The 144,179-nt window shown below is 38.4% G+C and overlaps 1 protein-coding gene across 4 annotated transcripts; it reads right to left on the bottom strand.

Moving 5' to 3' along the window:
- Nucleotides 1-25,903: 25,903 nt before the first annotated feature.
- On the bottom strand, nucleotides 25,904-91,945 carry LNPK (lunapark, ER junction formation factor). Of its 4 annotated transcripts, none has more exons than XM_032221733.1 (13): nucleotides 91,772-91,945; nucleotides 83,741-83,831; nucleotides 80,720-80,764; nucleotides 79,258-79,445; nucleotides 75,310-75,368; nucleotides 67,343-67,383; nucleotides 59,190-59,273; nucleotides 59,058-59,109; nucleotides 57,094-57,321; nucleotides 44,200-44,305; nucleotides 42,748-42,818; nucleotides 37,365-37,535; nucleotides 25,904-26,859 (listed from the first exon to the last, which is right to left on the bottom strand). In XM_032221733.1, exons 2-13 carry the CDS (start codon nucleotides 83,765-83,767, stop codon nucleotides 26,660-26,662), a joined length of 1,272 nt encoding a protein of 423 aa, XP_032077624.1. In that variant the 5' UTR covers nucleotides 83,768-83,831; nucleotides 91,772-91,945; the 3' UTR covers nucleotides 25,904-26,659. The 4 variants fall into 4 exon arrangements, with proteins under 4 accessions (XP_032077624.1, XP_032077617.1, XP_032077632.1 ...); XM_032221726.1 differs by lacking the exon at nucleotides 91,772-91,945 and adding an exon at nucleotides 91,542-91,765; XM_032221741.1 differs by lacking the exon at nucleotides 91,772-91,945 and adding an exon at nucleotides 91,542-91,765 and having other exon boundaries at nucleotides 80,720-80,761.
- Nucleotides 91,946-144,179: the final 52,234 nt, after the last annotated feature.

The following is a 144,179-nucleotide window of genomic DNA, read 5'->3' as shown; positions in this document are numbered from 1 at the left end:
GAAAATTGAAAGTCTTTCTCTCTGGTTTCTTTTTAAAATAACCTTAGAGATAACAGTACATTTCAAATATTTTTTAAAAAATCAGTAATCAACTGTACAATTTCAGCTTGCTTCAATTGCCTTAATGTTGCTATATATCTCTGTCCCATTTGACATCTGGGTGAGGATGGGGCAGTAGTGGGATTCAAAACATTTTACTACTGGTTCTATGGGCATGTCTTGGTGGGCATAGCTTGGTGGGTGTGGCAGGGGAAGGATACTGTAAAATCTCCATTCCCTCCCCACTCCAGGGAAAAGTTACTGCAAAATCATCATTTCCTCCCGATCAGCTGGGACTCAGGAGGCAGAGAATAGATGGGGGCGAGGCTAGTCAGAGATGGTATTTACCAGTTCTCCAAACTACTCAAAATTTCTGCTACCGGTTCTCCAAAACTGGTCAGAACCTTTTGCGCATCACCTCTGGGATGGGGGTATTAAAATTTTAAAAAATATAAGTACTATTTTGGCAACACTGAGATTGAACCAGGGGCTTTGCAGATCCCTGGTTAGTTATTTTAACTGGTTCGCAAACTGTCTTTGCTGGCATTCTCAAAATGGCTGCCATGCTTCAGAAGCCTTCCCATTAATATGGGAGATGGGGCAGCCAAAACCGAGAATGCTTTCTATACCACCCATTGGTTTTCCAAGATGCTCTTTTCCATCGGCACCTATATTTTGCCCTACCAGATGAATATACTTGGTAAGCAAGTAGGAATCGTCTGACTTGGTTGGATTCTCATTCCAAATCTATCCTTCTTACTTGCACTATGGCTTTCAACAATGCTTTTCATTCCAATGTATTCAAGGACAAAACAGTAGCAACAAAGGTTCACTGTTAAAAATTCATCCAGGATTTCTGGATAAGTATCTCTAGAGCAGGGGTGTCAAACTCACGTCATAATGGCGACATCACATGACGTATCGGGACTTTTTTTCCCCTTCGCTAAACCGGGCGTGGCCTGTGCGTGATGCATCTGGCCTACAGGCCAGGAGTTTGCCATCCCTGTTCTAGAATGTAACCCCCACTCTATTCATTAATCCAGGATATCAGGTAACCAGGACAAGAATTCTACTGTGAAGAAGCTGTCTAGAGAAAGTTTCCCCAAAAAACAAGTGAGATGTTCTAGTACAAAAAAAGTAGAAAAGTAAAAAAAGATTGAGGTTCAATGATCCTACAAGATAATGGAAATTACTGAGATTAGATGAGACCACCACTATTAAATTACCTCATGTATTGTTTGTCCCAGTAATCTATTTAGCCACTTCCTGGTTTAATGCTAATTTTACTTATCTAGCCTTTTTTTTTTAATTCCAGCAAATATAATTAGTATTATAAAATGCATCAGCAATTCTGTGCCTCTCTTAAGTCTTTGTCCTGCTGTTCTTCCTTCCCACTGACTTACCATATAGGCACATTGTGTAAATGAGCTTTAAAAATGCAAAAAAGTTGAATCAGCCAGCCCTCTTGGAATTCGTTTTCTTATTGCTTTCCCAGATTCTTCGCACGTTTCACTCTTACCAGAGCCAGAGGGTTACTCTTGATCTGAATCTTAGAACCTTTAGGTATAGATTCCATTTAGCTTACATACACTGTGATAGGAGACAGAGAGCTTTGGAAAACATAAAATGAGAAAGGAAACAATTAGTCATGGAATTATGCATGACCTTAAAGTTAAATGTCCCTCTCACACATATGTGCTAGTCATTCCTGACTCTAGGGGGCGATGATCATCTCCATTTCAAAACCGAAGAGCCAGCACTGTCGGAAGACGTCTCCATGGTTATATGGCTGGCATGACTAAATGCTGAAGGTGCACGGAATGTTGTTACCTTCCCACCAAAAACCCTATTTTTCTACTTACATTACACACTTTCGAACTGCTAGGTTGGCAGAAGCTGGGACAAATAACGGGAGCTCACTCCATTATGCGGCACTAGGGATTCAGACCACCGAACTGCCAACCTTTCTGATCAACAAGTTCAGCATCTTAGCCATTGAGCCACCGCGACCCTATGCATGATCTTAGTTAACAGGAAATGTCAAGCCTCTTGATGATTTCATGAATACTTCCATATAGTTTCCTTTGCAACAATTAAACAGTGTGTTGCCCTTGCCTTCTTCTAGCATGTTCTTTTTAGTTCACACTTTCACCTAATACCACTGCAAATTGTTCCAGCTCAAGCCAGAACGGTTCAGTGATTGGAAAGGGTCAGAAAGATAATCTCTTTTTTAATCCCTAAAAAATGTTTATACTTGAAAGTGCATAACTTGAAACATTGTTTCTTGCCCGTTTGTGGTAGGAAATCTATCAAAACTAGAGCAAAAAGTAGTTTTAATCCACTTTTTTTAGAAGTGGATTTCCTTTTTTTTTTTAAGTACACAAAGTAAAACAACACTCTAACCAAAATGCTTGCTGTGCTCATCCCTGCAAATAAGTCCCGTTCTCTTTGATTCATCATTTTATCCACTGCTGCTCCACTACTCTCCAGAAATGTTTAATGCAGGCTCCAGCCTTTAAAAAGATGCTCATCCATATCTAAATTCTTCTTTAATGTATTGAGATCTTGATTCTTTAACCCACTCTGTTTCAAAGGAGGCCTCATCCTTATTTATCCAGGATTTCTTGGGGGAGGAGGGGAGAGAACAGCCAAGAAATCATATAAATATTTATTCCAAACTAAATTCTATTCTGTTCTGTGGATTTTGTTTTACGTAAACTAGCCTAGGACTGAAACAGAATTTTGCTTCAGATATTTTTTTTTAAATGGAAGATGGTTAAAAAGTGTGCATTTTTAAAGCATTAACAGAATACTTTCATAGCAGCTGCAAGGAATATGAACTAGTTCATATATGACTGAGATTAAGATTTTTGACCTGCCCCCAGTAGCCTGATATTTTTGATTTTGTAAAGCAATGTTTCTGGTTGTGAATCTGCAGATGAAAGTTCAACATGTATCTATCTTCAGTCCAACTCGCAGAAATAAATAATGTGCCTCAATGAGCATCAAACCATTCTCTACAGAGAATATCACCATTTTTCCCTCCTGATTTCTCCATCTTGACCTTTACAGAGACTTCTATTATTTCCATTCAATAGTCTTATAAGAATCACAGAGACATTTATTAGAACTTTGATAGATACACCAAAGTATCATTCCACCCAACACTGCCTCTTATAAATACAATGGGCTGATTTTATTACTGAAAATGTATCAGGCTTATAGTCAATGAATAAAGAAAAGGGGAAATGCCCTTTTATACAATTGTGCTAAGTACCAGTACTCAAAACTAGAAATTAATACCATCATCCTGTCAGGCAGTTGCCAACACCCTGAAGTCAAGAGAAGCTCACTATTGATCTAAAGCCAAAGAGTGGTCAGAAAAGGAAAGATGGCAGTCACAACTGGGCCTACGAAGCCATGTTTCATTTTACACATGACAAATATGATAAATATTTGACAAAGATGAAAAGGCATGTACTTAAGATTGCACAATTGTGGCCACCATCTTTACTATTTGACCCCCCTCCTTTGGATGTCCTGTCTGCCTAAGACCAAAGTTGACAATTTGTGCTGGCTAATGAGAGAAGCAGGGGGTGTTCCTCTCAGTTCGGCCCAGATCAGGCGAACCAGTAGTGACAGCGGTGGGAGGCTCTGCCTACCTGCCTGGATGCTTCTGCACATGTGCAGAAACGTCGCATGATTTGCAACCCACCAATCGATGTATGTATGTATGTATGGATGGATGGATGTATGGATGGATGGATGGATGGATGGATGGATGGATGGATAGATAGAGATAGATAGATAGATAGATATATAGATAGATAGATAGATGATAGATAGATAGATAGATAGATAGATAGATAGATAGATAGATAGATAGATAGATAGATAGATAGATAGATAGATATAGACAGACAGACAGATAATACTGTATATAGATTTTCCAGAAAGACCCACAGTAATTCTGGAGCTGTTAAGTAACACCACTTTGTATTGCTGGTATATTATATGTTATAAGAGTGACAGAGGAATTTTAAAAATATTATTGTTTTGCAAGACAAAAATAATCAGAACAAAAATTAAGAATAAAAATAAGTAACAATTCAATTTTTCTTAAAGTGATAAAACCAAAAAGTATATTTGAGGAAAATGTTAATTATATGTTACTCATAAGCATCCATATGGAATACCTCTGACCAACATATTTTGGACAGACAAAGGGACTCTCTGAGGACAAAGTATCTAGGCAGAAGGCCCTGGAAAATCATTTCTATGTTGTTACAATGAAAGGTACATGCATGTATCACCATATCAAATTGAAGAAGCCTTTCTCTTTACTTTTTGCCACAGTCAACAACTGACAGGCAGTGCCAGACCAAAAGTGCATCTCCCCACAGCAGAAGCCAAATGGTTGATCCCCTCATCCCCAGGGCAGATTTGAAAGAACTTTAGACATCACTTTCCACTGCCGTCTATACTCATTGACATCACTGTCCCAAACCGCCACCCACTAGTGCTGCCTACTTAAAAAGCATAGGTTAGCCCTGCAAATCCAAAGCAAACAATGCAGCCAATTCCTTCAAAATATTGGCTCAGCCATCTGGGCCTTCTAACCACCCATTTAGTTAGAATACACCCACCACGTAGAACTACCCCTCTCCAATCAGTGCACTTTCTACATCAGTATTCTCTGATCTGGACCAATCCCAGATGTGTGGACCTCAAATCCCAGAATTCCAGTCAGTACGGTTAATTAATGAGAATTCTGGGAGCTGATGTCCACTGACCTGGAAATCACCAAGATTGGGAAATTATTTGAACTTCCAAACCCAGAATTCTCCAGTCACTATAGTTGTTGCTGAGAATTCTGGGAATTGAAGTCCACATATCTGAAAGGCATTGGTTTAATCCATATTGGTGGACTACCAACTCAGTAAAATTGAAGAACCTTTAGAAAGGAAATATCTTGAAGGACATTTAAGTTGCCCCTTATGCACATGACAAGAGCTGGGCTAGCCACAAGATCAAATGGCTGTGTCCTCCCTTATTAGAGGAAGATATATTTCTTTTAAAATTATAGTAACATTTCTGTATTTGCATATTACATATAAATTAGCATATGCAAAATTTTATGCCAATTTCTCTTTTTTGGCAATGGATAAGTAGCAATTCAACCAATACATCCCACCCTCAGGTGGGGAGGAGAACAGTGGTCAGTATATCCCAGTGAGGGTTGTCTCATTTGCCCACTAAGAACCCTTACATGAGATAATTATGCAACATTCTTGGAAAACCTACTGAATTGGATCATGATAACAACAACTTTATTTCTTTGGCGCTTATAATTAAGAGTGTTCCATGAACTGAATCATCTATTTCTGTTCGATCTACTTATTCTTTGGAAATTCTGCAAGTTTAATAAGGCAGTTTGCTGAGCCTCTTTCTCTAAAAAGCAACAAAACTACAACCTGAATCTAATTTGACAAAAAGAAGGGGAAAAAATCACCCCAACTCTGAGTTAGTTTGCAGATGTTATTTGCAGCGTTTATTTATAAAAAAAATAACTAGAAAGTCTTTTTTTAAAAACGTCGTTCTGGCTGGGACCAATAAAAATGTGACATGCTTGGCAAGGCTGTCTATTTTACTTACGCTGCTTCACCGTTTCATATTCTGAGCAAACGGAGAAGCTATTTTCCCACCAGAGTTCAGAAGGGCATATTGTTTCATTTCTTCAGAAAATTGTTTCTCGGGATTTCAATCTTTTAGCCAGATATGACAAAACATAATATCAAGAACACTTATGCTTCTTATCAGTTCTGTTTTCAAAACATAAATCGTCAATCAGTATATATTTAAGTCAGGTAGCCAAGAGGCCTCAATGAAAACAGATAAATTGTTTCCATGTATTTTAGCACTAGCAATAGCACTTAGACCAGTGTTTCCCAACCTTGGCAACTTGAAGACATCTTCAAGTTGCCAAGGTTGGGAAACACTGACTTAGACTTATATACCGCTTCACAGCGCTTTCCAGCCCCCTCTAAGCTGTTTACAAAGTCATCCTATTGCCCCCAACAGTCTGGGTCATTTTAACAAAACTGCACCACTTCCCATTCTACCCCAAGTGAAAGGATTCAACAATAATAACGTACAAAGGTTGTAGACATTATTCTGGTCTTGATGGCCTTATTTGGAAGGTCCTGGACTGTATACATTTCTCAGTGTATAGGTTGATCTAGGCCACATGGTCTATGGACACAGTTAGTGTGCAACAGCAACAATCACACTTTGTAACATTTAATTTACATGTGAGCAGTTTGCAAATCCTATGTAGAAAAATGTTAGGAAAACCAAACATAATTTCACAGATATGAATACCTTTCCTTATAGTAGTTTCCTGGGATGAGTGCGTAGTCATGCAAAGGCCAGTCACCTCGTATACGTTCAATATACATTATTTAGATGAGTAGCAACCACTTCAGGGATCAGCAGAATTTCTAGTTGGCATTCAATTTTGGGGCATGCTGAAAATAAGATTCATATCAGTGCAATAGTTAATAAAGGTACAGTTGGGGGAGCTGTATCTATGACTAATTTGCAAGTTGAGGAAACAGTATCCTAAGATATGATTCCTTGCTTCTCCTTTGTTATGGACAAAGTGGTCACCCACAGTTATCCATTTTTGCATATTATTCACAGTGAAGGTTATCAATCTTCTTTGAAAGTAGAACAAATGGTACGTAAAGCATAAGGGCCATATGAAACTTTTGCTCAACCATTTATAAAATCTGAAACATTGCAAGAATTCATGTTGGGATACTTTTCAGTACTTATTTAGAGCCATGGTGGTATTCTATTACCAGCCTATGTCTCCTGTTTGTTTGTTTGTTTATTTGTTTTTCTTCCCCCCCCCCCCCCCCCATCTCCAAGGAACAGATGGGAAGTAATAATGATGTGCTGACATCGCAGAAAGAGCAGGGACACAAAATGACTCCTAAGATTGCCTCCCAAAGTCACCTTCATTGTTATATAATTATGTATTATCACATCAAGATAAGAATATCTGTCGTAAAATCACAAAGACTGTTTCAGCCATTTTGCTTTTCTGTTTCTCAAAACCAATTTCATTGTATATATGATGTACAATGACAAAAAAGGCTATTGTTGTTGTTGTTGTTGTTGTTATGGTAATCTTTGGTGAGATTCACAGTCTTTGGGGCTGGTGGGTAGCTCAACAGTTTGAGTCCTAACCAAGGACCTAGGAACTGTTAAGGTAATGTCGGAGGATATAAGCTGTTCCAAGTAGGGTTTTTTGTAGAATCAGAATGTTCAAGTGTGATAAACTTAAATCTTCCAAATAGTGAGGTAGCCCTTTAGGTATTGCTCCAAGGGCTCCAATTACAATCAGGACATTGTACATTATTATTTACTTTATTCATTAAACACGAAACGCAGCCAACTGAACATTCAAAAATGCATTACAAATACCAGTGACTGGTGCTAATGGTTGATATAGTTTGCTGCCAGCATTCTAGGTATCAACCAAGTTCCTTCTTAAAATATAAGATGTTCCGAGTAGTGCAATTTTTTGCAGTTCCACTGGTGTTATTGCAGGAAGCTGCAATTTCTTGATGTATCTTATAAAATTCTTGGACATGGTGCCAAGTGCCCTGATGGCAATGAGTATCACTGTTACATGCTTCATCTATAGCCGTGTAGTTTGGATGGCTATTATTATTATTATTATTATTATTATTATTATTATTATTATTGTTGTTGTTGTTGTTGTTGTTGTTGTTGTTGTTGTACAATTGTATCACAGCGGCCAGTTGTTTCGCCGGATTTGGCATTGGTTACTAGTCGGGCCCCACCCAGGGGCCTACGACGTCGTAACGTATTTTCGTAATATGCGTGCAGATCCAAGCAGTGCGGCTTTTTGCATTTGACTGATGGTGATTTTGTCAATTTTTAACTGTTTTAAATGTAATTCCAGTGCTTTTGGAATAGCACCCAGTGTGCCAATTACCACTGGAATTACCACTGCTGGTTTGTGCCATAGTCGTTGAATTTCGATTTTTAAGTCCTGGTATCTTGCGATTTTTTCATGTTCCTTCTCGGCGACCCTGCTATCACCTGGTATTGCGATGTCTATGATTGTGACCTTATTTTTCTCAACCAGTGTGATGTCTGGTGTATTATGCGCCAGTATTTTGTCGGTTTGTATACGGAAATCCCACAAGATCTTGACCATCTGATTTTCGGTGACTTTTTCAGGCTGATGTTCCCACCAGTTTGTTGCTGTTTTAATATTATAATTTTTGCACAAATTCCAATGGATCATTTGTGCTACTGAATTGTGCCGCAATTTATAATCAGTCTGCGCGATTTTTTTACAGCAGCTGAGTATGTGATCAACAGTTTCATCAGCTTCTTTGCAAAGTCTGCATTTGGCATCATCAGAGGATTTTTCGATTTTGGCCTTAATGGCATTTGTGCGGATAGCTTGTTCTTGCGCAGCCAGGATTAGTGACTCTGTTTCTTTCTTTAATGTACCTGTTTTTAACCATAACCAAGTTTGTTCACTGTCCACTTTATCTTTTATTTTTTCCAGAAATTGACCATGCAGTGCTTTGTTCTGCCAACTCTCCATTCTTGATTTTATCACATCTTTTCTGTATTCTTGTTTTGTCTGTTGGGCCTTCAGTAGATTTTTGTTCTTTACTTCGATTAATAGATGTTCTTGAGTGTCTTTTAAATAATCAGCCAGTGCATGTTTTTCTTCTTCAACTGTTTGCTTCACTTGTAATAATCCTCTGCCACCTGATTTTCGGGGCAGATATAGTCTATCAGTATCACCACGTGGATGTAAACTGTAGTGCATTGTCATTAGTTTCCTGGTTTTTTGGTCCAAAAGGTCCAAATCAGCTTGTGTCCAGTTAACTATGCCAGCTGTGTATCTTATAACTGGTATTGCCCAGGTATTTATGGCCTTGATTGTATTTCCACCATTCAATTTAGATTTCAAAATTTTCCTAACTCTGTTGGTGTACTCTCGCCTGACAATAGTTTTTACTTCTCCATGCTTGATGTTATCCAACTGCAGAATGCCTAAGTATTTGTAGGCTTCATTTTCTTTGCATTTAATTAGTTGGCCATTGGGCATTTCAATTCCCTCACATGCAGTGATTTTGCCCCTTTTTATGGATACAGTGGCGCATTTTTCCATGCCAAACTGCATTGAAATATCGGTGCTGAATACTCGGACTGTATTTGTCAATGATTGGATTTCTATTTCTGACTTTCCATAGAGTTTCAAATCATCCATATATAGTAAATGCGAAATTTTTTCAGCTTTTTTGGCTGTTTGGTAGCCTAATTTCATTTTTTTTAAGATTACTGATAGTGGGATCATTGCGATGATGAAGAGAAGAGGTGAAAGTGAATCACCCTGGAAAATTCCTCGCTTGATATTAACCATTCCGTAGCTCTCATTCCCTACTGCCAACTCAGTTCTCCATTGTTTCATTGCCTTTTCAGTAAAGGATGTAATATTTTTGCTAATGCCAGTTGTTTCTAAGCATTTTATGATCCAACTATGTGGCAGTGAGTCAAATGCCTTTTGGTAATCAATCCAGACCATATTCAAGTTCGTTTTTCTGTTCTTACAATTTTCTAATATCATTTTATCAATTAGAAGCTGATCTTTTGTGCCCCTGCTCCTTCTTTTGTTGCCTTTTTGCTCTACTGGCAAGATGTTGTTTGTTTCCAAATAATCCATCATGTTATCTGCAATAATGCCTGTGAGTATTTTGAAGGTTGTTGGTAAGCATGTTATTGGTCTATAGTTTTCAGGTGTTGTTCCTTTAGTTGGATCTTTCTGAATCAAGTATGTTTTTCCAGTTGTCAACCATTCATCAATTTGGCCCTTTTGTAAAATTTCATTCAGTTGCCTGGCCAATATTGCATGTAAACTGGTCAGATATTTGAGCCAGAAACCATGTAATTGGTCCTTTCCAGGTGATGTCCAATTCTTTACCTTTTTAACTCGATTTTTGATCATCTCAGTTGTTATTTCTAATACTTGCATTTGTTTGTTGCCAATGCTTTTCTCAAAGTCATGTATCCACTTTGCTTCCTTGTTGTAGTCCTTTGCATTTTCCCACAATTCTTTCCAGAATTCAACTGTGGCCTGCTTTTCTGGTTTTTCACTTTTGGTGTCACCATTCACATTAAGACTTTGATAAAAACGCCGTTGGTCTGATCGAAATTGCTGATTTTGTTTATATTGGATGATTCGTGCCTCATATCTTTCAATTTTTCTAGCTGTTGCTGTTATCTGCTGTTTTACAATCTCTACAGCTTCATTGATGTTTCTTGTATCCAATCTATATCTTCTGATTAGCCGATCTATGATTTTGTTGTTTTTAAGCCGTTGCTCATGCATGTTCTTTAAGTTACTAGCATCTGCCCTTAATTTTTTTATTTTTTGTTCTAGACGGATTTTCCACTTTGGCTTTGATGCTTTTTCTGTTGTGTGACTAGGTACTTTAATTTTTATGCCTAGTTCATTAGTGACTATTACAGCTGCGCTGTACATTAACTGGTTTGTTTCCAAGATGGATCCCGGTTCAATTGTTGAAAACACTGCATTAACCATTTTCATGATAGGGGCCAAAATTTTCTTAGGCACAGTTTTTAGTGATGGTAAACGTTGCCTTTCCTCATTAAGCAGAAAATGCTCCATGATCTTATCCTTCAATTCTTTTTGTTTTTGAGTTAGTTCATCAGTTGGTTCAGTGATAACTGGTTCTAGTGGTGGTGATGTTATTTCCTCCCTGAGAGCTTCTTCTGGGAGTTCTACTATAGTGTCTTTAGTTGTGCCTTGAATATCAGTTATTTCCGCTTGTGATATTGTTTTTTGGGTTTTGCAATTTGCCTGAATTTCCTCATGTTCAACTTCACTAAACACTTTATTCCGTATAATAAATCGCCTTTGATCTGCTAGTCGTTGTTCACTAACATTTGAATCTGGATATTGTTGTTTCCATAATTCATACATTCGCTTTAAATATCCTCTGTTTTCTGGCTCTGAGTTGTAGTAACAGGCCATTATGGCACGGTTTTCATCTGCACTATATTTTTGTCGTTTTGTTGGCTGGTCCACTTGTAGCCCACTTGTCGACGGATGTCCAGGGACCCCAACATCCGCCACGGCCCTTGTTAACCCGCGCGACGACCGATGCGGTATGGAATTCTTATTCGTTTTTTTCACCATATTGTATGGGTTGGCGGGGTTTTTTTTATGGGACCAGATGCCAACCTGTTCCCAACCTTCCTCCTTTCTCATCCGGGCTTGGGACCGGCAACGGCGGAGTTGTTATTATTATTATTATTATTATTATTATTATTATTATCGCAACAACAGAATTGAATCACAGCGCCCAGTTGTTTCACCAGATTTGGCATTGATTACTAGTCAGGCCCCACCCAGGGGCCTAGGACATCATACGTATTTTCGTAATATGCATGCAGATCCAAGCAGTGCAGCTTTTTGCATTTGACTGATGGTGATTTTGTCAATTTTTAACTGTTTTAAATATAATTCCAGTGCTTTTGGAATAGCACCCAGTGTGCCCATTACCACTGGAATTACCACTGCTGGTTTGTGCCATAGTCGTTGAATTTCGATTTTTAAGTCCTGATATTTTGCGATTTTTTTCATGTTCCTTCTCGGCGACCCTGCTATCACCTGGTATTGCGATGTCTATTATTGTGACCTTATTTTTCTCAACCAGTGTGATGTCTGGTGTATTATGCGCCAGTAGTTTGTCCGTTTGTATGCAAAAATCCCACAAAAGAACCGAGGTGGCACAGTGGTTAGGGTGCAGTACTGCAGGCCACTTCAGCTGACTGTTATCTGCAGTTCAGCAGTTCTAATCTCACCGGCTCAAGGTTGACTCAGTCTTCCATCCTTCCGAGGTGGGTGAAATGAGGACCCAGACTGTGGGGGCGATATGCTGACTCTGTAAACCGCTTAGAGTGGGCTGAAAGCCCTATGAAGCGGTATATAAGTCTAACTGCTATAAAATCTTGACCATCTGATTTTCAGTGACTTTTTCAGGCTTATGTTCCCACCAGTTTGTTGCTGTTTTAATATTATAATTTTTGCACAAATTCCAATGGATCATTTGTGCTACTGAATTGTGCCGCAATTTATAATCAGTCTGCGCGATTTTTTTACAGCAGCTGAGTATGTGATCAACAGTTTCATCAGCTTCTTTGCAAAGTCTGCATTTGGCATCATCAGAAGATTTTTCGATTTTGGCTTTAATGGCATTTGTGCGGATAGCTTGTTCTTGTGCAGCCAGGATTAGTGACTCTGTTTCTTTCTTTAATGTACCTGCTGTTAACCATAACCAAGTTTTTTCACTGTCCACTTTATCTTTCCTAACTCTGTTGGTGTATTCTCCCCTGACAATAGTTTTTATTTCTCCATCTTGATGTTATCCAACTGCAGAATGCCTAAGTATTTGTAGGCTTCATTTCCGCTGCATTTAATTAGTTGGCCATTGGGCATTTCAATTCCCTCACATGTAGTGATTTTGCCCCTTTTTATGGATACAGTGGCGCATTTTTCCATGCCAAACTGCATTGAAATATCGATGCTGAATACTCGGACTATGTTTGTCAGTCTATTTCTGACTTTCCATAGAGTTTCAAATCATCCATATATAATAAATGCGAAATTTTTTCAGCTTCTTTGGCTGTTTGGTAGCCTAATTTCATTTTTTTTAAGATTACTGATAGTGGGATCATTATTATTATTATTATTATTATTATTATTATTATTATTATTATTTCTGCACTGTCCAGCTGAATTTTTATTAATTGGCGACTGAAAATTTGTTTTGAGTTCCTTTAAATTCTTGACGATGTGTGGAGGACTTAGGTTGTGATTTCCTGGCACTTCGTGATCTCTGTTATCCGAATCACAGGTGCTGGCAATGCTATTGCCTGCTTTCTGGTTGTTGTGATAACTTCATCTTGGGAGGACACCAACTTAGGGAAGATAAGACTTTGGCAGGGGTTTCTGCCTTGTAGAGATCAGCTTTAGGTGGCATTAATAATTTAGTATATCTTGACATTTGAAGTCTTTCTAGAACAGCTGGTCAGATGGAAAGATGGGCTATTTGTCCAACTAAAACATCCACTTTCCACTTTTCCATGGTTTGGGGCACCATTAAGGATTTTTTTTAGAGAAGCCAACAACAAGAAGCTCAATTGTAGCTTTGGCACAAAGCTTGGGGAAAAAAAACTTAGTGGCTTTGACATGAGATTAATCTATTTTTTTAAGTCACTAATCTCTTAAGTGGACATAAAATGGCCCTTCTTGAGGTGATTAAGTGGACAACTTCACTGAGCTGAAGAAATATTTATTGACAGCAAGACTAGCCTGCACTGTCTACCTCTTGGCTTGAGAGAACAATGATGACAAAAGCTATGAAGCTTCAGAGAGTCTTCAAAGAAATCTCAGTTCTTTCTTCTTTCTTAACTTTATACTGTCTTCATTGGACAAAAGATGGATGCTATGACACAAAGATAGTGACAGAACATTTGCAATTAAAATTATTTTATTTCCCCATGTCCTTTTGTCTTTGGTATCACATACCAAGACCAACACTTTGAGGGGACCTGTGGGAGAAATTTAGTAGTCAAAAATGATTCCTAACTTCCTCCTTTGGGCAAGTTCTCAGAGAGAAGTCATATGGATTTGTCTTCTCCTAATCAACTAGAGTTAACTGTCAATGCTGGGACTATAGCTTGGTGTACTAAAAAGAAAAGCCCACATTCAATCTTGGCAGCTACAAGTAACAAAACAAGATGATATTTGGAAAGATCTTTACACAAAAATACCTCCAGTCAAACAATTTGATCTAGTGGGTAAGATCAGAACAGGATTTTTGAGCTCAGTTTCAGATCTAAATGAGTGATTTTCAAACTTGGCAACTTTAAGATATGTAGACCAACTCCTACATTAGCTAGGGAAATTGTGGGGTTGAAGTATGGACATCTCAAAATTGCCAAGTTTGCAAAACACTGAACTAAACTGATTAGAACTGGCTAACTTTATGTTCAAGGAAGATAATGAATATTTTTATAGTCCAAAGATTGGGGGGGGGGGGGAGAATCAGTAAGATTGTAAGGGTGACACCAAAATATAATTTTATGTCATTTTATTCTATTTTATATATTTATGTATTAAATTATATTGTATTTTATCCTATAACTATTGTATTTATCTTATTTTTGTTTTAAATTGTTTGTACAAGATTTTATTGGTGATATAGTTATAAGTATACTTAGTACTATTAAGTGTAATTATACTTAATACTATTAATATATTATTAAAACAGAGTAAGAGAAACTTGATAGTGGAACTCGTAACACAGAAATTCACTGGCTGAGTTTAAGCAGAGGGCAGACAGCAAAGATTCTTCTGTTTGAATTCCTACACTGACCATAGGATAGGATTCAGTCAACTAATATCATATAAGCATGAACTCTCAAGATTAATCAATCTATTCTAAAGGATCTTCGATGTTTGCAAATCCTAAAAGGTTTGCTGAAGTCAGCCGCAGCACTTTGGGTATTTGACTGAAGTCTAGTCCCCAGACAGACATTGTCTAACCCAGTGGTGAAATTCAATTTTTTTTTACTACTCGTTCTGTGGGTATGGCTTAGTGGGCATCGCTGGGGAAGGATACTGCAAAATCCACATTCCCTACCCACTGCTGGGGGAAGGATACTACAACTCCATTCCCACCCCACTTGGGGGCCAGGCAGAGGTGGTATTTGCCGGTTCTCTAAACAACTCAAAATTTCTGCTACCGGTTCTCCAGAACCTGTCAGAACTTGCTGAATTTCACGCCGGTCTAACCCAATTGCAAGCACAGGCTTTTCCCCCTATCCCATCACAGTTAATGCCGATATAAAGCCTGGTGTCAGCTGTTTATCAGCAGAAATTAGACTGTGCCAAGTCACTGAAGAATGTATGTTTTTGTTATGTTGAAAACTTTGTAGAACAGAATTTCACAGAGGAATTTTATGACAGCAGTTGTTTGAACTAGATAGAATTCTTGTGTTTTAAGAATTTGTGGGAATGGAGAATGATTTATTTTAGGTATCAAGGTACATTTTGTAGCCATGAAGATGTGCCCGATTTTTGCATTTTCATTACTCGTGAAACTGATAGATCCTTTTCTCTTGAGAGGATTCCTCTGTACCTGCACATGCCCACACTCCTATTTTTGGAAATAATTGCTTGCAAGATGAGAGCTAACACCCAATCTCAACGTGTAGCAAAGGTAATTGCAGCACTTACAGCTCTTGTCATCTTGATGTATTACTGGGTATCAAAGGTCACTGTTTTGTAGTCATACGTTATCAAATTTGAAAGAGCAATATTTGATTCTGATCAGCCTTTAAACTGCCCACAACATACTGTACATGAAACAAATAGAGGGCTTTCTAATTTTAAGTCATGGGCCAGGATGGGAGAGAGATAAACCAATGTGTCGGAAGTGGAGGGGTCAACCAGTCAACTCAGAGGGCTTAGATGTCACTGCTGGGCTCTAATACAATGCATTGCAGTGATCACAAGCTAAAGTGGCTATACTAATGAAAATAAAAACAACTGAAAAATGACATGGGGCTGTGCCTGGTGGACAATAATGCAGAAATAAGGACATAAATCACTATTTAGAGACAATAAGGCTATAATAGCTCACCTGAAATGTTTATATCTTCTACTGATAAGCTATCTCAGGACAAAAGTCTACAGTTTTCCAATTTTGGACCCTTCTCCAAAGATGCAATTCTGCACATAAAATGAAATAATCTTCACTCACGATCCACCCTCTCCTTTGCAACTGAGGAGTCCTTTTCCATCTTGATCCAGAGAATAGCTCATGGCCCATGCCAGGATTCAACAGGCTAGCCTATAGATAACCCAGGCTTATCAGAATTTATTGAAGACCAAAGAACGGTTTTCTATCTGTAAAGGTAAAAGGTATAGGTTCCCCTCGCACATATGTGCTAGTCATTCTCGACCCTAGGGGGCAATGCTCATCTCCGTTGCAAAGACAAAGAGCCAGCACTGTCCAAAGAGGTCTCCATGCTCATGTGGCTGGCATGACTAAAAGCTGAAGGCGCAGGGAACACTGTTACTTTCCCACCAAAGGTGGTTCCTATTTTTCTATTTGCATTTTTACGTGAACTGCTAGGTTGGCAGAAGCTGGGACAAGTAACGGGAGCTCACTCCATTATGCGGTGGTAGGGAATCGAACTGCTGAACTGCCAAATTTATTGTTAGGATGGGATTAAAAGTCTAGTTCAGGTCAGCAGAACTTGACCTCTGTTGGTTATAGGGTTGTCCTGGTTGAAAGGGACAAGAGATAGTCATGTAGAAAAACAAAATTAGGAAGGCCAACTCTTGTGTTTATAATTGTGTGATTATAGACCTATGGCCATATAGAACAGCTCATTCTACACCAATGAATTACAAGTATAAGACTATGGGTGTGCCTCAAATCATTCTCTTCCACGTTTTCTACTTTATGCTGTAGGCCAGGGCTGTCAAACTCCCAGCCTGAAGGCCAGATGCATCATGTGCTGGCCATGCCCACGCCTGGTTTAACGAAAGGGGGGGGGTAGTCCCGATAAGTCACATGATGTCACCATGATGACATGAGTTTGACACCCCTGCTGTAGGCAAAACCCACATGAAATATGTGGGCTTCTACTAGTTATTGTTGGGTAGTTCTGTGACCCTTCCTCAGTTTAAAGAGCAGTTAACAGTTAGAACTGACAACTCCTGGAAACAATGATTGGAAACTAAGCTGAATCAGCCTGTTCAATACTTGGTTGAGAGTCCATCAGGACATGCCAAAGATGTAGGATAGATAAAGTAACGGAAACAACTTCTTAGAAAAAGACAATGGCAAGCTACTTATTATTAGGCCCTCCTCAAAAAATCCACACATCTAGATTGTTGTTCCATGAAACGTCCTGGTATTGATTTAAGGGAATTTTTATCCTTTACTCTTCTTAGACTAAGAATTTGGTTGAAAGAGGAAATGAATATTAAAGAGCAAATGAATATTAAAAAAAGAAACAAACATTGGTACCAAAGTCTTCTTTTGACTGTCCCTCTGCAATGTCAATTGAGAATAAAATTTCAAGCATCTAATGAAATGGACTCTGACAAAATCTTACGCTGTAATAAAACTTAATTTTTAATAGACAACAATAGTCACCGCTAAGTGTGTTGCAACAGACTAAATGACTACTCATTGTCATCATTCAACATTTATTCATGTGAATTGCAGCAGTGCACACATGCAACACAATTGAGTTAATTTGGTTTTTGTATTACTCTCTGGATATACTCCAACTTTTAATAAACCTACAAAAATCAAAGATGATCATTTTTGAGCCAAAATAACACTAAAATACAGAATTTTCTTTCTTTTTTTTTTAATTGACAAAGTATGCGTGACCCTTGATCATTCATCTTGGGGCAGAAACTGTAGATAGATGGGGTCATTATCAGCACACATTAATCGTGGGTATCCAGTTTCATTGCTATCATGCTTTTAATTAACTCTGCAGTTGGAAACTAAATGTGCTAATGGGCTAATGGTCATTATAACCCCTGAGCTGATTATATGGTAACTTTATATTTTAAGAGTGGGAATGATAAAACAAAACATTACTATGGATTAGTTTTTTAAATGGCTTAAGCTGCAGGGACCACACTATTATAGGTCAAGCTTCTCCAATCTGCTGCTTTCAGATTGTGTTAGGACTGCAATTTCCAGATTTCCATCTTAGAATTTACATGTACAAAACTTCAGCATTAAAACCTTTTATTGTTATAAACAAAATTGTAACTTTTCTCCAATTTGAAAGGGGGGTTTGCACTGCTGAACTACCTAAGCTCATATTCATCATTGTCATCTGAGACATAATAGAAAATAAGAGCTGACAATAGAATTCAGAAATGTTGTGGAAAAGGAAACTTTCAAGATTTACACAGAAGTTATTATTGTTGGCCACACAGTCAGCAAGATGTTTAAACTGGATTTGGCATTTTAACCCAGCTATTGACTCCTTCCAAAAGACCTGGGACAGGCAGATGTTTGATGGTGTTAAAAGTATCATTGCGGGTGTTTTTAAAGCTACCTTTTGTAATTGCCTGATGGGTATTTTATTTTGCCAATGCTGATTCTGTTTAGGTGCTGCTCCAGATATTGTTATGTGTGTAATTGACATTTTCATAGTGTAAAACTGATGGAAATTTAATAGTTGCAGTCCTAACTATGAACTGTATTCATAATAATTCTTATTAAAGTATTGCTTTAGAATATAGGCAGTTCCAAGCAGGATGGAGTGGGGGGTTGTAAAATTAGGTTTTCAAGTCTGATAAATTCAATATTTCTAGATATTGAAGAATTCCTTTAGGTATTGCTCCATAGGCCCCAATCCAGATTGGTTTAACAATGGATTTCTTTTTCCATAAGCATTCAACTTCTATCTGGAACCCAGTATTTTGTCCTTTTTCCCAATTGTTTTTCCACAATCCTAACATCATCCAGAATAGCAACAACAACAAAGCAGACTTTCTTCAATGAGTCTTATATCAGGCCCATTATGAGCAATATACCTGTTTGGATCTTAAAATTCCAGAAAAACTTAACCCACTCATTTTCCAAAACCTTCTCAGGTTGATGGTCACAGTAATTTTTACTACATTCAAATCCAAACCTCAGGCAAAGTTTCCAATGAATAATTCTGGCAACTCACAGTCACGATGCTGCTTGTAGTTAAGTGGTTGTTATTTTATTCCACTCTTTATATTTAAATAGTGTGAGGACATTCCACATTCAGTTTTGACTTGCCCATGTAATTGTAGGTGTGGCAGTCACTTAATGGCAGTCACAAAGATTTCTCTGTATGATAGGCTGTGTGAGTGTGGGATCCATTATCGTGGATTCTGAACGAGTTAAAGCTCCAATGAGTTAAAGCTGCAGAAAGAGTAGAGCTGATCTGTGAGTGAGCATATACCAATCTAATGGACCTGAAGAGGGCTGATCCACCCCATCATTAGAAGTTGCTATATTGCAACTGCTAGCATTCCAAGGGCAATAAACTCCAATATATTTCAAGGGATAGCATGTGGGAACTAAAAGCAGGAAATGGTGCCAATTCATTAGCTCATCTAGTCATGCTCCCAACACCCCCCCCCCCATGGCAGCACATTTATTTATTCTGGCCCATGTGATGTCTTTCAGAGCTGCGGTGGTGCAGTGGTTAGAGTGCAGTACTGCAGTTCTGCTGATCACTGGCTGCCAGCAGTTTGGCAGATCGAATCTCACCAGGCTCAAGGTTGACTCAGCCTTCCATCCTTCTGAGGTGGGTAAAATGAGGACCCAGATTGTTGGGGGCAATATGCTGACTCTGTAAACAGCTTAGAGAGGGCTGTGAAGCACTGTGAAGCGGTATATAAGTCTAAGTGCTATTGCTATTTAGACTATATACCTACCAATTTCCCAGCCAGCATGGAAATCTGAGAATTGTAATCATAACACAGGTTAAAGCCAGCAAATTGAAGGGGGAGGGAATGGGGAGAAAGGGGGGGGGGGGGAACTGGCCACAAGATAGGGAGAAAAAGAAAATCCTATCTGGTTCACACAATACACTTAGCTGGGTCATCTGAATGTATGCTATGCTAAGCATGGTTTATCCATGTATTCTGTGGCTGTGCTTGCTTCTGCATTGACTGGAGAAACACCCCCTTTCTGTACACCGAAAATACCCAGAAGCCATGGAAGCATTATTAAAGTGGTAGTTAGCATGACAGCAAGACAGGCTCTGGGGGATCAAGTAGCATTAGATCTTTAACGTGAAATATCACCTCAGTGTTCTTCTACAGCTTGTCCAAAAATAAACCAGCATGGAACTGATAAAAACTTCAGCTTACTATAAGGCTTTTTATAATAGCACAATAATATCTTCGCTGCACTGTAACCATAAAGTCTGCTTTCAGATATAACGGTGTTGCACTTTAAAAATAAGCCATTTTAATGGGAATTAAATTTTAATGTTAAGTAAAATGAATTTTAATGGGAGAAGCAGGTGACGCAAAAAAGGTGACTTTTTTTTTGAAATATAATTCATTTTTTTTAAACCTTGGCTGGATGTTGTCCATCTTCTTGAGAACAATCATGAGATAGACATGCAAATAGTTGTACATTATCAAAATATTACTTATGTTGCAATATGATATGACTTAAAATACCCATTGACATTTATTTAAAAAAAGAAATCAATATGATTTAAAGTGTTGAAGTAAGCATCTTGTTTTTCCCCCACCTGTTTAGCTATCCAACGGGATGCATTTCTTGAGGTACTGCAAACATCATTCCAATTTTACTAAGCCACGTCTACAATGGGGATGATGGTATTTCTTGTCCACACCAAGGAAGGCGGTGTACTGGAGTGTACTGCTCAGAGCGGTCTTAAAAAGAGCTTTCAATGCAAATAGAGGGAGCAGCTGCTTCCCTGATTCAGTAAAGCTGCTTCTCAAACTAGAACAGTTAGTCTCTTTTAATGCAAGTGTGAAGTAGACTATTCATACTTTGAAGTCAATATAGGTAAAGGTTGCCCTCGCACATATGTGCTAGTCATTCCTGACTCTAGGGTGCGGTGCTCATCTCCGTTTCAAAGCTGAAGAGCCAGCACTGTCCGAAGATGTCCCTGTGGTCATGTGGCTGGCATGACTAAATGCTGAAGGCACACGGAATTCTGTTACCTTCCCACCAAAAGTGGTTCCTATTTTTCTACTTGCATTTTTACATGCTTTTGAACTGCTAGGATGGTAGAAACTGGGACAAGTAATGGGAGCGCACTCCATTACGTGGCACTAGGGATTCGAACCGCCAAATGAGGACCTTTCTGATCGACAAGCTCAGTGTCTTAGCCCCTGAGCCACTGTGTTTCCCTACATTGAGGGAAAAATGGGAATCCCAGAAACCCACACATTCTGGTGGGAGGGAAGTTCCCTGAGGATGGTCTTCAGAAAGCTTCTGAAAGCTCGGAAGACTAAACTTCTGGTCTCGGTGACCAACCCAGATTGGATCCCCGAATATCCCATTGTCCTCATGAAAATAATCTATACACAGGTCAGGAAGCTACAGTATGGTCAGAACATGGTAATACCAACTGGATCTAGATTGGCAAAAGAGTGAGACAAGGCTGTAGAGTGTATTTATGTATTCAATCTTTATATTAAATAGGGAAGCTGGATTGCATGGGGATGATTGTGTTTTAAAAATTAGAAATTCCAATGACCTCCGCTGTGCTGATGGCACCATTCTTGACAGCTGAAAGTGCATATGACTTGCAAATTTTAGTAATGAAAGTTAACACAACTAGTAAAAACATTGAACTAAGATTAAATGTACTTCATTAATGACCACAGATACAGCAACCAACCTTTGAATTGACAGTGAAGATATTACAGTATGGGTAGCTTCCTCCTTTAGGAACAAATACCAACAATAAAAGAACTAGCAGTCAAAAATATGTAACAGAATAGGATAGAAAGAGTATTGATAATTTTAACTTTTGATATTGAAGACGACTTCTAAGAAGACAATGGATAGCCAAGAAAACAAGTAAGTGGATTATCCAAGAAATCAACCCAGGGTTCTCACTCAAGACTCAGTGGTCATACCTTGGACCTTATGCAAAAACCTAGCTCTTTTGAGAAGTCTATAATAATTAGAATGGTGGAAAAAAAGGGGAAAAACAGATCAACCTGTGGAGGTTTGATGGTGGACGGACGGAAGTGACAGTGCAACTTTGGAAGACCTGAAGGACCAAATTAGGGTCATCATGGAAAAAGTCTTATTTATGTAGGTTTGTAAGAGTTGATTTTGACTTGATTGGCACATAATTAATCACTAGAAATATTGCTTATATTATTACAGTTCTATATTTCCTGCACGTATCAATCTGGACTAGGCTTTAACTTTATTGAATAGTTGGAATTATATGTAACACATCAAATATCTTTTGGTTTGCTTCATGTAAATTCTCTTTTATGTTCCTTTGAGGAGGGGAGGCATCAACTGATTTAAATTTTCAGCATGCTTGTAATTCATCGCACAAATTTTAGACTGGATTTGGCATTTTTATCCAACTTTCAAGTCCTTCCCAGGGACCTACGTTGTTTTTATTATATTGCATTATTTCATTTGACAGATGAGAACAAAATATAGCAAGGTGTCCTATGGATTAAAGGGTTAAATTCACTTATAATTAATTAAATGGCATTGCATTTGACAAAAAGAAAAATGCAGGGGAAAAATCCTCTGGATTAAAATATCTGACTCTTCTGAAGGAAGGGATAGAAATGCGGACTTCATGCCACATAGGGAAATTCTTTTGCTGCTTACAGAACTACTCCTTCTCTTATTACTGGTACATATTTAGCTTGAACAGATGTACAGAATATTTAAGTGACCCAATCCCTCTTTAGAGATCATACAAGCTGAGAAAATCACTTTCACTGCTTCATTTTATGGGGATATTTTAAAAAATCGTTTTTACTAAGCCAATTACACTGTGCTCTTTTCCGTGGTTTGTACCAACCCAATGGGTTTGGGTTTGAGTGAATACATGAAACTTTTAAAACATCTGATGTGCCTTCTGCTGTTTTATGCTAAGCAGAATTATCAAGCACAAAGTTGGTGCAGCTTGTTCTGAGCAGAACTATTCTAAATGATGTTTCCAACGGCACGAATATAGAACAGACAAGGTTTGGTTTTACCCTAGTCAGCTTTGAAGAGCAAAACACAACAGTGAGTTGGCCAAAAGTGACAGAATAAATGGCTGATAGAATGGGCAAGATGGAAGGAACAAGCTCCAAAGGTATACAGACTACCTAGAATCGAATGAGTAGGCAAATAAATATTAGTTTTCCTAAATGCAGCTATAGAGGATTATGAAGTATTTGTCCTTTCAGCTTTTCTGAATGTTTGTGTCACTTTATCACTGAATTTTGTGAGAGCTTCATCTGAGTTTTATTGATACAGAGTGGGGACAGGTAATCTTCAATTTACAACCATTTCATTAGTGACAGTTTGAAGTTTCAACGCCACTGAAAAAAACTATTTACAACCAGACTTCTCACTTACAATCACTGCAGGATCCCCATAGTCATGTGATCAAAATTCCATTGCCTGGCAACTGGCATGTACCTTATTTTTTGGAGTATAAGACGCACCTTTATCCCTCACAAAAGAGGCTAAAAAATCTGGGGGTGTTTTATACACTGAATACAGCATTTTTTGCCTCCTAAAGCCCCGCCCCCTTCACCAAAATGGCCCTGCATAGCCTCTAGGAAGCTTTTAGAGAGCTCCTGGGGCCTAGGGAGGGCAGAAATGAGCGCCCAATTTTACCCCCCACCCCAGCCCCCAGGAGCATTCTATAAGCTTCCTAGAGGCTATCCATGCCCTTTTTTTAATGAAAAACAGGCCCGTTTTCACACAAAAAATGGACCATTTTTTGCTTGTTTTTGACCCCCCCACCCCCACCCAGGAGACTCTGCAAGTCCCCTAAAGGCTATTTATGCCTCTTGGGGGGGGGGGACTGGGGCCATTTTTGGTTGGTTTGCAGAGTGCAAAAACTTTTTTTTTTTAATTTGCCTCTTCAAAACCTTCAGAACCTTGGTGTGTCTTATACTCCGGTGTGTCTTATATTCCAAAAAATATGGTAAAAAAAAAGTTGCAGCATTCTGGGGTCAAATGATGACCTTTGCAGCCATCTCCAAACAAGCAGTCAGTGGGGGAATGAGAACTTGGATAAGAGCCACGGTGGCACAGTGGTTAGAATGCAGTATTGCAGACTATTTGTGCTGCCTGCCAGCTGTCTGCAATTTGGCAGTTCAAATCTCACCAGATTCAAGGTTAACTCTGCCTTCCATCCTTCCGAGGTGGGTAAAATGAGGACCCAGATTGTTGGGGGCAATAGGCTGTCTCTGTGAACCGCTTAGACAGGGCTGTAAAAAGCACTGTGAAGTATATAAGCCTAAGTGCTATTGCTATTCGCTGAACAGCAATCTGATTTACTTAACAACTGCAGTGAGTTAACAACAGTGGTAGAAAAGGTTGTAAAATCAGGTATGGCTCACTTAACCACCTCCTTGTTAGCAACAAAAAATCTGGTTTCAATTGTAATCGTAAGTCAAAGACTTACCCATCCTATAATTAAATGCTTAGAAAGTAGGACCCTGCATTGATCCATGACAACTCACCGTGGCATTTGTCAGCGGATCCCAAACTATTTTCGGTCTAACCTTGGCCTAAATAGAGCAACATGTTAAAGAAAAACCTACTTATGTACTAAAGAGTGTTTACTAATGGACAAGCTATTAATTCTGAAGAATTAATTTTTTCATTGTAGGGACGGGGAGTCAAATCTACTGGACAAAACATTGCAAGATACGACACAGGCCTCTGTTCTAGACCAAGTGTGCTGAATTTTGAGGAGCCCTGGTCTCCTAGTGCTCCTGATAAACACTACTTCCTTATTGCACTATAAGACACACTTCTCCCTATGACATGGTGATGGATGAGTGCGTGCACTTGGTGTGTATTACTGAGGCCTGGCAATGGGACATATAACTGTTGGAAAGCTGCCTGGCTTGGTTTCAGGTCCTACAACAGTATTAACATCAAGGTCAGTGAAGTCAAGTCCCTGTGATTGTGTGACAAAGGAATACTGCTCTAACCAATTGCCTAGTAGTGTCCCCCACACCATTGGGATTTGGCGTTGCTGAGGGTTTAATCCTAGCTGACTTCAACTTTAACCTAAAGGATGGATCTAGTGGATCCAGTGCTATGACAAATAGAAACCTTCAAACATGTAAGATTGCCATGTGCTAGTTCTGGCCTTTACTTCAAACTAGACAATTTGTTCTATAGATGGAAAGCATTATCATGTTGAGTCAATCATGAGCTTATCAAACTAGGATACACAGATGTTACAAACCTTTGCAGGAGCAGAGTACCAATTAAAACAATCTGCCCCCAGAAATCTAATGGATTTGTGTTTCTAAAGGGTGCTTGGGCATTTCCTTGACAATTTGGCAAGGGCTTCTAGCATCTGCCTGGTTAATCTTTGAAACTTGGAGGTGAACTAAGAGTCTACTAGCAAGGTCTCCTCCCAGGCACCAACCCCAAAGATTTACTTAAGAACTAAGGGAGATGAAGTGACTGAAAAGCCGCCCAGTTGACAGTAGAGGGAAACCAAAAATAGATGTGACTAAATGTTGGTAAGAGTCTATATAGCGGTGGAAAAAGTACTCAGAGCGGTAGTGATGCAGCAATTCTTCTTAGCATTTACACTGTCGACAGATTACTTCCTGCTGACCCTCTTCTGAATTACCTGGCCCCTTAAAAAAATTGGATGGGTTAAAAACCATGTGCAGACATGGCAATTGAAATTGCAGGCTTCTTCACAGATAGCTGTTTGTATTCATTCTGATTTGGATGGTATTTGGGCATAACCTATGGCGACAAACAATGTGGTATTGTGATATAATCTGGAATTCTTTTGACCTTGAGGAATCTAGGTAAATAATTACCCGATAATAATAGTGCATACAAGAATGTGGAGTAGCTGCTCTATTGACCTTTTCATGTACTAGTTTTACATTCAAGAATGTGTGTAATAAAACGATTCATTTAAGAGACCCGATTTGAGTCAATTATGAGAATATGCTTTGAACAAACCCTTAATGCTATATAATCTTTATTTGCTCTTAACAAAATACACAAAATTCACTTATCATCATTATTGTACAAGTATAAATAATGCTCAGTATTCAAGTACAATCAAGTGCTGAAATTCCTACACTTCATGTAAACACAAACTAGGCTTTCTATTTCACATGCTATCTTCAGCTCATCTGCTGTGCCCAGAACCTCCCAACAGGGGGCATCGTATTCTAGTCTGCCCTCTTTAACTGTATTCTTTCAAGGGAAAATATGAAGAGTGGCAAAGTTTTTCAGTTTCAATGACACAAATGTACTGCTTTTGGTAATTATCCAAGCACCCTTTCTCCTGTAAACATCTGGATATTTAAATTGATTTAGTTCAGCTTAATAGATAAATATTTTCAGGAAAAATAATCCTTAATTTATTGAAGCAAAACTTAGACATCTTTTTAGTCATTTACAGCACTCTTTGCTCAAAGACCAAATAATACTATAGTTCAGATCACTTTATGGAAAATACCCATTTAAGCATGTTTACATTTCTTTGTAAGTACGCAAAAAGGAAAAAAAATACAAATCAATGTTTGAGTTAGACTTCAACTAACTAGCCCAGACTGAAATGCTTTAATCCCCCACTTGCCTCTCAAACATATTCTTGCAATACTATCTGCACAGTTTTTAACATTCATTGGAGTGGGAGTCTAAGCTCAGAATCAGTCCTTGAAAAAGTAACAGCTTAAAAAAAAATACACATAGCTAAAACAATGAGGCACTTATTCTCCCTCAGGTGTTTCTTCTCTTTGGTCACCTGGAGGACGGAGGGAGGTTGCAGGCGTTGTTTCCGTTGTTTCTGTTTCCTTTGCTGGTTGCTCTTCCTCCGCAGATTCAACCATCTCATCACCTTGTTTGACTGTTGAAGCCTTGTTATCTTCCTGGCCTGTCTCTGTCAATGGGGGAGGTTCTTCTGAAGGTCCTAGGAGACACATATTTTAATTATACAAATTGTATTTATTTATATATACCATATTTTTCCCTGTAAAATTTCCCCCGAGGTTATTGGTTGATTCAATTTTTGCCTGTGCTCTTCTTTAACTAAGGGTATTTTCTCTTTATCTAAATATTTGTCTATATCTAAACCATTAATTTTATCCCCCTTATACAACTCTGTAAAAAATTCCCGAAATGCCTTTTGAATCTCATCCTGTTGAAACACCTCCTTCCCTCTATAGGTCAATTTAGATATATTTCGAGATTTCCTTTTTTTCCTAATCTGATAAGCTAACCATCTGCCAGGTTTGTTTGCATTGCAGAAAGTAGTGTTTTGCGTATAACAAACTAGTGGCAACCTGGTCAGAAATCAACATGTCAAATTGAGATTTTAATATGGCAATTGCTTCTTTGACCTTTGTATCGCCTGGGTTTAATGTTAACTCCAGCTCTTTCCTCTTAATTTCCTCTTCCAATTCTGTTCGTTTTACCCCTTGTTTATGTCTATGTGCCTTGTTTATATTTATCAGTACTCCTCTCATATACGCTTTGCTTGCATCCCATACGAATTCCATGGGTGTACCCTTATTCATATTAAAAACAAAGTATTTGGTTAAAGCAGTTAAAGTCAGGGAAGGCACCAGGCACAGATGGCTTGACAGCGGCTTACTATAAAAACTTACAATTAGAAATGGTAGAACCTCTTAGAGAATTATTTAATAAGATTCAAACGGAAGGTAAGGTACCTCCATCTTGGAAGACAGCTTTTATATCTTTGATACCCAAAGAAAATCAAGATACTACCCAACCCAAAAACTATAGACCTATCTCATTACTTAATGTAGATTATAAAATCTTTACTAAAATACTAGCAAATAGGTTAATGCTGGTTATTCAACAATTGATACACGCTGACCAGACAGGTTTTATACAAGGGAGACAAATGAAAAGTAATGTTAGATTAGTTATTAATGCACTAGAATACTTGGGAAAGAACAATCAAATTCCTGCTGCGTTCATATTTTGGATGCTGAGAAAGCTTTTGATCGAGTTAATTGGCAATTTCTGTTTAAGATATTGCAAAAAATGCAAATAGGAGTTTTTTACAGTCAATTAAAGCAATATATCAACAGCAAACAGCTCAAATCATAGTCAATGGAAGTTTAACAGACTCTTTTCAAATTGGAAAAGGTACAAGACAGGGTTGTCCTTTGTCCCCACTATTGTTTATTATAACTTTGGAAGTATTATTGAATAAAATATGGGGCTTGGATGGTCTAAAAGGAATTAAGATTAGGCAGCAAGAATATAGAGTGCATGCTTTTGCGGATGATTTGGTCATAATATTGGAACAACCGCAGGAATCCAGTATGGTTTTAATGAACATGATTAATCAATATGGTCAAGTGTCTGGTTTTAAAATAAACTTAGGGAAAACAAAAATATTAGCCATAAATATGAATACTAAACAAAAGGAAGAATTAGGAGGAATGTTAGGCTGTGAGGTAGTCAAAAAGGTCAAGTATCTTGGAGTTAATATTTCAATCTCAAATGGGAAATTATTTAAGTATAATTATGAACCACTCTGGCATAGTATACAGATAGAGATGAAAAAATGGGAGAAGTTGCACTTATCTTTGCTGGGAAGAATAGCGGCACTGAAAATGAATATCTTACCAAAAATTTTATTTCTTTTCCAAATGTTACCTATACTCAAAAAAGATGCGAATCTTTTAGAATGACAGAAGGGTATCAATAAATTTGTATGGTCAGGAAAGAAGCCAAGGGTAAAGTTGAAAATAATGCAAGATGCACGCGAGAGAGGAGGCTTGAAACTACCCAACCTAAAACTATATTACGATGCAGTGGTACTATCCGTAATTAGTGATTGGATCGATTTAACCAATGATAGGATATTGAATATTGAGGGACATGATCTGGTATATGGCTGGCATGCTTACCTGTTATTCAACAAAAAACTGGACAAAAACTTTAAAAGTCATATTTTAAGAAATGCTTTATTGCGGGTTTGGAAAAAATATCAACATAAACTAAATGACAAGATACCCATGTGGGCAATTCCTAGACATGCAATTGAAAATATGAATATAGCACAAAAACAGGATAGAACTACCTACAGACAGCTCCTCATTTTGGAAAGGGGGGCACTACAACTAAAATCCTTAGAGGTATTGAAAGAGGAGAAGGTAGTTCAAACATGGTTCCAGTATGGGCAATTACAGGCCAGGTGGAAAATAGATCAAAAAAATAGTTTTATCCAAGTTGAGGATAATCTATTTAAACAAATAAGAGACCAAAGTTTAATGCATATAAAGAGGCTATATAATGTATTAATACAGATGGATTCGGAAACAGAATTAGTTAAAGATTGTATGGTAAAGTGGGCTCAAAATATTGAAGAACCAATAATGTTGGATACGTGGGAAAGAATTTGGGTAAGAAATGTAAAATTTACACAAGCTCAAAACTTGCGAGAAAATTTTTACAAGATGTTCTATAGATGGCATTTAGATCCTAAAAAGTTGGCTTCTATGTATCCGAATTTACAACCCAAATGTTGGAGATGTGGTTCTCTTAACGCTACATATTTCCATATATGGTGGACTTGCCAAAAGGTTAAGGCATTTTGGATAAAAATATGGTGGATTATGCAAAATATTTTTAAAAGAAGGATAAAGTTTACTCCTCAGTTATTTTTGTTAGGTATAAGTACTGACTTTACAGAGGTAGAGATTAACTTGATTTTGCATTTAATAACGGCAGCAAGACTGTTGGTGGCACAATATTGGAAGAAGGAAGATTTGCCTACAATTCAAGAATGGACATTGAAAGTCACAAATTTAGCCGAGATGGCTAAAATATCTGCATATCTTAAAGACCACTCAAATGAGAGATATAAACGAGATTGGAAAAAATGGATTGATTATATACAAAATAAATATGGGACTAAGAAATTCCAGATAGCCTATGCTTAAGATTAGGAATGATTTAAATTGTTTAAAGATAGCTTAGCAAGAAGGAGCCAAGCTCAATGTAGAGATGTTGTTAATTTTTTATTCTTTTTTTTTTCCAATATATTTCAGACCGTGTTTGTTAAAAATCTATACCGTGTACGGGTTCTGGGAAGTCAGGGGGGAGGGGGGGTTGGGGGGAGGGGGGGAGGGAATATATTAGGTTAGACAAGAGATGTTAGATCTCAATGTAATGTGACTTCACATGCATACTGTTCTTTTTTAATTTTTCTTTAAAAATAGGATAGGCCAAGTATATTGATAGGTAGCGGAAATACACCAAGGATCAGAGGAGTGGGAAAGAAGAAAGATGGGCAGAGAGGGATGGGAGAGAGGGTGGGAGAGAAAGGTAAGAAGGAAGGGGGGGGGGAGTGGATGTGGAGAGAGGAGTGGTAGAGGGGGAGGGGAAGTAGGGTAGAGGGGGATGATGGAGGGAAGATAGAAAGTTGGTGGGTGGTGGAAGAAAGAGGTGTATGGAGAGCGGAAGAGTTATATTGGGTTTCTATTTTTGGGGGCCTCATTGACAAGAGGAATTGATGCAATTATTGTTTAATGCTGTATGGTGTTGGCTATGTACAGTATACATGTGAGTGTATGAAAATGAAAATAGAAAAAATAAAAAATTTCATCTTTATATATACCGTATTTTTCGAGGTATAAGACGCACCTTTTTTCCTCAAATAAGAGGCTGAAAATCTCGGTGCGTCTTATACACTGAATACAGCATTTTTATGCCTCCCGAAGCCCTGCCACTTCACCAAAATGTCCGTGCATACCCTTATGAAGGCTTTCAAAGAGTTCCTGGGGGCTGGGGAGGGCAGAAAGGAGCAAAAAAGGGCCGTTTCCCCCCCCCCCAGCCCCCAGCAGCACTCTATAAGCCTCCATAAGGCTATGCATGCATTTTAAAAAAAAAAAAACAGGCCCGTTTTCACGAAAAACAGGCCATTTTTTGCTCATTTTGCCCCCCCTATCCCCCAGGAGCACTCTGCAAGCCCCCCCCCCCAACAAAAACGGGCGTTTTTGTGAAAAATTGGCTCTTTTGGGGAGGTTTGCAGAGTGCAAAAACTCCCCTCCCCCCCCCCTTTTTGGAAAGCTCTTTAACTACTGAGAATTACATTGATCAAGTGCTGTACCAGCAGAAACAAGATCTTAGATGCTACAGATTGTCAGTGATTTCCTTCTCCAGCACATGGATAAATACACCTGGAAACATCTACCTACCTACCTACTCTCTCTCTCTCTCCCTACCTACCTACTGTATTTCTCTCTCTCTCTCTACCTACCTACTGTATTTCTCTCTCTCTCTCTCCCTCTATTTACCTACCTATTCTCTCTCTCCCTATCTACTGTATTTCTCTCCCCCACCATCTACCAACTACTCTTTCTCTCCCTACCTACTACATTTCTCTCTATCCCTCTATCTACCTACCTACCTACTCTCTCTCTCCCTATCTACTGTATTTCTCTCTCTCTCTCAATTTCTCTCTCTATTTCTCTCTTTCCCCCCATCGACCTATCTACTCTCTCTCTCTCCCTACCTTCTGCATTTCTCTCTCTCTACCCCTCTATCTACCTACCTACCTACTCTCTCTCTCCCTATCTATCTACTGTAGTTCTCTCTCTCAATTTCTCTCTTTCTATTCCTCTACCTATCTACCTACACTATCTCTCTCCCCCACCTACCTACTGTATTTCTCTCTCTTTCTCTCCTTCTCTATCCCTCTATCTACCTACCTACTTTTTTTAATTTGCCTCTTCAAAACAATACTCTGGTGCGTCTTATACTCCCAAAAATACAGTATTCATAGCAAATGCCTCTCTATGCCACTTTAATCATACAACCCCAAGCAGTTAACAGCATAAAGTGTAATACCTATAATACACTACAAGAAGCCCTCAAGTTACAACCATTCATTCAGCAATCATTCGAAGTTAAAGCAGTGCTGAACAAACAGCACTTATTCTGGTCCACAAAGCTGCAGCCATTGCAGAGCTCCCCATCACATGATCAACATTTGGGCACTTGGCAATCCTCCCACACTTATAACCAGAACACAAGGGCACTTCAACTACCCCCCGTCTCTGCACTTTCAGTAGCTCTGGTACTCCTTGATGGTGGTGGTGCTGGATCTGAGGTAAAGGCCCAAGGCCTTTGCACTTTCAGCCAGCCATCACTGCCTCAGGGCCGCTACTTCTGCCCTAGCGCTACATGCATAGAGGCATGCTCTGCAGGCCCTGCCACACCCAGTGGATTTTCACAGTCTTCCTCCCGCTGCTAACAAGCAAGGCCAGCCTGGCCCTATGCAAGGTAGCTGCTGGCTGACCAGGCCTTCTTCTCAAGGCTATTTGAGCTGTTCTCCCAAGGCTTTGGAAGACTTCTTAGGCAGTGATGGGTTCCTTTCAGCATTCCAGCTGGGCTTCAGAAGCTGGAATAAAGGTAAGTATAACCCAGGGGCAGGCGAGCTGGCCCACTTTTAAAAAAACAGAGAACTGGTTTGCTTGCTGTTTGAAGGCAGCACTACCAGTTCGGGAGAACCAGTAGGAACCCACCATTGTTATTAGGCCTTCAAAAATCTCATGAGAAGGCCACATGCATCATTCTCCAAAGCATACAGGCCAGTCTCATGATGCTTCAAGGCCTGAGAAGCACTCCAAAACACCACAAGAGTGACCCACACTATTTGGAAAATGACAGGCATGAGCAACCTTGGGAAGAAAATCAGCCTCGCATAGGGCCAGGGCAAGTGCTCATCAGCAGCCAAGCCATGCGCTCATCAGGAAGGCGGTGAGGGCCAACAGGGGCAGCAGGCCAGCAAACACAGAGTGACAGGGGCAACAGAGGCAGCAGAATGCAAGAGGGTCAAAAGGGCAGAGATGAGAGGGGGAATTGAAGAGAAGGCAGCCCGTTACCTTACTGAGACTTGGGGCTGAGAGGGCGAAGCTGGGAGTGGCTTGGTTTAGAATGAGTCCTCACCTAACAATTGGCGGCATTCTGTTAACAATGGCAACAACAACTGCCAGACTTGCCACTACTAACTGATGCGGTCATGTGACATTATGCTTTATGACCTCATTGCTTAGTGATGGAAATTCTGGTCCCAATTACTGTCACAATTCAAGGACTACCTGTACACAGAAAAATATCAATAACAATCACACTATCAACATAGATTGGGTGTTGTCGTTGTCATCATCATAACATGAAAGCTTAATTTAACACCAAGCAGCCTAAATTATGTGACTATCATGGTTCTTCTCCCACACGGGGAGAGCAAACTTTGAAAATTATTTTTCCAAGCAGAGGGGATTTTTAAGTGTCATTTACGGCCCACAATATAATTGTGTTGGTGATACTGTAACTGAGGCTTGGGGAGAGGGGGAAATGCAGGGAGGTTTAAAGAACAGTTAAAATCAAAGGACAGAAATCTTTTTAGCGTCCTTAAATGTAGTGACAACAATAAAAGAAAAGCAGCTGCCAAGCTGGCTGCCATACACTACTGCTGCTTTTAGCTGCCTATTGAGTATTTGTATTCTCTTTAGAGTCCTCCAGCCTTGCCTAATATAGGAGAAAGGTATTCTGCAGAACTAATCCTTTTGTGAAGCTTCGTCATCTTCCTGAGCTGAGCTGGATAAATTATGCTGATTAAACAACAAAGGGCAGTATCAGCAAACTGAGGTTCCACTGTATTGAAATTCTCCTGGAATCGTTAATACTCTTCCGTAGGTGCTGCTCCCTGCACTGAACATACACAGGCCACATTCCTTCACGGGCTAGTAATTATAGTCACTGAAGAATTAGCAAGAGGAACTCAGAAAATGGGAAGGTTTATTAGTTTGTTGGGCAAAATAATGTCTGCAATAGTTCAGGAGGGCAGAGACACATCCTAGGCCAACGGGTGTTTTGGAGAAGCTGATCACTAAAGGAGGGGAGGGCAATAACCCCTTTCACTGTTGCTTTTCAGGAACCAGCATTATCAAGGGATGCTGCCTCTTGATTCAACAGCCTTCAACAGCAGTAGCTGGTCACAGCCTGTCCACAAATCTCTCTAGTTCCTTTTTAAAGCATCCGCATAGCAATTTCTACAACTAGCAGTGAATTCCTATTTAATATTATGTTTGCATGGAAAAGTATTGCCTTCGATCATTTAATGGTTGTCTTTACTATAGGTAAACTTGAATTCTAATGTTGTAAAGAGGGAGAAGCACATTCTATCCATGCCATGCAGGATTTTACATACAGAAAACAGAACCTCTAGCCTGCTTTATCTTACCCTATTCCATTCCAAGCCGAAGACTCTAAACCAGAGGTCCCCAATCCTCGGTCTGTCGCCTGACACCGGTCTACAGCATGCCAGAAATCGGGCTGTGCAAATAAGCGAAGCCCCATCTGCAGGATGCAGGCAGCATACGAAACCACACCTCCTCCAATCCATGGAAAAATCTCTCTCCACAGAATCGGTCCCTGGTGCCCCAAAGGTTTGGGGGCTGCTGCTCTAAACTATAATACCATGATGGCGAACTTATGGCACACGTGCCGGAAGTAACATACAGAGCTATCTCTCTGGGCACGTGAGCCCATTGCTCTTCTGGGTTCCGGTGTGCCAGGAAGTTGGTCTTCATGTGCTTGGGAGTGCCAGAAACTGAAAGAGCAGCCACCCGGTGTGCATGCACACACCAGGCAGATGATGTTCCAGTTTCTAGCACAAACAAGCACACTGGCCACCTGGTCTTCTCGTTTCTGGTGTACATGCCGCCTGGCTTTTTGATCCTCGCACCACCCTGCCCGCCCGCCCGCCCCAGGTCCCCATCAGGGTGGCGGGACATCCCCACTGGCAACCTGGTTCTGCAGCCCCAGACAGGGAGCATGCGCTCCCATTTCAGCACTCGGTGCCGAAAAGGTTCACCAACCCTGCTATAGTATCTTATGAGGAATCATTCTGTTTGGTCTTCCTTGCACTTCTTCTAATTCTAAAATATCTTTTTTTTTAAAGGTACTGAGACCAGAATTGTACACAATATTCTAATTGTGATCTCACCACAGATTTGAGCAATCCTGTACAATTCCCTCCCTAATGACACCCAGTGTTTAATTTGCCTCCTTTTATAGCAACTGCAATTTACAGCAGTTTAAAGCATTTTCATTGAGCTATCCTGCAAAATACCACCCTTTCTTGGTTAGTGACTGCCAACTCCCATCTCAACAACATACATTTCTTGTATCAATATGCAGTGTTATACATGCACTTATGCTGAACCACATTTGCCATTTTGGAAAAAAATGGAAAATTTCTTTTGGAGCTCTTCACAATCCTTTATTGATTTTATCATCCACACCGAACAGCTTCAGATCATCACCACACAGCCACTTTTCTGGCTCAGTCTAAACTCCAGATCATTTATATATACAAATACATTTCCTAGAGAATTCCCCCCCCCCCCAATTTTGCTCAACTTGCCAGTGTGAGAATTGTCTATTTATTTGTGCAGTTTCTTATTTTTAATCCAACTGCCAATCCATGAGAGCACTGGCCATGGCAGCTTGGTTTGCTCAAGAGTCTATAGTGAGGGGTTTGTTAAAAGCATTATGAAAACTAAAATACGGAATAACTTCGAGAGAAGTTTTGTCTACCTACTTGTTGACTGCCTCAAAAAAAACTGTAGAAGGTTCACAAGATCTACGTTTGTAGAAGCCGTGTAAGTTGCTTTTCGGCAAGGCTCATCTCATTCATGTATGTTTGCTTCTCTGTATTAATGCTTTCAACAGTTTTTGTCTGAGACAAATGTTAACTTAATTGCCCTCTGATTTCTCTTAACAATTTTTTTTTTAATGGAATTACACTGGCATCTTTCAGTGTATTTTTTTCCACAGAAGATTTTAGGTACAAAAGAACAGTAAGAATGTTCTAGATTAAGTGAGTTAACATAAACACATGTTTGTGTTTGCAGTGAACATGAACAGAAGAACCCAAAGAACTTGGAAAAGTCACCAAACAAAACTAAGTAGATGGTTATCAGCCATTACAGTTAAACACCAACTTTATTTTGAGAAGCCGTCTCTGGCTGCTTTCATAGCTAATACGCTAACCAAGGATTTGTTTTAATGATGTCAAAGACACTCTTGAAGAATAAGCACTGGACTCTTTTGCCAATTCCTGGTTTCTCTTTCCTTCATCTCTTCTACTGAGCTCCCTACTCTGGGAAGAGCACAAACACAAATAAGGATTACTTCTGAGTAGAGATATTGCAAGTCAGGATTTAAACAAGGATTTGCAAATCATGGTTTCAAAGTATGTTTTCTTGCCCTGAAAGAAATCACTGTGTTCTTTGGATTAAGTTTCCTTATCAGACTAGGCTTTAAAAAAATCAAACGTGCATATTATAGCTTTTTCATTTATGGCCAAATTAAACCTGCTGCTGGACGTTACTCACTGAAAAATTAACAGCAAGAAAGGAGTGTTTCCTTTATGTCTTGTTCGTGTGTCAGATGCTCCTTCAATTTCATCTAAAACGGCTCTTCCTACGTCCTCGTAAATTACCTTACAGATTTGAAAAATTGTTTGTTTGTGCCACATGGCAAAATATCAACCAGCATTGTAAATGGTTACAAAAGTATTTTTGGCTATCATCATTATTTCTATCAATCATCACCCGTTATGTTTTTCAGAATATTCTGAAGAGACTCTTCTGCCTAAAGCCTCACAAAAGTGTTCTACATATGTGCTCTTCAAAGAAAAAATTGTTAACACCCTACATTATATTTTTACAATGCTTCTTTTTCCTGTTAGCTGAATACAAACAAGATGCCTACCGCATTTCAAATTTATAAAACTTCTGTAAAGGAACTTTGGTAAATTAAATTTGACAATCTCTTCCCACGTCCCATTTTTAAGCAAATCTGTTTTATTCAATTTTCTATCCTTTAAGGAAACATCAAAATTAACATTTCAACTTTTTCATTTAGAATAAAAACTGGACCTTCAATTCTCCTCAACCTGATGATGTGCCCAAAACTATGAGATGTAATGCATGATGACCCAAACCCCTTAATAAAGTGAATATAATTCTTAATATTGATAATTAATTAACAGAAGAACCCAAGATTTATTTAAAAAAAACAAATTTAAGGATAAAATATCAGATAGCAAAGAGAAACTATTTCTGAAAAATTTCAAATGGCTTGGGATGTTCCTGTAGCTGCACTTTGCCTCCCAATATCACCTGCCCCCCTCCACAAAGAATTCTAAATAAAGAAAACTACATACAGTATATTACCATACATATATGATCCAAGATATAATTCTTAAAGAAATTAAAGAACCACATATATATATGTGGTATCATACATATTGGCAATCTTTCGTTGTTACCTTCGCAAGAAAAATGCAAATCCCCCAAATCATTTGACCAAACTACACTGATTCTATTTTCATTGAATAACTCGGGCTTCCTAGATACATACCTTCTTCCGTTTCAGGCTGTTGTACATTTTCCTCCTCCGACTGCAGAGCTTCGGTTGTGCTCTCCATCACAGCAGCTGGCTTATTTTCAATGTTGAAATCCGGAAGCCGTGGAGCTTGTGGTCTGGTTTTTCTTGCAGGATTCAGGAAAAAACAGTAGGCACACCGAAAGGCTGCACAAAAGATTATATAGGCATATCCAATGAACTAACTGAACATCAGAGCTCTTGTTTACACTTGTTATAATTTATTTTTATTCTTAATGTTACTCTTGAGAACACCAGTTTGGGTTAGTGTGCTAGTTAAAGCCCTTCCTGGAGCATCATGCTCCACATCAGTCACCCATGGCTTCATTTACCTTTCCAACTGATGACTGCAATGCACTTTGCTATTTATGAAGACACTCAGAAAGTGTAGAATGCAGCACCTGCTTGCAATGAGCATTGCCAATACCACATATGAATGATTTGGCAGGCACTGCATTAGTTTATCGTTCAGTTTCCAAGTACAATTCAGAGTGCAGGCTTTAGCATATAAAGCCTTTTTAGCTTGAGAACAGGGTATCTGCAGCTCCTCCCATTTCAGGTAAAGCAACTTGTCATGTCTTGTTCAACCTGAATAGGAATGCTGAAAATTGCTTCACTCAAGTAAGATTAGTAGAAGAAGGGGGAGGACAGAGCTCAGTGCTTTTCTTGGGCATGCTCCAATATTATAGTTGCACCCAAACATTTAGACAGTCCTGGTTAAATAGTATGTTTCCATGAACCGTTTCCATGAACCCCTAAGAGAAAATAAACATCTACACTGTACAAAATTAAACACATCTTTCTGTAACTTTGAATACTTTTTTACTACTTATGCACTATTATTTACAAATTCAACATAAGAAAAGAGTTTATTGTGGCAGATATGGTAGGAGTAGCACTTTGGACACCTCTCCAGTAAGTAGTTTGTAGTACCTCGTTGACGATATCACAGCCTTCAAATATTTCTTATAAGAAACATTTCTTCCAAATGCTTATTCTTTCTTTTGAAATTTTCTCCCATTCTGCCTTGCAGAAGTTTTCTAGCCCAGAAATATTCTTAGGTCTTCTTCTTTTTTTTTCTTTTTTTGGAGATACTCGTACAGATTCAAACCTCTGGTACTGTGAAGGTGAATTCAGTATCTTTAATTCTAATAAGCATTTCATGGTTTATTTAGAGGCATGTTTTAGATTACTAACTTGCTGAAACTTTTTTTCATTTTGAATTAATTCACTAATTGTGAGATATTATATTAACTTCTATGATATGTTGATATTTAGTTCAATTTATACTTCCTTCTAAATAAGTGTTCTGTGCAACATAAAAAGTGTAACAGAGCCATACTGAGCATTTTCTTCAAATGCTTCATTTTTTGTTTTCAAATGTATCTTGTGCATCAATTTTTGTTTCATCAGTCTGAAGACCTTTATTCCCAAATATTTCAGACCTCTCAAGGGTTCCTCCTCCATAGTTCAGACAATTATTTCTCTGATGTGGTCAGATGAAAGGTTTCCTGACATTTCTGTTAAGCTGATCACTTTTGCGTAAGCAGTGCTCTACTTTGGACCTATGGGCAATGATTTAAGCATCAGCTACGTTTTTCAACAGGATATCTGCAGTGATCTTCAGATTATGTTCTGATCCATTTTCAGGCAATTATAAATGAATCTAATGAACTTGCCTACATATCCAGGCATACGAGTCACTCCTTTCTTACATACCACCATTTAAAGATTACAAATTCCAGTTTCAATTTCAAATCAGCCAATCATTGCTCACACCATCAGGCTTTGTCACCAGCCAACTGGGTGTACCAGTAGGAACAGGAGAAACTTTTGACTTCCTGCTGGCTTTCTCATTGACTTTGCTTGTGGGAAGGTGGCAGGGAACATCAAAAAGCACTCCTCCTCCTTCTCGGCTCAACTTAAGAACTGACTGCCACTTTACCGGGGGGGGGGGGGACGGGGGACGACAAAGGGAGCCAGAGACCATGAGGAATACTGTACCACCACTCCCCAACCCAATCCCCATCTCAACATGTCCCTAACATCCCTGCTGCCCATGGAAGAAGAGTAGTTAGCTGTCAACTGCTGGCACTCTCCAGCTAGCCCCACCTCACCATCAGGCATTCAAGTCACTTCCTTCTCTCACTGGCCACCACTATTAAGATATTTCAAATTTCCTCCTCAGTTCCAAAATAGCCAATTTGCCTGTCAGATCTTGCCACCATCCAACTGCATGCAGGGACCGAGGGAGGTAGGAAAGATGGTCAGGCATACAGTCCTACCATCTTACCTTGTACCATGCAACCTAGACTTCTAAGAAGTGTAGCCAGAAGCAGGGGTGGCACTAAAGGGACCACAACTTTCGCAAGTTTCTTTTCCATAGGAGTTGTGGGATTCCAGCATTCTGTAAGTTAGCCAATCTGAGTTATTTTGGTTCAATAATTGTTGCCCGATACCTTCCAATTTTGCCCAACTGAAGGGTATGGATTCCATGAATGAGAATGAACAGAATGACAAATGAATCTTAAAGCAGCTTTGGGGCCACATTTACCTACTGTTTTAACCGGTTTGCCTATGCTAAGCCATTTGTATAGAAAATGAGCACAGCCATATGTCTGGAGGCCACCTCTTTAATATGCCATCTATCTACTGAAATATTGACTTAGTAAAGATTCTTTTATCAGTATTCTCTGCTAGTCGTTGGCTGTAGTCCCAACAGAGGGAAGAAATAGGTAAGCAGTTACAATTTAACTGATCTTTAAATTTAAAAGTTATGCATCTCTTCTTGTTAAAGCTCTGCAAATAGAGGAAAAGAGTAAAATAGGAATGATAATAAGCAGAGGGAGCCATCTTGATGACAGAAGCATAGTGATGAAGAGGACAAATGGCTTGATTAGAGGCCTGGTGCTTTTTGTCCCAAGAAATAACCTCTACTTCATTCAGAAAACCCTATTCTGTTTCTAGCTTACCTCCCAAATGTATACTGATTACTGTTGCCTGTATTTTGAGCTTCAAGGGGGGAAAAGATGGCAATCTGCCTAATAGGGGTTTTCCCCACAGCTTGAAAATTTTAAGACTTAAACAGTAAAAGCTACGTTGTAGGACAAGTGCACTGATCAATCTTTATATGTTAACTTTCAACTGGATGTGGTAGAAAGGGAATTTATGTGATCTATTGAGACAATATCAGACAATAAAGACATGAGGCTAAAAGATCATTATAAGAAGTTATTTTAAGATGACTTAAATTAGTAAGTCAACATTCTTCATCAACACATCTACTGCTATATTTATATTGCTCATATAAAAACTGAGTCAACAAAAGATCTGTGTTTTTTTAATGGCTTGAAATGTTGTCTACTGAAGAAAAACTAATCTGTTTTGTCTTCTTGATTAAAGAAGAGCAAAATCAGATCTTGAAGCCAACAGATAATGTATTCACATTCTGTAACTTTATAGTTTTAGGTTTAGATTCAAATCTGAGTGTTTGTGGGGGTATTTATACTAGGCATGTGGGAATCACCTGTAATAGATTTCTCTTCAAGTAGTCTGTTCTGCAAAAATTCAGAACATAAATTGCATCTGCAAGTATCCATCTAAACTTGTTTCCAAGCTAAAAATTATGCTCAAAAATTACCTATTTGGGGAAATCAAAATAGACTGCATGTAATATTTACATGACATGAAAATATCCATTTCAGAGATTAAGAACATTTCAAAATGTATTGCCCAGATGAAAATTGTTATCAAAAGGTAGATGAGAATGTATATTGTGTGTGTATACTATATACAAAATGAATATGAAAATAATATAAAAACTAACATCTTTATGTGAACTATATCTATCTTGTTTCAATTAGATATTTTAAAGAGATTAATAAGATACTGGTTATTTTCATTTTAATGATACTGATTTATTTTATGGAAGATTCAATACCCAGAATCTCTTTGTTGGTATTATATATATTTTATAATAATGATGATGGCATATCATGAAGTTGTACAATAACATTAGGATTATTTACTAACTTCTGTTTTGTGTAGTTTTTTACAATAGAACACCTTTTGATAGTTGTCTATAGCTGTATATTGTTTATATATAATGCTACATATTATAATCAGTGCCTTTCAGGAAATACAGTATTATATGTAATCTTTTTGAAACTTAATAAATTTTAAAAGTTAAAATGACATATTTTTTTAGACTACAGATTACAGATTATCAACATACTTTTAGGACAAATTATCAATTCAATCATACAAGCAGTAGTGTCTGATAAATTCTATCAATCACAATGAACCTCATTTTTTTTTAAATGAGGAAAAACTGAAATTGATATGGACAACAATAAGTTGATTCACACATCTTTTAGTATGCATATAGATTCTGAATATTTCTAAAATGTTAAATTTTAGTTTCCAAGCATTGCTGTTAATATTTTATGAAATAAAGAGGTTTTTTAGATAAAGTTGGGAAAATACTATGTTATATATTCCTGGAAAAATACCACTTATCCCAAACCAAAGAGTTACAGCAAGCAAGCAAATGTCAGCCTATAAAATTTAATATGTCATTTATATGCAGAGTATAACTGATACAAACTAATAAGCTTACATCAATGTAGCTGAAAAAGAAATCTGTTGGAAAAGTCAATATTTTGGCTGTACAAGCACAGAGAATGAGGGTGTATTTCAACAAAATATTCTAGTACCTTGATAGCACAGGAACATCATAAATGCATTGATTATTGTCTTGAACATATTCACAAAGCTAAGAGCACATGGGAGGGTACATCCACATAAAAGACAAAAGATCCTGTATCTGCATTATTTGCATGCTGATTTGTGTTTGCTGATAAGAAGCAAAACTAACCCCTCTGTTTACGGAAGGCTCTGCTTACCTTAAATTACTAATATAAAATTAAAGTATACCCCTGGAGTCTGCCTCTGTTTCATTTCTAGTGTTTTCCACCAATACTGGCAAAATAGGGGCCTAAAACTTCAAAACATTTCAGGGAATTATTTATACCAAAATAGTCTTAAGAGTACAAATAAGAAACTATATTTCTACAGCCAACTTGGATACCTGCAGGTCCCAGAAAAACTGCCTCCTCCAATCAGGTGCCTTCCAGATAGATTTGACTCCTACTCTCCCAAACAGTGTGGCAAATATTTATGTGCATGGTGAATAATTAGTTTTGTTTAAGCTTTTTTTAAAAATTAAACCAATTTTATAACTTTTAGAGCACAGAATGAAGTTTTTAATCTAAGGGAAAAACCAATATGATATATAAATATAAGCCTAAGTGCACCTTGGTTAGAACTGAAATAGCGGACTAAATAGATTTGTTCTTACCAATATATTCAAATTCTTCCTTCAAAGCCATCCCATTATGTGAGAAACACTGCTGGCATATCAGGGCATATCTAAAGAAAGGATCAGAGCCAAAATTATCAGTTTAACAATTCAAGTAGTCTCACATCAGACAGCATTAAAATTCAGAAATATGCTTATTCCCATGTGTCCTCTAAATTGCACCTGATCTCTGGACTCCACTCCACAATATCTGCATATTTAGTATAATATCTGAAGAAAGCTCAAGTGCCCATTCCCTCCTCATCATTTCCTGCCTTTAATTCATGTGTGCAGATGACAAAATAGGACCCTGGATAGGTTTAGGTTTAGGTTTATTGGATTTATATGCCTGATTGTTTTTTATAAATATACAATAATAATTGCAAATTCCAGAGACCATCTAAATATTTTTAGTGTGGTATCTGCAATTTGGTTTCTTAAGTATCATTATTGTGAACTCTCATACTCATGCCGCAATACTAATTTTTGTAAAGGCTTATATTAAACAATAGTTGACATATCTGGCCTCATCAGTTACATATTATTACAATTTGGGGCTATTCTTCTCAAGATTTAAAAAACTGCTGTGAAACTATTTACAAATATTATTAGAAAGACACACAATGGCTGTAATCAAATTAAAGTTAATTGAATTCAGTACCATTGACTTCTGACTAGGTATACAGGTAGTTAGTTGTCACTTAACTATGATAACTGGAACTGGAATTTATCACTAAACAGTGCAGTCATAAAGCACAATGTTATGTAACCGCACTGCTTTGCGATGGAAATTCCAGTTGCCATAATTATGCAAATCAGTGAGTCATTAAGCGAGAACGTAACATGGTTACCATGTACCACTCCTGCCAGTTCCACCATTGACTTTGCTTGTCAGAAACCAGCCAGAAAGGTTGCAAATGATGATCATAGGACCATGAAATGCTGTGACATTTTAATTACAAGCCAGATGCCTGGATTACAACTACATGGTCGTAGAGACAATGGAAGTGCCCTAAGTACCAGGACCAGCTGTAATTGCCACTCATTCAGCACCATTGTACGTTCAAACATCACTAAACCATTGTTTTGTTAAGCGAGAACCATCTGTACAGTATCTAGGTTGACACCGTAAGGAGTCGGATTCCACATGGCTTTCTTTAATTTCCCTAATTTATGCAAGAGACAAGAAAACCAAGGAGAAAAACCACAGTAAGAATATCTGTTGTTTGGCAGAGTGCAGTCTATCCGAGCACCAATCTAGATGCTCTCTGTAAATCTGGATCTCAATCCTCAGAATTCTCAATAATGGGCATTGTGGCAAGGGAATTAAGGAATTTAACTGAAGAACTGAAGGAGTCTCAGGGACATTTCAAATGGAGTAGGCAGACATAGATTGCTACTATATCATGCCATGGCTATAAAATTCATTTATTGTAATGAGCAACATTTTACCTGTTCTGTGGACCATCTCCAACTAAATATTCAACAATTCTATCTAAGGCTCCCCTCTCTCGAGGAAGAATAAGTCTTGCCAACGGAGGTCCTGGAGGATGAAGGCCTGGAAGACAAAAGTAGCTTTCAATCTAATATAACTTCACTAGAAATAAAAATGTTTCAGCCCATGTGACACACACATGGCTCATACATATCCTAGAAATTACATTATATCCAGAGGTGGGTTGCTACCGGTTTGCACCAGTTCAGGACAACCAGTAGTGGAAAATGCGTCTGGGTCACCGAACCGGTAGGGATGGCAGGCTCACCACACCCCTGAACTGGTTCCCAGTCACCGCAGCTTGCATTTGTGACATTTTTAATGTTCTGCGCATGCACAGACCTATTTACAGGCAACAGCGCATGTGTGCTCGCTTTGCACGTGTGCATCGAACCGGCAGTAATGGCGGCAGAAACCGAACCCTGATTATATCCCACTGTACTGGCCTTTCCAGAAAGAATGGATAATGTTCCAATTTAAGGTCTTAAAGAGCAGCTGACAATCAGTGCCAACAATACTGAGCTAGATGGACCTATGGTCACTTCCTTATCATTAATTATGGGAAACAGCCCCTGGAACAGGAAGAAGCTACATAGAAAGGAGTCAGCTTTAGCTCTGTCAGCAAACAAGAATTCAGAGCAGAAAAAACAACACTTCACTTCAGGCACTGGATTACACATGAGAACTGCAACTGCTTTTGACCATGCCTCAGGTGAATGCTTTTATTTTGGCATCTATTTCTGTCTAAACAGTACTACATTAGAATCACTGCCAGGTAACAATTGCTCCCCAATATTATCATAGGAGGTAGTCCAGCCATCATTGACAAGATCCCCATAAGGATGCAAAGAGCACTCTCTCTCTTGCCTATCCAGAAGGATGCTATGCTTGAAGACTCCATTCCCTCCTACTCCAAGGCAAATCTTAATGACAGACTAAAGTATTTTTCTTCTCCTAAGTGTTTTATAAATAACTTTGATTTTTAACTGCCCATATTAGACTAGTAGCTTTTATATATTTTTATTTCCCTCCCTAGAGTATTTATTATTGTGTTCTACTGTTTTAGTGATTTTAATATGCAGCTCATCTTCTAGTCAGCCTGAAGAACTTGGTTTATTGTGTCAAATAAAACATAATTATTTTTAATATTAACAAACAATCTCAGCATATTTATAAATCCCTGCTTTCAACTTCCATTTCAGTGTCACACTCCAATGCAGTGATGGTTTAAAACCTTGGGATTTTTTAAATCAGAAAGGCTAGCTCACTAATGGATGTTTCATTAAAAAATACCTTAATATTTAAAATATAGCTGTCCTCTCTTTTTGTTTTTTAAAAAAAGCAAGAATGTACTTAAGTACATTAGATCAGTTCAAGATCTGCCTACTCTAATAAAAAAAATCAAGCAACAATTAGGTATCAAAAATGTGTAATATGTTAATTCAGAAAGGAAGAGGCTTAATTTACAATTGCTACCATTATGCTCCACAGAATGGCTCAGCTGTTGAGGATTGGCAAAACATGCTGTGCTCTGATAATCAAATTGTAATGTCAAGAGTGTTCTCAAGCATCTTATTTAGAGGTGAAGGATGGCTATTATCCATGCCTTGTAGGAGGTGGGGCTGTTCTCTAAAGGACTGTGGTTTGGGGCACAATCTGCCTTACTACTTGTCCCAAAGGACTACCAGCTCTAGTGTAACACATACAACATACACAGTTTTAAATGGAAGCCTGATAGTTTTCAAACTAGAGACTGAGCCAGGATGGTGCACAAGCCTGTGGCAATTATGAGTAAGCTGACCAGTTCCCAAGGCAGTATCTTTTAGTTTTTTATGTCTTATTATTTTTACAATTTTCCTTTGCAGCTGATGTTTTTAATCTTAGTTGACCACAGTCATGGCAGTTTTGACAAGAGAGTGGCTACAATATAAACTGGATAGATGGATGGACCAAAGACTGACCAACCAAGCACATAATATATTTATTCAGAAAAATCAAACTATTTAGGGTGACTGTATATGAATGTTTCTCAATGGATACTGAATGAGAAATACATGGAAATTTGTTGTGCATAAACTTCTTGAGAAGAAACAGGCTTCAGATCAAATATCATGTAAATAAATGTTTAAAAATTTATGTTTAAATTACATGGTTATTTCTTATCACACAAGCAAAGCAATACTGATAGACTTTCTTCCAGTAGGTTCCTCGTGATGTTCTCCATTCAAATCTATGAAGGCACATTCCTTTGCAAGTTGGTCTAGCAACAATGTCAATTCTTAGACACTGTTAGACTACGATATATTTTGGAATTACTTCCTGAGAACTGTGGATGTTGTAATATACCGTATTTGGAGAACCTTAGATTAGGAAGTAGCTTGAAGTATTTGCTCCCTGAAGACAAGAATTCTTAAGGCCCAAACTCTGCCAGACTTGACTATCACAAATAGAAAAAAACAAATTTAAGGCTATAAACTGCAAATGTTAATTTCTATTATAATTATTAGACAAATTGAATAAGACTCTATTTTATTTTACACAGATTAATAAGAGTCCAACAATGTCCAATTGCCAAAAAAAGGGAATATTTTTCGAAATAAATAGTTTTTAGGAGCAGAGAATGAATACAAAACAAAACAAACAAAAAACAAATTAGCACTTATTATTATTATTATAATTATTATTATACAATTGTATCACAGCGGCCAGTTGTTTTGCCGGATTTGGCATTGGTTACTAGTCGGGCCCCACCCAGGGGCCTACGACGTCGTAACGTATTTTCGTAATATGCGTGCAGATCCAAGCAGTGCGGCTTTTTGCATTTGACTGATGGTGATTTTGTCAATTTTTAACTGTTTTAAATGTAATTCCAGTGCTTTTGGAATAGCACCCAGTGTGCCAATTACCACTGGAATTATCACTGCTGGTTATTATTATTATTATACAATTGTATCACAGCGGCCAGTTGTTTCGCCGGATTTGGCATTGGTTACTAGTCGGGCCCCACCCAGGGGCCTACGACGTCATAACGTATTTTCGTAATATGCGTGCAGATCCAAGCAGTGCGGCTTTTTGCATTTGACTGATGGTGATTTTGTCAATTTTTAACTGTTTTAAATGTAATTCCAGTGCTTTTGGAATAGCACCCAGTGTGCCAATTACCACTGGAATTACCACTGCTGGTTTGTGCCATAGTCGTTGAATTTCGATTTTTAAGTCCTGGTATTTTGCGATTTTTTCATGTTCCTTCTCGGCGACCCTGCTATAATAATAATAATAATAATAATAATAATAATAATAATAATAATAATAATAATAATAATAATAATAATAATAATACATAACAAATGCCATTAAGGCCAAAATCGAAAAATCCTCTGATGATGCCAAATGCAGACTTTGCAAAGAAGCTGATGAAACTGTTGATCACATACTCAGCTGCTGTAAAAAAATCGCGCAGACTGATTATAAATTGCGGCACAATTCAGTAGCACAAATGATCCATTGGAATTTGTGCAAAAATTATAATATTAAAACAGCAACAAACTGGTGGGAACATCAGCCTGAAAAAGTCACCGAAAATCAGATGGTCAAGATCTTGTGGGATTTCCGTATACAAACCGACAAAATACTGGCGCATAATACACCAGACATCACACTGGTTGAGAAAATTAAGGTCACAATCATAGACATCGCAATACCAGGTGATAGCAGGGTCGCCGAGAAGGAACATGAAAAAATCGCAAGATACCAGGACTTAAAAATCGAAATTCAACGACTATGGCACAAACCAGCAGTGGTAATTCCAGTGGTAATTGGCACACTGGGTGCTATTCCAAAAGCACTGGAATTACATTTAAAACAGTTAAAAATTGACAAAATCACCATCAGTCAAATGCAAAAAGCCGCACTGCTTGGATCTGCACGCATATTACGAAAATACGTTACGACGTCCTAGGCCCCTGGGTGGGGCCCGACTAGTAACCAATGCCAAATCCAGCGAAACAACTGGCCGCTGTGATACAATTGTACAATAATAATAATAATAATAATAATAATAATAATAATAACTACTCCGCCGTTGCCGGTCCCAAGCCCGGATGAGATAACTCCGCCGTTGCCGGTCCCAAGCCCGGATGAGAAAGGAGGAGGGTTGGGGTCAGGTTGGCATCTGGTCCCGTAAAAAACCCCCCGCCAACCCATACAATATGGTGAAAAAAACAAATAAGAATTCCATACCGCATCGGTCGTCGCGCGGGTTAACAAGGGCCGCGGCGGATGTTGGGGTCCCTGGACATCCGTCGACAAGTGGGCTACAAGTGGACCAGCCAACAAAACGACAAAAATATAGTGCAGATGAAAACCGTGCCATAATGGCCTGTTACTACAACTCAGAGCCAGAAAAAAGAGGCTATTTAAAGCGAATGTATGAATTATGGAAACAACAATATCCAGATTCAAATGTTAGTGAACAACGACTAGCAGATCAAAGGCGATTTATTATACGGAATAAAGTGTTTAGTGAAGTTGAACATGAGGAAATTCAGGCAAATTGCAAAACCCAAAAAACAATATCACAAGCGGAAATAACTGATATTCAAGACACAACTAAAGACATTATAGTAGAACTCCCAGAAGAAGCTCTCGGGGAGGAAATAACATCACCACCACTAGAACCAGTTATCACTGAACCAACTGATGAACTAACTCAAAAACAAAAAGAATTGAAGGATAAGATCATGGAGCATTTTCTGCTTAATGAGGAAAGGCAACGTTTACCATCACTAAAAACTGTGCCTAAGAAAATTTTGGCCCCTATCATGAAAATGGTTAATGCAGTGTTTTCAACAATTGAACCGGGATCCATCTTGGAAACAAACCAGTTAATGTACAGCGCAGCTGTAATAGTCACGAATGAACTAGGCATTAAAATTAAAGTACCTAGTCACACAACAGAAAAAGCATCAAAGCCAAAGTGGAAAATCCGTTTAGAACAAAAAATCAAAAAATTAAGGGCAGATGCTAGTAACTTAAAGAACATGCATGAGCAACGGCTTAAAAACAACAAAATCATAGATCGGCTAATCAGACGATATAGATTGGATACAAGAAACATCAATGAAGCTGTAGAGATTGTAAAACAGCAGATAACAGCAACAGCTAGAAAAACTGAAAGATATGAGGCACGAATCATCCAATATAAACAAAATCAGCAATTTCGATCAGACCAACGGCGTTTTTATCAAAGTCTTAATGTAAATGGTGACACCAAAAGTGAAAAACCAGAAAAACAGGCCACAGTTGAATTCTGGAAAGAATTGTGGGAAAATGCAAAGGACTACAACAAGGAAGCAAAGTGGATACATGACTTTGAGAAAAGCATTGGCAACAAGCAAATGCAAGTATTAGAAATAACAACTGAGATGGTCAAAAATCGAGTTAAAAAGGTAAAGAATTGGACATCACCTGGAAAGGACCAATTACATGGTTTCTGGCTCCAATATCTGACCAGTTTACATGCAATATTGGCCAGGTAACTGAATGAAATTTTACAAAAGGGCCAAATTGATGAATGGTTGACAACTGGAAAAACATACTTGATTCAGAAAGATGCAGCTAAAGGAACAACACCTGAAAACTACAGACCAATAACATGCTTGCCAACAACCTTCAAATTACTCACAGGCATTATTGCAGATAACATGATGGATTATTTGGAAACAAACAACATCTTGCCAGTAGAGCAAAAAGGCAACAAAAGAAGGAGCAGGGGCACCAAAGATCAGCTTCTAATTGATAAAATGATATTAGAAAATTGTAAGAACAGAAAAACGAACTTGAATATGGTCTGGATTGATTACAAAAAGGCATTTGACTCACTGCCACATAGTTGGATCATAAAATGCTTAGAAACAACTGGTATTAGCAAAAATATTACATCCTTTACTGAAAAGGCGATGAAACAATGGAGAACTGAGTTGGCAGTAGGGAATGAGATCTACGGAATAGTTAATATCAAGCGAGGAATTTTCCAGGGTGATTCACTTTCACCTCTTCTCTTCATCATCGCAATGATCCCACTATCAGTAATCTTAAAAAAAATGAAATTAGGCTACCAAACAGCCAAAGAAGCTGAAAAAATTTCACATTTACTATATATGGATGATTTGAAACTCTATGGAAAGTCAGAAATAGAAATCCAATCATTGACAAACACAGTCCGAGTATTCAGCACCGATATTTCAATGCAGTTTGGCATGGAAAAATGCGCCACTGTATCCATAAAAAGGGGCAAAATCACTGCATGTGAGGGAATTGAAATGCCCAATGGCCAATTAATTAAATGCAAAGAAAATGAAGCCTACAAATACTTAGGCATTCTGCAGTTGGATAACATCAAGCATGGAGAAGTCAAAACTATTGTCAGGCGAGAGTACACCAACAGAGTTAGGAAAATTTTGAAATCTAAATTGAATGGTGGAAATACAATCAAGGCCATAAATACCTGGGCAATACCAGTTATTGGTAGAAGAGCCAAGGTGGCGCAGTGGTTAAATACAGCACTGCAGGCTACTGCTAGATCAGCAGGTCAGCGGTTCAAATCTCACCGGCTCAGGGTTGACTCAGCCTTCCATCCTTCCGAGGTGGGTAAAATGAGGACCCAGATTGTTGGGGGCAATATGCTGACTCTCTGTAAACCGCTTAGAGAGGCCTGAAAGGCCTATGAAGCGGTATATAAGTCTACTGCTATTGCTATTGCTATTGTTATAAGATACACAGCTGGTATAGTTAACTGGACACAAGCTGATTTGGACCTTTTGGACCGAAAAACCAGGAAACTAATGACAATGCACTACAGTTTACATCCACGTGGTGATACTGATAGACTGTACCTGCCCCGAAAATCAGGTGGCAGAGGATTATTACAAGTGAAGCAAACAGTTGAAGAAGAAAAACATGCACTGGCTGATTATTTAAAAGAAAGTCAAGAACATCTATTAATCGAAGTAAAGAACAAAAATCTACTGAAGGCCCAACAGACGAAACAAGAATACAGAAAAGATGTGATAAAATCAAGAATGGAGAGTTGGCAGAACAAAGCACTGCATGGCCAATTTCTGGAAAAAATAAAAGATAAAGTGGACAGTGAACAAACTTGGTTATGGCTAACAACAGGTACATTAAAGAAAGAAACAGAGTCACTAATCCTGGCTGCGCAAGAACAAGCTATCCGCACAAATGCCATTAAGGCCAAAATCGAAAAATCCTCTGATGATGCCAAATGCAGACTTTGCAAAGAAGCTGACGAAACTGTTGATCACATACTCAGCTGCTGTAAAAAAATCGCGCAGACTGATTATAAATTGCGGCACAATTCACTAGCACAAATGATCCATTGGAATTTGTGCAAAAATTATAATATTAAAACAGCAACAAACTGGTGGGAACATCAGCCTGAAAAAGTCACCGAAAATCAGATGGTCAAGATCTTGTGGGATTTCCGTATACAAACCGACAAAATACTGGCGCATAATACACCAGATATCACACTGGTTGAGAAAAATAAGGTCACAATCATAGACACCGCAATACCAGGTGATAGCAGGGTCGCCGAGAAGGAACATGAAAAAATCGCAAGATACCAGGACTTAAAAATCGAAATTCAACGACTATGGCACAAACCAGCAGTGGTAATTCCAGTGGTAATTGGCACACTGGGTGCTATTCCAAAAGCACTGGAATTACATTTAAAACAGTTAAAAATTGACAAAATCACCATCAGTCAAATGCAAAAAGCCGCACTGCTTGGATCTGCACGCATATTACGAAAATATGTTACGACGTCCTAGGCCCCTGGGTGGGGCCCGACTAGTAACCAATGCCAAATCCGGCGAAACAACTGGCCGCTGTGATACAATTGTATAATAATAATAATAATAATAATAATAATAATAATAATAATAACAACAACAACAACAACTCCGCCATTGCCGGTCCCAAGCCCGGATGAGAAAGGAGGAAGGTTGGGATCAGGTTGGCATCTGGTCCCGTAAAAAAAACCCCGCCAACCCATACAATATGGTGAAAAAAACAAATAAGAATTCCATACCGCATCGGTCGTCGCGCGGGTTAACAAGGGCCGCGGCGGATGTTGGGGTCCCTGGACATCCGTCGACAAGTGGGCTATAATAAATCGTATATAACCGTATAATAAATCGCCTTTGATCTGCTAGTCGTTGTTCACTAACATTTGAATCTGGATATTGTTGTTTCCATAATTCATACATTCGCTTTAAATAGCCTCTTTTTTCTGGCTCTGAGTTGTAGTAACAGGCCATTATGGCACGGTTTTCATCTGCACTATATTTTTGTCGTTTTGTTGGCTGGTCCACTTGTAGCCCACTTGTCGACGGATGTCCAGGGACCCCAACATCCGCCGCGGCCCTTGTTAACCCGCGCGACGACCGATGCGGTATGGAATTCTTATTTGTTTTTTTCACCATATTGTATGGGTTGGCGGGGGGTTTTTTACGGGACCAGATGCCAACCTGACCCCAACCCTCCTCCTTTCTCATCCGGGCTTGGGACCGGCAACGGCGGAGTTATCTCATCCGGGCTTGGGACCGGCAACGGCGGAGTAGTTATTATTATTATTATTATTATTATTATTATTATTATTATTATTATTATTATTATTATTATTATACAATTGTATCACAGCGGCCAGTTGTTTCGCCGGATTTGGCATTGGTTACTAGTCGGGCCCCACCCAGGGGCCTAGGACGTCGTAACGTATTTTCGTAATATGCGTGCAGATCCAAGCAGTGCGGCTTTTTGCATTTGACTGATGGTGATTTTGTCAATTTTTAACTGTTTTAAATGTAATTCCAGTGCTTTTGGAATAGCACCCAGTGTGCCAATTACCACTGGAATTACCACTGCTGGTTTGTGCCATAGTCGTTGAATTTCGATTTTTAAGTCCTGGTATCTTGCGATTTTTTCATGTTCCTTCTCGGCGACCCTGCTATCACCTGGTATTGCGATGTCTATGATTGTGACCTTATTTTTCTCAACCAGTGTGATGTCTGGTGTATTATGCGCCAGTATTTTGTCGGTTTGTATACGGAAATCCCACAAGATCTTGACCATCTGATTTTCGGTGACTTTTTCAGGCTGATGTTCCCACCAGTTTGTTGCTGTTTTAATATTATAATTTTTGCACAAATTCCAATGGATCATTTGTGCTACTGAATTGTGCCGCAATTTATAATCAGTCTGCGTGATTTTTTTACAGCAGCTGAGTATGTGATCAACAGTTTCATCAGCTTCTTTGCAAAGTCTGCATTTGGCATCATCAGAGGATTTTTCGATTTTGGCCTTAATGGCATTTGTGCGGATAGCTTGTTCTTGCGCAGCCAGGATTAGTGACTCTGTTTCTTTCTTTAATGTACCTGTTTTTAACCATAACCAAGTTTGTTCACTGTCCACTTTATCTTTTATTTTTTCCAGAAATTGACCATGCAGTGCTTTGTTCTGCCAACTCTCCATTCTTGATTTTATCACATGTTGTTGTTGTTGTTGTTATTATTATTATTATTATTATTATTATTATTATTATTATTATTATTATTATTATTATGCACATTTTGAATGCAACCTCAACTAGAACTGCCTATTGCAAAGTAAAGCCTAGCTATAATTAGGAAGCCTAAAACAAGAGCTCATGTGCCCCAAGAATCTCTCCAGTTACTTGGCACAGTAACAAACCATCTAAGCACACTTCTTATTCTTCATGCTGATATGGACAACGGTAATTAATAGGAACATCAAAAGCAATAATTGTGGGCAGGCTGGCTATTTCTGCAAAGCTGGCAAACTCTCAACTACCTGCTGGTTATTAATTTTTAGACATATGGAAGCTCTGTAATAATACATGTTAAATTGATTCTCTTCCACAAAGTATAATGTAATGAAAAAATGAATGATCTTTTCAAGTTTAAAGCTAATTAAATGCAGTCATATGGACTTTGACTGCTATTTCTCATAAGATAGGAAATTGTAGCTCAAGAAACCTGATTATTTTTATGCAGGCAAATATGCATTATGTTAAATATTACATATAGTGTTAATTCCTGTACCAATACCATCACCAGTATTGTCATTGTATAGCTACAAAACTGAATTAACTGAGGGTGTTCATTTCCTAATTGCCAAAAGATATACTTAAAATTGATCACATTTAACAATTATCATTAACAATGATTACCATTAATGGAGATGGGTCATTTTAAAAAAAGGAAGAGTGCATTGTTTTAAGCCTTACATCTGTCTGCTAGAGACATCTGAAGGTACCCATACAAAGTAAAGACCAAAAGATTCCACCCAGCAACATTATCAACAATTCCCTTCCATTTAAGGTTTTTTCTTGCCTGCCTCAAATGTACCTTTGACATATACCCCCCTCCGCCCCAAATCCATGGAAGATAAGCTGCACCCATTAGAATTGCCAACATGTATGGAATCCTGGAAAGAACCAGTTGCTGGATGCCTCCAAAGTAAAGCATAGGTTAACCTCTGTCTATCACAGACAAACATTAGATCGATCACAGGATCAGTACATCAAGTCAGAGAAATGGGGAAATCTTCTATCGCTTGCTTATGGCAGAGCTTGATTTTTTTAAAATTCAAATCAAAAAATAATTTTATAGTAGGGCAGCAATTGTTTTTCACACACACACACACACAGCAAAATTAGTACTGAATGCTGGGAAAAATCATTGGGAAATAAGAAGCAAGACTGCCAATTTGCTGGAAGACACTTGTGTATTTGGGCTGTCTTCAAAGAATTCACAGTCTACATTTAGGATTGATAATGTTATAGCATTACCTATTTATATTGTTATATTAAATGATTATTGTATTATTAATAATCAGTTTCTCTAAATGTACGGTTGAACTTTTATTAATACAGTTCAGTTAGAAAAGTTAAAATAATTTTATACTGCTATGAAGTATGTGCCAACCTGTAGTGACCTATGAGATTATTGGGGTTGTGAGAACTGAACCACCACCAAATACAAAAAAAAAAAAAAAAAAAAAAATAAGAACTAAATGTCCCCATTCCAAATCAGCAACAGCCCAAAACAGTGCCAACTAAGCAAATATAAAGTTTCCTGATACATGGGTTCATAATCATTCATTTATCCTGCAAGAGTTCTGCACAGACTCAACTCCTTCCTTTTCCCATTACTGCACCAATGCATTCCCGTGGATACACAGACTTGCATCTGCTAATTGGCTCCAGTAAAATGATTCCTATTTATAGTAGAATCAAACAAAGAATTAACCCAATCAAAATACTTCTATAGTGGGAGTTCTTGATGGCAAGAACTTGGTATTCAGATCTTCTCATTTCTCAAGGAGAAATGTTCTTGCATGAAGTGCTTTCAGTTTATTTCTTCCACTGTAGTATTACATTCTAGCATTCTATATAAAGAACCAAGAATTCCTGTTTAACTTAGCTTCTTTGGATATAGTCAGCTACCACTTAGCTTGACAACATAAACATGTCTAGATGTGGAGCTGAGTTTGTGCAATGTAGGGGAAGACAGGCTTAGACAATGTCACCCTCTGTATAGTAAAGTTAATAACTTTGTCTCCAGGATAATCATGTGGAAAATCAAGCATGCTGTATACTGGAGGTATGTTACATAAACACAGCTTGAAATTAAACAGAGGACTCAAAGTAGATCATAATTTAAAGCAAGACAGGCAAATAACAACAACAACAACAATACAAGGTACAGAGTATGTTGAGAGCCAGCCGTCCATCTTGGAAAGTAACCTCATGCTTTAATACTTGGACATTGCTCAGAAACAGAAAAAGATGGACAAAGGCACCCCGAGAATGAACTGGCATTAAATGCAGGAAGCATATGAATCAGGTGACAAGACTTCTCTGAGCAGCAGTCCAACTCCATGGAATACTTGAATTATGGGCAATTGCAAACTTCCTTGCTTTCTGAACACAAGAAAAATTGGTGCTACATTTTTGGTATTTAGTATGGTTTGGGTAATCATCATGGATTAATTAAAAAATACTGCAATGTTTCTGATTTTTTAATTTTATTGTACACTGAATTGTTTTTTGCTACCTAATTCCACACAGGTAGCCTATAGATGCTGTTGAATAAATGAGAAGTACTCATTGTGAAGTTTTATATAAACATCTGAAAAAAGATGCATCTACAAAACAGAAATTTCTGAGTTGTTAAATTGAGAGGTCAAGTGTTTCAAATAAGATGCTAAGTGATGTTAACTCCTAGTTATCAGCTTGTTATTTTGGAAAGTTCTGCTAACGGGGAAAAATCCTTTTCAGTTGCTGAGTATTTTATGCTTTAATCTTTACAGCGCTGTATTTTTTGCTTGGAAGAAAAATTTAAATAAATGTCAAAACATGCATTAAAAATATGTCCAGAGCTTTGTATGAAACTGAACGTATTCTGAAAGTGTCTTCTTATGTACCTGATTTATATAAGCCTGGAGCTTGCCTAAAGCAAGAACATAAAAAGGTATGCTATATTGTTGACTACAGAATCCTGCAAAGTTTTATTGCCATTTAAACAAAGAAGCCATAACAGTTAAACGAGCTCAAGCAATAGGCTTCGCTATCATAAGGTGCCAGCTGTAAAGAGTTATGGCTAATTGAATATGGAACTCCTGCTTAATCAGATAACTGCTCTTCTATTTCCCAACAAAATGCTATTTCCATACTGTCTGAAAATGGCCTGTTTTATTGGTAACTAGAGGAAACAATATAAACTGTAAACAACATTAAGTGCTCTGTTTACCCATTCCAGGCATTGAGGAAGTACGGGACCCAGGATGTCGCGGTAACATATTCGGCGGTGAGGTTGATGACAGAGTTCTCTCTGGAGGTCCCCCGGGTGCTGAAATGTCTCTTGGCAAGCCAGAAGGTGGTGGTGACACTAGACCCATAGCTTTTGGAGATCCCTGTTTTGATGTAACTGGGACAGGTGGAGGCACATTTTCTCGCACTGGGGTCCGATGGCGAAGTTCTAACAGAACATTCATACACTTAATTTAGAGAACAGCATTCCACGTGATTCAAGAACCGGCAACATATTTATATTAACCAAAGCAGGAGAAAGAAAGTTGTGCTCCAAAAGTAGCAGAAGAGTGCACTAAATTTAACAGATCAATCTATTCTTGCACTTAATCCTACCACTGTACAAGAGGGTCTCACCTGAACAGCAATGAAGCAATGGTGTATCTCTTGGCGTTTTTGAATAAGTGTACAGATGACATAACCTATGTTTAAATGCAAATCTCTTATATTCAAGTATAAATCAAATGATCTTTGGACCACTAGATAATTATTCAAACATGATCACCCACCCACTCCTATTCAAAATCTACCAAATACAGCGAAATTCTCCTGTGGTTATCAGACCTGATCAGTGTAGAAATAAACAAGTTGCTCCAATTTTTGACTTCAGAAAAATATTGGATTATTTTTCTGAGTAGATAATGGAACACTGAGATGCTGTGGTTACATTTCTGTTGGGGAGGGCTGAACAGCAACTTCAAGTCCATGCAGAAAAAGATCAGATACCTAGTTAGTAATGAGTTGTTCGTTATCATAATACCTCTCATTCAAAGGGAAGGGGAGGCTTGTTAAATCATCCTTAATACATAAAACTGCCTTTGGCTCTGAAGGAATTTGCCATAGATAATGAGTTCCAAAGTAGGTGTTGAAATACTGTCAACATATTGCTCTGCTCTGACCTTGTCATTTTGTTGGTGTGACTGAGGATCAGACGGGAGTCAGCCAATTGAATCAAAACCAGACCAAAATGATAGTTCAGCAGACTCCAACTTGAATACAGTGTGCACATTTGTTACTGATAAAGTATTAAGTCATACAGAATTACAACCATGGGAATATACAAGTTGAGCTAGAATTGCCCTTCCAGCAAAGCTGCAATGAGTAGCTCTGAATTCAGTATCATTATTTATGGAGGGACCATCTCCGAACAAAATGTTCCTAGTGTAGATAAGAACTGCATTAGCACTCAAAGGTCCAGGAATTTATATTATTTCTGTATCATTTGGGACACAATTCAAATTCTGCCTTGAACTATTCTACTTCAGGCCAACTTATTTTCAAATTTCTGCATCCTATTTAGAGCTCCTTAAGAAAATTATCAATGTAAAAATTCAAATGACTAGAGGAAAAGGCAGGATGAAAACATATTTTCTCTATGACTTCAAAATACAACCGGCTTTGTCTTATTTCTTTGCCGGGTGTATATGAATATTTTTTTAAAATATCATTTCACTGCGGAAAAGACAGGAGTCGTCTTTATATTTGTGTATAACAATTTCTCTTCTGAATTTTGTCAAGTATATGGACATATGAAAAAATGGCTAATAGAAAAAAGATTTTAAGTCATTTTATTTGCAGCCAAAGGGTTTACTGTTCCTGGAGTCTGAGTCCTTTTGGGATCTAGGGTCAAGCCAGGCAGAAAAACCTACATTCTTGGATATTTGTGTCCACTAACTTCATGGGTTCATTGTGCCTATTGGAGAGAGAGAGGAATCTTTTGCTTCTTTTAGCCATGCTCCCTTCACTCATCCACAAAGAACCACTCCTACTCTAATTCTTGCTTAGGAACAGACCTTCTTCATGACGGAGCAATGTTTCCAATTATTCAAAACCTCTTGGAATAAACATTACATTGTGTAAATATAATTTTCCTTATGAGAAGCAGTAGTTTCGTAGAGCTATTACCTTGGCCAGGTCTTGGAACTGCAGATGCTCCAGCAGATGGCGGCTCAACATCCTGTCAATTATAATAATATTATAAAGTGTTTTTCTCTATGGTGCATTTTCTAGAAAATTAGTACAGAGATCAGACCCTACCTTTGCCTTCTTGGCTTCTGGATCAAATCGTTCAAGGATTAATTTAGCAGCCTTATATGTTTCTTTTTCCATCACTTCTTCAAGCTAAAAATAAAATTTGGTTCTGTTAGTCAAGATAGGCCTCTTTAGATTTTACATTGCATTGCATTTCTTTTAGTGCATAAATTAAGAGTACAACAAAATAACGTTAGCAGAATAGACTTGTCCTGCTTCTCCCTCCTCCAAAATCTCATCCCTCAAACTTGGGGAATCCCCCAGAATAGGTGAGAGAGAGCATTAAAATGAATGCGGGAGAGATTAGAGCAGTGAAGTCTCACAGTTCCAGTCACAGATTGGACCCAGAGAAACCCTGGAATACATGCAATTACAGACATGCATATGTCTGCACTCAGCTGAAACAAAATCTAGCTTCAAAAAGAATTTTCTAACCTCTAGTTGTCTTCAACAGCTTTATTGCAAGGAAACACCAAATATTGCTAATTGTTTACATATAATGAGGAGAATAATTACATGCACCAACTTCAATAATAGAATGTGCAAAAATCTATCAGCTATCATTATTGGAAGTTATTAGACATGACAAGCAAATGACAGGCAATTCCTCAGATTTATTTCCTCATAGCACTTAATGCTATTAATTTAAAGGAGGTCGTTAGCCAAGTGCTTTACAGAATAAAGTCTCTCTGCCAATTAACTGCTGTCAGCATTGATTTTAGATTATTTATTAGCAGAAGCAATTAGCTTGCTGCAAATGCCATGAAAACTCACTAACTGGGAGAACAGCCATGGAATTTGCTCAAATGACTTTAAAGGCTAACGCTTCAGCCTTTACAGCTAGATTCAAACTGCCTTTCAGGAAAAAAAATAGAACATGTTAAAAATTTAAATAAAAAATTTACAGAGTACTATGCATACTTTAGGGAATGTAATTAAAGCACTTCATTATTACAGCATTTTATTTACAATGCACTCAAGCAGCTTTATGGCTAATACATGGGCTTAATTAAAAAAGTAATCACTAGTAAAATATCATTTTAGCAGTTAATAGCCAGCATCAGAAGAAGTTTAACTATGAATATTTGTGTTCTAAAATTATGACAGATGACTAATATACACAAGGAATGTGAAGCATTTTACAGTGCGTTTTGATGGCTCCCCTCTCCTCAGGTTCTTCTCAGTGTTAAAATTTACTTCCCCTTTATACATCCAGTATTTTTTCCTCTCCCACTCAAATAAGCTATTATTTCATGTTCACTGCTGCACCAAAATTACTCTGTGTAAACACTGATCAAACTATTTTGTTATGGGGCGTAGAAGGGTGACTGGAAAGATGCAGGTTGAAAAAGATGATCCTGTACCGGATACCCTTTGGCAAGGCTCCTATCAAAACAAGCACTCTCCAGGAACATTGGCACAGGATTCCCAAACAATAGGCTTTAAAGCAATATTAGCAATTTTAATATTTCTGGAAGGTGCTAGCCTGGGGAAAGTTGCCCTATATTACATTATTATATTATTTAAATGTAAACATTATGTATGGATAGTATTCCAAAGGAGGAATCAAGGATTTATTTAGCAAATAATATATGCAGCTAACTTTGAAAGGAGTAAGGAAAAAATTATCTACATTATTAAGACCAACCAATTTACAAAAGATGGCTGTAGATGCCAGAATTCTCCAACGGATAATTTAAAACCAAAAGTTTGGTTTAAATCCTTCCAGTATTTAAGATTTTGTAACAAGGCAAATTAGTACATCTAGGTAACATAACTGATTATCTGATTATTCTTTGACTAGTTCTTGCTTCAACACATGATAGCCAGTGAATTCTGACATGATTAGAAATTAAAAAATAAAGTGCAAATTATAAGCATGCAATATTTCATTTTAAACTTGCAAATTTGCAACAAAAATGGGGGGGGGCAGTTTTGAGCATTATAAAATATTTACAGCATGCCTGAAAGCCCATTTTGCACTCAAAATTAGGGCATTTCATGAAATATTGTGCTCAAAACATTTTGAAATGGAAGTTTATAAATCTCTGTTTGCTAAGATCACAAATTTGTTATATAATAAAGAAAACTTCAGAGTAAGAACTCCAGATTTTTAGGTCTTGATAATATTTTAAATTAACATACCTGGTTACTTAAATACCCAAGAAGTCAACTCAGCTAAGATGGCTCCCAAATGTAACTGTGAATAATGGGAATTAGTGTACAAACCATCTGGAGTTTGGGAAGGTTATTTTGGAATAATGTCAGTTTAATGGATACGGATGAGTTGCAGTTACGTTTTAGACAAAGATTCTACTTCTTTCTCATACTTCAGCTGTTTTATCTTTTTCCCCCTGACTGAACCATTCCCCAAGCATCTCTTTTTCAGTTATTACTACTAAATGTACTTCTACACTGTTTCTGAATTTTCCAAATCTCAAAGTGATTCTCAATGAATAATTAAAATACAGAAAGCAAACTGTAGACTGGAACTTCATAAAAATAACATTAATTTAAAAAACACAAAGACAAATATAAATAAAAGCCATTCAAGTAGTATTCATTGCTGAAAGGTCTGGTGAAGAATTATATATAACTATATTTCTCACCCCACTAAGCATCTCAACATTAGAATGAACTCTAGATTATTAACAACTAACAGTAGGTTAGAGCTTGAATGTTCACCAACAGAAGTGCTATTTCTATTGATAGAATAGAATGAGGCTCTTCACTAGATAAGTTCTGCCAATTTCTCTTTTTTCTGCAAACCCCTGGACCGTATTTTTTAACTTTCTCCTTTCCTTTTCTTTCCATGCAAGTAGAATTACATTGTGTGCAAGAATGGATTTTGTCTTCAGAAAAAATATAACTTCCTATAAAGTTAAGGTAAAGGTTCCCCTCACACATATGTGCTAGTCGTTTCTGACTCTAAGGGGTGGTGCTCACCTCCATTTCAAAGCCAAAGAGCCAGCACTAAGACGCTCAGTGGTCATGTGGCCAGCATGACTAAATGATGAAGGTGCATGGAACAGTTACCTTCCCACCAAAGGTGGTCCCTATTTTTCTACTTGCATTTTTACATGCTTTCGAACTGCTAGGTTGGCAGAAGTTGGGACAAATAACAGGAGATTACTCCATTACATAGCACTAGGGATTCAAACCGCTGAACTGCCTACCTTTCTTACTGACAAGGTCAGCGTCTTAGCCACGGAGTCACCGTGTCCCTTTATAATTTCCTATATGGACACATTTTTTAAAATCTGGCATTATGTTGAACATGTATTGCCAAAGATATAGCTGGCCTTATTAGCTCTGATGGCATCAAACATATGTGGGGTAGGAGAAAGCAGAAAAGGATTCTAGACATTACCTCGAGATAAGCACTGGACAGCTATTGCATGCAACCCAGTGGAGCTCTTGGCCAATGCCAAAGTGTAACATTTATTTAAAGAAAGGAACACATTGCTCAAGTTAGCCAGTATGTGCAAGTGTTTCTTGGAAGTCAAATCCTACAGTACATAAGAAAGGTCATACAAAATTCATTGGCTCACATACTGTTATTTTCCTTGACCTTTTAACATAGGTTTTATTCTTATAAGTTACTGAGAATGTTTCCACAAAACATTTTTGCCCTTTCAAAACCTCTTATCAAAGGCTATACTAACTGTTTCTCTAATCCTCTTAAAAGGCCATACAATCAGAAGTCACAAATATAAAGTGACACCTATATTTATCTAACCATCAAATTTCTTAAGGCTTCTCAAAATATTTGACAGGCATTATGGAAACAGATAATCTGGGTAGAAGCTTATTTATCCACTTTGTTTCTTTTCTTTTATTCCCCCCCCCCCAATGTATTTTTAATGTCTTTTTTAAGAATGCATACTCCCTCCAATGTATTTTACTGTCTTTTGTAATCACCTTATTGTCCCTAATTTTAAAATGCATGTGAAAGATCTGCACATCCTTACATAAGGCCTTGGATAGCCTCACTTAACAACTGTGGCAAAAAAGGTTGTAAAATGCCATGTTTTGCTCAATTTTGCCCCCTCCCAGCCCCAAGAGCACTCTATAAGCCTCCTAAAGGCTATGCATGCCATTTTTTGCTCGTTTTTGAGCCCCGCCACCCCTGAGGAGCACTCTACAAGCCTCCTAAAGGCTAGTCATGCCCCTTTTTTGAAAAAAATGGGTTCATTTTCGTGAAAAATGGACCGTTTTTGGGAGGTCTGCAGAGTGCAAAAACTTTTTTTTAATTTGCCTCTTCAAAATCTTGGTGCGTCTTATACTCTGAAAAATACGTTACTATGAAGCTACCAGAGATCTTCAGAACAATAAGTTTAAAAAGCCACCTGATGAGTCTATCTTCATCTTTGAGCAAAAGAAAAATTAATTACAAGTTTAAGAAAGAATTTGAAATAAATGGCAAAGGACTAAATAAGCTTTTGAACCAAGAGTAATTTATAAATAAATTAAAGATCCAGACAAATTTGGAATATTGAAACTATAAGATTTATTGTAGAACTATATAAACTATATAAAATAAATAGCTTTTGAGTGGAAAGCAGAATTGTTTTGTTTACTGTAAATCATAACAGAGATTAGAGGCTTTATTATTTAAAATGGATGTTAGAAAAAACTAAAAAAAATTGGTTTGGATTCAGATTGAGATTTATAAAATGACACAAAACACTATAACTTCTGAACTATTATATTAAAGACTTCCAAGAATAGAAGCAGAAATTAGTAAACAATAACAAAAATAGTAATAATGTTGGCTTTTATAGATAAACTAAGTTTAAATGATGCTAAGGACGGAATTACAGATGAAACATTTTTGCTTAATGCAGAAATTAGAAATATTGGATTTTAAAAGATGGGAATTATAAGATTACAAAGATATTTAAAGAGGTAGGCCAAAATAATAACCCATTCAAAAATTCTTTACTGGATATTCAAATGAACTGATTTTAAAAATTAAAGGGGAAATGCAAGTGATAAACCAGTAGAATGATCTGGGTCTTTTCATTGAATTTACAAAAGAGGCTTAGTAGTGAGTAATTGTCCCCTATGCAATGGGACAAAAAAAAGAATTGAAGAGAGATCAATTCCTATGACAATATTCGAATGAACTAAGATTAATATTTTTGGAAGTAAATCACAGGACTATAAAGTTGGTTTTTAAAGCTAAAATAAGTCATTTTAATGAAATTTTGATAACTTTTTACAGACACCTTGCTGACACTAGGACTGAAAAGTTGATTCTTATGGATTTGCTTAAAGGGATGCATTATGGAAGAAATTATCTGCAACCTGGAAGGTACTGCACTTCTTACATTTTACATTCTTCTGATGATGGAAGGGGGGGGAGAGAAACCTGCCCTTAATGATTGAAGCTGGGGAAATGGGGCCCCTTGCCAGTCAACAGGAGTGCTGATTTAAATCAGTTTACCAGGAACTTAGGAACTGAGGGCAGCGCAACATAAGGAAACAACAATCAGCAACTTAATAACTGGCCAACAATCCCCCAATTAACAACTAAAATCCACGCACAACCAGGCTCCACATAAATATTATGCATAGAGCAGCCCATTGCATCCATTTTGGAGAGAGAGATGTTCCCCAAGGATGGGCTCCAGCACAAGACAGAAAGACTAAACCTCTAATCCTGGTGATCAACTCAGTTTGGATCTTGTAACATTATCCTTGGATACATATATTTGCCTTAATTCATGACATTACCCCTTTTAATTTATTTTGAATTAGATTATATTACTGAAATTATTTTTTGAATAAAAATGATATATAATTTTAAAAAGAAAAGTAATAGATAACAAAATATTAATCAAGCTGTGACAAAGCACAGGAAACAACCGAAGGTAGAGAAAAGTATGAAATTGGAGTTGACACAGGGTGTTTATTTGCTGGGCATGAAGAAGAAAGAGGATGTAAAAACAGCAAGTACACAACAAATTATAAATGAAGAAAATCATTCTGGTTACTTTTAAAGATACTAATTATTAACTCATTAGTGACTTGAGTTTTATATCTGCTAATTAAAATATATGCATCTAGCTATGTCAAGTGAGGAATTGCACAAGAATATGTTATTGGGTACTATGGTATATTCACTCTTCAAGTTAACGCCAATCTCACACATTTATTTAAAAGTATTCAGAGGTTTGCCATAAATCACCTGCAGGAATCTCTAACATATATTTGGGACTTGCTAATAGTACCTAAGATGACGCAATGGCTCAGCAGTTAAGACCTGGGCTTGTTGTCTGGAAAGGACACAGCCCAGGTTCAAAATCCAAACAATACACGACAGAGTGAGCTCCTGTCCTCACCCTAGCTTCTGTCCATCTAAAAGTTCAAAAACCTGCAAATACAAGTAAATAGGGATCACTTCAGCAGGAAGGTAACAGCACTCAGTGACGTCATGCTGGCCATATGACAGCGGAAATAGATGGCGCTGACTCAATGACCCTTGAAATTGAGATGAGCACCGCCCCCATAGATTGCAACAACTAGCAAAGTAAAATCTGCCAATCGAATATATATCAAGTGACAGTTTTATTACTGTCTCCTTGAGATAGAGATGGATAAACCCACTCTCTCCAGGAAGCAATGGAGTTGGGAAGGGCAAGCGTTATCCAAGAAAGTTGCAGCCCTCATTTTTTTAGACACTTGTCTACAACTTTGAGTCTACTATCTAGAAATAATACAAAACAATAGGTTAATTGCTGGTTATTGCTGTATCCTCCCACTTTACTTCAACACTGGAATTCAGGTTAAGGTGGAGTTAAGGCTATCCAAGTTACTTCATCCACAAGGAATGCTACAGATTGCACATACCAATTCATTAACTCCTCTGTCTTTCCCTTTCTCACATCCTCATAGAATAGATGCCTCAGTATGAAAAAGCAATACAAACTTACTTCACAAATATATACAGTGAATCTATGAAGTACGCATTCTTAGCTGTAGCCACTCTACAGGATGTTGCTCCAAATGTGTTTTATTTCATGTTCAATGCAATTCATTCTAAATTTGCCGCTATTTACACTCAAGCTGTTGCCCCTTCTGGTTCACTCTGCTCAAATTCTCCATTAAATGGAACAACGGAACTGGCTAAACAGTTGCTATTCTCCTCCCTATCCACCAAACCTACTGTATTGCACATGGAAGACAGACCTGGAAGAGATTAACTCCCTATTCTTTCTCTCTGTCAGGCCCATGACACCACAGGCTGGCATTTTTATTTCAGACTAAATTCTGGATGATTTGGCAATGATAGGTGTAATTTAGTCTTTATCTCATGGATTTATAACAACTTATAAAATGTAAGAGCTTACTATTCTTTTCTTTTTTTTCACATCTCCTTGACTATAACCAACATTAACCACTTCTGAAGGCAAAACCTTGCTAAGCTACTAATACAAACATGATTTGCTGAATACATTAGAAAAAATGTTGGTAGATTTGTAGAACTTATTATTCATTTAAATAAACATTAAAGAATAAAGAACAAACAGCTCCAGATCAAGACTTTATTCTCAGAAATGTCACAATTGATGTAGGAGATGACCAGGCTGAGACCGAGGGAGGAGTCAAATGCATCATTAGTCATTCATGCCCACAAGAGATCTAAGTCCAGCCCATCTTGAATTCCTTTCTATTCTTAAACTCCTGCTAATTTCCCTTGATGGTTAATAGTTCAAATTAATGTAGATCTATGTAATGTTTACAATAAATCTTTATGCACATTTGAACTGCCTGGATCTTTTGATTTCCCTGGTACTTGACAATTGACTTGTCACTGACACAACTTTCAATGGAGATATGCCAAAAATGCACAAATAATGAGATAAAGAAATCTTATTAAAATTATATTGATTGTAATAAAACTTAAATAATCACAAATACAAAAATGGTACAGTCTCTATCCCACTACTCCAATCCTGTTGATGAATGTCCATCAAAATATATTGTGGATTAGAAGATATTTTTCTCCCTCCATGTTCAGTTGATAATAACAGCTCAATCAGCTGAACATATTAACTGTATTTCACATATCCTTTAAGAATATCTGCAACCAAGTGAATGTTTTATAAAACATGAGATACAATTTCAAGTAACATATTTATATAGAGACTTACTATTTTTTTCTTCTGGGATTTTAAATCTTCTAAGGCTTCATCTAGAAAATAATATTTATAATAATATTTTAATACTAATGGGACAAGCATATCCACACCCACAATAAAGAAAATATTGAATACAAAAAGTATTTTCTTCACACCCTGATCAGCTTAAAGTTCTAATGGAGTATTTACCCATTCTCTTCTGGCTAACTGATGGGATATTTAATAAGATACATCATTATTCATAATCAGCAGCTTATCAATTTTGCTGCAAGTGAATATGGTAACTGAGTTTTTATGCAATGCTGTATCAAGTAAATTATTATTAAAAATAATATTGTTTTCAAATGTCATAACATCTTTATAACCAAGGCAAGAAATTGAAGTTGACATGAAGCTACTATCACAGAAACATTATAGACTGGGAAAAGAACATGAGCTTAAGTTTAAATAAAAATATACTTTTAAAATATTCAAAAGCAATCCCAGAATTAAGCAGATACTAAATGCTATACAAAATTAATAAGCCCATTTTTTAAAAGAAATACACATTTGTCAAGAATTCTAATGCAAGAGAAGCAGCAATATAACAGATTGCATAATAATGTTGTAATATTTTAACCCTTCTAGAAAAAAAAAGAAAAAATAACTTTAAATGTCTGAAGTATTTTTTATGAAGTCCCTGCAACATAAATGTTTAACTCCAAGCAACTGAAAAAAATATTGAAGTATAATAACAGAGTTCTAATATAGATAGCCCAAGAATGTCACTGGGCCTCTTCAAAGTTAATGTCAAGACAAATAGAACTGAACTGAGAGGCTCAAATGCCTGCAAGATTTATGCCAAGAGCACCCACAGAATTTCAAATTCTGGAATAAACAGCTGTTACAATCTATTTAAGTGCAGTGGACTGGTTATAAAGAAAGAATGCTACTATAACTTAATTATTGCATGCTAAATAAACTTGGAAAGGTAGTTTCACATCACCAGTTAAACAAGAAGTTCAAGAAATGGGATCGAGTAAACCATGAGCTCACAAAAGTACTACAAAGATGTATATATTCTTCTGCATACTATTTTAGGCTCCTTTGAAAAGAGTTGTTATATACATAAACTTCAATTATTGATTAGCTGAACTGTACAAATACCACAACTTCCTTTTCCCAAAACCATAACAGATTTTAGTTTTAGTTTTAAACCACCAAAATTAGGAACGCATCGTAAGACATAATGAATTCCTTTCAGATTAAACTCCTTTCTATAATAAGATTACTCCTGTCAACAATGTCTTAAAATATTTGCCTGCAGAAAACTCAGCCAATAATAATTCCACTATCTTTTAAATGAAAAAGAAAAAATACACACACCAACTTGAAACCAATGCCTCAGACTCATTTCTCAGTGGAAACAATTTCAAATTATGCTTAAAAGAACATATTTGGTGCTATGGTAAAACACCTGTTTTGGAGTATATTTTTTATATTCCTTATTCTCACATAGTTTGGCTGAAGAGATTGTTGCATAAATTGCTTTTAAGCATCACCTGTATTAGATTTAAATACCTCAAAATGTGTACTGCCAAGAAAACAAAGGATTCAAAGATGATCTTTGGAAAAATAAATCATGTTCAAGAGTAACATTTATAACACTTATGCTTTCAAATTGTGGCAACTGCTTGGACAAGCCACTGCAGTTTTCTTGAATTTTCAGATTTTGCAATTTCCTATTTATTAGGGTTAAGAGAGAATCACCTAGCTGGGTTTGTGCGCAAGACTGGACTAGAACTCACAGTGTCCCACTTTCTAGCTCAAGGGTGTCAAAACTCGATTTCATTGAATGCACCATCAGGTTTGTGTTTGACCTTGGGGGGCCGGGTGGGCATGGCCCTGGTGGGCATGCCAGCTAAACGTCATTCATGTCGAGGGGCATCTGTGGTGGCCCATAGTGCTTCTGCCAGTGAAAATGGGCTCCCAAGCTCCATTTTCAGCTGCCACGGCCTCCTGAAACCCTCTGCCAGTGAAAACGGGCTCCCGAGCCCCGTTTTTGCTTGTCATGGCCTCCTACAACCCTCTGCCAGTGAAAATGGGCTCTGTTTTCACTGGCAGAGGGCTGCAGGAGGCTGTGGCATTCAAAAACAGAGCTCGGGAGCCCATTTTCAGTGGCAGATGCACCATGGATCGATCCTTCGCTGTTTCCAGGGTGACCCTGCAGGTCAGATCTAAGTACCCCACGGGTCGGATCTGGCCCCCGGACCTTGAGTTTGACACCCATGTTCTAGCTGGATATGTTAAGAACAAACCACACTGGCTCTCCAACATATATAATGTCACGCGGAAAAGAATGCAGTCTTCCAACAGAAAACCCAAAACAATCAGGATATGGCCAAATGATTTTGTGCAACCTAAGAGACATTACAAGTAAAGTTCGACTGTTCTAAAAATAATTCATTTGAATATGTTTTAAAATTCCTTTAGGTATCCTTCAAATATCTAGTACTTTATTTCAACTTGCTGTACATTTTTAGTGTACTTTAAATGTATCTAAGAGCAGATAACCTGTTGGCAACAGCCTGTCAGGTACAACTCTCAAAATTTGTAGCCATAAGAGGAAATATGTATATGCATTCAGTGCTTAGTATATGTTAAACTGTTTGGGGATACCAAATTACCCCATTAAAAACACCACCCGGGGGGGGGGTGAAATCACCCTGGTCATCTTTACGATGTTATGACATCCGTGCCCTGCTCCCTGTGCTAGCCTACAACAATAGCAAATAATAGTAAAAATAATGTAATAGTGAAAATAGTTGTGTAGCACATAAAATTTAATCTTCAAAAAATGCTTCACACAGAAACTGCTTTTCCTGTGGATCCTGGGAAAATGCATAGTTACTTTAAGATGCTACAGATATGTGCTACATATCTGTTTCTGCTTTCTCCAAAGCATTTTTGGCAACCAGATCTGAAGGGCTAGTAAAATAAAGTGCAGCAACTCCTTTGTTTGAAGTTTACATTATGGCTTGTCAAGAGGTTAGTCCTTTCACATTATGCTAACTCTGATCAATCGCCTTTCTTCTCCAGAGTCTGCTAATTGCAGTCAAAATAATAATAATAATAATAAGTGCTGTTAACTTCAAGGAGACCAGGGTTGTGTTCTTTTAACTGTCTGATAATATAATATGGAGCTTATTTGGTCTCACACTGAACATGGAAAGCAAACTGAAATATTGCAAATCACTTTCAACCTTAACTTAAAATCTGCAGTTTTGACTCATATACAAGGAGACAATGCTATAAGAATATATACAAATAAGCATCAGAATGAAAATAGTTATCCTATTTATGAACAACTGTGCTTTCCTGATGAACTGCATGGTTCTAATTGTTTTAATGTTTTGTATAGTTTGTATGTATATTTTATTATGTGATTTTTGATACTGTTTATGTTTTAATCGTAAACCTCTCAGGGTCACAAATATGAGCATACTCTTCAAGGGTAGCCCTACATACAGAGCATTGTGGTAATCCAAACAAGAAATGGGCAGGATATAAGTGACTGATCTCATGATCCAGAAAAGAGCAACATTATGAATGTTTTAAAAAATGCATGAAGAAACTGATATTAGAAAATATTGTGCAGGAAAATAAAAATAATGTGCATTTGAATGCCTATATTTCATGTTCCTCAACAAATGGGCAATGGAGGATCATGTGTACTAGTAAATAATATGTTTGAATAGATTGAAAACAGCTTGGCAAATCCTCTCATATATTCCAAAAGATAAGCAAGTGTTCCATGCTAGGATATTTCCATAAAAAACACCAAGATTAAAGGCTGGTGTGAACCAATGCACACATACACTATATAAGGAACTCTGATACCAAACAAATTTACAAGTTTTCCTTTGGATAAACAGGATCTCAAAAATAAAGCAGAATTTAATAACATTCTTTTTGTTATTAATATAAGAATAAAACCCCAAATATCTTGAAAAAATAATTGTAGGATTTAATTTTGTTCTTAATTTTTGAATAAATATAATATAATTCAGTTTTACGACTGAATGTTTAACAAGCAGGTTGCTTTATTACATTCAGTGACTCATACTCTACACTGATTGCTCATTAATCCCAATTTAAGTTTGTGAATATTGTGAAGTTCGTATTTAAGATGCTTAACTGTTTTAAAAAGCCTCTAAAAAGCGCCCTCTACAGGAGGAGGCAGGAGAACGACGTGCCTCATCTAGTCTGACTTTAGTCTTTTAATGATCACTTGAGCAGAGTTAAGCAAGGGTTAAAAGCCTAAAAATTCCTGACATAGGTGAGGCACGTTGTTCTCCTGCCTCCTCCTGTAGAGGGCGCTTTTTAGAGGCTTTTTTAAACAGTTAAACACTAAGAAGAGTCATCCACGGTGACTCTGGCGGCAATTAGCTCAGTCTGACCTCAGCTCTTGCCTGTTTCCTTTTACATTTTTTTTCTTTTCATGATGGCAGGCAAGAGCAGAGTTGAAATCCTCTCTGAAACAGCTGGAAAAGGTACGTGTGGGTCAGAGGGAGCGGGAGGAATTCAAACTTCATCCTCAAGTGTAGATCCCTCCCCGAGTGTAGTTTGATTGCAGGCAGAGCAACATTGCCTTTTCAAACACACACACACACACACACACACACAAACAGCTGAATAAAACTATACAAGCCCACCTTCACTGATTACAAGTTTGAAAAGGTAACGTGGCTTCCACCTGCAATCAAAGGCTCGGATCGGCTCCAATTCAACTTCTGTGTTTGTGTTTGTTTGAGAGAGAATGAGTGAGAGAGAGGGAAGGAGTTAGTCCAATCCAACTTCTCTGTGTGCATGTCTGTTTGAGAGAGGGGGGAGGGAGGAAGAGAGGGAGGAAGGGAGAAGAAAAAGAATGAAGGAAACTTTTTCGCAATGGAGAAAAACAAATGCTGTCGCTTTCAATCGGAACTGAGCATGCCTGGCTGTGGAATTTTGGGGGGTGAAGTCCACAAGTCTAAAAAAATTGAAATCCACCACTGTGTCAGTGCCTCACCAGCTATAAACCTCACCGCACATCACTGGGGGCAAAGGTGATTGTGTTGCTTGGTGCCTTCGGGATGCCACTAGGTTGGTGAGCAGCGCTGTGCCTAGCTGAAAAGGGGGGTTGCTGGGCGGCTGCTCTCTTGTGAACGGGCTCCCAAAGAGCCGGGCACAGTTCAGGGGCGAACAGCTGTGTCGCAGCACAACACACAGACCACGCTCACGAGCAGCCACCCGCCAAACCTTTCCAGCTGGGCACAGCGCCATTCATTGACCTAGGGGTATCGCCAAGCCGCATGAGCACCTGTTTTCCACCACCCGGCTCATGAGGCTTGGCGCCTTTGAAATGCCAGTGAATGGCACTCTGCATGGCTGGAGAGGGGGTTTGCGTGAGTGGCCGTTCCGCTCCCACTCACACACCTCCCAGCCTCACGACGCCCTGGCCCAGCTCTCCCTGCAGAGCCAGAGCACCTCCGCTGCCTCCACTGCCCGCCATCATCCCAGCATGGCATTTTCAGCAGCTTTCAAACCGAGACTTCTGGCAGTGGCCACTCTGGGCGTACGCTCCATGGTTGTACACTCTGGGAGTATGCTCTGCCGGCAGCCAGCCCACAACCATAGAGTGTATGCCCAGAGTGGCCACTGCCAGAAGACTCAGTTTGGAAGCCACCAAAAAAGCTATGCTGGGATGGCGGTGACAGGCGGCGGCAGCGACAGCGGAGGTGTTCTGGCTCTGCAGGGAGAGCTGGGCCAGAGCACTGGGAAGCTGGGAGGCACGCGAGCGCGAGCAGAACAGCCACTCGCGCAACCCCCTCTCTAGCCGTGCAGAGCGCCATTCACTGGCATTTCGAAGGTGCCAAGCCACAGGAGCCAGGCCATTCGCCCGGCAACCCCAAAACAATAAGCCCTCCCCTGATAATAAGCCCAAGCCATATTTTGTGGGTCAAAAGAAAATAAGACCATATCTTATTTTCAGGGAAACACGGTATACACAGAAATTTGAACTATATGGACTAAAAAAAACAAAATGAAGCAGGAGAATGAATTAACAATTTCTGCCAGTCTAATGATTTTTCGTTGCTAACAAGAGAGTCTTCAAACAACCAAAACAATACCAAAACATGGACATTACCAGATGGAGTTAAGAGAAATTAAATTGTATATGTATGTGTATATGTATATGGTAGTAGGAGGTAGCAGTTAGTTATAACAGCAAAGACATGGCCAGGAACTGATTGTGAAACAGATCACAAACTACTCATGGGCAATTTCCAAGTTAAGCTAAAGCAGAAGAAGCAAGCCAACCATTTCCCATGATATGATCTTGAGCATATACCCAACATTTTCAAGGAGAACATCAACAATCACTTTGAAGTTTAAACCTCATTCATCAGGAACCAGAGAAACTCTGGAATGAATTAAAAAAGTCATTAAAAATGAATGTAAAAAGAGATTGCCAAAGATTTTTTTAAAAAAACAAAAGAAAGTACACTGGATATCAGAACAAACAGTGGAAATTGCCAAGAAGACATGAAGCCAAAGATTTCAGGAAGGAACTTAGAATAGAACAGAATTCTTTATTGGCCAAGTGTGATTGGACACACTTTCAAAAAAACTGTTAGAAGAGACAAGAAACAGTATTATAACAATATCTATAAAGGCAGAAAAGATGGAAAGAGAAATGGAAAAACAAGAAAAGTTTTCCAAAAATTCTTTAAATTTCAGATGGGAAATGCTGAAATTGTCTACAATAGAAATCTCAAAATCAAAGACATCTGTCCACAAAACCAAATCAGCCCTCTAGTCATAACCAAATTGGAAGGTTAAAAGAATTGAGGTGCTATAGAAATATGGCAAACAACAGAAGAATCAATAAAGATTGTAACCAAACTATGACAACAAATCTGGAGAACAATATAGTGGCCAATCAAATTGGATGAGGTCAATCTATTCCAATAGTAAAGAAAAGAAACTTAACAAAATATGCAAACTATCATATAATATCTTCAATTTCAGATACTATCAAAATAATGAATAGGATTATTCAAAGCATATTAGAGCTTGACAAGGGAAGAGAGATGCCAGATATTCAAACTGATTTTTGAAAAGGTTGAGGAGAATGAGACATTACTGCTGATGCATGCTGGATAATTGACAAAGCCAAAGAATACTCAAAAGAAGTCAACATATGCTTCATAGATTATAGAAAGGTCTTTGATTGTATCAATTGCATCAAGTTATGGAATTTGCTTACAAAAATGGAAATCCTAGAAAATTTCATTGTCTTCATGCAAAATCTATTCATTGGTCAGTAAACCATAATCCAGAATACGGCAAAACAGAGTATCTTCAGGTTGACAAAGGAGTGAAACAAGACCGTATATTTTTCCATTATTTATTTAACTTTACAGCGCAGCAGAGATACTGGAGAGAAAGGGATTTCATGACAGTAATTTGCTCTTTCACACATCAAAAGCAATGAGTTCACAACAGCAGTGAGAAAGGTCAGGTAAAGGAGATATTTTTTTACAGATATTGCTTGCTTTTTCCCCTCTCCCAACTCCCCAGAGCAAAGAGATGGGAGAGGAAGAGGTTTCAAGAGAATAGCTGTTTGTGTAGCATGCCCATGGCTTCCAGCCCCAGGAAGATGGCACAACTGCATTGCTTTTGATGTGGACTTAGCAGGCACTTGAGCATCCAAAGGGTGGAGTAGTAGTTAGGGGGCAAACAAACACTGAAGGTGTTTAACTGAGTAGTCTTGTCTCTTTCCAGCCAGAAAGTACAATCATAGTCACACCATTTTCCACTTAGCAACCATTGGGGCAGTTTTGTTGATCTCAATTAGGTTTATTAAATGTGGACTATCTGTATACAATGTCACTCTATTAATACCATGCTTATTCTTACATAATCTAGAAAAGAAAAAAGAAAAATAAGATACTCACTATTTCTTTCTGTTCTTTTTGAAAAAAAGAAGATGAGGAGTGTTCTTATAGACCAAACACTAAAGAGAAGAGAAAAGTTAGAAGGTAAAAGAGAGAAAGAACATCCAGCATTAAAATCTAGACAAGAGCAAACTGAAACATTGTCACTGTTTGTAAGAATTTAACTATTATCTGTAATGCATCATAACTTATCTCAATTTTAATAAAATAAACTAATGCCAAGAAAGTCATGTGCTTAGGTAACCACCTTGTTTCATGTTATAAGTTCACTGAGAGAGCTTGCTTCAAGCAAGGGCATTAAGACAGAAAAAAATGTTATTAGAGGCAAAGACCGCAGACTGTCAATTGGCAGGCAAAAACCAACTACTGATCCATCCCCTATCTTAATCAAATTGCATCCAATTAAGGTGCTCTACGGAAGGAAGATATCCTGCCTCAGACTTTGGGACTGTTGCATTTATTCTTGGCTTTATTGAAGCTCCATTACTATATGTCAAATGAAACCAGAATTTAAGACAAGCGGAGGATAATGCAGTTTCTGTATTTCTTCCTCTCTTTTACGGAAACATTTATACAAATAAGATAAATTTCTATGTTATAAACATGCAGTTACAAACTTTTGTGAACAGTGAACCAAATAGCAAGCTCTTTAGTATGAGTAAAACTGGTTCACCCTTGTGCTGTATTTGAAACTATGAAGAAGGTGGCAATGTCGAACAGCTTTCAATACAATGTCAGCAAATGTAATACTTCATTTTAGTCATCTCACAATACAGACGGATTAACAGAAAAACCATACTAAGCTTTTCAGAATCAATACTTTTCCAAATCATTTCAGTTGTCTATCTCTGGATGGCAGAAATATAGATATTAATTATATTTGCTGCAATCTTGCAGCCATCTGAACTTTTCAGCTTAGATAGTTTTTCCAGAAGTGTGCAATTTCCAGAAAATGTAGCATCAGAAAATGTTCTGGAATTTTTTTTCTATGTAAATAGGTATACTTCTAATGAGCATAATCATCTCAACATCCACAGTCCACACTGTGTACTTGGGCTACATTATCTGAAGTGAAAATAATTAAATTCAGCCTATATTATGAGGCTTAAACAGTACAATCAAAGTAACTATAAGGTTCTGCAGAGAGAGAGAAAATGTTTTTATTGGAACGTATGGAACTGGTATTCAACAATAAAGAAATAATACAATCATAGTACACCTTTTCTAAAATGTTTTAAACATTTTTGCCATACTAAATAAACAAATATAAAATGTTTAATAAAAGTACTTTTAAAAATAACATAATTTTGAAACTGTCAAACTTTTCTGAAGTTTGATTAGACCATGATCTTTGAGTAGCCCTAATTTTACTCTATAATTTCTGAGCCTGTTTGCAATACATAAAGAACTTTACATATTAAAGTTTATTAGGAATATAAATATTTCTGATAGTTCTATAAAAAAATTTTCATTTGTGTTTGGCAATTCTATAAATATTTTGAATTTAAAAGAAGCTGAATATTTTAGATATAAATAGCAAAATCACTGAAAATGCCTTCATTATCTTACTTTCAAAATTAATTTGAATGCATACATTAAGCTAGGCAGCAAATATATTCCTGAAAGCCAGGAATCTTTGCCAGCATTGGTAACACTATCAGACCCCTGGAGAGTAGCCCAAGGCAGCATTTTTCTAGGAACTGCAGGCCAAGAAAGGCAAGCACTATTTACTTTGCTTAAGACTCCAGAATTAGCACCAGATCAAAATACATAGTCCACATAGATTCACATTTTGACTGAAATAAAAAACAAGTTGACAACAGCTAGCCATTCCTAGCAGGGGAAAAACAACTGAGACTAATTCTATCTGATCTTGCAAAGTAGGTAACCTACTACCACAAAAGCAAGAAAAAACTAAAGAGTAGCATTTGGTGGGGGGGGGTTCTTTCCCTTTCCAGAGGCTTTAAAAGAGATGTATGCGCATACTTGGGGGGGGGTCATGTGCACATTGCATTATGGGTACATGCATATGCATTTTTGGCATGCGGCAACAAAAAGGTTAGCCGTCACTGTCTTAGGCAATTGAATATATGGTTTTTGGATTGTTGGACAAAAGAGGGACAAAATAAAACTAAACGAGATGCTCCACCAGCAAGAAATGAGTGGAATTTGGGAAGAAACAGTGTCAATAAGTCAAAGTATTAAGGATATTTTGACAAGAAACTAGATTATGAAGGAGATTATGAATAAAATGCATAGATGAAGAGCTGGAAAACATGTTACAAAGGACAAGGAGTGACCAAGATGCCTAGGAAGAGGAGGATCCAATTGAAAGAGTAGATGAAAAACAGAACAGATAAACCAACAAATAAAACAAAATGACAAGAGGGAGATAACAATACAAATAATAATGACTGATGAAACAAGCTGAGGCGAGTGAATTTTAAGGAATTTAAAAAGGAACTGGAGTAGCAGTAAGATTTTTTGGAAGAGAGATAGGGGCAAGAGTAGATATTTTGAAAATTAGACAATGGAAACAGGTCAGAGAAGGGAGAAATGTTTAAAATGATTAGTCAAGATGTGGAAGCAGATAGATATAAAGATCCAAGAGAGGAATATGGGAGCCAAGCTTAAAAAAATGAACAATTAAAGCTTTAAAGCAGGCAAGATACGGTGGATAGAAAGGGAATATTTTTAAATATAATATTGGCATAATTAAAAGTTAGAATAGGGATGGAAATTAGAGAGAGGGATATTAATGGAATGCACATTTTTATATAATAAAGTAAAGTAATAACAAGAGGGAAAATCAGAACTTGAACAATGATAGTATTAAGCTTGCTTGAATAATATGGTTATTGGCATAGAAATAACATATTAAAATATTGAATAACTAAATAATGAAAGATTATAACTCAACAAAAATATGTGTATTAATACCAGAACTATGTAAGCTTGTCAAACATAGTAAATATGATGAATATTATTTTATTTGTACTAAATGTAAGACACTTAGGTGCCACACTTCACACATTGATATGTTTGTAAAAAAAATAAAAAAATAAAAAACTGGGGCGGGGAGGAATAGTCTTAGGCTGCACATACAATATGCAACATAGTTAATCTATATAAATCATGTAATATGTTAAAAGTTTATGTTGTTATAAGCTGTTACTAGCTTTCCACGGCCCACGGATGCAGCCCACGGATTGGACGCGACTTCTCTAGGATCATATACATGCTCTGGCCAAACAGTTTCCCATTCTGTGTGGAAGGTTATTTTCTTAGTCTCAGGAAACTTTATTTTCTTTTTTTTAAGCCCGAACAAATATTTCCTTCCTAGCAGAAATTTACAAATCTATGATGTGAATATCTTGTGAAAAGTATGCAGAGCATGGATTTTGTACCTCAGAATGGCTACTGTAAATCAAAAAGATTTCTAAAGTCCAGAGTAGCATCATGTAGAAAAAGCTGCAATTTTAGAATTATTTAATTTAGGTGGGGAAATTATTATATGGTTAATCTTTGGTGAGATTCACAGCCTTTGGGGCTGGTTGGTAGCTCAACAGCTCGGGTCCTAACCAAGGACCTAGGAACTGTTAAGATAACGTCGGAGGATATAAGCTGTTCCATATAAGCTATGGAAAAAAACCTGTTTCCTGACTCCTTTTTTACAAGTTCTGGATAGCTGCAGAGAGCTCAGGATAACACTCAATTTCAGGGCTTTCAAACTCGCAGCCTGCAGCCAGATGCATCACATGTTGACCATGCCCACGCTCAGTTTAGCAAAGAGGGGGAAAGTCCCGATATATCCCATGAGGCTACTATGATGCCGCGAGTTTGACAACCCTGCTCTATTTCAAGGAGAACCCATAGCATTCTTTTCAACTCTTTCTACATGTGTGTAAATATAACTGGAATGCTATGAAACAGGAATATTGTACTTACATCAGAGGAAATGCAAAAAGTGGAAGAGTCATAATAAATCGAGCAGTCCATTCATCAGGAAGATACCACAAATAAATAACTAAGCAACTAAGAAGATAGAGGACAGATGAATAGAGGAGAAATCTTCCAACCCATAGCTTCTGCTGCCTCTGATTTTTCTCCCTGAACTCTTCCAGTGACTGGATATCCTGTAAATATAAAAATATTTATAGTTGAGTATCATGGCAGCATTTTAACTTTCTAAAACTTTCATCTGAAAAATTAAGAATGAGATAATGTACTGAACAACATTCTAAACCTGTTTATGGTTTGTGTTCAGAAACATATGCATAACCTCACTTTGTACACATACAAAGGAGAGGGGCAGTATGGAGAAACATATGTGTAAGAAGATGAAAATAATGAGGTACATTTTACATTCTCCTATATTAAAAGGGAATAAGTTATAAAGAATTATCTTCAAGAATATCCAACATGTCTGCAGAAACCAGAAAGCTTAAAAGTGTATAGTTTTATTCTTAAATATAGTTTATTATGTAAAAATAAATAACTGCATTTGACTGTGGTAGTCCTTGTTTAGCAGCTGCCTCAGATAGCAACTGTTTGCAAATATGCTGGTAATACATTTTAGTAAAAAAAAAAATCATTTTCTGACAAATACCCAAATTTACGCCTAAATTTTTGCACCTGACAAAAACACACATTGGAGTGAGAATAATTTTATCTAAATGAGATGCCAACAATCAGTAAGCTTCATAGCATTTCTGTCTCTCAGTCATGTGGTTCACTTAGCGACCATGTCATCAGAACCAATTGAGGTTGCTAAATAAGGACTAGCTGAAATTCTGAATAAGCATTAACATACATTAATCTAATATCTTAACTATTATTTTTTATTACATTATGGCACCAAGTCAATGTTTACACCTGTTCACCAATTGGACTAATCCATTCAGTTTTCTTAGTAAAATTTCAGAAATATTTTGCCATTGCCTCCGCCATAAGGCACAGAGAGACTATGTCTGGCCCAAGGTGGATTTGGGCCCAAGATGGAATTAGAACTCATGGTCTCCCATTGTCTAGTCTGATACCTTAGCCACTGAACCAAACTGACTCTCATAAGTATTACTTACATGGAATTATTTTTATTAAATTTAATAGGTGAATTAATTTGTTAATCATTTGTCCCACTCTAGGAAAAAAGGAGTCTTTGGCAACAGAGAAGAATGTATAGTCTCTCTTATTTCCGCTTTCTAAAGCATTTTCCTCCTAAAATTCAGCATTTTAGAAATTTCCATTTTTATTTATTCTCAAATAGCTTGCCTGCGACATAGATAGGACACTAACTTAATCATCCACATTTTTTTTCATATTCTCCAATTTAAACTACATATAACGTGACACCTAAAAAGATAATTAAAGCCTCTCAGCCCCTAAAAACAGCATTAAAAGAAAATCCTACCTTATCAAGTTTCTCCAACACTTCTACAGTGGAAGGTTTTGCCTGCTTACGAATGAAAAGAAAAAGCTGTGAAATATTACCCTGAAAGACTAGATAATAAATACTATCAAACAAACAAAAAATAAAAATTTGGAGGAGAGAAATGTAATAATTTGAGTAATAGCAGACTCCCTTGCAAATTCTTTCTCTGCTGATATAATTTACTTCCCTAGCCACCTCATGCTAAGGTGGAATATTACTAGTGACCAAAGTGCAAATACGAAGAAGCATTTGTAGCACGTGCACTGTAACTTTTCCTGTAACTTTAACTGCCTGCACAGATCACATGAGAAAGAAATGCAATACAGTAAGGAAGCAGAAACTGCAATTTGCAGAAAGGGGGACCAATTTCTAAGAGAACAAATTGCATAACATGTTGCTTGGCACTGCATGTTTTGAGCATATACCCTCAAAATCAATAATACAATGTAAAAGAACAGATCACTGAAGTAACTAATTTCACTTGACTGAGACTATCCCAAATGAAGCAGTTGCCCAGGTCTGTAGAAAAGTAACTTTGACTTCTGGGTGATCTAAAATGTTGGCCAATGCTGGGAGGGAGGGAGGGAGGGAGGGAGAAGAAAAGACAGAGAAAGAGATGTTCTTTGACTAGAATATATTAAAGTTTAATAGAAATTTTAAGAAGTGGGGGAAAAAGTTTATTGAGAATTTTGAAAAGGGTAAAAAAATAAATGTTTTTTTATTTATAGAAAAAATTAATTAATCAAGTTGTAAATTTTAGTAAACTTCAATGTACAGATTAATTATCTTTCTATATTTTACATAAATACAAACAGAAGATTCCACTTTGCAGTTAGGATTGTGATAAGGTCATCTTGAATCTTGAACAGGTTTGTCTAGTTATGAAGAAATAAATAAATTTATTTAAAGATAAAATCTGTCCTCTTTTATCTCTCTCTCTCTCCCAGGACACACTAGTAGCAAGATGATTTTGCAAGCCTGGAAACTATAAATATAGGATATGGCCAAAAGTCTCAAGAAAACTGTCACTGCTCCACTTGTTATCAGTGCTCCAATGAAGCTGAAACAAAAAGGGTCATGCCAGGACAGGTTTGAAGGAGGCCCTCCAGCCATAGGACACCAGCCCTCCAATAGTGAGAAAACAGAAAAGAAGACAAGAAGTTGCTCTAACCACCTAAGAAAAACAAATATTGTATGCAACCACATAAATAATATGGTATATATGCTGAAAACGTTTCCCTCCTTTTCTCTCACATTCACATAGACAAATTTATAATGGAAAGGAAATGTTTCAGAATGATGGGAATGCAAATAAACATTTATGTTCATTGCATCTTTATACAGAAATTCTCACACAAACATGTATCCTAGGCTCATACATATATATGTGAATCCAAATCCGAGAGAGAGGGGGGGGGAGGGAGGGAGGGAGGGAGGGAGGGAGGTGAGGGATTACAGAAAGCTATTTGCAATACTTACTTAGTGATAGATTTCTGTGCATTTCTATCAGATTGAGGACAAATTTCAGTCCCAGAAATTTCCAGTCTCTCCAGTTACAATGCAGTAGATCAAACTGCAGTAAATGTAAGTTCTTTCTTCAACAGTGCAATCAGTGCAATAAACTGGTGGTGTAGTATGCCAGAGAGACTTGAGTTCAAAATCTCAATTCTGTCATGAAATTTGCAGGTGGCCTTCAGTGACTCAATATCTGTCAACCCGAACCTACTTCCCAGGATTAATGTGCAAATACATTACATTTATACTATAAATGCTGCTCTGAGAGCTTTTAAAAAGAAGGGTGGGATATAAATGTGATGTATACGTAGCAAAAAATATATGCAGATACATCCCATTGTATTATCTTCAATACTTCACAGCCATGTACATTTGCACATAAATAGAAAAAATCCTTTTTCTATATATACAAAGAAACTGTTTAAATAGAAGGGTCTTTCTTAGATTATACAGATCTGAAAAATAACATTTGCTTGCATTTAAAACTAAACATATTCCTTATACATAAATACAACCTAATGGCATCCATTTTTTAAAGCAGGGCTAATAAGATTATTAAATTATGTTTAAAGTATAAACATGATTCCCTGTATGTGATTTATACATTTTAACAGGCAGAGTTCATTATAAACCAAAAAAAATTTCTTCAAACTCAATCTACTATTCTTATTTTTGACTACCATCTCCAACTTGGAAATTCATTGATATGTTTTATGATTTGTGCATTCTTATCAAAGTTTTCCATGAGATGCATTCTAAATTCAAGGAAACAGGAAATAAATGCTGTTCTTGTTAATGATTCCAAAAAAGGCGGAAACTCCATGAACTAAGTTGCCTGTTATATCTGGTCTTTCATTAAGCAAAACTCGTATTGCAAAATGCTAAAACATAACAGATTTAATGTCACCCTTTCTCTAGACAGCACCTTAGTCATTAGCGACATATTTTTTTCTACAGCATCATCTAAGCAGAGGTCCAACCCCCTCCCCCCAACATTCAGACCACTACCTGTTTGTGGCCTGTTAGGAACTGAGCCATGCAAGCAGCAGGCAAGCAAGCAAAGGTTCATTTGCACATGTCTAAGATCTAGGTTGCATGTGAAACCATCCCCTAACCTCCCAGTAGATGGAAGACACTTTTTCTTCTGAAATATGTCCCTGATCCCAGACAGGTTGGGGACCATTGACCTGGGGCATCTCATTCCACGATAGACACAATTTAATACTGTATAAAAGATAAGCATAGCCTTCTGATTTTAACAGATGGATTACATTCTGCAGCCCAAACATTCCAGCTGCTTATCTTCACTGGAAGACTCAACATACAAATAGAAATAAGAGCAATTAATACACTGAAAAATATTATTCTCCTGTAGCCAAACTCACCAAGTTGTTCTACATTACAGAACAACTTAAAAATTCATCTGAGACACCCTCCTTCCTGCTGTACAAAAATATATACCTCCAATTGAGAAGATTTACTTACCCGCCATCTGGAAATCATTCCACCCATTGCTTTATTTGTGGAGATGGGTTGCTTTGGTAACTTATAACCAATCTTGTAATGGAATTCACAGCTAGAAGTAAAGCATTTGTGTTTTTAATTAAAAATTCACCCACAGTGTAACTCTAAAAGTATTAGGATATTTCAAACTATATTCTAGTCATCCAAATGACTCATCACTAACCACATAGGATACTTTTAAAATACACTTACACATTTTTACTTTACATACATACATACATATCATTTGTTTTGTGCTAGAGTATACATTTGTATGTGAATTTTAAATTATTATGTAAAGCTTTCCAAAAGAAATCCACTGTAAAATTTCAAGTAGCCATGGAAACTAGATAAAGTTCCATCCCTTCTTTAATTAATACTAGATAAATAAAAATAAAACATTTACTATCAATTAGATGACTATCATTAGCAACTGTAGTTTTCGAATGGAGAGTCTGAGAGCTGATTAATATTTCAATAGAATTTCAATGTGAATATTATGAACTTCATTCAAATCCCAGAAAGGCATTATTGAAATTAAAGACCTCCATCCGTGCAAATATGGTATAAGATACAACAATTCAAATTAACTTGGTTACACCCCCCTCCCCAATATTTTAATGGTGTTACAGTTGCTTGGCATAAATCAAAAATATCTGGGGCAGGAACAAAAGCAAGTTTGCTTCTTCTATCAAGAGGGAGGTACAAAATTTTCAGCAATTTCTCCCTCCCTCACTGCAACTCCCTACATTTTCATCTGTTCCAAAGATTCAGATCCTTGTAGAGATATGCAAGAGGAGCCATTGGAGAGTCTGGAGGGAAATCACTAAAAATTCCATTTTCTCTCCTGCTGACAGATGCCTTCAACAATAGAAAAAAATCAAGTGAGGGTACATAATTCAAGTTGTGGAATAGATATTATGGACTAAGCAAAATTACTGCAAGCTGAACAACAAACTCTGTGTGTGTGTGTGTGTGTGTGTGTGTGTAAGATCTGAGCATTTTACAGCCCCAAGGCACCTCCAAGCCCTTTGTCCCTATCCAGCCCACATGAGGTCAATCAGAAATTGGAAATCAAATGTAAGTAAGAACGCCACAGGGCTGGGTCCAGTTCTATGCAATCACTGTGCACTCCTTCAGTCGGCTGGGGGCCACAGGAAGGTGAGGGGAGAAAGGGCTTCTCTGTACCTTCAGAGCGCTCACCCCTCACCTACAGCAACCTGAGGAAGCAGTGATGATGATCATCACATGAGGGGACCTAGGCTCAGCCATACAGTCAAAGTGTGTCCTTGTAGGCAAGAAGGTCTAGTACAGCCAAGAGCTAGCAAATGAGCAGGAGCATGGTGGCCACAGCAGAAGAGTGGTGGCTGGGTCTGGCTGGCCTAAAATGAGGTGAAGTGAGGTGAGGTGAGGCTCCTTCCTCCTTCCTTCCTGAATATGCCAGTGCCAGCCATCAAAGTTACCAAGAAGCAGCTCAACTCCAAACACAACAGGGACCAATAAGATCTCTGCCAAAGGGCAATAGCCTATTGCTTTCAAAACAGTCCCAGTTCTCATATGGCCCCCTGGGGAAATTGCCATCCCAGACAGACAGACAGACATATATAGAGATAGAGATAGAGATAGAGATAGAGATAGAGATAGAGATAGAGATATATAGATATAGACACTTGGTCAGTTAACTCTACTTAATTTAAGTAGCCATGAAAGCATCTCACGTCCCCCATTCACCTCATTAAATATAAACATTTAAAACTTCTATTTCTTTTTTCATCTACCAGGAATTAAAAATATGGATAGGCTAAAAACACGAACCAATATTTCTATTAATTCTATTGCTACAAGCTTGGACCTCCTCCAGTATTAATTCTGTATCCTTGAATATTATAGATTAATAAATTTTATTAAACAGCTGTTGAAAATCCAAAAAATGGAAGTGTAACCAATCCAATTTATTGAATAAAACTTGGGATTGCTGGATATCAAATAAGCATATTATGTTCACCAGTTACAATTCAATTAAACATAAATTTTAGTTAATCATCTAAGAAAAAATTAATATACTCATGAAATGATAAAAAATAAATAAAAGAAAAAGGTCAAGGAAGAACGGGAGAATTTAAAGAAATGGCATACAGAGTTAGGAATTTTAATGGCATACAGAGTTAGGAATAGAAGAAAAAAGTGGAAAATTAAAATAAGTTGCACCATTAAAGCTTCTTGTCACAACAAAGAATCAATAAGTTTTAAAATGTAGCATTCATACATACATTTGCGTGTTAAAAGTGCAGATTCGTGAAAAGCTTGGCTTAAAAAGAGAGAACAAATGATTAATGTAAAAGTTGCTTTCTTGAGAAAATAAATTAAAAACTGAGAAAGTTTTTTTAAAAAGTGAGCTTCCCATGCAAAACTGGGCTGCTATTTGCTAGCTTGGTGTGATAGCTTAGTTTCTTTTAGATAAAGGGACAGAAAAAAAGAGGAATTTCCCAAAAGAAAGCTGTGTTTTCTTCTGATTTATTGAGTGGCTTATACTTTTCTTGAGAGAATTTAGTAAATTCAATAGATCCATGATGGCGAACCTCTGGCACGGGTGCCAGAGGTGGCACACATAGCCCTCTCTGTGGGAATGAATGCTGTCATGAGCTGCTCTTCTGGGTTCTGGAGCACACATGCACGTGAAGGAACCCCGAAGAGCAGCTGGCTGCCAGGCGCATGCGGCTCTCTTCTGGGTTTTGGCACTTCGGCCTGTGCGTGCACACACCAGTTTCAGTATTTGATGCCAAATAGGTTAACCATCACTGCATTAGATCATAGGGGAGCTGTTATAAAGAAAGAAAAAAGTCTTCAGCCCAGTGTACTTGGGCACACATTGGTTATAAATGGAAAAGAATTCAGTTTCTGGAATTTTGGGAACTTCTTACCTCAATAAATCTTACTAAAGAGAATTTTATGAGAATCATGCATGAACGCATGCATACACATACACACAAAAAACACACAACACACACTTATCCTCTTCCCTTTTGGCTTAAATATGAAAGCTCAAATTAGCATATTACTTGGTGATTACTTTTTCCCCTCCAGCAACGTCTGCAATTTTACAAGTTAATCAGATGATGGGAAGTATTAAGGGAGCTAACCAGAAGAAAGAGAATATTTGCAGAAGCTCTTGGGAGTGTCTTGATTGAGTCCTAATCATTAAAAACATCTCCATGCTTCAGTGAAACTGGAATAGCACCTTCTATATTTACCAACATGCACCAGAGGTTCCTGATCATTTCATTTGTTGCTGAAACACAGACAACCTGTGGTAATGTACAGACAGCCATGAGTTACACACCCCTTGCAATTTACATGGCCACAATTGTACCACAATAAGGTACAATGCAACAGAGAAAACCAGGCTGCAGCCAGAAGTACTTTTCACAGAAAAGATTATGAGATTTTTAGAACTCAGCTACAAATGATTGATTCTAAGACTGCCTCACTTCCTAATTCTTGAAGTTTAAGTAGGTCTTGCGGTATCATGAGAAAAAGATTTTTCTCAGGGCAGAAAGAATGAGCTATTTCATAATATCCTAATACATGAAAACATGTATTAGTAAAAAAAAAAAAAAGCAAAGGGTATATTATAAAAAAAATGAAAGGATGTATGTTCATCATCTTATTTAATTAATAGCTTTTTCTCCAAGCAAGAACAAAAGATTTAGTTTTCTTTCCTTTGATTGTATCCAATTTTCAGAGGCTACCTGGACAAGCCCCTGCAGTTTTCTTGGCAAGTTTTCATTTTTCAGAAATTGTTTACCACTGCCTACTTCTTAAGATTGAGACAGGTTAACTGGCCCAAGGTCACCCAGCTGGTTTTGTGCCCAAGGCAGGATTACTCACATTCTCCTGGTTTCTAGCCTAATGCCTTAACCACTATATACCAAATTGACTCTGAGCAGATCTGTTTATTTACAACTGCTTTGAAAAAGTTCAATTTATATTTTTCTTTGTATCTTTTTCTTTCTTTTCTAGTTTTAGTTTTATTCCTTTCTTGACTTTTAGCTTTCTCTTTTATTTTATTTTTCTTTCTTTCTTTCCCTTATTTATATCCTGCCTTTATTACTTTTATAAATAATTCAAAGAGGTAAACATACCTAATAATCCTCCCTACTCCTACTTTCTTTACAACATCCTGTGAAATGGGTTGGGCTGAAAGAGTGACCCAAAATTGATTGACCCAAAATCAACCAGATGTTTTTCATGTGTAAAGCAGGACTAGAGATAACTGTGGTAAGATGGGCGACCAATAAATGTTATAAATAAACTAACTCATAATTTTCTGATTTGTAACCTGGTGCCTTAAACCAGCGATTCCCAATCTTTGCATTTTGGTGGCCCAGCTAGGGAGGGAGGGAAACTAGGCCATGTGGTCTATTTGGAATCGGACCAAGGAGGTGGCTGGCCACAGCTTGACTTATGCGAGCAGCAGGCACACACAACACACGTGTAGGTACCCACCGGCCCACTGCTCATGCAAGTTGAACTGTGCATGCACACTCTGGCTAGCCACTCACATGGTCCAGTTCTGAATAGCCACAGCCCAGTAGTGGGCCAGGGCCTGGGGGCTGGGGACCCTTGCCGTAATCAGATCAAACAGGCTCTTTTTTTCTTCATATTATTTTGTATTACTTTTTATCTTTTTAAATTTTACCTTATCATTTTTAAAATGTGTATTAAAATTATTTTTAAAAGTAATATATTTCAATTACAATATGCTTCTGACACTATGTTTCAAATGAAATCCAAATATATACAGTAGTGCACAAGTGGGTTCAAATCTGCTAAATCCAGATGTCAAGCAAATGATAAAAGACCTGAATGTTCCAGTTTGATCCAGATGCCTTTAACATGCAAAACATGAGCTATGGCCACTAGAATGGTTATTACCAAGTATTTCTGATCAGCTATTCCTTTTCCATCCAAGTGCTTCCCCAGTTGCTGAACCAGAGAGAAAATCATTCTCTGAAGAACCACTAATAATGCAAAAAGACATATCCAAGTAAGAAATCTCCTACAACTTCAAGTCCTATTTAGAAAGAGCACAGAATTGGCAAAAAAAAGTTAATTTCAGGGTAACCTTTCCCCCACCCCAAAAATAAGATGACTATCAGGATATATCTCAAATAGCGTACTCTCTAGAATACAAAATGACTTAAACTGGGAACAAACTTTTAGCCCTATGCTGTCATTGCAACATGCTACTCACATGTTCAGTCTCCCTGGAGAGGCCTATGCATCTGAAGTCATTTAGGCCCAGCAGTGTATACTTTTAAGAACTAAAGTAACCTTTCCTCACTTGAGCAGCTTTAAGATGTGTGGAGTTCCATTCCCAGCATTATTAACTATGGCCATGCTGGCTGGGGAATTCTGAAAGTCTGCACATCTTGAAGTTGCCTCATTGAAAAATACTAAATTAAGAGAAAATAGCTAATATCTATTGAGCCTAACTCTACACAAGGGTCATTAAAACATAGTTTATCTAACATAAATAAATTCAGCAATGCAAAATACACACACACACAAACAAAATAAAAGAGACAGCCCTGGGTGGCATTTCTACTAAATATCCATTTCTTGTCATATCTTATCATGCAAAGAAAAATATTGTCTACTTTGGAACTAAAAGCTATTGGCAGAGAATGGAGTTAATTGTTTTAACATAACACCCCTTTCAGTTTTTACCTACTCAAGAAAAAACTCAATTTCAGCAAGAACTCAAGAAGCAACTATATTTATCTAATCAAGAAACAACTCTTGAGACACTGAAAAAATATTTTAGCAGTTAAATCATTGTCAAACCACAACTTGTCCAAATGTTTTGGCTAGATAATAAATAAATCATTGTCAAACCACAACTCCAAATAGTTTGGCTATATAATAAATGGTGAACTAGATAAATGACTAATGCAAAGAAGCAATGACTGATGAATATGCCTTTAACTGAGCAATCCAAAAAGGATAGGGGAAATAAATTACTAATTTCACTAGAAAGCTGAAAGGTAGGATGGATTTTTTTTAATTTAGTTTCTTCTCTTCCTATTGCCTCATTTTCCAAGAGGGTCAGAAGATAAAGTATATAACCTTCTGAGCTCAAGGCTTTTCTTCCCTATTTTGGGATGGAAGTGATGGGAAAATAGAACTTTGTTTCTAGCTTCCCTATCAGAGGCCCCACACATTCCTTTTTAACCTCTTCACAGAAGCAACAGCTGCAGACATTTAGCTTGAAGAACTTCGTTGCTCTCTATGAAACTCTATTAGTTTCTCTTGCTATCTCGGGAGCTAGAGGGTTATAGACAGAATAGTTTAATTATGAAATGTTAAAACTCCAGAGAAGGAACATAGTGTCTGGATTGGATTGCCAAACATTTCCAAATACTGACAAGCAATGAGGTCCTGCGTGTTTATATCTTAAGTGGAACCTTAATTATGTAATGTTACCAAAAATGAAATTTTGAGAACAGATTCTGTAATAAATAATGTTAAAGAAAAAAACAGAATAATATTTACAAATTCCTAGGCAGAAATCAACATTCCCTTTCTCCACTGTAATATGCAACTGGTTCCTCCATCACCCACCCTCCACCTTAAGTGAAAAAAACTAGATTATACACTAATCCACATTTTCAGATTCTTGCAGAAGGTCAACAGTAACATTATGAACTTTTAAAAAATCGCAGAGTTACTTTACTCCTCTTTGATTTCAACAACAAAACTAGACGGACAATTTCACAAACAAGTAAGACAAGAGGCAGCTCACCCTGCATACTTTCCCACAATGAGAACTATTTGACATCTCCCTCCTTCTTAACAACTTTAAGATGTATCTGTGGCATAACTCAAAAATTTAAAGTTTCAACTCTTATACTCAGGCTTCATATGGACATATCTGAATAGACACAGGAACAGTTTTTGCCTCAAATGTCACCACTCTGCTAAACAAATAATTCCCTCACCACTGTCAAACTATTCACTAAGACTGTATTACTATTATGTCTTCTCATCGTTCCTATCACCCATCTCCTCCCACTTATGACTGCAGGACTGTAACTTCGTTGCTTGTATCCTTATAATTTATATTGATATTGTTTCCTGATTGCTTATTTGTACCCTATGATTATCATTGTTGTACCTTATGATTCTTGAAGAATGTATCTTGTTTTTTTATGTACACCAAGAGCATTTGCACCAAAGACAAATTCCTTGTGTGTCCAATCACACTTGGCCAATAAAGAATTTTATTCTATTCCTATTCTTATTCCTATTATTAAGGATCATTTATTCTCAACCAACCATTTTTTTAAACAAAGGAGGGGGACTTCTTTAATATAATGTATACAGGGGGTGGGGAATAAGATTGAAAAGTGCTAGTTTCAGCTTAAAAATGCCACACATCTACTCAGGCTTTGAGGCCTAATATGTTCCAGAAGGCTAGACTAGGTGCACCAACATGCCCCCAGTTGGGCGCCTAAGGGAGCCCATCATGCTCGCCTCCACGCCCTCCGCCCATCCTTCAGTGGTTACTGCGGCAGGCTCCGCAGGGGAAGCTTCCGTGCCACTCGTAACAGCCTGGCATCCCACGCAGGAGGCAGAGGCAGCCTCTGCCCGGCGCTCCCAACCGACCCACAGCACCCTCTCACAAAGGAAAGGCAGGACGCAGGTGGACCTCGAGGAAGGGGGCTATATAAGAGGCCAAGGGCGGGCGGGCAACCTGCCCCAACCCCGCAAAGCCACTCACCTGCCTGGCTTCTCCCTTGCGTTAAACTTCAAAGAGCCCCGGCAGGTGTCCCTCCGGGCGCCACTAAGCCCCAACGCCTCCCCTGTCTCGTCGCTCCTTCTCTATAAAGTTTTATTTTTCCTTCTTCGTTTAATCGCCAGCCGTCCGCCGGCCAGCAGGAGCACACGCCCCTCTCTCTCTCTCTCTTTCTCCTCCCTACTCGCCCTCCTCCCGCCCAGGTGGAAACGCACCTGCCCCGCCCCGCTGCAACTTCCTTCCGCCGCGCTCGGGCTCGACGCGGGACGAGGAGAAGGAGGCGATTCCCCTCCCCTCCCGTCGAACTTCCTTCGTGCTGCCTCTCAGTCCGAGGAGGCTGGCGGCGTTCGCGGCGCGGCCATTCTGGAAAAGGGCAAGGCCACCAGAGAGGCGGTTATGACGCAAGACAGGCGCCGCGCCCTGCGCGGCCATCTTGGAAGAGGACGAGTGGTTCGGGCATGGTTACGTTTGTTGGCGTTGGTGATTCGCCCGCTCTTCCGCTAAGGCGGGCTTTCAAGTTCCAACTGTAAGAAGAGATGATTGCCTCTTTGCCCTGCCTTAGAAAGCAGAGTGGTCTAGTACTGGATTTGAGAAGAAAGTTCTACTTCTAAGACTCGACTTTCGGAACGGGCGGTCGTAGAAACCTAGATAATAATTAAATCTTCAAGTACTTAAAAAGAATCCTAGGCGTGTTTTTTTTAACCATCAGAATGAAGCGCGGAAAGTGACAGGCAGAGAACTGGCGGTGTCTCTTATAGACAGGGCGGGAAGAGAGGAGACCCAAAGGGAGTAGTAGAGCCTGGCTTTGCAACCCTGTGTTTGGTTTGCCGAAGCATTGAAAATGCAAGGGTTCATTTAAAGAACATATATCCAACCGATGAGCATAGATTGATAAAGTCTGTGCACAGATGGAGACGTGCTTTTGCGTGGGCGGAGGAATGGTGGAAGATCGTTCCCCATTATGAGGACAGCTATCACGACACACAGCTGCACTACCTGACTCTGTCGTTACATCAAACCCCCGAAACTTGAAACTTAAACTCTCTACTATTGACCTCACCCCATTCCTAAGAAGTCTGTAAGAGGGGTGCACAAGCGCACCATCGTGCCTACCGTCCCTGTCCTACTTTCCCCATTTCATTCATACTCATTTATTCTTATATCTATTATCTTGTAAACGACTGACAAATCAAATAAAAAATAAATAAATAAAATCGTTCCTGTTATTACGAGGACACAGCTATTAAGACACAGCTTGCAATCCAAGATCAAAACAAATATAATATAATATAATATAATAAGGTGTGGTTAAATGGGAGAGGACATGCAAGTCTTCACATGTGATATTGTATCTTGTCCACCTTGTCCACCAAAGGCATTCAACAATGTGGCGGTTGCCTCAGCACATTTTGACAGAACAGCAGTGCTGCTATTATTCATGGGGGCCAGAAGAAAGAAAATCATACTTAGGACCCCCCTAAGCAAATATGGTACAAAATAACTTGTGCTGAGAGCCAAAAACATCTTTGGTACTGTTAAGTTATCTGATTTCCTTGGATGGAACTGGAGCATTGCACCAGAAAAAAAAACACCTTTTTTCATTTCTATAATTTATCTGCTGCTGCAGTTCCTCTTCCTCAGGAGACAAGAAGAAAGGGGTGGAGAAGAGACAGAGTTCCCCGTTTTCTCGGAACCCTCTACTTTTCTTACCAAGAGTGGAAAGAACAAGAGAGATGGAGAAGTGGGTCATTTTATTTTTGTTTTCTCTTTTTTAACAAAATTAAAAACAATCAGGCAATACAAAAATCTACATACACAATCATATATATTAGTGATAAACTGAAATAAAGTGCTATCTAGACATCTTTGAATTGGCAGAAATAGAAACTGGCTTTAACTTGCTATTTCTGTGCTACCCCCTCTCTTTTAAGTCATCACCAAATTTATTCATTTATTTATTATTTTATATGCCACCCATTTCTCTAATTAATGTCTCTGGGTGGCTTACAAAGAGTAAAAAAATATTAAAATAATGAAAATGTTAAAGGCTATATTTACTTACTGATTGATTGATTGATTGATTGACTGACTGACTGTCTGTCTATCTGTCTATCCGTCTACCTTAATATCTTTGATAGCTTATGGATTACTTATTCTCTTGATCTACCATGGTAGAGCTTTATGGTAAGGACATCTGCATCCCTCCCTCCCTCGCTCTCGCTCTCTCATCTGCATCTCTATAACTGACTGGTTTGATTCTGCAACCCAACAAGACAGACACAGACTTCAGAGGATAATTAGAACTGCAGAAAAAACACCAACCTGCCTTCCATTGAGGACCTGTACACTGCACAAGTCAAAAAGAGGGTTGTGAAAATATTTACAGACCCCTCGCATCCTGGACATAAATTGTTTCAATTTCTACCCTCAAAACGACGCTATATTTTACAATAATAGTTTGAGAGTTGATGGCCAGGACTTGATTGTCTTCAAAGAAATACCTTTCCAGATGTTGAGAGCAAGAAGAGACTATGCTTTTTTAACTAAAGAGCTTAGAAATCATCAGATTCAATATAGATGGGAGGCCCCAGCCGGCATTACGGTCACATTTGAGAATCAAAGACTTCGTCTCAATTCTGTTTCGGAGGCTCAAGATTTCTATTACAAGACTTTGAAGGCGGGACTTCCTGATTCACTTGGAAAAGAGGAGAGACAAGCCGAAGGAGAAGGCAAGCAACAGACCACATGGCTGCAAGATGGAGGGGGTAGCTCCCCCTCCCTCGGAGAAGCAGAAAAGCGGAGTTCGAGGATTTAGACATTCTAAAATATTCGCCAAAGTTGTGGATTGAATGGGGGTTTGCGACCTCTCTCCGGTAGAAAAAGCGGAATTTATTGGTGGGGTGATACTGAATGTATATATGTAAAATGCATGCAGAATGATTTACGCTGTTTAAATCTTGTTAGAAGGGAAAGTTTGAAGAGATTATTTTAAAATAGAAGGTAAACTGATTCTTGTTGAAAGTATTATTTGAATATGTGGAATGATCTATGCTATTTAATTTTTATTAGAAGGGAAAGCTTGGTGAAATTATTTTGAGCTAAATTTTAAACTAATGTCTGCATAAATTTGATAGTGGTAAATATCAGAGAAGCAAGGGATGAGGGCAAAATGCATGCGGAATGATTTACGTTGTTTAAATCCTATTAGAAGGGAAAGCTGGTCAGGATCATTTTAAAGTAATACTTGATCCACTCTGCTTAAATTTTACTAAGAAGGGAAAGTTTGGTCAGATTATTTTGAATTACTGTTTGAAATTAAGGTTAAGAAAGATTATTTACGCTGTTTAAATCCTATTAGAAGGGAAAGTTTGATTATTCTTCTGTAAAGTAATATCTGAATATGTGGAATGATCCACGCTGCTTAAATTTTACTAGAAGGGATTATTTTTGAGCTAGATTGTATATTGATGTCTATACAAATTTGGATAAATGTTTATCTGAATACAAGGTTAAGGAAGAGGAATGGGAGAGTCTACAGGAGGTCGGGGTAAATAACAAAGAAGCAAGAGACGAGAATAAAATATAGATAGAATGACTTATACTATTTAAGCATAGATAAAGATGGGGGGCTGAGCTTAACACAAAGAGTTTCTTTTTTTTTTCTTTTTTCTTTGTTCTTTTCTTTTTTTTTGTTTTTTTTTTCTCTTAATATATTACTTTTATTTTTAATCCATACGAACATAAGATACTTTAGATAGAAGGCAGTGCCAGGTGTGGGCCCTGGGAAGTCGGGAGGAGTAGGGATGGGGATTTAGGGGGGGTGGGTGGGTGGGTGTTAATATAGTCTCAATAAGAACAAGAATGCACTTATATACGGTTGTTCTTTTTTTTTCCTTTTTTTTCTCTTTTCTTTCTTTATTTTTTTTTTCCTTGGTTTATTTATCAGATTATAATAAACAACACTTGAATAAAGGAATACACCAAGGAGGGAGGTAGAGGGAAAGAGGAGGGAGGAGTAAGGAAGGAGTAAGGGGAATGTAAGGAGGGCGTGTTGGGAGTAAGGGGAGAAGGAAGGTTTGAGGGGAAAGGGAAGTAGGAGGGGAGCGTTAGAGGGAGGAAAGGAAAGTTGGAGGGGGTAGATGGGGTGTATGGAGGATGGAAGTGTCAGGTGGGGTTGTGAATGATGAGTTGTGTTTTCTTTTTTATTTTTTTTATTTTATTTTTTTTATTTTTTTTCTTATAGCAAATACTCTGTATATAAGTGATTGTAAAATGGAATGTGAAAATGAATAAAATATATTTTTTTTTTAAAAAAAACGACGCTATAGAGCAGTGTTTTTCAACCACTGTGCCGCCGCACACTAGTGTGCCGTGATATAGTGTAAGGTGTGCCGTGGGAAAAACACTTTATATATAGTCAATATAGGCACAGAGTTAAATTTTTTTAACATTTTCTAATGGTGGTGTGCCTCGTGATTTTTTTCATGAAAAAAGTGTGCCTTTGCACAAAAAAGGTTGAAAAACACTGCATAGAGTACTGCACACTAGAACAACTAGACACAAGAACAGTTTTGTCCCAAACGCCCTCACTCTGCTAAACAAATAATTTCCTCACTACTGTCAGACTTGGTAATTATTAGAGAAAAGACTGTAGGTCCTGCATTGAAGTCTTCCAATCTAAATGGTATTTGTCATACTTTTTATTACTGGGCTGGTAATAAATTGGCCCAAAACACAAAGCCTAATTTTCATAGATCCAAAATATATGTATTAAAGTATCTACAAATTACCCAAGAATATTCTTCCATTTAAATATCTTGATAATATAAGCATGCTTCACATAAAGGACTGAGGCATGCAGAGGGGCATTTAACTTGCTTCATTTTTCAGAATGAAACGACGCTATAGAGCAGTGTTTTTCAACCACTGTGCCGCCGCACACTAGTGTGCCGTGATATAGTGTAAGGTGTGCCGTGGGAAAAACACTTTATATATAGTCAATATAGGCACAGAGTTAAATTTTTTTAACATTTTCTAATGGTGGTGTGCCTCGTGATTTTTTTCATGAAAAAAGTGTGCCTTTGCACAAAAAAGGTTGAAAAACACTGCATAGAGTACTGCACACTAGAACAACTAGACACAAGAACAGTTTTGTCCCAAACGCCCTCACTCTGCTAAACAAATAATTTCCTCACTACTGTCAAACTATTCACTAAGGCTGCATTACTATTACTATTAGTCTTCTCACCCACCTTCCCCACTTATGACTGCAGGACTGTAACTTTGTTGCTTATAACACAATTTATAATTATTGTTTCCTGATTGCTTATTTGTACTCTATGACTATCATTAAGTGTTGTACCTTATGATTCTTGATGAATGTATCTTGTCTTTTTATGTACACCGAGAGCATATGCATCAAAGACAAATTCCTTGTGTGTCCAATCACACTTGAGCAATAAATAATTCAATTCAATTCTCTCTCTCTCTCACACACACACACACACACACACACACAAAAACCTTAAGTCTATCCATTCCCCTAGCTCCGATCTTCTGTTTTAATTCCCCTCTCTATGTCCATTCAATGAACCCCATTCTATCTATTCAATTATGTTCTGTGCTTTAAAAAAAATCCATGTAACCCAGGTAAAACTCATTAATACTTTACAGGAATAACATATTTTCTCCTGCAGCAAATTTTTAGAATTTTTCAAATATAAACACTGGTAAAAAAAATGAATTGGAAAATATGCTGTATGTAATATCAAAAATTTAGACTAAAGTTTAACACAATTCACCACTAGGATTAAACCTTTTGTAATTGCATTATCAAAAAATAAAAAAGAATGCTAACTTCCATTGTATTATTTGTTACACCAAATGCATTAGTGATTATATCTTTAAAACTTAAATTTCACCAATATAAGAACATAAGAATTCTAAGACAATAAAATTGTTGCCATGATGTATTCACCTTTTTGTTGTTGTAAATTATTAATTTCTTACAAACTGGGAAAAGCTTTTTAGAAGTCAGACTTGGTAATTATTAGAGAAAAGACTGTAGGTCCTGCATTGAAGTCTTCCAATCTAAATGGTATTTGTCATACTTTTTATTACTGGGCTGGTAATAAATTGGCCCAAAACACAAAGCCTAATTTTCATAGATCCAAAATATATGTATTAAAGTATCTACAAATTACCCAAGAATATTCTTCCATTTAAATATCTTGATAATATAAGCATGCTTCACATAAAGGACTGAGGCATGCAGAGGGGCATTTAACTTGCTTCATTTTTCAGTTAAACAAAATGCAAATATATCTTGGGAGGGGACAATGCAAATATAGAACAGAATTGTATGTACTTTGCATATGAAATTCAATTGTAGCTTTAGTAGGTCCATAAAATTAAAAACTCTGCTTTAAGTCCAATAACTTTTAATCAAATTGCATGGGGGAAACTGTGGATTTTGGTTTTGTGTATTTTCCCCTACTATTTATACCAAATCATAAGTCCCCAAATATTTATATTATTTTCTTGGTGTTTTATGAATTTTTACAGAATGCTTAATCAGTACCACATATTTTCCTTATTTAAAAAAGTATATTAATTCAGAAAGCATCAGTTTTATAGTCAACATAAAACTTTAAGAAAAAAAATGAAAGCTGTCTCTCCTTTTCCATAACAGTAAAAAAAACAACTTTTTATAGATGAGATTCTACTTTCTACCATATCTTTTGAGTTTACCATTCTTATTCTGTGTGTGAGAATGTGTACATACATATGTACAGTAAGATACATATAAATTATAGGATGCACAACATGCAGAACACACAAAGATCAAATATTGCATTTTGATTAGTCTTTTAACATTTGGAATGCTAAATATATTGGCCTTCGTTTTACAAAACTGCATAAAATGTTTTACAATCCTAAAAGGACTTATTTTCCTTGACAAGAAGCCCCCTCCCTATTTCAAGTTCAACAAGCAGGTATCTTCATTTTGGTCAGTTTTGAAGAAAATTGGTGCCCTTTCTTTAGATAATACTTTATTGAAAGATTGGAGGGCACAATGGCTTTGTGGTTAAAGATGCTGAGCTTGCCAACTGGGTGACCTCTCATTACCTGCTCCACCTCCTATCCACCTAGCAGTCGAAAGCATGCAAATTTGAGTAAACAAATAGGTACCACTTCAGTGGGAATGTAACTGCCTTCTGCACACCTCAGCATATAGTAATGTTGGCCAGGTGATATATGTTTTTTTTCTCAGTGGGACAGGTCTCTCAGGGCAACCTGGTCTACCCAATTATGGGATGGAGCATACTGCTTCCATTTTCGCCTTTCAGCCCCAATCCAGGGGCCTTCGCAAGCAGTCACTTTCATAACAAACTATTTTTGTGTTAAACATGTTTTACTTTTATTTCTTTGTCGGTAAAACATAAAATTAACACATTCATATTCATAGTATGCTAGTCAGCATCTGCACTATTCTGGGTCCACTGAAATACCAGATCAGATGAAATGAATCTGATTCTGAGATTGCCAATGCAAATGTTACAATAACCAGATTACTGTATGTGTGTCCAACAAAATGTAGTAAAAAGCAGACTTATCTGTTTTCAATGAACTACACCCTTGTTGTTTCCTTCTGTCCCCAAAATGTCTGATGCCTAATATTTCAATCTACGATTGAAACCATCAGGAAAAGTTAGAGCACCATAAAATTAGTCAACATCAAACGTACCAGATTTTTTAGTACCAGGACACAAACAAGAATCCATTGCCATCCTTGGCTATTAATAACCACCACCACCCCCTGACAAAGACAATCCCTAATAGTATATTGATTTAGTTTTGATTTTGTATTGTGTTGATATAGTCTTTTTAAAAAGCAAATATTGGTATAATTGTTTAATGCCTCTAAAATAATTTATGCAGTGAATGAAAATATCTGTACAGGTAAGACTGCAAGTTATATTATTTAATGCTAGTGTGTATTTTGCTCAATCCTGAAAGAAGCTATTTACAAAGATCATGTTCTTTTTTTTGGGGGGGGGGGGGGACCAGCTGATTTTCTCTGGACAGAATTCTTAGATTCAAACAGTCCTGCATAATGTGGTTGTATCAGCAGATCTGTTCTACCCAAAATATTATTGAGAAGAAGAAATCCTTTTAAGGATGGAGAAACATGAAAAGTAATGGGGACTATAGTATAGCCTTAGATGATAATAATACTAATGTTTGGAATAAATAAATGAAACACTAGGAAGGGAGATAAAATAAAATATCTTGCAGCAGCTGATAATCTTATTTGTGCATCTAACTTAAAGCAAATGTTTCTCCTGGTAAAACACTATGAAACATGGATATTGTCTTACATTTTTGTGGTATAATCAATGTTTTTCTATGGTAGACTGTTTCCTGAGTAGCAGTTTCATCATGCCTCATTTCATCATGAAATGAAGATCTACACTATAAAGTAGATGTACTCATATAACAATATACAAAATAGGATTTGTCCTATTTTGTATATTGTTATATGAATACATCTACTTTATAGTGTAGATCTTCATTTCTGTGGGTAATTTGTAATTGAGTTTGTAACCAACACTCTCCATGTCAGTTTCTTTATCCAGATCAAAGCAAGCATGCACACACCACTCACCTGGAAAAAATGTGCTTTAATGTTTATCAGCAAACATTAAAAGAATTAATTGGCAAAGTCAAAAGGAAAGCAGGAAGAACTGGTGAGAAAGAGACACAAAGAACAACCATGGATTTACAGTGCATTAATTACATTAATTTATAAGAAAGAACACAGTGGGTAATTAGCATAAATAGTCTCAAAGAAAGTGCCTTTAGAATAGAGACGGAAAGTAGGACACCAGGTGGTCCTTCCTCTGTTCAGCACCATTAAAGAAAGAATTTGATGGACAGGGATGGTGTATACAACATTCTCATCCTTGGCAGCTTTGTGCATTCAACTGTGTGCCATAATGGATTGTACCACCACACATTGTTTTGTGCAATGAGTCCCAACGCTTCTCTCATCTTGTGGAAGTGGGCAAGGTATAGGCAAGGTTTTCATTTCTTCCCTATTTCTGTACCTTGGCTGATGGCAATCTCTCTACAACTTTCCATCAACTGGGATCTGACACCTCCCTTGTGCTATCTGTGCAACCCATTCTCCTAGGAAGAATTCCTTTATTAGATCTTTTGGATCTTCTTAACCTGACTCTGGGCCTGGGTCATACTGTGTGTCAGCAGTCCCTTCTGAATTTGTTGCTATTTCAGGTTCTTCAGACTAATTTTCTGTAACTTCTTCCAAATATGCAATGTTGTTATTTGCTTCCTTTGTAACTTTCATGAATAGAGTCAAGTGCTACAGGCTGGTAAAACTAGACTGGTTTGCTCTAATATCAAAATATTACAGTTATCCTTTTTCATTCAAATGACTGTATGTGTTTTCTAATTGTTCAAAACAAAACTCCACAGCCTCTTGTTCCTATTTGCTATCCCAGCATTATTAATATCTGAGTTAGACAATTTAGTTCATTCATTTTCTCTTTAGGGATATATGCATAACTTTGCACCCAAATACCTTGAGGTATGAGAGATAGGATTTGCTTCATTCCATAATTGAAATGGTTCCTGTTCCATAATTCTATTTCATGTTGGATTTTATCTGGTTATTTTGTTCATAAATGGTTTAGTGCAGTAATGGCGAACCTATGGCACACATGCCAGAGGTGGCACACAAAGCCCTCCCTGTGGGCACGTGCGCCATTGCCAGCTGCTCTTCTGGTTTACGACACACACATGTCCATCAGCCAGCTGGTCTTCGGGTTTCTGGCTCTCCGGCGTGTACACACACACACATTCCGGTTTTGGGGCACTCGGTGCCGAAAAGGTTCGCCATCACTGGTTTAGTGTTAAGTAACTGTGTTACTTTCTCTCAAAATTGTTTAGTAACCTTGAACTGAACCTCTTCGTGCTTAGCAATCTTTTTTATTTTATTTCTGAAGCCCTGATTTGTTCAAGACTATAATTTTCTGCTGTATTTTCCCAAAATATCTTGATTGCAATATTCTTCTCCATTATTAGACTTTGATCTCTTTATTTTTCTATGAAACTTGTTTTCCTCTTAAGTGTACTGCAATCAGAGTTTCTTAAACACTTTACTCTCATTAAAAGATATGCAGACATATTTTGAATGACAGTGCATAAACACTACAAAGCACTACTGTCCTTTATTTTGATTTTGACGATCATCAAAAGAACTAAGGTCCAATTCTTTGAATTCACTTTGTTCTTTGTTCTTTTTCTTTTAAGCAGCTATCACATTTTGATTCCTTTTATTTCTTGTAAGGACAAATATAGAGTCCGGTCCTATAAAGGATGCATGGAATAAAAGGGCAAGACAGCTGCCATAATGTTTTAGTACTGCACTGACACTGATGGTTAAAGTAACTGTTCTGAAATACAAAACTAGGACGAGAAAGGAATGGAAAAATATCATATATAATAGCATGTGCAAGCTCCCCTCTTCCACGAAAAGGTCACAGTCGTAGAAAACCACTGGTATTATCAACACAGAATCTAAAAATTTCCATTGTTATCCACTGTATATTTCCAGGGCATTACAGATAGTTATGCATGCGCTAGATAAACTATAAGCAGCGAATTTCCAAATTAGTTAGAAAATGATCACATATGAAATCATTGGCCAATGCAATTGTACCGTCTTTAACTCTTTGTGTGAAAATGATTATAAAACCTTGCTGATATGTATGCTTGTGGTCTTGCCCAAGAAGGCCCTGTCAAACATATTATTTGTGTGCTTAACCAAACTCTGCACATTTAATAAAGGTACTAGAGATTTTACAAATCTAGTACCTTTTATTGAATAAAGGGAACATATTTGAACCTTATCACTTGGGTGGCTGAGAAGGAAGTAGAATGCTAAGAAACTGGACTTTCTTCTCCAATAGTCCGTATCCTTGCCTCTATGATTAAATATTCTACGCCATTTTATTATTATGCATACATCTTGGAGCTGTTTGCTTCAGGTTGCATAGTTCTAGCAAATTAGCTTCAATTTCCTTTCCCACCAACATGATTTCACAGTCCTTAGTAACAGTGCAAAATCTATTTTTAAGCATTATTTTGCAGCCATGTTACATAGATAACATAGACGTACATCATTTGCATCCGATTCAGGTGCATAATATGCTTCTTAGAGTATTTCTGCTTTCATTATGATTTATCAGGCATTGCAGTTTAATGCTGACTTTTCCACATATGTCTATAAACATTCCATTTACTCAATTAACTTTTCCACAGTAAAATTTGTCAATGCTCATAAAAATATATTTGTTACAGACAAATTGATGATGTACCACTAACCAACAAAAATCTGTCTTATCCTTTTAAATTCAGAATCATAGCCAATTTCATGCATGTGAACATAAATACTCTATTTGTCTACACTTTGTTTTTGCAATCCTTGGAAAGACTTGACTTTTTTTTTAGGATATTTGATCTCATTATATGTCTCTTATATGAGTCTTAGTTCTATAAAATCTCCATTTTCCTTTAATAGGTCATCTTTTATTAGAATAATGAGATGTTCCATTTCTTTCCTTTATGTTAAGGAATTCTGTACAATTGCAAACTATTCAAACTATGCTCTATGCCTCCAGTTTTGCAATTACTTTCTCAAGAGAAATTTCATCATAAAGTTTGATTAACTCTAATACATACTGTATATGTAATATTCTGGTCATGATTTTAATAATACTTTCTTGGTTAAATAACTAGAAACATTCACAATATTTTTAGTGTCTCCGGAATAGAGAGATATTTTGGTGCACATTCCATTAAATTCCCCAGTAATTTAAGATTTATAAGTTTTCTGCATGAAAGTATGATTGTTCATTTCGGAATATGCCTGTCTGATTAACCAACCATTTCCATTTCTTTTTTTTTAATTATCTGTATTAGTTTTACCAAACAAAATCAGGTACTACATTTGTGTAAATTCAAGATAATATATAGAGAAAAAATCAGAAAGTAAAAAAATACAAAAAATGCCGAAGAGATCTACTGTAATGTGAATAAAAGAACAAGTACTATACATTTAAAAAATGCTCTGTTTGTGTGTATGTGTAGAATACCAGATTGTAATCCATAGCTAATAAATTAAACCATAAAAAACATCCAAGTTTGATAGTTCCTACCTCTGTCTTATTAATTTAACTTTGTATATTTTTCTAATGTAGCAATTTAAAAGGTCTTAGTTACAACTCAGTTGTAATCGCTGAGATCTCGCTGCTTTAGCAAAGTAAGGAAAATACTCAGAGATTATTCACACCCTGGTCAGTGTCTCTTTGCACTTCTACCATCAGGCAGAAGGCATCAAAGTATAACCAGCCGAACAAACAGGTTTAAAGATAGTTTCTATCCTTGGGCTGTCAGACTTTTAAATACAACCGCAATCACTCCATGCACACACTAGTTTTTTTCTTTTTCTTTCTTTTTTCATTTCTGCTATAATTTTGCACCAGTGAGGTTAAAACCAATTTTGTTGTATTTAAATACTATGATAATAAAGATTATACTTACACTTATATTATCGAGGGCTATTCCAATGTTGCACAATTATTAATTTGGCTGCTAAGATTAAATAAATTATGAGTTCTTTATTTTTAAGCCTATGATTTGGTTCTGTAAGTAAATATAATGAGCCTAGCTCTGGGAAGCATTCAATTCTTTGAGTAGTGATGGTGCTTATCTTCTCAAAAATGTTATACCAAAAGGCTATAACTTTATTGTACGATCACTACAAATGGGGAAAAAAATCTTTTTTTTTTTTTTTTGCAACCTCTCCAACATTGGGAAGAATATTTTGATTAATACATGCCAGCCTAACAGGAGTCAAATACCAATGATGTATAATCTTTTACTACATATTTTTGAATCAAAGTTGAAGCGACTCTGTCCAGTTTCCACAACTTCTTCCATGGAATTACAAAGATCACTTTCCCAAGCTTCCTTTAAATCGTATGATGGCTCCCCTTTTTCTGATTGCAATAATAACCTATACATTTTTGAAAGTGTTCCTCTTGGTGGTTCTAAATAATAAAGTATTAAATTCTCAGAATTGGTGTAGCTTCATGTTGCTGAATGTGAAATTGCTGTTGCACAAAAGAGATTTAAATTGATACCAGAAAAGCCGTGGTAATTTATCATCTATTTGTCACTCAATCTGATCTTTATCGAAAGGTTCCCTATTGCTATAAAAATATTTGAATCCATAAAGATTATAATCTCCCAAAGATTTTATTTTAGCCAAACCATAGTAATCAGTCTGATCAATATACGGTATGTTATTAGAGGACTTAAAAGGGATGTATCCTTTATCAGAACTGTGCATCTACTCTTTGAAATGTTGTTTTAGTAAAAACATTTTCAATCTGTTTTATTCTCTTTCCTGAAGTACAGTTGAACAATTGGCTTACAGTTTGTTAAATTCAACCTCAGAATTATTTCAGATTTCAGCAATCCACCCTTATTCATCAAAGCTGCTTGACATCTTGAGAGGTCCAGCTTTTCAAATTCCATTTGATGTTCCAGATGCCATATTCTTTCCCATTTTCAAGGATGAGATTTTCTGATCATTATTCACAGCCATTTTTAAAACTCTTGTTATATTTGTAAGGATAAAAAACGTTCCTCAGTTAGGATTTTTAAGTCCAAATAAAAATCAACAACCTATAACCTCTAAGCATTGTTGAGCTGTGTGCTATATCAAGTGCCTGGAAAGAAATTTGGAATATTTTTATTACTGGGGTGATCAGAGTTTAGTTTTGCTCCATACTGGGCCCATAACTCTTTTGTTCAATAATTACTGTGAGTGATTTTCTGTTTAGTTTATAACAATTCAGCTAGTAAAAATATAGTGTGATATTTATATATTAACCATCAGCAACTACCAAAATAATTTACTGGCAAAGTGGGATAAAAGACCAGCAGATGGGGAGATAGAAAATGAGAGAGACACAACCAACAGGAAATGACATACTATAATCTTTATCTCTATTTCTTTCAAGAACTTTCTAAAGCCATTGCAAATAACAGAGGATAATTAGTATTGGCAAATCCAAAGGGAGTGGCCTTTGATTGTTGTTTAATCCTTTTTATGTATATAATAACAACAGCTGAATAGGAATGGAAAGTAGGACACCAGGTGATATCTTACCATTTAAAAAACGCAATTTGGTGAACAGAGATAATGTGTCCAACAATTTCTAATGCCTTGGTTCTCCTTCCAGGATGTCAAGATACCTGCTAATCTAGAAATCTCATTCCTAACACACAAGGTCCTGTTCTATCTTCTCAAGAAATCAAGATAACATGGATATGGACAAGAATTTTCTCAACAGTTTCTTCAGCACTATATTTGTTATACTTACACCCAGCTAACTCTAGTTATTTCATTGGTTCAGCCATCACACTAACTCTAAACATGGTTTGTTTGCTTATAACTTAATGTCATACTACCTAATTGTGATTTTTTTCCAATAAGGCAGACTTTTGCACAGGCTGAACTTTTATCATTTGTTAAAAGATAAAACTAGACAAGCAGTTCCATATAACTCGATTGGACTTTAGTTAACATAAACCTCCGTTCCATTTTGTTATATGAGTCATGCTAGCAAGAGTTTTACTATATTTTTGCTGTTCCTTGAAACTGTTAGGTACACTGCAGTTCCTTTTTAAGAAACATGAATATGCCAATTGAACAGTTTATGAAGAAAGAAAAGGCATTATTTTCTAAAAAGTCAAACAATCTTAAAGCCATCCCTTAAGTTTACATCCATCCATTCACATATACACACCCATACATACATACCCTTAATGAAATAATGAAATAGGACTTTTTTTTTCCAGATCACGAGATGGCAGCCATGTCAGCACCTTTAAGCCTCTCATCGGATTAAGCAAGGCCACCCCGATCCACCAGGCCTTTTCCCTTCCACAAATTCCCGGTGAAAAGTAAGCCACCCAAGAGGTTAACTTAGCAGGACACCGAATCTATTTCCCAGCTGGTCCACTTTGATTGCACTCAGACTCCTCCTGGACCCCAGAATGCCAGGACTTGATTTCCCCATTTGTGAATATAGATTACAGGACAGGAACCTTTCTCTCTTCGCAGACATAATCACATGCTTTTTTATTGAAGATAATGTCCATTAAGGGTTAGTTGGTAATAAGCTGGCTTATATGTTGGAGCGCTTTGCCTTTGAAATGAAGATAAAATGATCCACCCAGCTGCAGACTGTTAAGACCCCTCAGCCCCAGTATGAAAGGGTGGGGAATATTTAATAGGTGTTTATGGCTTGGGAGAAACAGTTCCTCCTTTAAATGAAAGAAATAACCGAGGAGAAAGTCCATGATAAAAGACAGCCCTGGACTTTGAGAAGGGCCTCACACGCAGAGTATCTGTTATCATGATAACACAGGATACCTCACTCTGTCTGAGCTCTTTGAGACAAGAGAAGGGAAACTGTTTTTAATAAAAAAAAACTTATTGAAAACCATTTTATATTTTTATATTTCTACATGCCAACTAAGGGTCAGCAGAATAGTAGAAGAGTGGAAACCAAATTGTTGCCCTTTAAAAAAAAAGAACTGTTATCATAAAGTGTTAAGATGTTCAATCCATGGAATAATCCATTCACTTCTTGCCAAAAAAAGATAGAGGGAAAAAACAGGAAATATTGTTTAGTTCTTTTATAAGGACCGTTTTGCATCTGTGTAGCATAATTTGCCATCAGGCATGTGGGCAACCAGTCTAAATTCTCTAATTGAGAACTTACTCTTGCTTATATCCTCAGGCCATTAGAGAAGTGTAAAATGTTGAAAGCTTAACAAGGAAACAACCACATCTGAATTTATGTTTGATTATAGTTTGGGATTCCCAGTGAAACCTTAATAAAAGACTCCTTTTTTGTTTGGGGATGCCTCTTTTAATATACCTACATTCAAATAAAGTCAGAAGACTTTTCTTCTCAAAATAAAAATAAAAACCAACCTACTTTCTACCTAGGAACAATAGAAACCATTTTGGTAAAATTTGGTAAACAAAGATTAGGAATGGATATAAAAGTGTGTGTATGTCTTAAAAACAATGCCACCTTGTTTTATTTATAATGACTAGATATAAATATTATAACATGCTCACATTTTTCATAGAATAGAGATAGCTTCACCTCTTCTTTGTTTTTACTTTTCCCATTGCTACCATTTTTCCATGTAGCTTATTTTTAAACAGCTGATCACTCTCTCCCTTCCATTAAGGTTTCTTTTAATTAAATTTTAGTTTATTTTCTCCTCATGACTTTCTTTTACAAATATGATTTATAGTTCACAAGAGAAGAATATATGTTTGCCACAAAAGTCCAAGTTTTTCACGATCAGGAGATAAGCATACCTTGTTTACTAAACCACTCACCACTAAAAAAACCACTCCACATGAGTGGCACAAGAGAGGATTTGATAAGGTCAAAGCAGACAATGGGTACATCAGAGAAAAACTATTTCCTCTGTTTTCTAAGATGACTTTCCACCATAATGTTCAAGAGCTCTCCATCTTGCCCTCCACCATGGTGAACACCTATGGTTATTTAAACACACAGGGCTGTGATAACCTTAATATGCTTGTTGATTTTTCTCCAGTGTGTTCATGAAAAGATAAGTACCTTAATGTTCTGAAGCCCAAAGATTACATGTGGTTATTCTTTGAAAAAAGTGAAAACAAAACATTTTTTTTATTTTTATTTTAAGGCAATGGTGAGTAGATTGTAGGATATCTTTTGTGATTTTCTAATAACGAACCAAAAATCAAAACTGATTCTTTGGCAAAAAAAACCAGGGGGGGGGGTGTATTTCAAATGTTGGAAAGATTTTGCAATTTTTGTGGGCTCATTGTATCTATTATGCCCCTTATATTCATTACGGAATATAAGCATTATGGATGTTTGAACATTTCTCCCAGCCCATTCTACAAGTAGTTCTTGACTTACAACAATTCGTTTAACAACAGTTCAAAATTATGACAGCCTTGTAAAAAGTTACCATACTTATGAATTGCCTCAAAATTATAATTGTTATACCATCCCTTGGTCGTGTGATTACCACATGGGCTCACATTTATGATGGTGGCGGTATCTTGTGGTCACATGATTGTGTTTTGCAACTATCCTGGCTGGTTTCCGGCAAGGGGAAGCCAGATTCATTTAATCACTGTGTGATTCACTTAATAACCGTGTAATATGCTTAATGCTTGCATAAAATAGCTGTAAAATCATGTGTGATGTCTCTCTTAACAAACTCATCACTCAGCAACTGAAATTCCTGTCCCAATTGTGGTTATAAATTGGGGACTACCTGTAGTGACAGAGATAGGTTATCTGCCATGATTGCTGCAACCATTGGAAGCCAAAGATTTTTTTTTTAAGGAAAAATGCAATCTCTGGCCCCAAATGATTGTCTGCCTCTATCTTAATGGAACAGTACCCACAATGAATTAGATGAGATCTATGCCATGGGAAGGAATTGATTCCAGACAAGCGGAGCTAATCCAAGCGTGCCAGGCAGTCGTGTATTTAAATCCTCTACTGCAGCCGTGTTGTTTCAAAATACCGTAAATATAATGAACTTAGTTGATGCACCCATGTATCAAAATATCTCTCTGTCTGGATGCCTTGGAGAAGTACTGTATGTTTTCAGTTTTCCCAGTAATAAATATTATCAATGGAGATTATAAAAACTAAACAAAAAAAATCTATTGACAATAACTGTAAGGGGGAAAACAATATTCAACAAAAGAGGGAAATCATTATAAAATGTAAAAAAAAAAAAAACACTTTATTACCTTAGCATACTATGCATATTTTCAAATCCTCAAACTATAAAATCTAAGGAGTCTGCTACTGCTATAGTGTTCTACTTTCTCTACATGTATAAGCATTCCATTTACTGGAATGTTTAATCATAGAGGACTATTACAAGTTGAGCATGGACTGCTTTGTTTTATCTGGCATGCAAACTTGGGTTGTATTAAATTGATAGAATTTTGATTTATAATACTCTAATCATACATCTGAGAAATTTATACCTTTCGTGAGGTAAACTAATTTATCAGTGAGATGAATAACTTTGTTCCTAATATGTTAACTTTTATCATGGGGGGGGGGGGGAATTATGCTTCCTTGCCTGCTCCGCAGCACAATTTTTGAATAACACAATGATAAAAATAACATAGCAATCTGAGGAACTAATATTGCTGGAAATAAAATAGTATGGTGGGATGAGGTTTGCATATTTCAGTTCTGATATGGCCAGAAAAGAAGTGTTAAATGTATTGAAATCAAAATAGTTTATATCCTCATTAAGTATTAAGTTTTATTGATAAAATTATTTAGGTCCGATAAATAATTATTTTTAGGTTTAGGATTTTAAAATCGAGATAAGATTATCCAGCGGAGGTAATTTCCAACCAAATGTATTTAATTGCTTACAAAATATATTTTCTTGGAAATTATCTTCATTGGATCTATAACATTTATTTGCAATAGAAAGGCTTAGCATTACCTACCTACAGAGACCAGAATATCCCAACAATTATCTAAGTCATTGGAATTGAAAATAAAATTATGGGCCAAGTGAACTGTTTGTTTAAAAAATTGTTATGGTTCCTGTTTTCTAGAAGGGCAGAAAGGGAATGTTTTTAGAGGTGGTATACAATACTGAAAATGAATTTGCACATTTGACTAACTATTTGCAATTTGAGATCCAAACATGGTAAATTGGTTTAACCTTTATCTGCAATCCCTTTCATTTCTCGTGTGGCATCATATGAAACCATAGCTTGCCCTCTCCATTTTACCTTTCACAGAAAACCTATGAAGGATTCTCGGCAGTAACTTCAGGCTGGTGAAGAATGTCGGTATTAAGACAATAACATTCTTAGCAAAAGCTGGACGCGAGAAACGAAGAGGTGAAAAGTGACAGGCATTCTGTACGCAGTAAGAAAGATATTTCTTAGCTTGGTTGCTACCTACTGAAGCTTGGCCTATACTTTTTCCTTTTCCATCTAGCCTTGGAAAACAGTAGCGTACCTATCAATACAATGATCAGAGGCTCATTTACAAGCTGCCTAGTTTTCTGCCACAGCCTCTAAATAAGAGATTCTTCCTGGAGCTGCAGTGATTGAATTTTCAATCATTCATTAATCACTTTCAATGTTATCAGCTTAGCTAGTGTCAGGGCTTCAGCAAGATCAGCACCTCCAGCCATTATTGGTCCTGCCAGCAAAGTACAAGCTTTCTATATTCTCAGCAGGGCCATGTTCTGGCATTAAATACTAATCTTAAAACGTCCATGTTGTGAAAGATTTTGTAAAGGAAAAAGGGAAATGCTGTCAAATACTTTAAAGCAGAGAGTACTTTCAAAATATACGTTTTTAAGGACCAGTCAGATCCCTACTTTTAAAACCTAAATTATGAGGGGAGATTTTTCCATTTTGATTCTATTCTGAATTCTATTGCAGTGTGGAATTGAAATGATTTATTTCAAAAAGCGTTATGGATACAATTGTTCGTTTTTGGGTTTCATTCAATTTCATGCATGGTGACTCATTTTTACTTTACTTCCTGTTAATTAAAATCATTTCTTAAAAAAGATTATGACTAGGATTATGATGGTAGGTACCGGCTTAGCACACACAATATTATACTTAGTATAATATTATACTTTGATTGCTCTAATCATAGGTGTCCAACCTTTTGACTTGCCTGGCTTGCATTGAGTAAAGAGAAATTGTCTTGATCCATATACCGTATAATATAGTTAATGTATATAAATCACATAGTAATGTTAAAAGTTTATGATCTTGTGGGGCAGCATTACTAGCTGTGCAGGGGCTATCAGGGTCCATGCAACCCACGAGCCATGGATTAGGCACACTTGCTCTAGATTCTTATTTATAACACTCTCCCCATTTCTTCTATTTAAAGATGTATATTTATATAAATATTTTATTATTGTTGTTGTTTATTATTGTTATTATATTATCATTACTCCATCTGTTGTCACACCGCACAGCGCTATACATGAGGCTGAAGTACAGTCTAATCTTGCTCACATCTCTGGACATATTTGTGTACTTATAATTGCATATGTAGTTAATATAGTGGACATAATGGATTGCTCACATGTACAGATTTCTAGAAGACTTAAAATAGATGTTTCAAATATGCAAATAACTAATGAATTTCTAACCAATTTTTCCATATACGTGAACTCTTAGGATTCAGCAAAGCATTCGCAAGGGCACTTTAGGAAGCTGCTGGAAGCACCAAGGTGTACATGGGGACTTCACTATATCAATTGAAGATACTTTCGCTGAAATTTCAGCTGAGCAAATACTAGCAGAAATCTCTTCTCCGTCTAAATGAGTATATTGCCATCAGGAAAATAGGAAGACTCTCAAGGCTGGTTCACTAAGCTTTGAACTGGGCTCGTTGCTTCAAGTAGCAGGTTTGGATAGAATTTGTAAATGTTTCATAATGCCCTATATACTTTTGTTCTCCCTCCGACCCCCTTTTCTCCGCATACAGACAAAACCAAAACATTTTACTTACAATAAGTGAGTAAGTAAAATATAGTTATTTATTATCTTTCCTAGTTAAATGGCTGGGTAGGATAAAGAATTGAACGCAGTTCATATTACCAAACTCACAATATAGCTTTCTGAACTAAGGAAGAGTTAAATGACAGATGAATATACAAAGAGGCATTGTAATAAATGTTTGTGTGTAGCTAGATAGATATATAGATATCGATTCAGCTGCCTACATACAAACATATGTAACACAACCAATACATGTGGTTATGTGTGTATTTTCCCAAGGAATGAACCACAACAGATCAATGATAGTTATTTTTCTCTTTTTTTAAGTCCTCAGATTGCCCAACAGCTTTGACTTCAGCAATGAACATTTTTCCACACCGACTCAGATTTGGCCCCCAGTGATTAATTAACTAATGCTATAGTTGATTAATCTACTGATTAAAGCATACAGCCCTAATCATAAAACAGCAAGAACATTTTTGTTACTGAGGCTCTGCACTCCATTTCAACCATTCAGTGTTGGAGTCAGTTCAGATAATAGAGAAAGGGGGCCTTGATTTAAAAGGCAAGACACCAGCTACAGTGGAAGAGGGAAAGAACTAACCCAATTATCCAGTTGATTTGAAATGCTTAAGTAAAAATGCTGATGACATAGCATTTCATGCTAAGAAGATTTAGCCTGCACCTGAATCGATACTGTTGTCCCTTTTCATTCTGATTATAGCTTTTTTCTCTCTCCAAATCTTCCCTACATTGTTCTTGAAAGATCTGTTACCCTTACTAAAACTGCATGATTCTTTTTTTAACAAAAGAAAGTTGTATATGATCTGAAGAGAAAACAGTGTGTGTGTATGTATATATGTATTTGTATGTGTGTATGTATATAAGTATTTGTCTGTGTGTGTGTGTGTGTGTGTGTGTATGTATGTATATGTATATATACACACACACACACACACACACACAGAGAGAGAGAGAGAGAGAGAGTTAGTTAGTTAGTTAGTTAGTTAGTTAGTTAGTTAGTTAGTTAGTTTGTTTTGTCACTGGGCCGGGGATGTGGATGCATGGCAGAGCCCATGTGGTGATTGTATTCATTTGTCATAGTTGGTTTTGTTTTTACCTTGGCTATGGATTATATGTGTTCTGGTTTTAAGTTTTTAACCTATTTATATGTAGTTTTACTTGCTGTTAGCCAACCAGAGTCATGAATTTGAAATGGACAGCGATACAAATTAAGATGAGAAATAAATGAAGTAAGCAGTTGTAATAAGCATATATCCAATGCTCTGATATGGGGACAGACCTGATTGCTTTATTTGTTTATTTTATTTCATTTACATGGATGCCTGAATCATAAACTCTGATTCTGAGTGGCTTACATAGGAATAAATCCAAAAGCAGACCTACAAAGTAGAACAAAGAGGGGAAAAAATAATATAAATTAAAACCAACCACAAACATTCAGTATTCCAATGATTACAGACAGTCTCAACCAGGACCCAGAGAAAGAGCCTGGTCTTAAAGGCCTTTCAGAAGGCCAACAGGATCAGAGTCTTCTGACTTTCCAGAGTGGATGACCATAAGGAAAAGTAAATTTTTTCAAAGTCATTATTATAGTACCCTGTTTTCCTGAAAATAAGACCTCCCTAGATAATAAGCCCAATCAGGCTTTTGAGCACATGCGCTAAAATAAGCCCTCCCCTGAAAATAAGCCCTCCCTGAAAATATTGCAACACAGCAGCAGCCATGAGGTGACCACGCTCGCTGCCTCCTGCACCTCAAAAATAATAATACCCCCCCGAAAATAAGGTTCTCGTTTGGGGGGGGGTCAAAAGAAAATAAGATCCTGTCTTATTTTCGGAGAAACATGGTGTAGCCAGAATTCATGGAGGGTTTTTTAAATTGTTATTATTTTACATTTTCAAACCACCAGCCTCCCTCACAGAAGGAGTTAGGGTTTTCAATTTTGAGAAAGAGCTAAATATACCAATGGTCAAATGGTGTAAACTTGGAGGTTTCCTTTTTAAAGAAATTCTAACTTTTCTTTAAAAAAAGTAGAACAATGGTCTCCATTCACCAATCATATGAAAAAAATTTGAACTGTCAAATGAACTTATAACGTCATGTCAAATTGTTGTAGCGGACCCAACTGCATAATTAATTATATATGCTAGTGAAGAAATATCACTTCAATTAGTCTTCTCCAACCTGATATCCCTCCAGCTACGCTGGGCCTGTGGTTCCCAAACCTCTCAATCAGGGGTGAAATTCAGCAGGTTCTGACATGTTCTGGAGAACCGATAGCGGAAATTTTGAGTAGTTCAGAGAACCAGCAAATACCACTTCTGGCTGGCCCTAGAGTGAGAGGGAATGGAGATTTTGCAATATCCTTCTCCCAGGAGTGGGGTGGGAATGGAGATTCTGAACTATCCTTCCCCTGCCACGCCCACCAAGCGACGCTCACAGAACCGGTAGTAAAAAATTGTAATTTCACCACTGCTCTCAATCAGCATAGTCTTTAGCTGGACACATTGGTTGGGACTTCTGAGAGAGGCACCCCCAACATATCTGAAAGGTGTCAGATTGATGAAGTCTAGTTTAGGTCATCATCAAAGAAAACCCCCAAACCCCTTACCAAGTACTTCTGAAGGTAGAATACAGGAACAGCCTATTTGCTCAAGGCTGGGGAACAGAAGAACAAGATCAAAGTCAAGTTTTATAGATAAATTTAACTATGTATTTCTGGCAAACCAATAAAATCTATAGTACCTGCCCACTCAACAGGGATACTATTTTTGTCATGATCTTTCCCATAAATTCTTCCCGAGTGACTCAGAGTGTCATTTTACTTGCAGTTCTTGGACAAACATCAGCCATACATGAGAGTATCGAAGTGTTACAAAGGCTAATCAAAAGCAAATGTAAATGTTAAAACAACTTGTATCATTTAAGAGCCATTTTCTCCGTAAGAAAAAAAAGATGAAAGATACTGAGCATTTCGCCACTTGAATAGAAGGACTTTAGGTTCCCTCTAAATTAGTGATGCAGAATAAATCTTTTATTTTAAATATATCTGCTATTTTTGTGATAGAAAATAAGGAGGCAATATTGCTATGCACAAGATTAGCTTTACTAGGAACTAGAATAGATGCAGACACAAGAAATAGGGGGGATATTATTATGCATATTTTTATATAATATAGTTGCCTTTTAGTGTTTAGCATTGCGTGGCACGACAAAACCGCACTCGACTAAGGGTTAGGTTTAGGATTAGGTTTAGGGGGGTTAGGTTTAGGTTTAGGGGTTAATTTTAGGTTTAGCGTTTACAGCGTGCTTCTGTCTCCGCGCTGTTGTCACCCTGTTGATGACATCAGCTACGCGGTTTCGTCGAACGCGGTTTAGTCGAATGCGGTTTTGTGGTGGAACCTTAGCATTGTTCTTGTTTCATACAAGACTATATGATGTAGGACTACTTTCTATCTCAAGCAACTTTGATCAGTTGAGAGTTTTCTCATACAATTTAAAATCCTGCAGAAAGGATGACCAGAGACATCAGTGGACTATGTGTGCATATGAACCTTCTCTATGTATACAAGGAGAAGATCAAAAGTCCTAGAATTGACTGACAAGGACAGAATATTCCTCCTCCATGCCTACAGAATGCTGGCTATTGGAGGGAAAGGGAGAACATTGGAAGAGGATATGGTGGCTGGATCTCAAACTCCATCCGGCACCATTTTATGGCCAGATTCTTTTTACCTAATTTGTTTCAGATCGGGAAAAGTTTTCTTGAAAAATAATAATCTTTCCTAATGGTTTAGATTTCCACTTAGTACTGATTTGGAAGTTAACAAGTGTTTATAGAAGATCAGAAAAGATAATGGAGATTGTCACAAAACCAAGGTATTAAGGCCAAATCAGTTAAGGACTCTTTACTCTCCCAGCAGCTGTCCACAGTCCATTCCATAGTGTTTGGAAGGGATCCTGATAGTCCTGGGATATATTTTAGGGAACCTAGCAAGGTGTAGGAAACAGGAAGTTTTCTTTCAATGAAATTCCTTAAGTTCAATTATCATAGAATCAAAAGTTTTGTCATTTTATAGTTATATTGTTTACAGCTGTTATTAAAACTGTTCACTTGTAGTCAGTGGTGGGATTCAAATAATTTAACAACCGGTTCTCTGCCCTAATGATTTCTTCCAACAACCAGTTCACCAAACTGCTCAGAAAGTTAACAATGGGTTCTCCTGAAGTGCTGCAAACTGGCTGAATTCCACCACTGCTCATAGTTCTTGAAATGGCATGTTTTTCCTTCTTCTCCTATTTTATATTTATTGTCCCTTCCAGATCTATCAATAATACTTTCTTCAATTTACACAGGGTATTATTCAAATTTAAAATTGATTCAACTAGTCAGTGATCTCAACGCACATATTTAGAAGAATAAATCAAGAAGGCTTGTTTCTCTGTAAATATTTTTGCTTAACTTGACAAGTTCAAATATTAATCAGTATTGTTGTGTTTATTCCCATTTTATGCATATAAGTCATGTTCGTACTTTTTAAATTTCTTTTAGATTGCAGATTGAATTAAATTCCATTAACATCTTCCACCCCAACAATCATTCTTCTTCTTGGACCTGCCAAACACACCACAACATACCTCCCTTCTCTATCCCTGCAGCACAACTGTGGAAAAAATTGCTTTTGATTTAAGCAATTACAGATTGGCTATACAATACATGTACCCAGATGTTCTTCTTGCTTTGAATCTGAAACTTTGTAGATCCTTATTCCCTATATACTCAACTCCTTCTCTAGAGAAAATGCTGCAAGGCTGTTGTGTAATATTTCCACTGAAGCTGAGGGTTGGGCAAGTGCTCTCTTGGGATTTCCTCTTTCTTGCTGAAGCCAACATGCCATAGCATCTTATCAACCTCTCCCTTTCTTTAGACAAATCACAGGGACAATTTTGTTGCTCTTTCCACATGTTCAATAGTGTTTTTCCTTTCTTTGCCATGAAAGTGAAGATATCCGCATAGGTCACTGGTTGGTGATCCTGGAGGCCTTTCTATCTGTTCATCTTTTCTTCTCCAAATCTGGGGACCAATGGTAACACAATAGAGTGGCATATCGCGATGGGCAAGGCTTCCAACAGCATGGAAGAGCGCCAATTGTCACTGAACCGTTTTTGCCCCTCTTCCCGTTGTTTAATGCTTTTTCAGAATCTGCCAACTTGAAAGATCCCAAGCCAGCTGATACATGTGTCCTCTGCACATTTGGGAGGGCCTTTCTTGACTAATAAGAAACAGCACTTAAAGCATTTAGATTGCTATTGGTGTGTATATTGTTGTTGCCAATCCTTATTACTTTCCAAGTAAATGAAGTGACTACTGTAGTACGTGAAAACATCTTCAACAAATCTGGTGGGTCCAACAGAACGTGCTTTGTAGCTTATTTGCTTGTTTATTTACATATTAGATTTATGTAACTGTCCATCTCCCAACAACAGCTCTAGGCTTTGAGAAGCAACACTTGCACTGTTTTCTTCCATGAGTTCAGTACAGTTATGTGTTTTAATGATTTTTTTACTGTTGTTAGTCACCCAGAGTCAGAAATTTGTGGTAGGCAGATGTATAAATGGAATGAATGAAAATGAATGAATACCTAAACATTGTGTAAAACATAAACAACAGTAGAGGTACTAAGCCAATCTAAACAAATGGTAACCACATAATGGGCTCTAGCTAGAACTCTGACCCCAATTTATGCTGACATTGGTTGACACAAATATTTAGTAAACCTTCCATTTTTGAAAAGCCACTCCTCTAGTTCTCTAAAGAAGAGCAACAGAGGCAAATAAGGTGTTCTGAGATTGGTTTCAATGAACTGCTACCTACTTTTCATTATCAGATGAGAAAATATATATGACCTTGTAAGGAAAACTATCTTATCTTCTTGGATAGAGAATGCAAGTATTCTCAATGCCTAGGTAGGGTGCCTTATAGTTGTTGGTCATGTTAATCATGTTCTTCCTGGGCTAGAGTGGTTGGGGCTGCTTTTGAGTGTGTGTTTGTGTGTTTGTGTTCACTGGATTTGCCATCTTGTCCTTTATCTTTTTCTTATCCTATTTGTTTTTGTTGGCCTTGTCTCTTTGAATTGTATTGCATTCCCCACCCCTCTTTGTCGTATTTTGAGCCTACCAACAACCACTCTGACACTAACAGCATCTAAATCAATTAATACAATTAAATTAATTGCGAATTGCTCAGAAATAAAATTCAACAACATTTGGAGAGCCACCTATTGCCAGTTTAACTTATGTAACATTCTGTGTGATCAATATAGCTCAGTAATACTTTGGCTTATTTTGTAGAAAATCTATTGTTGGGAAAAAGTTGCTTAGCAATGAGAAACTGAAATGAAGTAAAAATGAAAGGATGGCCATATGTTATACTTACACACCAATTATAAAGGTTGTGAGAAAGCAGATCTTTATTTTACAGGTAAACAGACTGATGCCCTCCAAATATGCCAGAAAACAGCTGTCTTCAGACCCAGATAGTATCCCAAATATTTTAAAATGTCATGAAGCTGGAGAACAGAATCCTAGAACTTTCCCGTTCACATTGAGCACCTGGACTGCAGACCTAAATTAAGTCATCTTGTTACAATCTTCCTCATTATAGATGTCTTGATAGTTAAATTACAGTCTTTTTATTTAAATACTTGTTTTTTCTTCCGTTCAATTGTCTCCAATTCTTGGAGATTACCTGGACAAGTCTCTGCAGTTTTCTTGAACAGTTTTTTAGAAGAGATTTGCTATTGCCTCTTTCCTATGACTGCAAGAGAGCCCAAGGTCACCCAGCTGGCTTTGTGCCAAAGGGCTGAAATTCAGTAGGTTCCAGAGAACCAATAGTGAAAAATTTGAGTATTTCGGAGAACTGGCAAATACCACCTCTGGCTGGCCCCAGAGTGGGGTGGGAATAGAGTGGGGAGAGAATGGGGATTTTGCAGTATCCTTTCCCCTGCCACGCCCGCCAAGCCATGCCCACAGAACTGGTAGTTAAAAAAATGAATTTCACCATTGTAAAATGGTACTAGAATCACCATCTTCCAGTTTCTAGCCTGGTGCTCTAACAACGGATGCCAAACTCAGTTGCTTCACGTAATGTCATGTGATATTATCACAGTGGTTTTTTGCCTTTGCGGAGCCAGGGGGGGCGTAGCCTGCACGTGATGCATCCGGCTCGCGGGCCACCAGTTTGACACCCCTGCAAGTCTAACCACTGCACCAAAGTGATTCTCTTAAATATTATAATTCCTTCTAAATAACATGCATATCAATATTGTGCTAATCTTCCTTAATCTCCTCCTTTTTAAAGTGGTTCTAATATGTACAAGAATTCTTTCATTTCTTATTTAAGGTAGTGTTATTCACTGAATTTCTATCTTACGATTACCAGCAGCTATTTATTTGTTTGTTTGTTTGTTTGTTTGTTTGTTTCAGTTATTAATATCTTGACTTTCAGGACCAAAAGTAGCTTCGAAAATATAAGCTGTTGTAAATAAAAATACAAATACAAATAAATACAAATAAAACATGTAATAAATACAAATACAATACATAATATTTGGAAATAAGGAAGAATTATCTAAGACCCTTCATACTGGGCAATTAATAATAATGATCCTATGGATGGGGGGAAAGCATCATCTTGCTAACCAGACCACTGTGGGGTTGATCCCTACCTTTCTTATTTATTGTATGTAACCTATGCATGCTTACAAACTTACAAACAAACTTCCATCCATCTCAAGCAGATTTATCCTCAAGCAAGAGTATGGAGAAAGAAAACAAAATGCAAAGAAACCAAACATGTCCTTTCGACTTATAGCTAGGAATCGCTGTTGTAGTCGAGAAGAAATACAGTATATTTTTTTAAAAAGTTGATCACTATAAGGCAACCCCAAAAGTTTGAATTTATATTGATACAATATGTATTGTATATGCAAACACAAAGAAAAAGATTACAAGCACTTGTTCTCCCACAAGGTGTCTAGAAATTCCAGACTTTGCATTGGGAGCTAAGCAGGGGTGGGTTTCTGCCAGCATTACTACCGGTTTGGTGTCCGCGCGCATGCACACTTGCACTTAAAAAGGACTGTGCATGTGCACACCGTTAAAAAGGGGGGGGGAAATTACATTTTTTCAAAGAAGATTGTTCTGCGCATGTGCAGAACAGAAAATAAAGATTGCAGCACCCAGGATAGAACCGGTATGGTCACGTATCTGGCCGAGTTACTACCTATTAGGCTGAACCAGTCCGAATCGGTAGGAACCCATCTCTAGAGCTAAGTTGATAATGTTGTATGGAGGGGGAAATTGACCGTTTGGGTAGTTTGTGAAAGAAAGAAAAGGCTTTGGGGTGGTTTGGAAAGAGCTGCTGTAATTTTGACACTAATCAATTTTTCAAGATGTTCTCTTTAAAGCTGCCAACAGGGAAATAATTCAAAATATTGATTGCTTGGTATGAGGTTAACAAGCTAAACAGTCGTACAATAGCTAGAGATTATTTGATGCTCAATAGCTTTCATTTCATCCCCTACTTCATTAATTTGCTTTTGTTCATTCACATTAACAGTCTGATCCACCAGCAAGCAGAAGCATCATTAGGAATGAAGGAGGGATCGCAGGCATCCTTTAGGTACAACTCCTGTCATTGTTAATGTGTGAATGGAGGGGTGGGAGGGCTCATACCCATAGCCATGCCTTCTTTCCACTCTATTCTCTTCGTCAGAATGGGCTTTTAAGCAGGCCACCCTGCTTAACAGTAATAACAGCCCATTGATAATCTAACAATTACATAAACATTTTTAAAACTGTTGGACGTTAAAACCCACCCCTCTCCTAGAGAAATGAAATATTTTAGGAAATGTTAAAGAGGCAGGATATTTCCCCTAAAAAGAGAAGTAGAAATGCAAGAGAGGCAGAAACTCAGCTGCCCCCACCTTTGTCAATGAGCCATTAAAATGCCTGAGCCAGTCTATTCTACATAACAAAGATCTCTCCGCCTTCAGCTCCAGGGTGATGGGATTAATACATGATAGTATTAGCCCTTTACCCATCTCACCACATGGGAAGATTACATCATCACCCAGCAAGTCAAGCAAGCCTGGGAGACAGCCTACAGAGTTGCCCCTGCATGGCCCCATGGGAGTCTGACAACCAATCAGAATACAAGCTCAAGTTCAAAGCCCAAGAGAGGACATAAAACCCAGGGACTCTCAGCAAGCAAGCCCTTTTTTTCTTCTTCAACATCTTTGAGGCATGTGATTCTCCTTTTCCCCAGGACCTCAAGCCATGTGGTCCTGTCCTCCATTAAACCATCTTTCCAAGCAGCCTCCATGTTTTCAGTGTCTTTTTCCCCACTTGGAACTGAACCCAGAAGGACATTTCTTCCAACAAAATAAAATAGCTTTGACTGATTTTGGCATGATTTCGACACATACTTATATAAAGTTGTACTTAGACGTAAATACCTGTGCATTCAACTGCAGTATCACTCATAGCTAATTCTCTTGAATTCTCTTTGGGTGCATTTACATACACGTGTAAACACCGAAACTAACTCCAACTCCCAAATTTCTAACTAAGCCAAGCTCTCTGAGAATTCTAGTTTTAATCATTTTTCTTTCTTCACTCCTGTTGTGTCGATTTAGTATCACAAAGCCAATTGCAAAACAATGAAGGGTTGTTTTATCTAATCCATCCATTTTTATTTTTTTCAGTGTTTGGAATCTTTTTGCATTTAGACCCTCCAATTCCCTCAACTTTGCATTTATAATCTACCTTGGGATTAACTTCCAGCAGGTATAGACGATCCCTATGGAAATGTGTTCGGAAATTGAAATGTAGCAAATAGTCAGAGATTAAATGAGACTGTATGCTGGTTTCTAAATTGCAATTAGAGAGTCAACAACTTCACTTGTAAATAACAGATTTTAAAGGATAAAAGGTCACTGCCTGCTTCCTTCCATAAAAATGTCTTCAAAGGAGCAACTTTTTTTTGCCACTCGTATTTTTACAAGAACAATGCTAGAAACTATTTAATTGGGAGAATTTCAGCGATCTGCCATTTTCTTACCCCTTTCTCACTCTTCTATTTGTAAGTAAAGGCAGTATTTGATTCCAATGCTAGTAGGAAGTGGGTGCTGGGCAAATAATATATTTTCCCTAGGGGATAAATCCCTCTGCAAGCAGCTGCGTTGTGTCAGGAGCTAATTTGTGTGTGTGTGTGTGTGTGTGTGTCTGTGTGTGTGTGTAGATAGATAGATAGATAGATAGATAGATAGATAGATAGATAGATAGATAGATAGATGATAGATGATAGATGATAGATGATAGATGATAGATGATATAGGTATAGATATAGATATATAGATATAGATATATAGATATATAGATATATAGATATATAGATATAGATATATAGATATATAGATATATAGATATATAGATATATAGATATAGATATATAGATATATAGATATAGACATAGACATAGACATAGACATAGATATAGATATAGGTAGATAGATAGATAGAGAAAGAGAGAGAGAGAGAGTCAATGCAGCTTATTTCAAGCAAACAAATAAACAAATACAAACTGACTGATAATTCTAATAAATCCCATGGGGCCTCTACTTCAAACCACAGCAATTTAATTGGAGTTAAACAGACTAGTCTGGGAAGTCAAAGAAGCACCTGAAAAAGGCAATAGCCCACTTCTACAGGTGTTGTTACCAAGAAAACCTCATGAATATATTCCACAAAGTTATTGGAGTGAAGGTCAACATGATTGAGCAGTTACATTATGAAGTGACACCTGTATCATTTCTTTAGCTTGGGGATATAATATCTGATCTTTCCTCTTGGCTGTATCTTAGAAGTGAGTCCTAGACAGGGATTATAAGCATCTGGCCTGGAAAACAAAGTTTGCTTCATTTTCCAAACATAAGTAATGTTTAAGCTCTAATTTATTTTCCTTTTGAAATTCAACTTTGAAGGACATTTGTAAAATAAGGGGCACTTCTGTCAAATATGTGCTACGTATGCATGTATGTATTAGATAATTCATACCTGCCCCTTATCTACCCCTGCAATCAAAAAAAAGCTCTCAGCAGTTTACACACATCCATAAAATGCACTAAAGTGTCCATAGAATAAATATAGAAGAAACAAGCAATAATATAAACACATAAAGCAAACAGTCAAATCAGTACTGGATTTCAAAATAAATAATATTCACAAAATATGTCTCACTGAAGGCGTAGCTCTTGAGTAGTTATACTGGAACTGAAGGACATTTTTGCTGCTTGTCAATCAAAGTGCTTCAAAATCTGTTGTGGACCAGGTTCAGAATAGAGGAAGATTTTATGCAATTCTGGATAATGGCCATCATGGGCCATTTCCACACTGGCGACTTAGAATTTTTTCAGAACGTCATCTAGTCATCACTGAAATGATATCAAGCTGGTCTTCATTCCTGCTATAATGAAACACAACGATGATTGTCTCATCCTAAAACAAGTTCTGTGTCACTAAGCAGAAAATAGGAAGTGCATTCCAGATTTTGAAGGGTAGAGTTGTACATAGTCTGCTATGCATCAATAAAATGGTTGTGATGGTTCTTCTGAAACCGGTAGTAGGCTAATAAATGTAGAATGTGACCATTGCCTTATCAACATTCTCATTCATATCTCCATAATATTCTGCTAGACATTTTATATTTAAAAAGGCACCTCCATTACCTGAATCCAAACTAGTGAAATGTAAAATAACATCAGTAGATCTGTTGTGTGTACTACTTTAAGACATATTTTTAAAACATGACTCATTACACTTATTGTATAGTAATCATTACATTAAACTTATTGTATGGTAATCATTTTTGACATTATTTTAAATAGAGTAATGAATATAATTATTGGACAATCATCTAAAATACCCCCTGTATCCAAAATTATAATGAATAATTTTACTTTTCAGTACAGCAGTCCTCTTTATGATCATAATTGAGCCCATAATTACTGTTGCTAATCAAGACAGTTGTTAAGTGAGTTTTGCTCCATCTTTCCATTGTTAAAAGAATCACTGCAGTCGTTAAGTGAGTGACACAGTTGTTAAGTGAATCTGGCTTCCTTATTGATTTTGCTTGTCAGAAGGTCACAAAAGGTAATCACATGATCCCAGAACACTATAACCGTCATGAGTCAGTTGCCAAGCATTTGAATTTTGATCAGGTGGCCATGGGGATGCTGCAACGGTCATAAGTGTGAAAAATGCCCATAAGTCACTTTTTCAGTGCCGTTGTAACTTTCAACGGTCACTAAACAAATTGTTGTAACTTGAGAACTATGTGTACTTCAGTTTTATTCTATTTAACTATCGCCCATTTTTCTCTTGCACATCAATTTTTTCTCTAATGAATTTCTTTATGTTTTCTTTATATGTTTCTTCCTTATTTTTCATTCTATGATGTCCTTCTACTCATTCTAGGAATTCATTGGTCATCTCTGCCTTTTTTTTTAACCTGTTTCCACTACTGATATTTTGTATCATCGATTCACCGCTGTAGCCATCTTCCAGTTTAAGCCATGCAGACTTCAACTCTCAGAATTCTGCAGCCAACCTGGCTGGTTTGGGGAATTCTGGGAGTTGAGGTCCACACATCTTAAAGTTGTCATGGTTGAGAAATATCAGTCTAGTTAGTTTGGGTCTGTCCTGAAAAGGCCTTAAATTTCCAAACACGCAGAATTTACATATTGTGATTTGGGGGCAGAGATACTTAGAAGTTTACAATGCAGCAAACTTTGGTTAATCAACAAAAGGCATTTCTTCTAGAGAGCATTTGGAGTTATCTAGACTGCGAACACATTATCAATACAGAACAGTTTTTCTTCTCCTCCCACCAGCACTTCCCTCCCTTCCTCTATATACATATAGAGACAGAAAGATGCAAATAAACCCACACAGGAAATGTATCCTCTGTCCTTTTGCTTCTTAAATTTCTCATCTTCTTCTTGCCTTTGACTTTCCTTGAGGCTACAGTTTTTTTTCCATCTTCTTTCCCAGATTTGGGAGAAAGCCGTGGTGGCACAGTGGTTAGAATGAAGTACCGCAGGCTATTTCTGCTGACTGCTGGCTGCCAGCAGTTCGTCAGTTCGATTCTCACCAGCTCAGGTTGACTCAGCCTTCCATCCTTCTGAGGTTGATAGAATGAGGACCAAGAAACCACTAAAAAGGTAAGACCGGAGGAAGACAAATAAAATCAATTCAATTCAATTCAAGAAGAAAACTATAGACTCCTCAAGTAATGTGCCACCACTGATGTCTGGATGATTTATGGTGACACATTGGGAAAACTGTATTATTTCATTCATACAAGAAACCAAGTTTTCACACCAGTTCCAAGATGTTTATCAAAGAATGCCTCAATCCAAAATTCCTTCTATTCCATTGAATTCAATTGAGGATGTCAGATATCAGCCTGTCCTTTAACATGCTCAGCCAGGTGTCCAATTAAATTTAATACCGACAGTGGATTGCAACTAAACTGGCTTGAATGCATTTCACAGAGATTCCCTCAGGATGTACAGATCTGAACCACATCCTGTTAAAAATAATCCCCAAGTGAGATTTCCAGAGATAGTGCTAAAACAACAAACTGACCTAAAGCAGCTAATTTCTATGATTAGAGCCTTGGCACCAAGCTTCCTTCTATGAAGTTCTGCTCTCCTCTTCCATCCCATATTTATTTGAAGATCCACTGGTGACATGAGAGGATCAGATACGATTGGTTAACCGAAGGGCTGAACAGCAAAGAAGCCAACCATATTTTAGCTTAATGTGGTTGAATCAGAGTTGGTATTCAGCAAGTTCTGACCAGTTCTGGAGAACCGGTAGTGGGAATTTTGAGTAGTTCAGAGAACCAGTAAACATGACCTCTGACTGGCCCTGCCCCCATCTATTCTCTGCCTCCCAAGCCCCAGCTGATTGGGAGGAAATGGGGATTTTGCAGTAACCTTCTCCTGGAGTAGGAAGGGAATGGAGAGTTTGCAGTATCCTTCCCCTGCCATGCCCACCAAGCCTCACCCACCAAGCCACGCCCATAGAACCAGTAGTAAAAAAATTTGAATCCCACCACTTGGTTGAATGTGTGGTGTCACTTCAGGAAATGGCTCAATTAACTAACCAGGCTTTAGTTTACTATAAACAAACCAAGTTCTGAAGATGTTGCATTTAATTACATGGTTGAGTCTCAAGTCCATTGAACTTCCTAGAAAAGGGGCCTATAATTGTGTGAGTTCATGGAAATGGCATCTTCAGAACAATACAATAGAGTCTCTGGGTACAGTATGTACAAATGGCTTCACCCTTGTGCTAATAAGGAGAGATTGATCAGACAAATTTCTTAAGAGAGATTCTAGAATTCTTTTAACAAGATTCAGGGGGAAGCAGAAAGCGGACACCCAACTCAATGTCGCGTCTTCCACCTTATGAACAACAACTTCCATATTTCTGAATTTTTGTCATACTCACAATACCTGGTTCAGGAGTTGTAGTCCAAACCAGCTGCAGATCCTCACTTTGAGAAAGCTTGCAAGCTCATTGGAGAGTTAAGAGACAGCTGTTAAGATGCTGGGTTTTAAGAGGAGACCAAATTCAAGTACTCCCTCCACATAAAGCTCATCTGGTGTCTCTGAACTAGTTACTCTTTTTTTCAGCCCAGCCCAGATTACAGGACCATTGTGCGGATCCTGTGGGAGGATCTGCCATCATGAGCTCACAGGGAAAGACATTTTTTTGTTTAAAACCTCAATCTATATACATATAAATGTGTGTGTGTGTGTGTGTGTGTGTGTGTTCCAGCATACCGTATATACTCGAGTATAGGCCGACCCGAATATAAGCCGAGGCACCTAATTTTACCCCAAAAAGCTGGAAAAGTTATTGACTCGAGTATAAGCCTAGGGTGGGAAATGCAGCAGCTATGGTAAATTTCAAAAATAAAAAATCAGTGTTATTTGAAACTCAAAGTTATGTTTATTCAAGGGACCCGCTTAATTAAAGTGTTCTATAATATCAGTATGACTTATAATACTGCAAGTCTGCAATATTAAAATACTTGTATAGGGGATCCCCGGGATCCCCCCGAAGAGATCAAATCACAACCAGTATGCCACCTTCTTGGTATATTGTTTTTATTTTCACTGAGTTTTTAAAAATGAGCATTATTTCATCCTTTTTTTCTTTATGTTTGATTGGTATCTGCAATTTGTGTTAATTCTGTTCATACATATAATATAAATGAAAAACCCAGCTCTCTTAAAAAATATTTTAAGTTCTTTCTGGTGCTCCCTTTTAGAATTGGCCAACTAATATTTCTGTTCACCCAACTAATGTCAGGCAGAGTTAACTGAAAAAGTAATTTTTCATGAAAGGACATTTTCCTAGGATTTTAATTGTTCTTACTGTCAGATTTCTCCTTATTTCCAGCTTGAGTCTCCTTCTGACAAGTTTCCATTGCTTCTTGTCCTGTCCTCAGGTGCTATTGCTGCCGCCGCCTCCTCCTCCTCCAACAGCACCAGCACATTTGCTGCCCAGCGCTGCGGCTGAGGTGAAGCCGCCAAAGCTCCCGCTGGCGCCCCCGCAGCGTTGGGCGGATATCCGGCAGTGCTGTTGGAGGAGGAGGAGGCGAACCAGCCTGCCACCGCCGGCCACTGCCAGCCCCGCCGCTCTTCCCACCCCCTTCCAAGCCCCACAGTCCAGCAGATGGAGCAGAAGCAGCTCCGGGGCTTCGCTGATGCTCCCCGCATTTTCTGCACGGGGATCCCTTGGAGAGGGGATTCCAGCCTGCCATCGCCAGCCACCGCTAGCCCCGCCGCTCTTCCCACCCCCTTCCAAGCCCCACAGTCCAGCGGATGGAGCAGCGAAGCTTGGGGCTTGGAAGGGGGTGGGAAGAGTGGCGGGGCTAGCGGTGGCTGGCGATGGGAGGCTGGAATCCCCTCTCCAAGGGATCCCCGTGCAGAAAATGCGGGCAGCAGCAGCGAAGCCCCGGGGCTTCGCTGCTCCATCCGCTGGACTGTGGGGCTTGGAAGGGGGTGGGAAGAGCGGCGGGGCTAGCAGTGGCTGGCGATGGGAGGCTGGAATCCCCTCTCCAAGGGATCCCCGTGCAGAAAATGCGGGGAGCAGCAGCGAAGCCCCGGGGCTTCGCTGCTCCATCCGCTGGACTGTGGGGCTTGGAAGGGGGTGGGAAGAGCGGCGGGGCTAGCGGTGGCTGGCGATGGCAGGCTGGAATCCCCTCTCCAAGGGATCCCCGTGCAGAAAATGCGGGGAGCAGCAGCGAAGCCCCGGAGCTGCTTCTGCTCCATCCGCTGGACTGTGGGGCTTGGAAGGGGTCGGGAAGAGCGGCGGGGCTGGCGGTGGCCGGCGGTGGCAGGCTGGTTCGCCTCCTCCTCCTCCAACAGGCAACAGCACTGCCGGATCCAGTTGTAGACTCGAGTATAAGCCGAGGCGGCTTTTTTCAGCCCAAAAAGTGGGCTGAAAAACTCGGCTTATACTCGAGTATATACGGTAATTCTGAAACTTACTCTCTGGAAAAAAATACTGTGGAGGTAAAAAAAATACGGAGGAGGGTGTTCTGTTAAGATACAACCTATTGTGCCTTAAAATGGCTTCTACTGTACTGTCGTAAAATGGCTTCTACTGTACAGTGCAGTTACCATGGTAATGGCTTCACAGTACTTCACAAGGCGGCTCCCTCTGCTAAGGGGGAAAATCCAACATTAGAAATTACATTTGGTCCAGACATTTCCCCCCTATAAATAAATACCCAGGCAACGCTGGGTTACCAGCTAGTGAATAATATAACCTCACTTTCCTTATCATCCCTTCTGAAAGAGTGTGGAAATCTGGTGCTGCCAACTCGACTGGTTATTAAAGAGTGGCATGGAACCATGGGATGGTTGGTGACCTGAGGGTGTTCCTTTTATCCTTGTATCTGTTTGTCATTTAGTTTTAATTCTGTTTTAACTGTATCTTTTTATGATTTTATCTATAAACCACTCTGAGTCACAATTATAGTGAAGATGGGCGGTGCCTAAATTTGATACATAGTGAGATGAGTGTCGCTTACATTTGATAAATAAATACAAATTAAATAAAATATGCCTAGTTCACTCTTAGCTTGGAAACAAAAATGCTTTAACTCCCTTGACCTGGAAGATTATAGATTCTCCTGGGAGCTGGTTGGTTGGCTCTTCCAAGCAGTGGTGAAATTCTTTTTTTTTTTTTTACTACTAGTTCTGTTGGCGTGACTTGGTGGGTGTGGCAGGGGAAGGATGCTGCAAAATCTCCATTCCCACCCCACTCTGGGGCCAGCCAGAGGTGGCATTTACCAGTTCTCTGAACTACTCAAAATTTCCGCTACTGGTTCTCCAGAACCTGTCAGATCCAGCTGAAATTTACCCCTGCTTCCAAGGTTTTTGAAAGGCCTAGTGATCCTCAGCAAAGCCAAGGAATCTCGGGGTCCTTTCTCTCCTGCTAAATTGACACACTTTTTCCTGAGAAAGCAAAAAAACAATGCTGCAGTTGAATGGTTTGTCCCCAACACCAACACTATCCGGCTTCTATTACAAGTCCTTGCCAATCATTTGATTTCTCTCCAGGATAATGGATGACGATACCCAATAAGAATTCTACCCCTTGACGGTATCCTTGGATTGTATTGGAAAAGGGGGAAATATTACAATAAGACCAGTACAGAATTTCAGGCTGTCTCATGATTAAGCTTGGGCTGAGAAGAAAGCAATTATCATGGGGATACGACATATCAGAAAACAAGTTATCAGGACAATTTTGTCCCATGGTGATGTGCAAGGGAGGAAGACTCAAAGGACACATGGTTTTCTTTTTTTCTTGCGTTCCAGCTCACTTAGCTTTCAGCAACACCATAACTTTGTGGCAGAGCTTTTTCTAGAGGCATGAGAAGAAGACGGCAACCGCTGCTCCTCTTTGTAGGAGGTAACATTTTTAGACAAAGTTGTTTCCCAGAGATTTCAAGGAAACAATTTACATGGCCAGGAGGGGCTGTCAAGTGGGGAAATGATAGCAATAGCAATAGCACTTAGACTTATATACCACTTCACAGTTCTTTACAGCCCTCTCTAAGTGGTTTACAGAATCAGCATATTGCCCATAACAAACTGGGTCCTCATTTTACCTACCTTGGAAGGATGGAAGGCAGAGTCAACCTTGAGTCTGGTGAGATGGGTAGAGTTAGCCTGCAATTCTGCACTCTAACCACAAGAAAGGAAGGAAGGAAGGAAGGAAGGAAAGAAGGAGGGAGGGAGGGAGGGAGGGAGGGAGGGTGGAAGGAAGGAAGGAAGGAAGGAAAGAAGGAAGGAAGGAAGGAAGGAAGGAAGGAAGGAAGGAAGGAAGGAAGGAAAAATAGCAATAGCAGTTAGACATATACCGCTTCACAGTGCTTTACAGCCCTCTCTAAGCAGTTTACAGAGTCAGCCTATTGCCCCCAACAATCTGGGCCCTAATTTTACCCACCTCAGAAGGATGGAAGACTGAGTCAATCTTGAGCCTGCTGATATTCGAACTCCCAAATTGCAGGCAGCCAGCAGTCAGCAGAAGGTAATCTGCAGTACTGCACTCTAACTACTGTGGCTCATGATGAAAGCAACATCACATTATCACAGAGCTAGTGCTGCCAGTTTTGAACATGTCTTGTAGCATCCTATGCATGCATAAAAGGGGTGGAGCTTGCTTACAACATCCTGCAGTTGGCTTGGAAAGCAGCTGCAAAGCAATTACTACTAGTATCTTAGATTGTATCTTGCTTCTGGTATCATTGAGGCTTTCTTCTCACTTGAGGGTAGAGAAGAAGCAATAACAGGTGTAGAGTCGCGGTGGGAGGGGAGGAGACAACAACCTGTGTTCTTCAGGATGAAGTACAAGAGTCAATGGAAATGGTATCACAAGCACGTATTTGTCTCATTTGGCCATTTAAAATCCAGAAGAACAACCTGCAGCCCAGACCAATTGTACCATTTTCCTGTGGTTTCCTCAAATTAGCATCACCACATGTCTTGCACTATATAGCACTCGTTCCCCAAGACAACTTCATCTCAGTTGCTGAGACAATAGAAACAACTCTATCAGTGTCTCAGCAACTGGTTGCTACGATGTAGAAAAGATGTGGAGACTCTAGAAAGAGTGCAGAGAAGAGCAACAAAAGTGATTAGGGGACTGGAGGCTAAAACATACAGTATGAAGAACGGTTGCAGGAACTGGGTCTGTCTAGTTTAATGAAAAGAAGGACTAGGGAAGACATGATAGCAGTGTTCCAATATCTCAGGGGTTGCCACAAAGAAGAGGGAGTCAAACTATTCTCCAAAGCACCTGAGGGTAGAACAAGAAGCAATGGGTGGAAACTATTCAAGGAGAGAAGCAACTTAGAACTGAGGAGAAATTTCCTGACAGAACAATTAATCAATGGAACAGCTTGCCTCCAGAAGTTGTGAATGCCCCAACACTGGAAGTCTTTAAGAAGATGTTGGATAGCCATCTGTCTGAAATGGTATAGAGTTTCCTGCCTAGGTAGAGGGTTGGACTAGAAGACCTCCAAGGTACCTTCCAACTCTGCTATTGTATTATTTATGGGAGGGAAGTAAGCAGTTGAATCGAAAGGGCACCACATGAGAGAAACACAAATATTCAGGTGGCCCTGCATTATGCTGCAATTTTCTCCCAGGCTGTTGCTGTCCAGATAAGTTGGACTAAGATTTGAAGCATCTCTGTCATCTGCTGCTGGCTCAGATAATGAGACTTGCAAGCCAACCCACCCAGGAGACGTGGGGAAGGCCAGAATTAGTGGTGAAATTCAATTTTTTTACTACCAGTTCTGTGGGCATGGTATGGCTTGGTGGGCATGGCTTGGTGGGTGTGGCAGGGGAAGGATACTGTTAAATCTCCATTCCCACCCCACTCTGGGGCCAGTCAGAGGTGGCATTTACCGGTTCTCCAAACCATGGCACAACAAAACCACGCTCGTCAAAATAGCGGTGATAAAACCATGTCGCTAAAGCCGCGACGTCATCACCGTGCATCATCACCACCGCGACAACAGTGCGGCGACAGAAAGGCGCTTTAAAACAGCACGGTGGCAGAAAGCCGATTTAAATTAAGGTAAGGGTTAGGGTTAGGTTTAGGGTTAGATTTAGGGTTAGGTTTAGGTTTAGGGTTAGGTTTAGGGTTACGTTTAGGGTTAGGTTTAGGGTTAGGTTTAGGGTTAGGTTAGGCTGAGTGCTTCGGAAGGCGCGGATTTGCCCTCCGCCCTTATGTCAACACGGTAAGGTCACATTTGCTTTAGCGATTCGGACAGCGCGGATTAGCACTCAAGCTTATGTCTCCGCGGATAAGGGCTTCACGGTATTGTGGTGGAACCCTCCGAACTACTCAAAATTTCTGCTACCGGTTCTCCAGAACCTGTCAGAACCTGCTGAATTTCACCCCTGGCCAGAATGTTTTAAGTAGCAGAATCTGCACTCCAGCATTTCCAGAAAAAAATAGTTTGGGAAAGGCTGCTTTACCATATATAAGAGCTTCATAGGAAAACATAGGCTGGTCTTTTTTTTTTCTTAGCTCATTTTTAGTAAGATCATTTAAACTTTCTCAGTGAAATGAATAGTGGGAAGCTTGGTGTTTGGAAGCAGGGAGCTGAAGGTCAACTCATCCCAAAATCCTTGCTCTGACTGCCTTCATTATTCCAAATGAGCCCTACTCTATTAAATGGAGGGGCCTGTGCCTATGGGGATAGCAATCCCTAGCCATCAGGCATAATAAATCTCAGTAGGCTTACTTCCACCAGGGGAAAAATTAGGAGGTGTTACCCAGGAAAGACTTTGGAACACAGGTTTGAGGGCAGTAACGCACCAGAAACTGGACAGACCCAGCTGGGCTGGCTCATCCTATTTTAAGTGATACAAACCCCTAGAGCAGTGTTTCTCAACCTTGGCCACTTGAAGATGTCCGGACTTCAACTCCCAGAATTCCCCAGCCAGCGCTGGCTGGGGAATTCTGGGAGTTGAAGTCCAGACATCTTCAAGTGGCCAAGGTTGAGAAACACTGCCCTAGAGCAAAGGCTGGGCCAGATCTTAAAATCGTCTAACTGCTTCAGATTTTGTTCTTCACCACCACCATCTCTGTGCCTTTATTTAATTTATATTTTTTAATTTATTGGCCACCTTTATGGTTTTTGGTAATAAACAACTCAAGGAGGTAAACATACCTAATACCCTCCCCTCCTCTTAATTACCCCACAACAGCCACCCTGTGAGGTGAGCTGGGCTTGAGATCAACTGGTGCATAGTCATCCAGCCAGTTTTTCATGCCTAAGGACGGGACTAGAACTCCACAGTCTCCCGGTTTCTACCAGGTACTTTCACCACTAGACCAAATTGGCTCTCTTGGTGGGGTGGGGGGGATCCTAAAGGGGCTTCAGGCGCTACCTCGTGACTCCCACCCCTCTCTTCCCACTCATAGCCTTTCTCCACGCAGGAATGACATCATCTCCCTCCCCCTCTCCCTCTCCCCCCCTCTCTCCCTTTCTTTCTTTTCTGCGCATCCCTGCTTTGGCGGCCAAGTAGCGCGAGCATCATTTTCGCCATCAAAGAGCTGTCAGGTCTCTCGTTTGCGAATGGCTCTGCCCTGCTTCCTCTTTAAAAGATTACCCTTGACATCCGCGCGTTTGGAGGGCTGTAAAGATATATCGTTGTAATCAAAGCTCTTATAATTGAGTTCTGCGGTTGGGAAGGTTAGAAAGCGACAAGAGAGGAGGAGGAAACAAAGTTAACACGCGCTTTCCCTCCCCCCTCAATCCTGCCCTTCCTAAAAAGCTGCAGCCAGCAGGATTGCCTTTGGTTGCTCGGCAAGTAAAGATAGTTTGCGGGAGCCAATATTTGGCCTCGCCCACCCTCCCCAACCATTAGAAGAAGGTCCGCTAAAATCAATCCAGCCATTAAGCGCTGGAAATGGATAATCAAGTTGGAAAACATAAGAGATGAACTCTGGTAAATTTCCAGGCTTTTAATTGTACCTCTCCCACTGATTTTTTTTAAGGGAAGTATTCTCTCGATCTGAGCCACATTTATTCGAAATTGGAAGAAAGAGCCTACAGTAATACTGTACTTCTTGGTGTAGTTTAGATTTTCACTCCCTATCCAGTCGCCCCGATTTTACCCCGAATTAAAGAACAACAGGGTGGTAAAAAGGGACTTATTATTCTTGGCAGAGTTGCTTGGGATTCCTCCTCCCCACTGATCTCAGTGGGGTTTTGTTGTGAGTGCACAGTTGGCCAGCTTGAAAAGTACACGCCTCTGCTTATTAATTTGCCTTTCCCTCGAATCTCGCGTGTGAATCGAGTGTTAGGCTTTAAAAGAAAACGCTCGTAGGCTTTCAAAACCCAAGCCATTAGCTAAATTCCTCCCTTTAAAGAAAGATAATAGTCAGCTCATTCACATTATTGAAACAAAGGCTCCGGTACTTCCAATCCAAGGGCTGCCTTAAGTATGTTTAATGAGAGTCACGGGGTCCTTGGACACAGGAGGCAGCCCCCCCCCCTCATTCTACTCTGGGGGATTCTATTTGCGATCAATGAGAATATTCCAAAGAGGCCTTTATGGATTGCAGCCGCAGATCAAAAACAGGGGGCTCTGGAATGCAATGGGGGGGGGGCGTCAAAAAGATGCATCTCCATTGTTCATCACGATGCCGAGAAAATAGACCTGCACCCTTTCCGCAGAAGGTCCCAAGCAGCCCTCCCCAATTTTCACCCAGATTGAATGAATCGATGAACGAATCTCCGCCCCCCCCATGGACGTCATAAATAGTTCTCCCCACCCACAGCCCCAAAGTTTGAGGAATAGTGCTAATTTTAGACCATTTATTTATTTGTTTATTTATTTATTTATTTAGTTTGTCACTCATGTACAAGATAACAGGAATAAGAATAAACACGAATATGAACACAGGAAATGGGCACAAATAAATGTGGACAGCAAGACAGGGATGGTAGGCACGCTGGTGCACTTATGCACGCTCCCTCTATGGACCTCTTAGGAATGGGGTGAGGTCAAGAGTAGACAGTTTAAGGTTAAAGTTATGGGGATTCTTAATATTCTGAGTAGATTCTTAAAATCTATTCAGGCTACCCAAAGCCTTAGTCTGTTCACTGTCCACTATACTACGGACAGGGTTAAAAAAAAACAGCAGCTTTCCTTAAAAAAAACTCGGAAGGCTGTGTTCACACGGAACGCTGGACCTCTCAGTAGTCAAATACATTTTATCCTAGCTGTAAGAGAGTCTTTTTTTTAAAAAAAAGTTTTTTTTAATCTCTTACATACAGTTACAAGTATACATTCACATAGTTATTATTCTTGTTGTATTTATCACTTTTACATATTTCTTTTCCATATAAAAAGTTAAAATATCCATTCGAGGTTGCTTTGCTTACCATCCCGTACGCTATTTGTAATATCACCACCCTGCTTTCCCTTCCTTTTCTCCCTCCCTTCTCTACTTTCTTCCTTCCTCCTCTCCTTTCCCTTTCCTTCTTCCCTTACCTCTCCCTTACTCCTCTCTTCCCCTTCCTACCCTCTCTCCTTCTCTTTCTATCCCTCCCCACCTTCCTCTCCTTTCCTCTTTCTTCCTTCCTCTCCTTTCCTAAGAGAGTCTGTGGATCGATGAACTGTAAACACTCCAAATATTGGACTGAATCACTGAATCACCCTATGCTAACCCTACAAAGTGTGACTTCTGAGCGGCCAATGAGTCCTCGGTTGCGTCTCTCCCACAAAACTCCACTCTTACAACGCTGCCGGGAAATCCTACTTTGTGTGTTTGCGTGCGTGTGTGTGGTTGCGTGCGTGCGTGCGTGTGTGTTTCCTTGAATCTCGCTTCTGCAACGCACCGATTTGATAGGAAGCCGAACTGCGCGGCGCCTAACTTTTCCCTCCTGGGTGAGACACGCACACAGCGCCCTATTCGCCTATGCTATTTTTACAGGCAACCATTCAGGAGGTGGTTTTGTTTATTTCCCCCCTTCCTTCTTCCTCCTCCTCCGCTGGATTCCCCAGGTGAGACCTGTGTGGCCTGTCAAAATCGCCCTTGACGAAAGCAAGGTGAATTGAGGTTATTTCTTTTTTTTTCTTCCCGAATTGTTTATTCTGCCTTTATCTCGAGCTGCAAAAATCTCCGAGCAAACCCTGGCGCCCGGGATGGGGGGAGGCGGGGGGGGGGGGTAGAGAAAAATAGCGGAGCAAGGAAGAAGAATAGTACATGGCAAGGAGAGCTCCAATGGAGTCTTAGTAGACTCTCATCCGGAGCTTTTTCCATCGGTGGAGCAGTTGCTTCTCCGCATTGTCTCCTATTTCCGTGAGCAACCGGAGTTGAGGCACCAGGTAACCCCCAGGCCCTCCGCTTGGACCTTTCCCTGCCCCGCATTACAGCTTTCTAGCTTAATCTGGATGGCAGTTCCCGCCCTCGGACCCCCTAGCGTGGCCTGATGGGATTTGTAACCCAACCCATCTTGTGGGCGGCAGCCGGGAGGGAGGGGAGCAGCCGGGTGGGACGGACAGAGTTCGATGGGCAAGGTTTGCAATAAGGAAAGGGAAGAGTCGCCTTCCCCGAGGGTCAACCCTGCCCCAATCAAGGGGTCCGGGAGCGTGTTGCAGCCGGCGGCGGAGGGAGGAGCCCCGGGGTTGCAAGGAAACTCCTGGATGCAAAGCGCCGAGAGCAGTGAGAGCGACGACAAGGCGCTGACGGATTCTCGTGAAATTTACTGCTTGGCCAAATAGCGCTGGCAACAAAAGTGCCCCGGAATTACACCAAGTTTGTGAAAATAGCGCTAAATTTCGAACCAGCCACATCCTATGAACATTGATTCCTAGTCCGTTCTTTGCCAGGACTTTCGTTCTTAAGGAAGATTTGCCTCCCACCCACCACCCAAAAGATTTAACTTTCTGCTATCTGCAATCTCCCTCTGACTTCACATTCATATGAAACGAAGGGGATTCTCCTCTATGTAGGTTCTTAAGGCCCTTTGACTCAGAAAGACTACAGTATTAATTTGGGCACTATTTATTGCCTTCCTTTTGAAAGTCAGAGTTAATCACTGTGACATAGGTAAGTCTACTCAGAAGTCCCATTTGAGTTCAGTGGAGCTTATTTCCCCTCAAAATATGTAGGCTCTATAAGTTTGTTTCCATAAGTCAGAGAACCTAAAGGACAAACAACTGCATGGGGATGAGGAGAATTAATTGCATTTTTTTAAAGATTGCCTTCTATGTAATCCCGTCTGAAAAGTGTGTACACCTACTTGGAGAAGGATATCACATAGGACTGCACTACTCAAACCACTTACCTAGGAACAGGCCCCAATGGATAGTGGAAATAGCAAGAAGAAGCTGAAGACAGGAGTAAGATTATACTATAATAAATTTTAACAATCAGTTTACAACCTTAGAAAAAGAATAGGACAAATATCATATAAAAATATTGTTCTCTATGTGATTCAAGCATATACATATATCAGTAAAGAAGACAGCCTTTTTTTCCCTGGATCTGGATCTTTCTCCATAAATTCAATATTTTCCTCCAGTAGGGAAAGAAAGAAAGAAATGGCCGTGGAATCAATTGGAGAGATCCTTGAAACTATTCGAGGGCTCCTCATTAACCACCTGTATTATCCCTCATTCCTAATGCAATTATTTATTATTTATTTGTTTACTTATTTGCTTTTTTTTTTTGTAAATGTGTTTTTTATTTTCCATTTTCATTTTCGTACAGTCACATATATACTGTGCATAACCGGGGCCATATAACATTAAACAATAAACACAGCCATTCCTCTTGTCAACAATACCCCCAAAAATAGAAACCCAATGTACCTCTTCGACCCTCCATACACCCTTTCTTTCGCCCCCCTCCAACTTTCCATCTTCCCTCCATCATTCCCCTCTACCCTACTTCCCCTCCCCCTCTACCACTCTACTTATTTGCTTTTTATGCCACCCATCTCCCCTACAAGGTGACTCTGGTTGGCTTAAAAGTCCATCAAACGTCCGGGGGGGGGGGGTCCCTTCAGTATTTCTCAACTGACTCCCCACACAGATTTGTTTTGACATGGATAAAGTATTTCTGCATTCAGACACAAAGTTATTGTGATCACAGAAAATGTGGGCTTACCCATAGTTAATTCAAGCATGGTTTATTCTTTAGTCCAAGGTTTGGGGGTTCTTATGGTACAGTAGCCATGATTTAATCACTTGGGACTCACCATATTCTGAGGACCAAATTTAATGTGGTTCCCACCAACTGAATGAGAGTCAGAGGACCGAAAGGTTAAAACAAAAGTTTCAACAAAAAAACCACCAGAGTTCATATCTATGTTGTTACATCAACTGTCTCAGAATCATCAAAAGTTAATATATTAATGTGTCCAGTTTCTGAGATTTACAAACTGTAGTTTATGGCTTAGCTTAAGTGCCTTGTTTATTCAGTGAATCCTTCTTAAGCAAACTGAGGCTTACATTGTTGAACACGGCCAATGAAGGGTTATGCAGTGCCAAAAGTGAGGATAAAATCCCCAAGAGTAAACTAGAACATTAAACTGGAATACTGGAAACTGATTGGACCAAATCCCATTTGTAAACACAATTTAGGCAGCAAATAATTTAACAAGAGTTTCAGTTCAAATTGTTTAATATGGCTTTCTCCAAACTGGAGTCCTGCAGAGCTGTTTTTGTTGGTAGTTGCAAAGTGGTGTCTGACACATCCTGACCCCATGGACAGGCCTCCAGGCCTTCCTGTCCTCTACCATCTCCTGGAGTCCATTGAAGCTCATGGCTACTGCTTCAACTAGTCCATCCAGCACCTCATTCTCTATTATTCCTTCTTTTTCTCTCAATCTTTCCCAGCATTAGGCTCTTCTCCAGTGAGTCCTTCCTTCTCATTAGGTGCTTAACAGAATTAACAGAGGTGTTAATTCACAGCATTTCTGATTTGCGTGTAGTAACTACAGTAATCAGAGTTCACTTCAATACCATGAAAAGTTCCTCTTTCAAAATTTTAACTCAGGATTTCTTTTAAACCCTGACTGATGGCCAATGAACCATTAGTGGAAAGAGGCTTCCAGAGTCAGACTATATAGGAACAGCTGCTACCTTTGGGCTACAAGCCTAATAAATTAGAACATTGTGCTTTAGAAACATGGGACATCACTCATGGGACATCATAGCCCAACCCAGGAGCCAAATGTTTTTCAAAATCCCCCAAGACAGTTCCACACTGTTTTCATCGCCACAAGTAATCTTCCTCTTGACACAGCTATTCTCTTTCCTAGTTTTTCTGCCAGGAGACCCAGTTCACACAAATAGGACTTTCCCTCAACTCCGCCTTTGGCACCACTCTAAGGCTGACAAGAAGTAATAGCAATAGCACTTACAGTATATACCACTTCACAGTGCTTTACAGCCCCCTCTAAGCGGTTTACAGAATCAGCATATTGCCCCCAACAATCTGGGTCCTCATTTTACCCACCTCAGAAAGATGGAAGGCTGAGTCAACCTTGAGCCTGTGGGACTTGAACTGCAGATCTACAGTTAGCAGTCAGCTGAAGTAGCCTGCAGTACTGCACTCCAACCACTGCAAAAGTCAAATGCAAAAGTCAAGTGATTATATAAAGAACAGAGAGACTCGAGAACAGGGCAGGCCTTCTAGAAGCCTTGAGGGCTGCCACTTTTGAGCACCCCACACATATAAAAAGTGAGGAATAAAAAAATAGCGGCATTTAAGGTCACAGAGCTCATCTGTTCCATCAGTATTGGAGCTGAAGCTACCTCATGCAAAGCCTCCTGGGAGGAATTCCAACTACCATTCAGAATTTGGAGGTACAGGTCTCACCACTTCCACATGGAAGGGTTTTAGAGCTGAGGTGGCGCAGTGGTTAGAGTGCTGTACTGCAGCCACTTCAGCTGACTGTTATCTGCAGTTCGGCGGTTCAAATCTCACTGGCTCAGGGTTGACTCAGCCTTCCATCCTTCTGAAGTGGGTAAAATGAGGACCCAGACTGTGGGGGCGATATGCTGACTCTGTAAACCGCTTAGAGAGGGCTGAAAGCCCTATGAAGCAGTATATAAGTCTAACTGCTATTGCTATTTTAGCAGAGGTGAAGTCTTTAACAACCACCTATGAAGCAGCAGTTTCTTTCCAAGCAAGTTCAACTTCTAGCTAACCGAGAAGAGCATCCATGCAACTGTAAGGGGGAAAACCCCATGGACTTTTTAAAACTTCTGTTTAGCAACTCTTCCTAGGCTTTCCCAGCAAAACCCACCCAAGTCCTAAGTAAGGCTGATTCTGCTTACAGTAGTTTTCAGAGCCCAAAAAGGATGGGAATCATTATGGACCCTGTGTTCTGGCTCAGGGATCTCCAACCTTGGCAACTTTAAGCCTGGAGGAGTTCAACTCCCAGAATTCCCCAGCCACCTTTGGTTCTGTTGGAACCAAGCCTTGGAATAAAGGTTTTGTGGTTTTCCTTCTGACATTGTATAAGACACACACACACACACCATTTCTTCTTCTTCTTCCTTTTCTCAATTCTGCTTGGACAAGAAGGATGAGATTTTGGAGATGGTTGGTTTATGTGTTTTGGATCGCTGGTTTATGTGCCTGAGTAAGAGCATCTCAAGAGAAACTGAAGGGTGTAGATTAAAAAAAAAACTTCCCATTAAATTGGACCGATGCCTTTGAAAGAATTCTCTCTCTAACTCCTGTAGTGTTTCCTAAAACAGAAACAGGGCAGTAGTTAGGCAGAAATCAAAACCAATAAATGGATTCACCAAGGAAGAAAAAGGAAGTTGTCCTTCCAGCCCATTATTCCTGCCTAACTCCTTTGGAACCAATAGGAATTTAGAAAGACCAATAGCGTAATGCAAGGACCGAAATGTATATAGATCACATTATCTGAGTTCATAATGCTGAATGGCCCTTCTTTTAAGCAGGAGCCCTACAGGACGCTCTTACTCTTAATATTATCATTTGCAGACATCCCACACTTACCTTCATAGCATCTGAGAGCGGAGGTCAATTAGAAGAACAGTCTGGCCTCCAAATTAGCACGCAGAGTTTTTGCTGCCCGATGGATTCCAGAGAAATAACCAAACTGCAGCTGTGAAGCCTTACTCAGCACTTTGCAAACCAGAGACAGTCCACCCAGTTCTGTTTGGGCCTGCACTCCTATGGGGCGAAGAAGGCAGTGAGAGTTGCAGCCCAATCCATAACCCACCCGGTGAGAACCAGTAGTGGAGGGACTCTGGCCTATGGTTTCACTCCGCCAATATCAACATTGGCTTTTCATTCAGCAAAACTGGCAGCAGCACATGGGATCCAGTATGATCCCTAATGAAAGGTGCTTAGCTGGTGATATTTGCAGGTTTTGTCTATGGGGCTTGAATGGAAAAGGCATTAATAAGGCATACTTTGCACAACACACACACACATTTTAAAACAATTACCTAACGGGAGAAAAAATAAGGTGACCAGACCTTTTTGTGTACCTGTGCAGCCACACACAAACACATACACACATACCCCAATTCAAGCCCCGTTTGTCAGTCTGTCTTCACCCAACAGGGTATGTTTAGCTCACACAGCCAACAACTCAAGATATAATTCTATATGCTTGGATTTAATAGCTGCAGAAAACTGGGGAGAGGGGAAGGGGGTCAGGAAGAAAATCAATGGAGGTGCTGGGGGAGGAGGATACAAATCCCCATTCATTCTTTTTTCCTCCAGACTCTTGGATTCCCCATGAACCTTTGCCACAGGAGAGTCCTGGCAAGGTGCCCTTCTTTTGGTGGCCCCTTTCCCACTGGCAGACAGGCAGTGGTGGGTCTGGCTTGGGGGGGGGAGGGTTTGCAGCAGATCAGTGCTTGAGAAGCATCTTCCAAGGCTGCCTGGCTTTTGGCAGCCAGTTTTGTAATTGAGTGCCTTGTGTTTTTAGCAGCTGCACTTCTCCATCTGCTTTCCTTGGAGGATTGACTGGGCAGTGCAGGGCTGGGAGCCCAGCAGCAACCCCCTGTCTCTGAGTCTGTACAACAACAGGCTGTGCTGAAAACAGTCCAGCCTGTTGGGCTAAGTAAGAGGAGGAGAAGAAAAGGCTCCCTCCAAACCAGCCCGAGGCCCAGGGCACTTTCGCTTTCGAGGTGTGTGGAAGAGTGTGCAGTTGTCTGCTTCCCAGGTTCCTATGCCTTCCCCTATTGGTCTTCGGCCCCTGGGCTTTTTCTACCCACTTCCTCTAACCAAGCCTAATTCTGCTGCTTAGCTTTCTCAAGAGCAGGGAAGGTGGGCTGCAGCCCGCCTGCCACCTGTTGCGACATCCAAAAGCCACCAGGGTCCAATATGGGGAAGGGGGAGGCTTTTTATCTCAAAGCCAAACTGGGACCTCCACGGAATCAGCCTACCCAAGTCAGAGTAGAGTTTTTTTCCCCCACCCCTCAAAAAAAAACCGTAGTGAGAACAGTTTACAAGAGGGGGGAGGCAAAACGGGGTAGGCAGTTGCGAGCTGGGCAGATCGGATCACCGAGAATCTCCAGGCCACCCCGCGGGGTGGCCTGCGGATGCCAAAACCAAATGATCGAGGGGTTTCGCAGGTTATGCCCACGAGGAAGAATGCCAGGCTGGCTGGGGGTTGCCAGATCTCCCTCGGCGTCCTGAATGGAAACTATAAATCCAGCCCAGCAGAAAAACCATCAGCCCCGCTGGCTTTAAGGGGACTGCATGGTGCCCTTCTAAAGAGCTGGCACGTCTTTGCGCCTTCCCTTTCCTTTTGGATAAACGCGGCTGTTCCTCACGAACAGGCCTCCCTCCCTCCCCCCCCCCCCGCCTCGCCCTCCCCAATCCTTGGCTCTTTTGCAGCCCAAACGGCTCTTTAATATGAAGAGCAGGGAATGTGCCCAGAACCCTCGACCAAACCTGCTGCTTAATCCAATGAAGGCAATTTCCGAGCGTAATTGCGAACATGTTTTAATGCATATGCATGAAAAAGGCTCTCTTCTTCTTCTCCTTCTCCTCCTCCTTTTTTTTCCGAGGGACCGACTTTACGTGCTTATGTAATTGATTGAGGCGCTGACCCGCTATTCAAAATGTTATTTGAGAACCATCAGAATGCGTAAACTTGCAAATTGCCCAGCTTGTATCTGAATTAATACCTCATTCATCATCATTATGGGTTGATAAGTTAATTTAACCATTTCATTCTGCCTTAATGAGCTATAGTTAAATTAATGCCACATAATATATGAAAGTAACATTTAAATAGAAGCGCTGGGCCGAGACAAACAGAGGCTGCCGCTATTTGGGCTTGAAATAACGTGACATAAATCTTTTCTTCATTACAGGAGCCAGTCTGTTCTACCAGCAGTTATGAAGTCTTTATTCATTCGCTTGCTTTTTCTACAACCCTTTCCCTCCCCCACCACCCCTTCCCGGAGCCTCCCCCCCCGCCATCCCGGCTGCTTTGCCAAATAGCGTAGGTAAATTATAAGCGCTTGTAAATAATGCCCGAGGATGACTTTATTAAAATAAAACGGACGGGTAGGGGAGGCGGAGAGGAGGAATTATACAAGGAGGACAGACGGGAGAGAGGAAGGGGATGGCTGCTTCCAGAATGACAAAAGGAAGCCCTCACCCCTAAAGAGACACAGTGAGCTTTCCTCCAAGCACGTCGGAGTGGAAGTTAGCAAACCCAGGCACCTTCGGGCAAGATGAGGGTGAACACACAGTTCTCCTGG

The sequence above is a fragment of the Thamnophis elegans genome, chromosome 1 (assembly GCF_009769535.1).
Source record: "Thamnophis elegans isolate rThaEle1 chromosome 1, rThaEle1.pri, whole genome shotgun sequence".
Taxonomy (NCBI): domain Eukaryota; kingdom Metazoa; phylum Chordata; class Lepidosauria; order Squamata; family Colubridae; genus Thamnophis; species Thamnophis elegans.
Note: the sequence above shows the minus strand (reverse complement) of the source record. Positions and strands in the feature narration are given on the sequence as shown.

Excerpts from the sequence above, each read along its gene's own strand:
- LNPK (XM_032221733.1), bottom strand. The coding sequence starts at position 83,767 with ATGGGTGGAATGATTTCCAGATGGCGG. Across the intron at positions 80,765-83,740 it reads GAATGATTTCCAGATGGCGG|CAGGCAAAACCTTCCACTGT; the intron begins GTAAGTAAATCT and ends TTCATTCGTAAG. Across the intron at positions 57,322-59,057 it reads AGTTCCAAGACCTGGCCAAG|AACTTCGCCATCGGACCCCA; the intron begins GTAATAGCTCTA and ends ATGTTCTGTTAG.